This window comes from Strongylocentrotus purpuratus, unplaced genomic scaffold, assembly GCF_000002235.5.
Source record: "Strongylocentrotus purpuratus isolate Spur 01 unplaced genomic scaffold, Spur_5.0 spur5_scaffold_12, whole genome shotgun sequence".
NCBI classification, from domain to species: domain Eukaryota; kingdom Metazoa; phylum Echinodermata; class Echinoidea; order Camarodonta; family Strongylocentrotidae; genus Strongylocentrotus; species Strongylocentrotus purpuratus.
This window is the reverse complement of record NW_022145597.1, coordinates 7,633,354-7,777,532: the sequence shown is the minus strand read 5'-3', so window position 1 is coordinate 7,777,532 and position 144,179 is coordinate 7,633,354. Positions and strand designations below refer to the sequence as shown.

General features: G+C 38.4%; 6 protein-coding genes and 1 long non-coding RNA gene across 8 annotated transcripts; 3 read left to right on the top strand and 4 right to left on the bottom strand.

Annotated features, from left to right (window-relative positions):
• The first annotated feature begins 4,996 nt into the window (after nucleotides 1–4,996).
• LOC105437753 lies at nucleotides 4,997–12,067 on the top strand. Its single transcript, XM_030982565.1, has 3 exons — nucleotides 4,997–7,084; nucleotides 11,091–11,744; nucleotides 12,023–12,067. The coding sequence occupies exons 1-3, from the start codon at nucleotides 4,997–4,999 to the stop codon at nucleotides 12,065–12,067; spliced, it is 2,787 nt and encodes a 928-aa protein (XP_030838425.1).
• A 3,836-nt stretch (nucleotides 12,068–15,903) lies between these two features.
• Nucleotides 15,904–53,630, top strand: LOC115922594 (guanidinobutyrase-like). Its single transcript, XM_030981739.1, has 8 exons — nucleotides 15,904–16,113; nucleotides 23,167–23,289; nucleotides 23,704–23,826; nucleotides 38,871–39,055; nucleotides 40,101–40,307; nucleotides 41,648–41,792; nucleotides 43,156–43,250; nucleotides 53,232–53,630. The coding sequence occupies exons 1-8, from the start codon at nucleotides 16,005–16,007 to the stop codon at nucleotides 53,259–53,261; spliced, it is 1,017 nt and encodes a 338-aa protein (XP_030837599.1). The 5' UTR covers nucleotides 15,904–16,004; the 3' UTR covers nucleotides 53,262–53,630.
• Nucleotides 48,009–54,561, bottom strand: LOC115922595. 2 transcript variants are annotated; one of them, XR_004063496.1, is made up of 3 exons: nucleotides 54,495–54,561; nucleotides 50,655–50,734; nucleotides 48,009–49,626 (listed from the first exon to the last, which is right to left on the bottom strand). It is a non-coding gene; the product is annotated as an uncharacterized LOC115922595 (long non-coding RNA). The 2 variants fall into 2 exon arrangements; XR_004063495.1 differs by lacking the exon at nucleotides 54,495–54,561 and having other exon boundaries at nucleotides 50,655–50,925.
• A 1,068-nt stretch (nucleotides 54,562–55,629) lies between these two features.
• LOC115922839 (glioma pathogenesis-related protein 1-like) lies at nucleotides 55,630–65,533 on the bottom strand. The gene is made up of 3 exons (XM_030982564.1): nucleotides 65,339–65,533; nucleotides 59,815–60,039; nucleotides 55,630–55,638 (listed from the first exon to the last, which is right to left on the bottom strand). The coding sequence occupies exons 1-3, from the start codon at nucleotides 65,531–65,533 to the stop codon at nucleotides 55,630–55,632; spliced, it is 429 nt and encodes a 142-aa protein (XP_030838424.1).
• A 28,132-nt stretch (nucleotides 65,534–93,665) lies between these two features.
• On the bottom strand, nucleotides 93,666–116,084 carry LOC100891986 (atlastin-2-like). The gene is made up of 12 exons (XM_030981738.1): nucleotides 115,923–116,084; nucleotides 107,961–108,184; nucleotides 106,777–106,911; nucleotides 105,423–105,527; nucleotides 102,586–102,699; nucleotides 100,263–100,359; nucleotides 100,060–100,065; nucleotides 99,251–99,379; nucleotides 97,986–98,113; nucleotides 95,650–95,706; nucleotides 95,126–95,197; nucleotides 93,666–94,085 (listed from the first exon to the last, which is right to left on the bottom strand). Exons 2-12 carry the CDS (start codon nucleotides 108,177–108,179, stop codon nucleotides 93,744–93,746), a joined length of 1,404 nt encoding a protein of 467 aa, XP_030837598.1. The 5' UTR covers nucleotides 108,180–108,184; nucleotides 115,923–116,084; the 3' UTR covers nucleotides 93,666–93,743.
• A 6,780-nt stretch (nucleotides 116,085–122,864) lies between these two features.
• LOC590928 (guanidinobutyrase) lies at nucleotides 122,865–130,117 on the top strand. The gene is made up of 7 exons (XM_030981737.1): nucleotides 122,865–123,225; nucleotides 123,636–123,758; nucleotides 124,655–124,839; nucleotides 125,882–126,088; nucleotides 127,428–127,572; nucleotides 128,634–128,728; nucleotides 129,414–130,117. Exons 1-7 carry the CDS (start codon nucleotides 122,994–122,996, stop codon nucleotides 129,510–129,512), a joined length of 1,086 nt encoding a protein of 361 aa, XP_030837597.1. The 5' UTR covers nucleotides 122,865–122,993; the 3' UTR covers nucleotides 129,513–130,117.
• Nucleotides 130,118–131,776: 1,659 nt separating this feature from the next.
• Nucleotides 131,777–138,642, bottom strand: LOC115922593 (guanidinobutyrase-like). The gene is made up of 7 exons (XM_030981736.1): nucleotides 138,236–138,642; nucleotides 137,181–137,303; nucleotides 136,645–136,829; nucleotides 135,132–135,338; nucleotides 134,083–134,227; nucleotides 132,416–132,510; nucleotides 131,777–131,915 (listed from the first exon to the last, which is right to left on the bottom strand). Exons 1-7 carry the CDS (start codon nucleotides 138,486–138,488, stop codon nucleotides 131,799–131,801), a joined length of 1,125 nt encoding a protein of 374 aa, XP_030837596.1. The 5' UTR covers nucleotides 138,489–138,642; the 3' UTR covers nucleotides 131,777–131,798.
• Between the last annotated feature and the right edge of the window lie 5,537 nt (nucleotides 138,643–144,179).

The following is a 144,179-nucleotide window of genomic DNA, read 5'->3' as shown; positions in this document are numbered from 1 at the left end:
TATAGCGCCACCTATTGATAACCACTTGATATCAAACTCTCAGAAGGCTACAAGAACATGGTTGTGATGAGGTCCAAGAATCCCCTTTTTGCCAGAGCATCAAGGAGATTTCAGTCATAGTTTTGTCATTATGTCAGGCAAAGAGGTTAGTTTTGTTGTATATTGAATCTATTTCTATGAATTGTTGAAACATAAAGTGTAAATTAGTGTGTGTATTTTGTACTTCATACTGGGAGATGTTGATGTTAGTATGTAGTGTAAGACATGCAAGCCCATGCTGGTTTAATATGTACATTTGATTTGATATGAAGAACAATGATGATAGTGAAGATATGGTTAAATACTTTGATGATATATTATGAGAGTGCTGAAGCACTAAGTAGAGATTCAGAATTTATAATTGTTTAGATAATTGTTTAAACATGCTATAGTGAAGTCTAGTTGTGATACTTTTGGTGTGAGTTTGTATTTATGTAAAGCCATTTAATGCAGATGGACTAGAATAGAGACTGTGTTATTGCTATATTGATTATGCTATGATGTACTTGTACTTATGATTATTTATCTGTGATTTATCCAGTTTTCACGGAATTTACTGGAACGAAAATGAAACTCCAATTAAAGATACAATTCCCGTAGAAGCCTTTGTTTAGACTATTTATTTGAGATCGACCTCGCTGCAGCCACAGTGAAAACTCTTCTGTGTGATGACTTCAGATCGAGCAGAGTGGTTCATTCCAAGAAGTGAATCTTCCATCACTAGCTAGAGACCGTCATCATGTCTGAAGGAGAAGAAGCGAGCAAAAGGGATAGAAAACCCACAGAGAATGGTATCAAGCACCAAGCTGATGTCGCAGTGAAGTCATGGATAGTCGCCATTCGACTCTGGAGTAGAATAGCAAATAAGCATCGTGAGCTTATTGTAGAAGACGACATCCAAGCTGAGGTGATTAAAGAATCCCGCAACAAAGTACAGGAAGCTATGGACAAAGCCATAGCTACTCAAGAAGTGCTCGCTGACTTAGTTCCTTCAGCAAGTCTCGAAGATGATGGTGAAGACAGGCTTGATGAGATGGAAGAGGAGCATTCATCCTTGATGAGAGAGACCATGAGAATCATTATCCAGTTAAAAGGCGGAACTCACGCTTCAAAGTCTGTTTCTCGCTCACCAAAACCAAGAGTTCGAGATTGGGTCAACGAACAAGCACCCGTCTCTCCCATGGAGCCTGCAGTTCAGAAAGATGATGAAGTAAGTCAACAACCAGCAGACAAGCCCAGCAATGAAGATGTTCTTGCCAGCAGTTTGAAGGAGCTGCTCTGCTTGAATAGACTACCTCTTCCGGAGCCCGGACATTTCTCAGGCAATCCGCTTGAGTATACATCATGGAAGAGAAGCTACGACGCCTTAATCGAGCATCGAGGAATTCCCATTGAAGAAAGGTTCTACTTTCTTTTAAAGTACCTTACTGGTGAGCCGAGATCCCTGGTTCAAGGTTATTCCATGATTGGAGATGCTGCAGGATACAACGAGGCAAAGAAGGTATTGGAGCAGAGATATGGAGATCCATTTGTGGTATCCAATGCCTATCGTGATAAGCTAGACTCCTGGCCAAGAGTGGGTTCCAGAGATGCATTTGGTCTAAGGAGACTTGGAGACTTTTTGAAGCAGTGTGACACAGCTTCAAAGTATGTTCATCACTTAAGTCATCTTGATGATGAAAGAGAAAAGCGGAAGCTACTGATGAAACTCCCAGATTGGTTGGTCGTGAAATGGAGCAGGAAGGTCGTGCATTGGAGGCGAGAGTGGGGGACATTCCCACCCTTTTCTGTTTTTACCGACTTCATTGAAGAAGAAGCTATAGTAGCTTGTGACCCTGTAACATCTCTTCAATCTCTGCAGACCTCGAATGAAATCAAGAAATCAGCTACTTCCAGCTTTATGCAGACGGAAACTCATCATCAGAATCAGAGAGATTGCTCTGTTGAGAGGGAGACTTTTTCATGCATCTTCTGCAAGGGTCGACATCACCTCACTGAATGTTCTTCCTTCAACTCAGAGACGATGCAGAAGAAGAGAAAGATCGTTATGGAAAATGGACTCTGTTTCGGCTGCCTTGAGAAGGGACATATATCAAGGAGATGTAACAAGCGAAATACATGCTCTTCATGCAGAGGGAAGCATCCTACTGTTCTACATGATGATGAGTGGAAAGAAAGACGACAGGATGCTACCAACAGAGATAGAGATAACATTGAAACCTTGGAGTCAACATCCTATGCATCAAATTCTGATTCCAGTCATTCTACAAAGTCATCAATGATAGTTCCGGTGTGGCTGTCTCATGAGTCCTGCCACAAGGATAGATTAGTATATGCTCTGCTGGACACACAATCAGACACATCCTTTATTCTCACGAAAACTAAGGAGGCGGTGGGAATTAAAGGAACAGAGGTAAACCTGCTACTTTCTACCATGACCAAAGCGAATGAGAGAACTGCAAGTGAAAAGGTGACTGGTCTTCAGGTGAAAGCATTCAACGACTCCACGAAGATCATCAACCTCCCTTCTACCTTCACGAGAGACATCATGCCAGCAGATCGACATCATATCCCTACTCCTGACATGGCAAGATCCTTCCGACATCTGACCAGGATTGCTGACATGATAGCTCCTCTTCAAGATGTTGAAATAGGACTCCTGATCGGCTACGACTGTGCCAAGGCTCTTGCTCCACGTGCTGTCATCCACTCTCCTGATGATAGAGGTCCATACGCGATCCAGACGGATCTAGGATGGAGCATTGTTGGCACAGTAAAGGCAGGGCATGCCGATGATCACAACGATCCTTTGGGTGTGAGCCATCACACAACAGTACGATTTGTGCCTGATGAGGTACAGCTACATGTAAATGGACATCGATCAGAAATGAACTTCACTCATTCAGCGACCATGAAGGAAGAGAAAGCACCTCTTCATGTTGATCGACTTCTAGAGGCCGACTTCACTCCAGATGAGGGAAAGCCAGAAGCTGTAGATCTTTCTAAAGATCCTGAAGTGAAAAGTCGGACCCATGTGCAGAAAGTAGACAAGCTCGAGTTGGAACGATTTGATAATCTCTCTAGTTGGTGTCGAGCGAAGAAAGCTGTGGCAAACTGTGTACGTCTCAGATCTTACTTACCTAGACGTTGCTATGCAAGATGGGACAAGAGAGAAGAGAAAGGTGGTGTCGAGAATGTTGTGATAGAACCTCTATCTGCTGAACAACTCCTGCAGGCTGAAAGGGAGATCATAAAGTTGACTCAAAGGAAGACCTTCGATGTAATGACAGCAGTAGAGGGTGATAGACGCCACAATGAAAGAGAAAGAAGACGTCACTGTAAGACCACCAGTCACCTGCATCATCTTGACCCCTTCATAGACAATGATGACATCCTAAGAGGGAAGGACTTTCTTCAGAGAGAGGAGTGTGACTTCATTGCCTTCAAATGCAATGTACCTACTTCGAGCCACATGGGTGGAGTGAGGGAGAGACAGAGTACCTCGAGTTACTTCGATCGCCCTATTCAAGCTAGTTCTTCTTGTTTCGAACGTAGACCAGGAAGAATTCCCGGCCAAGGAGCCACAGGACTGTGAAGACCGATACTTTTATTTACGAACTATAACTTAAATTATCAAACTTCAGACAATGCCTTTAATTTGAACTTTAATTCACCGAGAATTGATTTAGTGAATGTGCAAAGTACAGACTCAAGTCAAAAATACTGATATCTAATTTATGCATTTGTTTGTTTTTTTCAGGGTCCGAGAGACTTCGGATGACTGTTTGAAGAATATGATGTACAATCTAAGATTCACCATTTAAATGCTTCTATTTGATTATGTACTTAATTCCATTTTGTTGACAGTGTATTATAACATGAGTACTTTGTTCGTACTTGTGTGATTTTGAATTTAAGCGACGCGACAGATATAATGCTATGCAAGTTTTAAGCTTTACAATGGTATTCTGATGCTTTAGATTTAGCCGAGGCTGTCGACCATTTTGTTTATTTGTAATGGCGTTCTTAGAGTAAATTAATTCTTAATTTAAAGGAGCCATGTAGTGACAGTTGCACTTAAATATGTTATCACCCAAGTCATTTGTTTTTGTATTATTGATGCATGACATGAACACACATATATTTGTAATAGCACTTCCTCAGGCAAGGTGCCTAATATAGCGCCACCTATTGATAACCACTTGATATCAAACTCTCAGAAGGCTACAAGAACATGGTTGTGATGAGGTCCAAGAATCCCCTTTTTGCCAGAGCATCAAGGAGATTTCAGTCATAGTTTTGTCATTATGTCAGGCAAAGAGGTTAGTTTTGTTGTATATTGAATCTATTTCTATGAATTGTTGAAACATAAAGTGTAAATTAGTGTGTGTATTTTGTACTTCATACTGGGAGATGTTGATGTTAGTATGTAGTGTAAGACATGCAAGCCCATGCTGGTTTAATATGTACATTTGATTTGATATGAAGAACAATGATGATAGTGAAGATATGGTTAAATACTTTGATGATATATTATGAGAGTGCTGAAGCACTAAGTAGAGATTCAGAATTTATAATTGTTTAGATAATTGTTTAAACATGCTATAGTGAAGTCTAGTTGTGATACTTTTGGTGTGAGTTTGTATTTATGTAAAGCCATTTAATGCAGATGGACTAGAATAGAGACTGTGTTATTGCTATATTGATTATGCTATGATGTACTTGTACTTATGATTATTTATCTGTGATTTATCCACAGTTTTCACGGAATTTACTGGAACGAAAATGAAACTCCAATTAAAGATACAATTCCCGTAGAAGCCTTTGTTTAGACTATTTATTTGAGATCGACCTCGCTGCAGCCACAGTGAAAACTCTTCTGTGTGATGACTTCAGATCGAGCAGAGTGGTTCATTCCAAGAAGTGAATCTTCCATCACTAGCTAGAGACCGTCATCATGTCTGAAGGAGAAGAAGCGAGCAAAAGGGATAGAAAACCCACAGAGAATGGTATCAAGCACCAAGCTGATGTCGCAGTGAAGTCATGGAAAGTCGCCATTCGACTCTGGAGTAGAATAGCAAATAAGCATCGTGAGCTTATTGTAGAAGACGACATCCAAGCTGAGGTGATTAAAGAATCCCGCAACAAAGTACAGGAAGCTATGGACAAAGCCATAGCTACTCAAGAAGTGCTCGCTGACTTAGTTCCTTCAGCAAGTCTCGAAGATGATGGTGAAGACAGGCTTGATGAGATGGAAGAGGAGCATTCATCCTTGATGAGAGAGACCATGAGAATCATTATCCAGTTAAAAGGCGGAACTCACGCTTCAAAGTCTGTTTCTCGCTCACCAAAACCAAGAGTTCGAGATTGGGTCAACGAACAAGCACCCGTCTCTCCCATGGAGCCTGCAGTTCAGAAAGATGATGAAGTAAGTCAACAACCAGCAGACAAGCCCAGCAATGAAGATGTTCTTGCCAGCAGTTTGAAGGAGCTGCTCTGCTTGAATAGACTACCTCTTCCGGAGCCCGGACATTTCTCAGGCAATCCGCTTGAGTATACATCATGGAAGAGAAGCTACGACGCCTTAATCGAGCATCGAGGAATTCCCATTGAAGAAAGGTTCTACTTTCTTTTAAAGTACCTTACTGGTGAGCCGAGATCCCTGGTTCAAGGTTATTCCATGATTGGAGATGCTGCAGGATACAACGAGGCAAAGAAGGTATTGGAGCAAAGATATGGAGATCCATTTGTGGTATCCAATGCCTATCGTGATAAGCTAGACTCCTGGCCAAGAGTGGGTTCCAGAGATGCATTTGGTCTAAGGAGACTTGGAGACTTTTTGAAGCAGTGTGACATAGCTTCAAAATATGTTCATCACTTAAGTCATCTTGATGATGAAAGAGAAAAGCGGAAGCTACTGATGAAACTCCCAGATTGGTTGGTCGTGAAATGGAGCAGGAAGGTCGTGCATTGGAGGCGAGAGTGGGGGACATTCCCACCCTTTTCTGTTTTTACCGACTTCATTGAAGAAGAAGCTATAGTAGCTTGTGACCCTGTAACATCTCTTCAATCTCTGCAGACCTCGAATGAAATCAAGAAATCAGCTACTTCCAGCTTTATGCAGACGGAAACTCATCATCAGAATCAGAGAGATTGCTCTGTTGAGAGGGAGACTTTTTCATGCATCTTCTGCAAGGGTCGACATCACCTCACTGAATGTTCTTCCTTCAACTCAGAGACGATGCAGAAGAAGAGAAAGATCGTTATGGAAAATGGACTCTGTTTCGGCTGCCTTGAGAAGGGACATATATCAAGGAGATGTAACAAGCGAAATACATGCTCTTCATGCAGAGGGAAGCATCCTACTGTTCTACATGATGATGAGTGGAAAGAAAGACGACAGGATGCTACCAACAGAGATAGAGATAACATTGAAACCTTGGAGTCAACATCCTATGCATCAAATTCTGATTCCAGTCATTCTACAAAGTCATCAATGATAGTTCCGGTGTGGCTGTCTCATGAGTCCTGCCACAAGGATAGATTAGTATATGCTCTGCTGGACACACAATCAGACACATCCTTTATTCTCACGAAAACTAAGGAGGCGATGGGAATTAAAGGAACAGAGGTAAACCTGCTACTTTCTACCATGACCAAAGCGAATGAGAGAACTGCAAGTGAAAAGGTGACTGGTCTTCAGGTGAAAGCATTCAACGACTCCACGAAGATCATCAACCTCCCTTCTACCTTCACGAGAGACATCATGCCAGCAGATCGACATCATATCCCTACTCCTGACATGGCAAGATCCTTCCGACATCTGACCAGGATTGCTGACATGATAGCTCCTCTTCAAGATGTTGAAATAGGACTCCTGATCGGCTACGACTGTGCCAAGGCTCTTGCTCCACGTGCTGTCATCCACTCTCCTGATGATAGAGGTCCATACGCGATCCAGACGGATCTAGGATGGAGCATTGTTGGCACAGTAAAGGCAGGGCATGCCGATGATCACAACGATCCTTTGGGTGTGAGCCATCACATACATACATACATATACATACATACAATTGTCTTTTATATAGCGCAACATCCAACGAATTGCTCGAAGCGCTTTACAGAAATAATGACATAGTAAACACAAGGTAATACATGTATAAAAGAGTAATTATAATAACAAACAAAAATATTAGAATTACAATTTACTTATTGAAGAGGTACGTTTTTAGTTTTTTCTTGAAAATTTCAACTGAGGGAGAGGTACGGAGGTCGAAAGGGAGGGTATTCCAAATTTTGGGGCCATAATAAAAGAAACTACACTCCCCCGATCTTGAATTGATACGTGGTAATCGGAGGAGCGTGGGGTCGTTAGAAGAGCGGAGGTTGTATTGAAGTCTAGGAGGAGTATGTAGAAGCACAGACAGATACATTGGTGCACAATTATTCAAACATTGGTAGACAATTAGGGAAACTTTGTATATGATTCTGTTATTTACGGTTAACCAGTGTAATTGCTTAAGTAGAGGAGATGCTGATTCATACCTGCTCCCTCCCAAAACAACCCGGGCAGCACGATTTTGGATTCGTTGTAATCTTTGAATGTCTGTCACATTAGCATTCAAAAAAAGAGAGTTGGCATAGTCTATTCTACTGAGGATTAATGATCTTACGACATGATGGCACGCATCAGAGGTCAACAGATTCTTGATTCTAGAAATATTGTACAAATGAAAATTAAGCGATTTACACAAAGCAGTAATTTGTTTAGACATGGACATTGAAGATTGAAAGAAAATACCTAAGTTTTTGACATTGTCAGACATTTGTACTCTACCATTTCCTATGTTTATACTTATATCACGCGGTAAGTGATGTCTAAGCTTTGGTGACATGGCCAGCAGTAGTTCCGTCTTTCCTTCGTTCAGTTTGAGTTTATTTAAGGTCATCCATATACTAATTTCAGAGATACATTGTTCCAGTTTACTTATTTCTTCTTGAAAATTTGCAAGACTTTTGGGGTTGAAACTTGTGTATATTTGTGTGTCGTCAGCATACATATGATATCTAAGACCGTAGCGACTAATAATTCTTCCCAAAGGTTTGACGTATAGCGTAAAAAGGAGCGGGCCGAGTACGGACCCTTGTGGAACTCCATAATCTAAAGTATGAACATCAGAGTAAGTGCTATCTATGCGAACCCGATAGGTCCGACAGTTAAGATACGACCGAAACCACTGCAGAGCCGTGTCACGTATTCCAAATTCTGAGGAAAGCCTATCAATCAAAAATCCGTGGTCAATGGTATCGAAGGCTGCGCTTAAATCTAATAAAACTAGTATCACACCACGCCTTTTATCAATTTCACATAGAATATCATTTCTAACACGGGTTAGTGCAGATTCAGTACTATGATGTCTCCTGTATGCCGACTGAAATTCATCTTGTAAGCTAAGCTCTTCGACATGGGCTGTCAGTTTTGAGGACACCACGAGCTCAATCACCTTGGATATGTAAGCAAGATTAGATACAGGCCTATAGTTTTTAAGTTCCGAAAAATCCAACGAAGATTTTTTCAGGTGAGGAAAAACTATTGCATATTTAAGTTTGTCAGGGAAAACTCCATTCACTAACGAGCAGTTTATGATTGACGTGATAACGGGTACCATTACCTCTGAATTAGCTTTAAGCAGCCAGGTTGGCATGACATCCAGGTCACAGGACTTGTTTGCAGACTTCTTTATGACCCTCTTCACATCTTCATCGCTGACTGGTGTTAAAGCCAGCAGTAAGTCGTCATCCGCTACTGGACCAAGAGGAGGAGGAACATTATCCGGATCTGGAACAGTCCACACTGTTTGCTGATTAGGTGGATGTGCATCAAGTAACCGTCTGATACTCCTAACCTTGCCCTCAAAGAAATTGGCAAAATCATTGCAGAGGCGAAGCGGTTCATCGGACACTGGGAGGACATGCTTTGAACGACCCAGTAATGAACTGACCGTTGAAAACATATTCCTGCAGTTAGACTCAAGAATAACATTTGTGTAATAATTACGCTTAGCTTTCTGAATGATAACATTTAGCTTATTCTTTTGATTAATGTAATTCTGTCGATCCGAAACAAGTTTGGATTTTCTCCATTTTGACTCCAGCGCTCTCTTTAGTTGTCGACTTGCCATCACACTGTCATCATACCACGGAGCACATGGTCTTTGTTTCCGTCTTCGCGTCGTTTCTGGGCAATGTTGATTCAGCACTCCCTGGACAGCACCATACAAGGAAGTCAGCATGTCGTTTACATCACTCTCCGGAAAATCCGCAAAACGTGATGAAAGATCAGCTAGAAACTTCTCACTGTCAATCTGGCGATAGTTTCTGGATTTGATAAGCACTCTGTCAGTACTCGAAGGGGGTGTCTGGATATTCAGATTGCAACGCACTACAAAGTGGTCTGACATGCCTTTGTCAATGACGTTGTAATTGCAGACTATGTCATCTCCAGTCTTCGTAATGACCAAGTCCAGCGTGTGATCACCATCATGAGTAGGTTCTTCAACGAGCTGGGAGAAGCCAGATGAAGTGACTGATTCCAGAAACTGGCGTGGGGTCGGTAGATGTGCCTTATCAACGTGTACATTGAAGTCCCCGAGAATGATGACGCGACTGCCCAACATTGAACATAAGCCTAAGAATTCATCAATCTCATCGAGAAAGGCCTTTACTGTAAAGCCATTAGTCGTAGAAGGTGGAGGCCTATATACGGCAATGATACGATACTGTTCACACCTGTCTACAACACAGGCAAATTCAAAAGTTTTAGGGGAAAATTCAATCTGCTTCAGTCTGAGATCTAGGTGAGTTCTGAACAGAAAACCCAAACCTCCATGAGCATCACCATGACGAGCAACATTGTGAAAGGAAAAATCGGGTGGCGACAATTCGGTTATGACAGTAGGATCACTTTCACGGAGCCATGTCTCTGTAATGACCATGATGTCAACATCATTTTGAAGTACATAGTCATATAGTTCAGTGGTTTTATTCCTCACAGATCTGGCATTCCATAGATGAAGTGCTACAGGTGACGGAGCATTTGATAGAGTCTCTACAAGTTTAAGATTCTCGAAGTTAACACCATTCCGCCTTTCATGCGTGTACGAATTTCGAGTGTGGGGCCGAACACGAACTGGAATCGGACAGTGAGCAACTTTCTTTCTTTCATCATTTCCATCAACAACTGATCCGAGTCGTGTTCCAGAAAGTTGACTCCTTAACCAGGCTTTCGTCTTAACACCTCCCCTGGTACCCCTTTTAGTTGGAGGTTTGCAACTAATACCTAGGGCTTTCACTTTGTCATAAACATCACTTGGAAGTCGCTGATAACCAGTGATGTTCTTTAAGCGGTGTAGTTCTGAACCAGTGAATGTTGTCCGTTGAGGGTAGTACAACTGTTTACATTTCTGTGAGGTGTCACTGTCAATTATAGTCGGTCCAGGGTTGGGGTTGATGTCCCCTGCTTTGAACAGTTCAAGTTGAAAAGTTGAATGGCTATTTGCATAATAGGCTATTCTAGTCTTTATGTAGTTCTTTCGGACAAAAGCTTGCCCAAATGAAGCTTCTTGGTTTGACTGATAGATGGTGCACAGTTGTGAATCAGTCAGGCAGACGCTAAAGCCTAGAATAATAGCCAGGAGGACATTGAAATTGATCATGGTGAAAGGATTACTCTTGTAATCCTTAAATCCTCCCTATTGTCCCATCAGAGACACAAAAGTATAACTTACTCTGGTGTATCAAAATGGTCCAGCAAAAAGTCTCCTTGTATCAGTATACATGTATATCATCAATCCCAGAAAAATGATAATCATCAAATATCCTCCTTGTAGGCAACATACATGCTTCAAAAGTTGTCTAGTCTGATCTCTGGCCTTAGATCTACAAGCTGATGTAAAAATCTCAGCTCGACTCTGCCAAAAATTCAGAGTAAATTTGATGAATATTGGAGCACGATTTGGAGAGCTGCACTGATGCGCTGACCCTAAGCAAACACAACAGTACGATTTGTGCCTGATGAGGTACAGCTACATGTAAATGGACATCGATCAGAAATGAACTTCACTCATTCAGCGACCATGAAGGAAGAGAAAGCACCTCTTCATGTTGATCGACTTCTAGAGGCCGACTTCACTCCAGATGAGGGAAAGCCAGAAGCTGTAGATCTTTCTAAAGATCCTGAAGTGAAAAGTCGGACCCATGTGCAGAAAGTAGACAAGCTCGAGTTGGAACGATTTGATAATCTCTCTAGTTGGTGTCGAGCGAAGAAAGCTGTGGCAAACTGTGTACGTCTCAGATCTTACTTACCTAGACGTTGCTATGCAAGATGGGACAAGAGAGAAGAGAAAGGTGGTGTCGAGAATGTTGTGATAGAACCTCTATCTGCTGAACAACTCCTGCAGGCTGAAAGGGAGATCATAAAGTTGACTCAAAGGAAGACCTTCGATGTAATGACAGCAGTAGAGGGTGATAGACGCCACAATGAAAGAGAAAGAAGACGTCACTGTAAGACCACCAGTCACCTGCATCATCTTGACCCCTTCATGGACAATGATGACATCCTAAGAGGGAAGGACTTTCTTCAGAGAGAGGAGTGTGACTTCATTGCCTTCAAATGCAATGTACCTACTTCGAGCCACATGGGTGGAGTGAGGGAGAGACAGAGTACCTCGAGTTACTTCGATCGCCCTATTCAAGCTAGTTCTTCTTGTTTCGAACGTAGACCAGGAAGAATTCCCGGCCAAGGAGCCACAGGACTGTGAAGACCGATACTTTTATTTACGAACTATAACTTAAATTATCAAACTTCAGACATTGCCTTTAATTTGAACTTTAATTCACCGAGAATTGATTTAGTGAATGTGCAAAGTACAGACTCAAGTCAAAAATACTGATATCTAATTTATGCATTTGTTTGTTTTTTCAGGGTCCGAGAGACTTCGGAGGACTGTTTGAAGAATATGATGTATAATCTAAGATTCACCATTTAAATGCTTCTATTTGATTATGTACTTAATTCCATTTTGTGGACAGTGTATTATAACATGAGTACTTTGTTCGTACTTGTGTGATTTTGAATTTAAGCGACGCGACAGATATAATGCTATGCAAGTTTTAAGCTTTACAATGGTATTCTGATGCTTTAGATTTAGCCGAGGCTGTCGACCATTTTGTTTATTTGTAATGGCGTTCTTAGAGTAAATTAATTCTTAATTTAAAGGAGCCATGTTGTGACAGTTGCACTTAAATATGTTATCACCCAAGTCATTTGTTTTTGTATTATTGATGCATGACATGAACACACATATATTTGTAATAGCACTTCCTCAGGCAAGGTGCCTAATATAGCGCCACCTATTGATAACCACTTGATATCAAACTCTCAGAAGGCTACAAGAACATGGTTGTGATGAGGTCCAAGAATCCCCTTTTTGCCAGAGCATCAAGGAGATTTCAGTCATAGTTTTGTCATTATGTCAGGCAAAGAGGTTAGTTTTGTTGTATATTGAATCTATTTCTATGAATTGTTGAAACATAAAGTGTAAATTAGTGTGTGTATTTTGTACTTCATACTGGGAGATGTTGATGTTAGTATGTAGTGTAAGACATGCAAGCCCATGCTGGTTTAATATGTACATTTGATTTGATATGAAGAACAATGATGATAGTGAAGATATGGTTAAATACTTTGATGATATATTATGAGAGTGCTGAAGCACTAAGTAGAGATTCAGAATTTATAATTGTTTAGATAATTGTTTAAACATGCTATAGTGAAGTCTAGTTGTGATACTTTTGGTGTGAGTTTGTATTTATGTAAAGCCATTTAATGCAGATGGACTAGAATAGAGACTGTGTTATTGCTATATTGATTATGCTATGATGTACTTGTACTTATGATTATTTATCTGTGATTTATCCACAGTTTTCACGGAATTTACTGGAACGAAAATGAAACTCCAATTAAAGATACAATTCCCGTAGAAGCCTTTGTTTAGACTATTTATTTGAGATCGACCTCGCTGCAGCCACAGACAGTTTTAGCTTTTTACTTTCAGGTAAATAGAATATTTGGTTTTTTTTCTTTTTAGCGACAAGTTGTTTGATTGTCGTTGATTTTATACCACAGCCCTACAGGAAGTGTGTCCTGTTATTTTCAAGTTGATGTTTTAGTACACAGATTTTGTGTCTATTGATTAAATATCAGTTATAAATTTCAGTGAAACTTTACATTTTTGTATTCTTTTGTAGTTTAATGAAAGACTATCTTGTATGGTTGAATTTGACTTAATTAGTATAACTTGAGATTGAGAGGTGATAAATGCAGCTTTCTAAATTCTAGTGAATGTTCAAAGATTGATTAGAGTGAGAAATTGGTGTATGTTTACCGATATATTAATAATCATTACCCTGAAATTAGATAGATCCCCTCAACGCTCGTTTTACTAAAAAGGCAATGTCAATCCCATTTTGGCGGGCAGGCAACCCCCTACATTTCTCTTTTTAATGATATTGTAGCAGGTTAGTGGTGGGCACATAATTCCACGAGCAAGCGAGCGTAGCGAGCGAAAAAAAAAAATCACTTCTCTTTTATAGGGAAAATATGGTACATAAAACTTGGGTTCATTGTTCCATGTCAGGGACGTGATTATTAAAAGCGGTGTTATTTCTATTTTGGCGAGCGAGCGTAGCGAGGGAGCAAAAAAAATCACTTCTCTTTTATAGGGGAAATATGGTATATATAAACTTGGGTTCATTGTTCCATGTCAGGGACGTGATCATTAAAAGCGGTGTTATTTCTATTTTGGCGAGCGAGCGTAGCGAGCGAGCAAAATTTTTGTAATGATAATTGGTTCATAAATTTCAGATTTTTTTGTTGCAGGGCAGGGCTTACACAATCATGTCTAAGGTGATGTTAATTCCGTTTTGGCGAGCACGAGCACACCAAAACTTCTTTGAATAACGTTTGGTACATAATTATTAACTGGTTGTTGCAGGTTGGGGCGGGAACGTTAGCGGTGTCAGTTCCATTTTGGCGAGCGAGCATAGCGAGCAAGCAAAAAAAATAAATTCTCTTTTAATAAAAATTAATAAATAAACTTGTTTTTATTGGTGCAGGTCAGGATGGACGCAATCGCGTTTAACGCGATTCAATTCCTTTTTGGCGAGAGGGCGAAAAAACTCTCCTACTTTTAATGATATTGTTGCAGGTCAAGGGTGGGCACAATTGTTTCCAAAGCAATGTCTATTCATTTTATTCGCGAGGGAGTGTAGCGAGCGAGAAAAATGAATTAGTCTCTTTTAGTAACATTTGGTACATATATTGTGTGTTATTGTTGCCATGGTTGCAGGTTGGGGCCCGTCGGGGCAGGCACAATTTTATTCTAGGCAATACTAATCCTTTTCTTTTTTCAGGGGGACGAGCAAGTGAAAACATTTAATACAAAATAGGCTAGCAAGCAGTTCACGCCAGCGAAGAGTTTCGAATTTGTTATATCACTTATATTTTCCTATTTTCATATGTTTTAATTTTTCAGGGCCGTATGCGGAATATTTTTCAGGTGGGGGAGGGGGAAAGATGCGTTAAAAGTTTTTGAAGAATCTCAAAAGCAAAAGGAGTGAAGGGAGTTCGAGCGACCGAACTGGTCATGAGGGTACTTTTGCATTTTCAAAAGTAGAATTGAAGGATTTGGTAATTAAAGGCGTACACTACATTTTCAGGAAAAAAATTGTACGTTTTCAAAATATCTGGGGTCAACTGCCCCCCCCCCCCCCCTTGGCGCGTACGGCCATGGTCTTTTTTTTTTATAAATTTCCCCATTTTTATTCTTTTCCTTTTCTTTTCCCTTTTTCTTCCTTTTCTCTTCTTCTTCCTTTTTTCTTTCCTTTTTTTCCTTTTTTCTCTTTCTTTCCTTTTTTCTTCCCTTTTCCTTTTTTTTTTCTTTCCTTTCCTTTCTTTTCTTTTCTTTCCCCTTTTTCTTTTTTCCCCCTGGAGCCCGTCAGGGGGGGGGCACTCTGCCCCCCCCCATAGGTACGCCAGTGGTCAGTGACCTCGCTGTGTGGTCTAATCCCTCCTAGCCACACTAGTGTTGACAAGCTTTAAATGCAGTGGCTGACTATACCATATACATTCAAACGATTGTACGAAATCATTCATGTTTCCTCGTAGATACTCAATTCAAATCATTAAGTTCAGTTCGATTACAATGCAATTTAATTTACTTTTTAAATCAGTTATTCAATTCAAATCACTTTATATCAGTCCAATACATGTCATGCAATTAGGTTTAAAACATTTGAACCTTTTGGACTGTTCACATCAATTCAATATTTTAAAAAATTTGTAATCACATTCAGAAAGATATCAAAAGTCTCAAGACAAATATTCTTACACTTGTAATAAAGTCCCCCCCCCCGGGGGGGGGGGGTACTCAGATTTAGTTTGGACGGGGGTGTGCCGCTCACTCGAAACCCCTAACTTTATTAATAGTCATTTGGGGGATTTTTCTCGAAGAATAAAGCCCATGTTTTACAATTTGTTGGTGTTTGCATGGAAATTTTGAAAAAACGGACCCATGTTTAGGGATATTTTTGTTTAAATGGGATCCATGTTTAGGGATTTTTGGTGGAAAAGTGACCCATTAGAGCGGCACACCCCGTATGTCTTAATATGTGAGTACCCCTCCCCCCCCCCCCCACATACGTTTTTTTTTTAAAAAAATTAATACGGTATTTGTTTTAATTATATAATATCATTTGGTTTTTGCCATCCGCCCTTGAAGAAAGGCTATTTGTAAACTTTGAGCGAAGGGCGTGCGAAGGGCGTGCATTAAGCTCTTTTCAGGTATCTTCTTAGATTGATATTTCTCTCTTACAGGCGTGAGACACGCACTCAGATGAAATAAACCATGCTGTCGAGGCATGTCAGAAAAATAGGAGCTCAATTGAGCTCATTTGCCCTCAATAGTGGCGTACTTCAGCAGCAGTCTGCCTGCAGGTGCCTATCCACACAACAGCCCCTGTACTAGACCGAAAGCTTCAGTCTCTATAATCGTCGGTTGTTCCACTGAGACTACGTCTGGCTCCACTAGACCTCCGGTTATAGAGACTGAACGACTGCCTATGCCAGCCTGTGTTGAACTTATTCCGCTAGATTTTAGCCGCTAGGCCCCTCCCACAAACTTGCCACGGCCGTATTGTTATGCCCCCAAAATCCCCCAAAATGTCATTTTACCTCGTTCATTTCCAATTTTAAATTAGGCCTAGGCTATAATACATCGGTTCCACTTACTAACTTGATTGATATAATCCGTTTAATGGTCCCTTTTAAGGAAATTATCGGTCAAAATCGACATCCATGTTGAAAATCTTGCAAGCCGTGTTAAACTCTCGCTGCCGTCTTCTTCTTCTTCTTGATTTGTTTTTGTTTGGCAATCAGTCACAGTTGACTATTTTTGCCACACACTATTTTATGAATTATTTATATATATACATATATGTACAATTTCATGTCATAAATGACTATTTTTAGGATTCTTTCTCCTTCCATCCTCTTTTCTTCCTCTTTTTTTCTTTTTAGACTCTATAACTTTTTTTAGAGAGAAAATTCAATAAATTAATAATTTTGGAAAGAGACGACGGCCTAGCAAGTTGTGAATAAAAAACGCCTATAAACTAAAACTAAACGTACGTACTTGTGTTTACGCGCACGTGCGCGTTCAAATATCACCTCACGTATGCACATGTGTACTTCGCACTTACCCCCACCCTTTTCAAAATGCCATCTTACCAGTCTTTGAGGTATATTTCGCAGACTTTCGGTTTTAACCTAGGTCACTCCGGCATAGGTGAGGGGGTGCCAGCTAGCATGTGATGTTGGAGGTGATCACCGAATTGTTAGAAAAGTAAATGGTCAAATTAGTTACAAGTATTGTGGGCTTTATTGGTGCAAGAAAAAGGAAATAAGAGAAGATAAGAAGAAAAAAAAAAAAAAAAAAAAAAAAAACTCAACAACAATTTAATTGTTTGGATACAGCCGCTTTGTTCTTAAAACGAAGCGAACTATTGCTTTTTGTTTAACTATTTCTGAAAGTTTAAGTAGTGTCATGATTTCCTGTGGATGTGATAAATCAGTTTCTACGAGTAACATAGCTCTTTCTATTATGTACTTTGGGCATTCAGTGAGAAAGTGGTTTACAGTTTCAGTACGTCCTATGCAGTTATTGCAATGGCCTGTCGAGTGTATATTCAATCTGAAGAGATCTAAGTTCAAACCTATCACTCCTATTCTTAATCTATGGAGAATACTTTCTTCAAATCTGTTCAACTTACATTCATATGGTTGATTTACTGTAGGCAGTATATGTCTAAGAGATCTATCAGAATTATTCCATCTGTCTTGCCAGAGTTTTATATACTTGCTGGTAATAATACTCTTTATTTCAGAAAAGGATAATTTATTACAAATTTCAATGTTATTTTGTAAAGCAGATTTTGCATAAAAATCTGCCATTTCATTTCCGTGTACACCACAATGGCTAGGAATCCATTCTAAGTGTATGTGTTTTCCTTGATACGATAATTTTGTACTTAATGTAATAATTTCAGTTACAAATGTAATATCTTTTTCATCCTTTATGGCGAGCAGGGCGCTTACGGAATCACAAAAAATAACAATGCCAACATACACATTAATGTTCTCTAGCCAATTAAGCGCAAGGACAATTGCAGCCAATTCGGCTCTGAAAGATGAGGTGTGATCCGCCAATCGTTTGGCTTGTTGAAAGGAGAATGCTGGTACATAAAAAGAAGCAGAACTTATTCCAAAACTTGGAACCTTTGACCCATCTGTATAGATGTGTAGTTGTATTGGCCATTTGGTACTGATCAATTCTAAACTGCGTTGACGTAAATAAGATGGGTTTTCATGTTTGTTCACTATTTCGCTTAATTCTATCGACACTTTTGGAGCATTAATTTTCCAAGGGGGGAAACTAGGTATAGTGTAAGGTTCGATAGTACAATGTTTCATTAGTTCTGTTCTGCATCCAAATGGCTTGTTATTCTTTTGGAGCTTCAAAAGTTCCATTTGCCAGCTGGGCTTAACGTTTAATATGACAGGGTGATCTCGATGCATTTCAGTCTTTTGTCTGAATCTGTCCGCCAGCATCTGTCTTCTTAAGTCTAAGGGCATTTCACCTAGTTCAACTTGTAGTGAATCTAATGATGTAAGAGGAAGAGCTCCCGCACAAATTCTCAAGGCTTGATATTGAATGGAGTCAAGTGATTTCTTTATACTTTGAGCCGCACTGTCATAGGCTTCACAACCAAAATCTAATAACGATCTTATCAATGCTCTATATACCATTAGTAGGGATTTCGAGGAGCTTCCCCATGTAGTCCCAGTAAGGCACCTAAGAATGTTCAGTTTCTTTTTACATCTAAGGACTACGGCATCTATGTGCGTCTTCCATGAAAGTCTTTTATCAAATATAAGTCCTAGGAAATGCTTCTTTGATTGGAATAAAAGTGCGTCGTTGTTTAATTTCAGTTCTGGGTATTTTGCTTTATTGTTTTTAGTAAATAACACTGGAAAGGATTTACTCTGTGAAAGGCGAAAGCCCCATTTAGTAAACCATTCACTCAATGTGTTCAGATAGCACTGTATTCTGTTTGAAATAATTTCTATGTTATTACCTGACATCCAGATGACACAGTCATCAGCATAAATAGATGTGGTGATTAATTCATCTGTTGGAATATCACTCATCATGATATTATACAATATAGGACTTAAGACACTCCCCTGGGGGAGGCTGTTGTACATTTCATATAATTTTGATTCTTCTTTACCAATCTTTACTTGGAAAGTCCGCTCTTTCAGATAGTTATAGAGAAACTCGAGCATATTACCTGTAATACCATGTACTGATAGTTTGTAAATAAGGCCTTTGATACAAAGTCTGTCATATGCCTTTTCAATATCGAGAAAGATTGCTAAAGTATATTCACCAACATTAATGCTTCTTTGGATAGCATTCTCTAAAAGTACAATGTTATCCGTGACCCCACGTTTACTACGAAAGCCAGTCATGAGGGGAGGAAGTATATTGTTCTTTTCTACATACCATTGGAGTCTATTCTTCACAATCCGTTCTAGTATCTTGGCAAAACATGAGGAAAGTGCTATGGGTCGGTACGACGATACCTTTCGGGGGTCTTTATTCTGTTTTAACACAGGTATTAGGATAGAGTGTTTCAGACTGGGAGGTATGCTACCCGTATCCCATATCAAGTTCATGACCTTTAGCATATATTGTTTTGCTTTCTGAGGAAGTTTTTGGTAAACCTGATAAGGGATCTTGTCTTTTCCAGGAGCTGATTGTTTACATGTGTTTAGAGTTTTTTGCAATTCAAAAAGAGTGAATGGTTCATTCAAGATATGCTCCATTCCCCGCTTCAGTGATTTCGTGACTTGTTGCTCAACATTTTTGTTTTCTTTTATTTCTGGACATTCTTTAACATTACTAATTGATTGGAAGAACTTAGAGAAAGCCTCAGTCTTTTCACTGTTACATGTGATTTCTTTTTCATTTTCTATCAGGACTGACATGTTTTTTGTTTTTTTGACAGATACCCCCTTTAACCGTTTAATGGTAGACCATACCGCTGATTCTGGTACAAAGCGGTTGAGTCTTGAGCAAAATTCTTGCCAGTAATTTCGTTCTGCTTGGCGTAGAGTTTTTTGTACCTCTGATTTTTTCTTCAAATATGTATTTAGATTTTCTATTGAAATGTGTCTTTTTAATCTATTATTAGCCCTGTTTCTTTCTTTGATACTTTGTGTACAGTCTTTTGTCCACCAAGGTACAGGGTCATGTTTTTTCTTTCCCCTCTGGGGCATTATTTCTTTAATAGTCTCTGACAAACTTTTCATAAAACATTTATACATTTTCGTAGGGTCGGAATAGTTGCCACTATGTTCAATTTTATGTTCACATTTTTCGGCAAAAGTGTTCCAATCAAAATTTTTAAAAGACCAAGTTGTTTCCTCATTTATCTTCTCGCTGTTGCTGTTTACTTTCCCTGCTCGGTCCAATAATATCTGGGTGGAGATGGGAAAATGGTCACTACCAAGGGTGTGCTGCAAAACTTCCCACGAGCATAGGCAAGATAGTTTGGGGGAGGTGATGCTAAGATCCAAACATGACATTTTCCCAGTGCGTGGATCTATTCTGGTTCCTCTTCCGTCGTTTAAAATTATAAAGTTATTGTCATGTGTGAAATTTTCAATTGTGTGCCCATTTTGGTCTATCTTTGCACTACCCCACACAGGATTATGTGAGTTGAAATCCCCAACTATAAGGAATAGATTGTATTCTAGTTTGTTAATCATCCTGTTCAAAACAATCTCGTTTAATTTTTTGCAAGGGTTATAGAAATTGATTATGGAGATTTTTGATCCAGCAACATGAACTTTAATATGTTGTATTTCGAATTCTTCGTCATTGACAGGATATTCATAGTTGATGGAATCATGTACATAAATGGCACACCCTCCTTTAGATTGATTTTCCCTGTTTCTAATAAAACATGTATATTCAGGGATTTGCAATATTCTATCATCATTGAACCATGTTTCCTGAACACAAATTAAATGGTACTTTACATCTTTATATGAATCTAAGTATTTTATAAGTTCAGGACCGTGATTAAGAAGTCCCTGCGCGTTCCATTGTAATATGGTTAGCGCTGTCATCATCATTACTATGCTATACCAGTACATCTTTAGCGTCATGTTTTACTCTTTGTTTGAGCAGTCTCTCAGCTGCCACTTTCACTAAGGATGAAATCTCCTTCTCGGATTTTCCATCCGTAAAAATGAGAACAAGTTGCGTAATGAAAGAGATTATTTGCTCATCACTCATTAATGTTACTAGGTTACCTCGAGGGAGGGCTTCTAGTTTTACTTCAGTTTTTCCATCCTTATCTATTAATTTGCTGCTCTGTGCGTTTTTTTGCAGCGGGGTGTTCCAGGGCTGGGGATCAAGTTGCGGGGTGGCGTTTTCAGGGCGGATTGCTGTGGATGACCTCACTGGTCGGGGAGGAAGAGGGAGGTTATCTGAGTTGACATCGAGGGAGGGATGTGATTCAGGGAGGTTGGCTTGTGGTTTCTGCTGTGCTTTTTCTTGCTCCGACTGTATTTTTGCAGCTTGTGCGTATGAAAGATTGTTTTTGACTTTTACTATTTGTATCTTTTTGGCTTTCTTAGCTTCAAGACAGCCGTCAAAGGCTGCTGAATGGTTCCCACCACAATTTATACATATCGGTCTTTCTTTTCGGTTACATTCCTCAAATTTGTGGTCTTCCCCGCATCTGACGCATCTCATCTTTGCTTTGCATTGAGCTATGCCGTGGCCGTAGCGTTGGCATTGAAAGCACCTCAAAACGGGGGGAATGTATAGTTTAACCTCAAAATGTTGATAGCACATTGTTATGTTGCTGGGGAGGTTTGTACGGTTGAATGCTATAATAACACTCCTCATTGGGATAAAATTGGGTCTGCTTTCTTCAATTTCAATTGATTTTACATTTGATTTGGACCTTTTCATGATTCTTTTTACATCAATTACTCCTTGGTGTTTCAATTCATTGAGAATTTCGTCATCAGTCATTTCTGTAGGTACTCCATATATGACCCCTCTCACAACTTGCTGCTTTTCTGCAACTTTTACTGGGGTGGTTCCTATGTTACTAATTTGAGATAGTGCTTTTACTTGTTTCTGGTTTTTGCATTTGATAAGGAGACCTTGGGCTGTGGGTTTGATAAATTCCACAGGGTTTGGACAAGCTTCACGGATATTTCTAGCTATAGTAATGGGATTCACATTCTTTAGCGATTTTGATTTATCTATGGGGGTAATTAAGACTTTGAGTTCCGATTGGCGGTTCTGGGTTGTATTTTGGTCTTCTGAGGAAGAGGATTCTGTTCTCATTGAAAGATTTTCAATTGCAATGCTTCCTTCGCGCCTGCGTTTATTTCTCGGTTTTTGCTCCCTACGAGAGTAATTTACAGTTCGAAATTCATCTTCTTCATTGGGTTGTAAAAGAGGTGGCTCTTCGCCCTGGCCGGTGTTTGTCACTCCGGCCATGACCTGGTTGGTTGCCTGAAAAGGGCGGGAAATTCAATTGTGTGCAGTCTACCGTGTAATTAAGGGTGCGGTATGTGTTAGTAGCCCACAAGACTTGCTTACCTTTTGACTCTGATCCTAAGTATAGGCTTGTATGAATCCACTATAGTTTCAATCCAAAGTTCAACAGTATAAAGAAGCAAAACAGTCCCAACTATATCCGGTATTGAGGCAATTTTTAACAATATTGGCAAAATTCTACAAGAAATCTACAAGAAATCTACAAGCTCCTAGAGAGCTTCTGAAAAGCACGTCCGCTCGTCCGCTCGTCCGCTCTAGTCCAATGGCTTCTATTGGTAAATCAATAATGATCAATCAGAATCGATTTTAGCAACTGTCCACCAAAAAAAAGTATATTCTAATCTCATTCCCTTCTAGTCTACGCCGAAGGCAAAATGATTATGAAGGAAAAACTGTGATAACGCCATTACGAACGTGTAGATGGCGCACAGTTTTTCCTTCATAATCATTTTGCCTTCGGTGTAGACTAGAAGGGATGAGATTGACGGCAGCGAGAGTTTAACACGGCTTGCAAGATTTTCAACATGGATGTCGATTTTGACCGATAATTTCCTTAAAAGGGACCATTAAACGGATTATATCAATCAAGTTAGTAAGTGGAACCGATGTATTATAGCCTAGGCCTAATTTAAAATTGGAAATGAACGAGGTAAAATGACATTTTGGGGGATTTTGGGGGCATAACAATACGGCCGTGGCAAGTTTGTGGGAGGGGCCTAGCGGCTAAAATCTAGCGGAATAAGTTCAACACAGGCTGGCATAGGCAGTCGTTCTGTCTCTATAACCGGAGGTCTAGTGGAGCCAGACGTAGTCTCAGTGGAACAACCGACGATTATAGAGACTGAAGCTTTCGGTCTACCCCTGTACCTGCGCCGATCTACTGGCCTGGGAAAGTTCAACGAACCGCTGTCTGGTATGGAAATGCCGCGGGCTGGGGGCATTGCGACGATGATGCGACTACCATATCAAACGACCGCTGAAGGTAACCGATGCTTTCTGTTATTGTACCAAATTTCCTTAATTTGCATTGCTAGTCTTATTGATTGTTATTATTCAAACGGTTGGTATTATTATTCTTATTTTTTATTTTACAAATACCAACACAAAACTTGCTGAAGCAGATAGTGTGAGTGGCATGAATCATGATGTGGGCGTGTCTCTCAGACTACAGACAGTGATTACCATGGTGATGGGTAAAAGTAGTGTACGTCGCCTTCAAACTGGCGTAGCCCCCATGCATGGGTCCTTCAAATTACATTGATTTTCAAGATGAACATGGCTAACATTAGGGCCTTCATCTTTTAAAAAAGCATTTACATGTTATGATGTATCTCTATCTCTATCAAATTATTTTTTAAAGCCAATTAATGGGAAAATTTTGACTTTGTATTTTCAGGACTGGATGCTTGTTTCGTTGGTATTCCTCTGGATATTGGAACTTCAAATAAATCAGGAACCAGGTTTGGACCGAGACAAATCCGCACAGAGTCGGTTCTCTTGAGAAATAACAACTCTATTGGTAAGAAATCATCAGAAGTAGGTTAATTATTTAAAGAAAAACAAGCAAACAAATCATCAAATAACATGTTAAACAATTTAAAATGAGATTTGATTAAGTAGCCAAATAAAAACAACTGAAAGGGATTAAATTGCATAATTTCAGTTTCCATGCAGTCTCTAGCATAGTAATCACTCAATACACGAGTGTGGCTAATTATTGTAAAAAGCGAGGAGGATAAATCATGAGAAAACAGAGACCACTTCTAGATGACCCCCTAATTTGCCCTCTATTTTAGCTATGACACATTCAATTTTCTGTTTATCTGGAGATATAGATCAGAAGTTATTTTTTGAATGTTATGCTTCTTCATGCTGACATTTCATCCTTTTATTTTGAATCTTAAATTTAGATTTTTGCAATATAATAACAGCACTACCCCCCCCCCCAAAAAAAAAAAAAATAAAATAAAATAAAATAAGGCCAGATTACATTTGAAACTAACTGTAATTTTTATTCCAGTAGATTGTATCTCAACCTAATCTCAATATAATTCTACACGTAGAACTAGTAAAGTAGTAAAAGTATGAATTGGATTTTTAAAAATACATAATTACTCATTACAATAAAGTTTTCTTATAAATGCTGGGACTGGAGGTGAGAATATTGCATTGAACAGACAAAGTTATAAAAAAATACAAAATATGCAGGAACATCTCTTTCTGTGGGACAGTTTATTTTATTCTAAATGTGGAAGAGCCCCTTACAAAGAAATACAGATTACAACTAGACTTTAATTCGTCACTTAGACGAATTAGGTGATACGTATGATATTGGTTTACATAACAAAGAATGCATTACACGATATCATATTATTTTATAAAATGCTCTTCCCATAATGATCTATCCATATGTCAAGTTTAAATTGTGTCGATCCCTTGATCATTATGGATATAGGGAAGATAGATTGAGACAATATATGACCATTGACTCTGTGCAGTAACCAGTTACACCTTTGACTCTAATTTACATCATGAAGAACGCATTTTGACGATTTTTATCTTATTCAAAGAAATGAAAATATAATTGATAAATAAGAGCTTATGCCTGAATAATTAAAAATGTATAGTGTATGACGTCACGATGTCCCGGCGTAAATGAAAAGTGTGAGAATACATTAGCGATCATTTTGAGTTGTCGACGTGAGATTCACTAGTTGCTTGAAAATAAAATCTTTAAATATCGGATGGATATATACTGTCACTGTATAAAGAATGTGGATTAGAGGGATATTGATCCGTCAGTCTTTCTTGAAGGCTTGTCAATTAAAGGAATACAAAGATTTGAATGTATTTCGCTCAAGAAATTACATACAGCATTGCCAGTAAATTTCACGGGATCAATGTTAAAATCTCCCATTATATAAACCTGTTTATGTTCAGTATGTGTTTTTTGTAAAACATTTTCAACGACAGGGAAATTGCTTTCAATAAACAGTGATTCATAGTTGTATGATGGGTATAATATACATATATCATTGCGTATTTCATATTCAAAATTGTCAGCGACCAATAGACCAACACCTCCACTCTTTTGTACTTGGCGATTAAATTGTATAAATGAATGACCGGATACATTGAATAATAGTGGCGTACTATCATTAACCCAAGTTTCTATACATAAGTACAGATGAAATTGGATAAAGCATTACAATGTATGTTTAAACTACGCGAATTAAAATGTAAAATACTAAAAAATGATAGTTAATGTTACTGAATTCAGTCGTAAAATCCTCATCAATATAATATTTACAGTTCAGAAACCTACTGAAATGAAACTCATATTCTTTTTCGGATAAATAGTTTAAATCATTGATATCAGTATAAGTATCTGTAGTATTACTACCAAATATTGAATGAAGTTCGTCATTATTCAAGTCTTGAATAGGAAATGAACAATGAGAACAGAGTGGGTTATTAATGTAGCCGAATGCTCATGTTCTCTATAACGCTCATTTTATGTATTTTATTACCAGAGAAAAAAAGATGTCAGTCAGTCACTCAATAGTGTCTGAGAGTACAGTCTAGAAAGTAAAAGGGTTTCCTTACATAATTTCAATACGAGGACACTGCTAACGTTTAAGTTTCACAAATAGGACATACGTGACATATTCATCATTTCAACATTCAACTGAAAATTGTGATATGATCTCATCATCTGATCAAAAAACTAAAAGCACCGTTTTTATAGCCCATGGTCTCAGCTATAACATACCCCAATTTGGGAGAAAACAGAGCACACATAAGATAGATAGTGCTCATAGATGAATGCCATGCAGATTCATGATGTGAACGAAATTCACCTTCCATAGACATAACACGCAAATGACGAAAATTCTGACATGTGGCCTTTAATTGAATTTTGTACTATGATGACCTCATTAAAATGAAACTTAGTGAAAAGTGATCTTGTAGAGAATTGCCTTATCTACAACATATCGACATTTCAAAGAGAATCGATGAATATTGAGAGAAATACACTACATTTTCCATAAATACAATGACGTCATAATATGCAATTTTGTATTTTTGACTTCCAAGGCCATTATGATGCCGTCAAGATGTACTTAATGGCCAAATGAGATATGAAATCATACCTCCGACTCATACTCTATCTAAATATGAAAAAAAAATTGGCAATCCCTATTCATCCCAATGGACTTTTCATAGGCATGTTTTTGCCCATATATGCAATGTATTACAAAAATCGCGCGTACGGACGGTTATCTTGAACGGACGCTCATTCCGTTTTTAATAGTGATAAAGAGCTAAACATGGTATCAAATTTTCCGGAAAAATATGAGGAATATTCGGTCAAGAGCTTTTGCGGAGAAATTATTTTTCGTTCGGCCGTGACGAACGAAAACGTGCAAAAATGCGTGTTTTGCGTGATTTTTTATGAAATGCTTAAAATGGCCTGAAACGTATGCAAAAAAAATTTAAGACGATTTTGAGCAATTTAAAATTTTACGCGCGCATTGACGCGCGCGCCTACGCGTACGCGCATTTTTGCGCGCATTTATTGACCTCATATTGATCCGACGGATATTGATCTTAATCTTGATAAATATGAATGTAAAATTACTTTCCGTTATGAAGATATGATCATAAGTTGATTTTTACAAAATGGCGCCTGGATGACGTCACGATGACTTTGAGTCTTTGAAAAGTCACGCAGTTCTAAGTTAGACTAAGATCTATCATCAGTGAAAGATTCATAACAATGGCTTTATTGAGTCTTGAGATATCCTGCGAACAAATTCGAGGAAGAATAATAAATAAAAAAAAAAATAAATAAAAATCTTGACGAAATCAAAAGGTGATACGTTGACTTCGTTACGTATCACCTAAAAATCTTGACGAAATCAATAGGTGATACGTAGACTTCGTTACGTATCACCTAATGATTCCGTCAAAATTTGCAATTTCAACTTTCGATTGAAAATTCCGACATGATCCCAACATCCGATGAAAAAACAAAGTACACCGTTTTTATAGCCCATGGTCTCAGCTATAACATACCCCAATTTGGGAGAAAACAGAGCACACATAAGATAGATAGTGCTCATAGATGAATGCCATGCAGATTCATGATGTGAACGAAATTCACCTTCCATAGACATAACACGCAAATGACGAAAATTCTGACATGTGGCCTTTAATTGAATTTTGTACTATGATGACCTCATTAAAATGAAACTTAGTGAAAAGTGATCTTGTAGAGAATTGCCTTATCTACAACATATCGACATTTCAAAGAGAATCGATGAATATTGAGAGAAATACACTACATTTTCCATAAATACAATGACGTCATAATATGCAATTTTGTATTTTTGACTTCCAAGGCCATTATGATGCCGTCAAGATGTACTTAATGGCCAAATGAGATATGAAATCATACCTCCGACTCATACTCTATCTAAATATGAAAAAAAAATTGGCAATCCCTATTCATCCCAATGGACTTTTCATAGGCATGTTTTTGCCCATATATGCAATGTATTACAAAAATCGCGCGTACGGACGGTTATCTTGAACGGACGCTCATTCCGTTTTTAATAGTGATAAAGAGCTAAACATGGTATCAAATTTTCCGGAAAAATATGAGGAATATTCGGTCAAGAGCTTTTGCGGAGAAATTATTTTTCGTTCGGCCGTGACGAACGAAAACGTGCAAAAATGCGTGTTTTGCGTGATTTTTTATGAAATGCTTAAAATGGCCTGAAACGTATGCAAAAAAAATTTAAGACGATTTTGAGCAATTTAAAATTTTACGCGCGCATTGACGCGCGCGCCTACGCGTACGCGCATTTTTGCGCGCATTTATTGACCTCATATTGATCCGACGGATATTGATCTTAATCTTGATAAATATGAATGTAAAATTACTTTCCGTTATGAAGATATGATCATAAGTTGATTTTTACAAAATGGCGCCTGGATGACGTCACGATGACTTTGAGTCTTTGAAAAGTCACGCAGTTCTAAGTTAGACTAAGATCTATCATCAGTGAAAGATTCATAACAATGGCTTTATTGAGTCTTGAGATATCCTGCGAACAAATTCGAGGAAGAATAATAAATAAAAAAAAAAATAAATAAAAATCTTGACGAAATCAAAAGGTGATACGTTGACTTCGTTACGTATCACCTAAAAATCTTGACGAAATCAATAGGTGATACGTAGACTTCGTTACGTATCACCTAATGATTCCGTCAAAATTTGCAATTTCAACTTTCGATTGAAAATTCCGACATGATCCCAACATCCGATGAAAAAACAAAGTACACCGTTTTTATAGCCCATGGTCTCAGCTATAACATACCCCAATTTGGGAGAAAACAGAGCACACATAAGATAGATAGTGCTCATAGATGAATGCCATGCAGATTCATGATGTGAACGAAATTCACCTTCCATAGACATAACACGCAAATGACGAAAATTCTGACATGTGGCCTTTAATTGAATTTTGTACTATGATGACCTCATTAAAATGAAACTTAGTGAAAAGTGATCTTGTAGAGAATTGCCTTATCTACAACATATCGACATTTCAAAGAGAATCGATGAATATTGAGAGAAATACACTACATTTTCCATAAATACAATGACGTCATAATATGCAATTTTGTATTTTTGACTTCCAAGGCCATTATGATGCCGTCAAGATGTACTTAATGGCCAAATGAGATATGAAATCATACCTCCGACTCATACTCTATCTAAATATGAAAAAAAAATTGGCAATCCCTATTCATCCCAATGGACTTTTCATAGGCATGTTTTTGCCCATATATGCAATGTATTACAAAAATCGCGCGTACGGACGGTTATCTTGAACGGACGCTCATTCCGTTTTTAATAGTGATAAAGAGCTAAACATGGTATCAAATTTTCCGGAAAAATATGAGGAATATTCGGTCAAGAGCTTTTGCGGAGAAATTATTTTTCGTTCGGCCGTGACGAACGAAAACGTGCAAAAATGCGTGTTTTGCGTGATTTTTTATGAAATGCTTAAAATGGCCTGAAACGTATGCAAAAAAAATTTAAGACGATTTTGAGCAATTTAAAATTTTACGCGCGCATTGACGCGCGCGCCTACGCGTACGCGCATTTTTGCGCGCATTTATTGACCTCATATTGATCCGACGGATATTGATCTTAATCTTGATAAATATGAATGTAAAATTACTTTCCGTTATGAAGATATGATCATAAGTTGATTTTTACAAAATGGCGCCTGGATGACGTCACGATGACTTTGAGTCTTTGAAAAGTCACGCAGTTCTAAGTTAGACTAAGATCTATCATCAGTGAAAGATTCATAACAATGGCTTTATTGAGTCTTGAGATATCCTGCGAACAAATTCGAGGAAGAATAATAAATAAAAAAAAAAATAAATAAAAATCTTGACGAAATCAAAAGGTGATACGTTGACTTCGTTACGTATCACCTAAAAATCTTGACGAAATCAATAGGTGATACGTAGACTTCGTTACGTATCACCTAATGATTCCGTCAAAATTTGCAATTTCAACTTTCGATTGAAAATTCCGACATGATCCCAACATCCGATGAAAAAACAAAGTACACCGTTTTTATAGCCCATGGTCTCAGCTATAACATACCCCAATTTGGGAGAAAACAGAGCACACATAAGATAGATAGTGCTCATAGATGAATGCCATGTAGATTCATGATGTGAACGAAATTCACCTTCCATAGACATAACACGCAAATGACGAAAATTCTGACATGTGGCCTTTAATTGCATTTTGTACTATGATGACCTCATTAAAATGAAACTTAGTGAAAGGTGATCTTGTAGAGAATTGCCTTATCTACAACATATCGACATTTCAAAGAGAATCGATGAATATTGAGAGAAATACACTCCATTTTTCATAAATACAATGACGTCATAATATGCAATTTTGTATTTTTGACTTCCAAGGCCATTATGATGACGTTAAGATGTACTTAATGGCCAAATGAGATATGAAATCATACCTCCGACTCATACTCTATCTAAATATGAAAAAAAATTTGGCAATCCCTATTCATCCCAATGGACTTTTCATAGGCATGTTTTTGCCCATATATGCAATGTATTACAAAAATCGCGCGTACGGACGGTTATCTTGAACGGACGCTCATTCCGTTTTTAATAGTGATAAAGAGCTAAACATGGTATCAAATTTTCCGGAAAAATATGAGGAATATTCGGTCAAGAGCTTTTGCGGAGAAATTATTTTTCGTTCGGCCGTGACGAACGAAAACGTGCAAAAATGCGTGTTTTGCGTGATTTTTTATGAAATGCTTAAAATGGCCTGAAACGTATGCAAAAAAAATTTAAGACGATTTTGAGCAATTTAAAATTTTACGCGCGCATTGACGCGCGCGCCTACGCGTACGCGCATTTTTGCGCGCATTTATTGACCTCATATTGATCCGACGGATATTGATCTTAATCTTGATAAATATGAATGTAAAATTACTTTCCGTTATGAAGATATGATCATAAGTTGATTTTTACAAAATGGCGCCTGGATGACGTCACGATGACTTTGAGTCTTTGAAAAGTCACGCAGTTCTAAGTTAGACTAAGATCTATCATCAGTGAAAGATTCATAACAATGGCTTTATTGAGTCTTGAGATATCCTGCGAACAAATTCGAGGAAGAATAATAAATAAAAAAAAAAATAAATAAAAATCTTGACGAAATCAAAAGGTGATACGTTGACTTCGTTACGTATCACCTAAAAATCTTGACGAAATCAATAGGTGATACGTAGACTTCGTTACGTATCACCTAATGATTCCGTCAAAATTTGCAATTTCAACTTTCGATTGAAAATTCCGACATGATCCCAACATCCGATGAAAAAACAAAGTACACCGTTTTTATAGCCCATGGTCTCAGCTATAACATACCCCAATTTGGGAGAAAACAGAGCACACATAAGATAGATAGTGCTCATAGATGAATGCCATGTAGATTCATGATGTGAACGAAATTCACCTTCCATAGACATAACACGCAAATGACGAAAATTCTGACATGTGGCCTTTAATTGCATTTTGTACTATGATGACCTCATTAAAATGAAACTTAGTGAAAGGTGATCTTGTAGAGAATTGCCTTATCTACAACATATCGACATTTCAAAGAGAATCGATGAATATTGAGAGAAATACACTCCATTTTTCATAAATACAATGACGTCATAATATGCAATTTTGTATTTTTGACTTCCAAGGCCATTATGATGACGTTAAGATGTACTTAATGGCCAAATGAGATATGAAATCATACCTCCGACTCATACTCTATCTAAATATGAAAAAAAATTTGGCAATCCCTATTCATCCCAATGGACTTTTCATAGGCATGTTTTTGCCCATATATGCAATGTATTACAAAAATCGCGCGTACGGACGGTTATCTTGAACGGACGCTCATTCCGTTTTTAATAGTGATAAAGAGCTAAACATGGTATCACATTTTCCGGAAAAATATGAGGAATATTCGGTCAAAAGCTTTTGCGGAGAAATTATTTTTCGTTCGGCCGTGACGAACGAAAACGTGCAAAAATGCGTGTTTTGCGTGATTTTTTATGAAATGCTTATAATGGCCTGAAACGTATGCAAAAAAAATTTAAGACGATTTTGAGCAATTTAAAATTTTACGCGCGCATTAACGCGCGCGCCTACGCGTACGCGCATTTTTGCGCGCATTTATTGAACTCAAATTAACCCGACGGATATTGATCTTAATCTTGATAAATATGAATGTAAAATTACTTTCCGTTATGAAGATATGATCATAAGTTGATTTTCACAAAATGGCGCCTGGATGACGTCACGATGACTTTGAGTCTTTGAAAAGTCACGCAGTTCTAAGTTAGACTAAGATCTATCATCATTGAAAGATTCATGACAATGGCTTTATTCAGTCTTGAGATATCCTGCGAACAAAATCGAGGAAGAATAATAGGAAGAAGAAGAATAATAAAGAAAAATCTTGACGAAATCAATAGGTGATACGTAGACTTCGTTACGTATCACCTAATGATTCCGTCAAAATTTGCAATTTCAACTTTCGATTGAAAATTCCGACATGATCCCAACATCCGATGAAAAAACAAAGTACACCGTTTTTATAGCCCATGGTCTCAGCTATAACATACCCCAATTTGGGAGAAAACAGAGCACACATAAGATAGATAGTGCTCATAGATGAATGCCATGTAGATTCATGATGTGAACGAAATTCACCTTCCATAGACATAACACGCAAATGACGAAAATTCTGACATGTGGCCTTTAATTGCATTTTGTACTATGATGACCTCATTAAAATGAAACTTAGTGAAAAGTGATCTTGTAGAGAATTGCCTTATCTACAACATATCGACATTTCAAAGAGAATCGATGAATATTGAGAGAAATACACTACATTTTCCATAAATACAATGACGTCATAATATGCAATTTTGTATTTTTGACTTCCAAGGCCATTATGATGCCGTCAAGATGTACTTAATGGCCAAATGAGATATGAAATCATACCTCCGACTCATACTCTATCTAAATATGAAAAAAAAATTGGCAATCCCTATTCATCCCAATGGACTTTTCATAGGCATGTTTTTGCCCATATATGCAATGTATTACAAAAATCGCGCGTACGGACGGTTATCTTGAACGGACGCTCATTCCGTTTTTAATAGTGATAAAGAGCTAAACATGGTATCAAATTTTCCGGAAAAATATGAGGAATATTCGGTCAAGAGCTTTTGCGGAGAAATTATTTTTCGTTCGGCCGTGACGAACGAAAACGTGCAAAAATGCGTGTTTTGCGTGATTTTTTATGAAATGCTTAAAATGGCCTGAAACGTATGCAAAAAAAATTTAAGACGATTTTGAGCAATTTAAAATTTTACGCGCGCATTGACGCGCGCGCCTACGCGTACGCGCATTTTTGCGCGCATTTATTGACCTCATATTGATCCGACGGATATTGATCTTAATCTTGATAAATATGAATGTAAAATTACTTTCCGTTATGAAGATATGATCATAAGTTGATTTTTACAAAATGGCGCCTGGATGACGTCACGATGACTTTGAGTCTTTGAAAAGTCACGCAGTTCTAAGTTAGACTAAGATCTATCATCAGTGAAAGATTCATAACAATGGCTTTATTGAGTCTTGAGATATCCTGCGAACAAATTCGAGGAAGAATAATAAATAAAAAAAAAAATAAATAAAAATCTTGACGAAATCAAAAGGTGATACGTTGACTTCGTTACGTATCACCTAAAAATCTTGACGAAATCAATAGGTGATACGTAGACTTCGTTACGTATCACCTAATGATTCCGTCAAAATTTGCAATTTCAACTTTCGATTGAAAATTCCGACATGATCCCAACATCCGATGAAAAAACAAAGTACACCGTTTTTATAGCCCATGGTCTCAGCTATAACATACCCCAATTTGGGAGAAAACAGAGCACACATAAGATAGATAGTGCTCATAGATGAATGCCATGTAGATTCATGATGTGAACGAAATTCACCTTCCATAGACATAACACGCAAATGACGAAAATTCTGACATGTGGCCTTTAATTGCATTTTGTACTATGATGACCTCATTAAAATGAAACTTAGTGAAAGGTGATCTTGTAGAGAATTGCCTTATCTACAACATATCGACATTTCAAAGAGAATCGATGAATATTGAGAGAAATACACTCCATTTTTCATAAATACAATGACGTCATAATATGCAATTTTGTATTTTTGACTTCCAAGGCCATTATGATGACGTTAAGATGTACTTAATGGCCAAATGAGATATGAAATCATACCTCCGACTCATACTCTATCTAAATATGAAAAAAAATTTGGCAATCCCTATTCATCCCAATGGACTTTTCATAGGCATGTTTTTGCCCATATATGCAATGTATTACAAAAATCGCGCGTACGGACGGTTATCTTGAACGGACGCTCATTCCGTTTTTAATAGTGATAAAGAGCTAAACATGGTATCACATTTTCCGGAAAAATATGAGGAATATTCGGTCAAAAGCTTTTGCGGAGAAATTATTTTTCGTTCGGCCGTGACGAACGAAAACGTGCAAAAATGCGTGTTTTGCGTGATTTTTTATGAAATGCTTATAATGGCCTGAAACGTATGCAAAAAAAATTTAAGACGATTTTGAGCAATTTAAAATTTTACGCGCGCATTAACGCGCGCGCCTACGCGTACGCGCATTTTTGCGCGCATTTATTGAACTCAAATTAACCCGACGGATATTGATCTTAATCTTGATAAATATGAATGTAAAATTACTTTCCGTTATGAAGATATGATCATAAGTTGATTTTCACAAAATGGCGCCTGGATGACGTCACGATGACTTTGAGTCTTTGAAAAGTCACGCAGTTCTAAGTTAGACTAAGATCTATCATCATTGAAAGATTCATGACAATGGCTTTATTCAGTCTTGAGATATCCTGCGAACAAAATCGAGGAAGAATAATAGGAAGAAGAAGAATAATAAAGAAAAATCTTGACGAAATCAATAGGTGATACGTAGACTTCGTTACGTATCACCTAATGATTCCGTCAAAATTTGCAATTTCAACTTTCGATTGAAAATTCCGACATGATCCCAACATCCGATGAAAAAACAAAGTACACCGTTTTTATAGCCCATGGTCTCAGCTATAACATACCCCAATTTGGGAGAAAACAGAGCACACATAAGATAGATAGTGCTCATAGATGAATGCCATGTAGATTCATGATGTGAACGAAATTCACCTTCCATAGACATAACACGCAAATGACGAAAATTCTGACATGTGGCCTTTAATTGCATTTTGTACTATGATGACCTCATTAAAATGAAACTTAGTGAAAAGTGATCTTGTAGAGAATTGCCTTATCTACAACATATCGACATTTCAAAGAGAATCGATGAATATTGAGAGAAATACACTACATTTTCCATAAATACAATGACGTCATAATATGCAATTTTGTATTTTTGACTTCCAAGGCCATTATGATGCCGTCAAGATGTACTTAATGGCCAAATGAGATATGAAATCATACCTCCGACTCATACTCTATCTAAATATGAAAAAAAAATTGGCAATCCCTATTCATCCCAATGGACTTTTCATAGGCATGTTTTTGCCCATATATGCAATGTATTACAAAAATCGCGCGTACGGACGGTTATCTTGAACGGACGCTCATTCCGTTTTTAATAGTGATAAAGAGCTAAACATGGTATCAAATTTTCCGGAAAAATATGAGGAATATTCGGTCAAGAGCTTTTGCGGAGAAATTATTTTTCGTTCGGCCGTGACGAACGAAAACGTGCAAAAATGCGTGTTTTGCGTGATTTTTTATGAAATGCTTAAAATGGCCTGAAACGTATGCAAAAAAAATTTAAGACGATTTTGAGCAATTTAAAATTTTACGCGCGCATTGACGCGCGCGCCTACGCGTACGCGCATTTTTGCGCGCATTTATTGACCTCATATTGATCCGACGGATATTGATCTTAATCTTGATAAATATGAATGTAAAATTACTTTCCGTTATGAAGATATGATCATAAGTTGATTTTTACAAAATGGCGCCTGGATGACGTCACGATGACTTTGAGTCTTTGAAAAGTCACGCAGTTCTAAGTTAGACTAAGATCTATCATCAGTGAAAGATTCATAACAATGGCTTTATTGAGTCTTGAGATATCCTGCGAACAAATTCGAGGAAGAATAATAAATAAAAAAAAAAATAAATAAAAATCTTGACGAAATCAAAAGGTGATACGTTGACTTCGTTACGTATCACCTAAAAATCTTGACGAAATCAATAGGTGATACGTAGACTTCGTTACGTATCACCTAATGATTCCGTCAAAATTTGCAATTTCAACTTTCGATTGAAAATTCCGACATGATCCCAACATCCGATGAAAAAACAAAGTACACCGTTTTTATAGCCCATGGTCTCAGCTATAACATACCCCAATTTGGGAGAAAACAGAGCACACATAAGATAGATAGTGCTCATAGATGAATGCCATGTAGATTCATGATGTGAACGAAATTCACCTTCCATAGACATAACACGCAAATGACGAAAATTCTGACATGTGGCCTTTAATTGCATTTTGTACTATGATGACCTCATTAAAATGAAACTTAGTGAAAGGTGATCTTGTAGAGAATTGCCTTATCTACAACATATCGACATTTCAAAGAGAATCGATGAATATTGAGAGAAATACACTCCATTTTTCATAAATACAATGACGTCATAATATGCAATTTTGTATTTTTGACTTCCAAGGCCATTATGATGACGTTAAGATGTACTTAATGGCCAAATGAGATATGAAATCATACCTCCGACTCATACTCTATCTAAATATGAAAAAAAATTTGGCAATCCCTATTCATCCCAATGGACTTTTCATAGGCATGTTTTTGCCCATATATGCAATGTATTACAAAAATCGCGCGTACGGACGGTTATCTTGAACGGACGCTCATTCCGTTTTTAATAGTGATAAAGAGCTAAACATGGTATCACATTTTCCGGAAAAATATGAGGAATATTCGGTCAAAAGCTTTTGCGGAGAAATTATTTTTCGTTCGGCCGTGACGAACGAAAACGTGCAAAAATGCGTGTTTTGCGTGATTTTTTATGAAATGCTTATAATGGCCTGAAACGTATGCAAAAAAAATTTAAGACGATTTTGAGCAATTTAAAATTTTACGCGCGCATTAACGCGCGCGCCTACGCGTACGCGCATTTTTGCGCGCATTTATTGAACTCAAATTAACCCGACGGATATTGATCTTAATCTTGATAAATATGAATGTAAAATTACTTTCCGTTATGAAGATATGATCATAAGTTGATTTTCACAAAATGGCGCCTGGATGACGTCACGATGACTTTGAGTCTTTGAAAAGTCACGCAGTTCTAAGTTAGACTAAGATCTATCATCATTGAAAGATTCATGACAATGGCTTTATTCAGTCTTGAGATATCCTGCGAACAAAATCGAGGAAGAATAATAGGAAGAAGAAGAATAATAAAGAAAAATCTTGACGAAATCAATAGGTGATACGTAGACTTCGTTACGTATCACCTAATGATTCCGTCAAAATTTGCAATTTCAACTTTCGATTGAAAATTCCGACATGATCCCAACATCCGATGAAAAAACAAAGTACACCGTTTTTATAGCCCATGGTCTCAGCTATAACATACCCCAATTTGGGAGAAAACAGAGCACACATAAGATAGATAGTGCTCATAGATGAATGCCATGTAGATTCATGATGTGAACGAAATTCACCTTCCATAGACATAACACGCAAATGACGAAAATTCTGACATGTGGCCTTTAATTGCATTTTGTACTATGATGACCTCATTAAAATGAAACTTAGTGAAAAGTGATCTTGTAGAGAATTGCCTTATCTACAACATATCGACATTTCAAAGAGAATCGATGAATATTGAGAGAAATACACTACATTTTCCATAAATACAATGACGTCATAATATGCAATTTTGTATTTTTGACTTCCAAGGCCATTATGATGCCGTCAAGATGTACTTAATGGCCAAATGAGATATGAAATCATACCTCCGACTCATACTCTATCTAAATATGAAAAAAAAATTGGCAATCCCTATTCATCCCAATGGACTTTTCATAGGCATGTTTTTGCCCATATATGCAATGTATTACAAAAATCGCGCGTACGGACGGTTATCTTGAACGGACGCTCATTCCGTTTTTAATAGTGATAAAGAGCTAAACATGGTATCAAATTTTCCGGAAAAATATGAGGAATATTCGGTCAAGAGCTTTTGCGGAGAAATTATTTTTCGTTCGGCCGTGACGAACGAAAACGTGCAAAAATGCGTGTTTTGCGTGATTTTTTATGAAATGCTTAAAATGGCCTGAAACGTATGCAAAAAAAATTTAAGACGATTTTGAGCAATTTAAAATTTTACGCGCGCATTGACGCGCGCGCCTACGCGTACGCGCATTTTTGCGCGCATTTATTGACCTCATATTGATCCGACGGATATTGATCTTAATCTTGATAAATATGAATGTAAAATTACTTTCCGTTATGAAGATATGATCATAAGTTGATTTTTACAAAATGGCGCCTGGATGACGTCACGATGACTTTGAGTCTTTGAAAAGTCACGCAGTTCTAAGTTAGACTAAGATCTATCATCAGTGAAAGATTCATAACAATGGCTTTATTGAGTCTTGAGATATCCTGCGAACAAATTCGAGGAAGAATAATAAATAAAAAAAAAAATAAATAAAAATCTTGACGAAATCAAAAGGTGATACGTTGACTTCGTTACGTATCACCTAATTAAAGCAAATGTCAATTCTGAAATTGTATACTTCTGTCAAATAGGCGCAGCACCATTTGAGTCGCTTCAGGTTGCTGACATCGGGGACGTGACCCTTAACCTCTACGACCTGAAGAAATCTTGCGAGATGATTCGAGAGCAATATGCCACCATTGTTGCAAATGGATGCAAGCCCCTGACTCTAGGAGGGGACCACACTCTTACATACCCCATCCTTCAAGCAATTAAGGTATTACCTCTCCTTCAACTATACCCCCTCCCATTAAAGTTACTCAAGCTTGGGTATATAGAGGGCCGCATTCTGAGCCAACGGGTATTGCGCTCCTGTGCGTACTAGTGTCCCTAATATGCGTACGTCCGTACAGGAGCGTAAAACCTGTTGGCTCAGTGTTCACCTAGTTGCCTACTTGATTCAAAAATGCCTTGGAGGAACTGTATGTCCTTTGGCAAGGTATTAATCTACATTTTCCACATTCCACCCAGGTGAGTTGAAGTACGCATTACACACCTCAAGGGATGCAGAGACCGTGCCTTCTCATCCATCATGCTCTTCTTGTTTTTTGATCGCTCCCTTCCTCTCTTCATAAAATATTGACAGCCTGCATGGAGCACTTCTAAATATGCCTCAAATTACATGGCAAAAAAAGGAATAAAAGGGACAAGAATAGGGGGTTATATGACTCTTGTGCACCCTCCCCCATTAAATTGGCAGGTCACCAAGTACCGGTGACTTGTTTTTATATGTCTTTTACTTTTTCCTCCCATTTTCATTCTGTCAGTCTGTCTCTCTTCTCTTGCATACTCAATCTGTCTGTGTTCTCTCACATTTATCTTTTTTAAATATTTATTTACGCGCACCTTGTTCCTTTAGCTTTAGTTTAAATTGTCTGATTTCGACTATCGGTTCATTTTTGCGATGTTCTCTGACGAGTGCAAGACGAAAAGCTTCAGTATGTCTCTTTGATTTCCTTATCTTCTCTATCTAACTTTGTGAGAATACTTCTTTGTTTTTAAAGACTATAAATCTTACTACCTTTTAGGCCTATAATTCACAAGCATAGGTTTCACCATAGGCCCCTCAATATTTCAATGTTCTCCTAGTTCAGTCTTTTCAATTAATACTCACTGGAAACAAATTGATATGGGAAAGTCACCTTCTGTTCCTAAATTTGACAATAGAATTCATGTTTGTACCGTGTAGATTGTAAAATGAGAAAATATGAAACCATAAACCAAAACTAAACCGTTTTTAAATGTCTCTACCTTCACATCAGGATAAGTACGGCCCTGTAGGTCTGGTTCATGTGGATGCCCATGCAGACGTCAGCGACACAATGCTTGGTGAAAAGATAGCCCACGGTACTCCGTTCCGACGCGCCGTTGAGGATGGGTGCTTGGACTGCAAGAGGGTGGTCCAGATTGGTCTTAGAGGCACCCAGTATAGTCCCATCCCAGGAGTCAAAGGCTTTAATGAAGAAATGGTAATGTTCTTCTTTTTTTTTTTGCTTTGTTTTTTTGTTCCTTGCACCAATTCAAAGACAAAATGATATAAAAGCCTTTGCATTTAAAATCCTCCAGTCCTTATAACTACCTTTCAAAGCAGAGGAAATAGTAACCTGAATTTCCCTCTTCGTCCGTACACTTTCCATTTTATCCCATTTACCCGTCTTATGCAAAAAAATTCTTTCTAAAGACAGAGACAAACAAACAGCAACAAAGGGTCAGATTATTTAGTGACTGATCGATATAATTTTTAAAGGGATAGTTGAGTTTTATTGCAGAGGGCGTTACACAAAATATTTTTTTTGTGAGATAATGAAAGACCGAGTGTCAAATTTGAAAGAATATAAAATGTAATTGACAAAATCATCTTTGTTTGATCAAAATTGGTTCAGAGACAGCTGAAATATCCATAAATATAACCATTTTGGGGCCCCACAAATATTTGGTAATTTTGAACCAGCCGTTGAAAAATGAGACGTTATATTCCAGCCAATGCCAATGCTGGTTTTTTGTTTGCTTCTCCGTGTTGGTTATAATAGAAGACAACCAGCCGGCCTGTGTATTGTAAATATTAACGTCACCGTATTTTTTTAAAGCGGAGCTGAATTGGTATGACTGATTTAATATATATTTCACACATTTTGGGTGTCTAAATATGTATTTGTATTTGTTTACTCTTCCATCTCGCCCTATGTTAAAGGCGTCGTTTAACAATGTTAAATCTGAGATGCCTGGCCCTACGTGTTATTAGTGTCTGTGATATGGTGTAATATTGAAGCCCTTCAAAAAATTGCGGTTCAAAATGATCAAGAAGTGCCTCAAAAAAGGAAAAATCTTTGAGTGACTGGTTTTATCATACTTGTTTTCCCCAAAAGGCTGTAGTGCTATGAAAACCGTTAGGAAAACGCAAAAATTGATTTTGATTTCCAATCATAAATATCTTGAAACCAGACGGCCGATCGGCTTGTAAAGTCATGGGGTTCCTGACTGACCTAAGGCCAAATAAAAAAAAACATGTTTAGCGTCCTGCTTTTTTGAAAAAATAAGAAGGAGGAGGCCCTTTTTTTCTTCTTTCAAAATAGATCCATTTTAGCAGTGTTTTTCATGTTTTTTTCTTTAAAAAAAAAAATAGAGGAGGCGGCCCCCAAAAAGGAAGCGGGCAGGGACGCTAAACATGTACATTTTTTTTAATGGCCTAAAGGTTTATAATTATCATTGCAGCATAGAGCATGAGCTTAATCCAGGATTTTGTTTTAGAATCCGAGACAAAGTTACCCAATCCTTTTAATTACTATTTCTTCAAAATTTATTTTTTCAGGGCTTCAGAATTGTTCCTGCTGAAGAATGTTGGCACAAGTCGATGAACCCACTGATGGAGGAAGTCAGGGCCATGATGGGAGATGGACCCGTCTATCTGTCCTTCGATATTGATGGTATAGACCCAGGACTATGCCCTGGAACAGGTATGACATCTTGTTTATTTATTTATTATTTATTTATTATTTATTCGGCAATTCACAAGAAATATGACAATGTAAATATAGGTAAACAAACATTAAGAGAATGTCAATTATAAAAGCACAATCCTCCTGGAGGTCCTCTGAGTGCATCAGATGGCTGCCAGGGAAGAGGAAAGCAAACTAAATCACTGTAACCGTATTGGTCCCTCTTCCCGACCAACTGGTGCACCCAGAAGACCTGCAAAATATAGCATGAAGGTAATTAGAATGTATAACATTTCATAAACAAACCAGCTAACAAAAACAAAGCATTAAAGCCTGTATGTACTAGTTTGGCCAGGGGGGATTAGACCTCCCTGTAAGGTCACTGACAGGTGGTTATCTCATCAAATCAGCTCTTGATTAACATAAGAAAAAGGGGATCATGGGGGACCAACAGCCACCTATTAGGCATTGTTTGCTTTATAGAGGGCGCATGCAAGTAGCTATAGGTCGTGCAATGGGGCTTTAAACGCATTGACTACTGAGTTCTCCACTTCCCATAGGCTTAATACGGTGACCATCCGGTACCAGTACGCAATGGTTTAATGGTGTAAAGACATGAAGTAATTAAATTCAAGCCAAATGATCATGGCCCTTAATCTCAAAGGCCACTTAGCTTTAGGCTAGCTACAATCCTGTCTTAAGCCTCGTTCAAATATAAGGTTAACAGATTATTTGAAAGCAGCTACATTGGCCCGAATTCACAAAAGAGGATTAACTTGAGCATGCCTTGCGCGTGTCTGATATTGGCAACGCATTAATCTACATTCATCACTCCATACCCAGGAGATATATGGGGACCTGGTAGGATGTCAAAAGCCTTCGAGTGTTATTCTCGAAAGCGGAATAACTTTAGTCCATGGTTTATCCCACCGACTAAGTCTGGAATGCCAAGTGTCCATATACTGTATGTCCATAATTTAATCTGTGACTTAAGTAAAATAAAATGTAATAACTTAATTGATAAACAATAATATATCTATGATATAATTATGTTATCATGGTAGTTCAGGGACATATCAAATTATTCAAAAATATATTCATATGGACATTTGGCATTCCATACTTAGTAGGTGGATTAAACCATGGACTAAATTTAGTCCGCTTTTGAGAATACCACCCCTTGTGTTTAATAGCAATTGCAATACGCCCTCACGGTGACCATATGGTAGGACTACTCCCCAGGGAGTGGAGATGGTGCACATGGCGGGCGAATGAAACCAATGACGGGTAATAGCATCTGTAAAGCGCTTAGAGACGGTATTTCGTATTAATCGCTTAATAAATCCAGATTATTATTATGAACATCGTTATCTGGTTTTAGGTACTCCTGAGATTGGTGGTCTGACATCCATCCAAGCTATGGAGATAATCAGAGGATGTCAAGGTCTTAACCTTGTAGGTGGTGACCTTGTTGAGGTGGGTTCATAGATCTTAAAGGCATCGATCGTTTAACAATGTTAAATCTGAGATGCATGGTATCAGTGTTTGTGATATGGTATAATATTGAAGCCCTAAAAAAATTGCGCTTCAAAATTACCATGAAGTGCCTCAAAAGAGTAAAAATCTTTGAGTGACCAGTTATACCATACTCATTTTTTTCCAATAGACTGTATTGTTATAAAAACCGGAAGGAAAATGGTTTTTGAAATTTCAATTTCCAATCATAAATATCTTGATAATCAGACAGATCGACTTGAAAAAGTCATGGGGTTCCTGACTGACCCTAAAGGTTTATAATTATCATTGCAGCATGAGCTAAATCCAGGATTTTATTTCAGAATCTGAGACAAAGTTACCCAATCCCTTTATAGGTTTTATTCTTTAGAACATCAACGTAAACATAATACAAAATATGTGTTACATTTGTTATACAAAATAAACAATAATGCTGTTGAACACATGTATTACTTCAACTTTAGATAGATGGTGTAATTCATTATAACATGATATGTCATTAAAACATTTTTTGACAGAATGAAATACATCACAAGACACAACATGAAATTAAAAACCCATATTTCTTTGAAATCTTTGCACCATTAGTAATTTCACACATTACGAAACGCAGAAAAAAACCTATCAATATTTTGCCACTTTGTCATTTGCTTCTTGATTTTTTGTTTTTCCTCTTTGCAATGAAATCCTCAGTCGACTTGTATGACACAATATAATTTATCAAATTAAATTTACTTTTGCTCTAGGTTTCAACAGTGAACTAAAGCCCCAAGTTGACTGTATTACACTATGCCTTTACAGTTATGAGAGTTATTTGGTGTTGGAAGTACTGTAACAAATCAGGGTTTTAGTATTGGACGAAGGTTAAGCATTTTCTGTTGTACGAGCATGCGCTATAGCAATATGGTGCATCGTTGATTTAGCAATTACCAAACTGAAGGAAAATGAGCATAAATTACATATTTTGATCATGTTGGTGCAATTATCATGTTTCTTTTGGGGATATTACTTGTATAGTAGTGATCTAATCAGGAATAAGGGGTTATACTGAAGATTATATGTGAAGATTTTATGGGATTAGCAGAAATATTGTGTAATTGAAGTGTTTACTAACGAGGACATAATTGTTCTTTTACACGTTTATGTATAGGGAAATTGTTACGATGGTCAGGGTTGTGCATCTAGGGCTTTCCACTGCACTGTATCCGATACAGGCCAGCCTCACCGAGGCTGGCCTGATAGTTGGCCTGATAGTTGGCCTGATAGTTGGCCTGATAGTTGGCCTGGCCTAAGCCTCTAAGCTAAGTCTCGCATCGTTTGCACTGTACTTGTACTGAGTTTACCCGATTGTTGAATGGATCGCAATAAAGACTTTCAACCTACACATCATGATTGGTTTGATTTCTTGGAGCAGTGAAACCAAGGGACGAGAACCTGTGACAAGTGTTGACAAGGGAAATTGATTGCTCGAAGGATGCTCAATTGATTGATGCTGTGAACGAGACGTTTAGGTGACCGATTGTAGTCGATGGACGAATGATTGTTGAGATACGTGTGAGCAGTTAATAACTCCAGCCATTAAGCTACGGGCATATATTTTGTCCAAACGGACGGAGAGCGCCTGGCCGACACGGGGCATCCTGACAAATATTCCGTGTCAAGCCAAGGGGGCGAATCGTGTCCGTCACACATGGTGTCAGAAGTGGGATAGCTGATGGTGTGGAGTGGTCGAGTTGACGGAGCTGGAGGACGACGGCAGTAGCACTGACGGAGATGGGGGACCACGGGCGGTAAGTCTGATGGCGTCACAAGCTGGTAGAGCTGACGGAGCTGGGGGACGACAGGCAGTAAGACTGACGGCGTCACAGCTGGTTGAGCTGGGGGACGACGGGCTGTAGGTCTGACGATGTCACAAGCTGGTAGAGCTGACGGAGCTGGGGGACGACGGGCAGGAGGCCTGACGACGTCACAAGCTGGTAGAGCTGACGGAGCTGGGGGACGACGAAGGGCAGTAGGTCGGACGGCGTCACAGCTGGTCGAGCTGATGAAGCTTGGGGGCGACGTGCAGTGAGACTGCCGCGTCACAGCTGGTCGAGCTGAAGGAGCTTAATTGGGGGCAACGGGCAGTAAGACTGACTGCGTCACAGCTGGTCGAGCTGACGGAGCTTGGGGACGACGGGAGGTAGCATTGACGGTGTTGCGGCTGGTCGAGCTGACGGAAGTGTAGAACGACAATGGAGAGAAAGAACAATGAGCCCAGGGGTGCCTAGAAGGACAGGAAACGAACTAACTTTTGAACAGTTGAACACTTTTGGAAAGAGCCATTTTGAACTGTCAGAAAAGACTTGGATTTTAGTTTTGATTTGTTTTGTTGTTGTTGCATAAGTTATAGATAAGTTAGCTTGGGGACCAAGCTTGGGAGGGAAGGGAATCGTGTAACAAATCAGGGTTTTAGTATTGGACGAAGGTTAAGCATTTTCTGTTGTACGAGCATGCGCTATAGCAATATGGTGCATCGTTGATTTAGCAATTACCAAACTGAAGGAAAATGAGCATAAATTACATATTTTGATCATGTTGGTGCAATTATCATGTTTCTTTTGGGGATATTACTTGTATAGTAGTGATCTAATCAGGAATAAGGGGTTATACTGAAGATTATATGTGAAGATTTTATGGGATTAGCAGAAATATTGTGTAATTGAAGTGTTTACTAACGAGGACATAATTGTTCTTTTACACGTTTATGTATAGGGAAATTGTTACGATGGTCAGGGTTGTGCATCTAGGGCTTTCCACTGCACTGTATCCGATACAGGCCAGCCTCACCGAGGCTGGCCTGATAGTTGGCCTGATAGTTGGCCTGATAGTTGGCCTGATAGTTGGCCTGGCCTAAGCCTCTAAGCTAAGTCTCGCATCGTTTGCACTGTACTTGTACTGAGTTTACCCGATTGTTGAATGGATCGCAATAAAGACTTTCAACCTACACATCATGATTGGTTTGATTTCTTGGAGCAGTGAAACCAAGGGACGAGAACCTGTGACAAGTGTTGACAAGGGAAATTGATTGCTCGAAGGATGCTCAATTGATTGATGCTGTGAACGAGACGTTTAGGTGACCGATTGTAGTCGATGGACGAATGATTGTTGAGATACGTGTGAGCAGTTAATAACTCCAGCCATTAAGCTACGGGCATATATTTTGTCCAAACGGACGGAGAGCGCCTGGCCGACACGGGGCATCCTGACAAATATTCCGTGTCAAGCCAAGGGGGCGAATCGTGTCCGTCACAGTACATACATGTGTATAATTTACTTTGAAAGTTAAACTTTTAATCTCAGTACAGAATATTAACCACCACAATGTTATGTTCAGCTACAGCCTTCGTCAGTGATGTGGCCCGGAGGGGGAGGGGGAGGGGGAGGGGGGGGGGGGGTATTCAGATTTGGTCTGGACGGGGGTGTGCCACTCACGCCTCTAAACCCAATCCATTATTAGGTGGCATTTTTCTAGAAAACAGACCCATTTTTCACAATTTTCGGTTGTAGGAAAGTTTGGAAATTTTGTAATAGTATTCTTGTTAAAAGTTGGACCCATGTTTAGGGATTTTTTTGTGCAAAAGAGACTCATTTACATGAACCGTCGAATCCGTCCACTGAATTCTAAATCTTACTTTCGAGATAAACGCGTTTGAAAGTTTGACATTTTCCAACAGCGCTATAGCGCAATGTACGATAATTGCTATTGATAATTTTTAGATAGTGTGAATGCCTGAAACCAGCTTATAATCACCATATAAAAAACTATTCATAATTTTGAACGATCGTCGAGTAATGATAAAATAAGAATAATGATGTAATTCCGCACTACGCCTTTTCCACCGAAAGTGGCAAACGGAGCGCATTCGACGGTTCATAAAAACAGAAAGTGAATACGCGCAGCACAAAAGCGCTGAATGCGCATGGATTCGTCGGTTCATGCAACCGTTCTTGCTCGTTTAGTACACGCGCCCAATGCGGGTCATCGAACTTTTAATGTTGAACTGTTCGAGCTTACCTATCGAGTAATTTGGTTTTGGCCTACTACTTTCATTTTTCTTAATGAGACTTTAATTGATAAATGAATAATTCAGGAAATATCAGGACTTCATAAACATTTCCTTAATAGTGATCTCCCTTCAAATTTTGTTCCTTATAATATTGTTTCTGTTTCAATTTGTCTAATTAGCCGCCCTACCTCCCCCCCCCCCCCCCATCACATCTTGTTTCCCCAATCGTTTTCTATATAATTCATCTTTATATGGAGTTGAATTCAACCACTCATTGAATCATTGCATACTGCTTGGCCTCTCGATCATACCACTTCATTACATTCTTTATCCTCTTTGTGATTTCTCTTTCACTTTTCTGAATCAATTTTCGCTCACACACCCTCGTAATTTGGGTATTTTCATGATATAATTCCATTTCCAACACTCCTACCTGATTGTATACCATCTCTCTTCAAAGACCTTGATTTATATGAACTAAATTTAACCATAAACTAAACACATTATTGATATCGGGCTTGACATGTAGCATCTAGCTACTTCTAGTATAGGAAATAATCCTGAACTGAAGTTTGTAACCCCTTTTCCTGAAGTATGACAGGTAGATTACTACAATTATGTTGAAACATTGTATATATATGTTATCAAATAATAACTAAACACAACTAAATTATATTTTCACATCTAAACTTTATTTGACATCAATATTAAACACACTAGATAAAGCTTATTTAATAATCAATTATCACAAATTACAACTCTTTGAGTTATAACAACTGTGGCATTGATACCACTGACGATTGTAGTGCGAGATAATCTAAAACACATCATAATCCTATATATTTAGGTAAAGTAACAGGACAATTTTTGAGTGTTACACATATTTGATGAATAAAATAAATTCAATTCAAATCATGCGCCATTCAGTGTACTTATTTTCTTGGGCTACATCATGAATTCAGCACAAGTTACATAATATTATCATGAGATTCAAAACGATTTGAGTAAAGGTCAAATAAAGCTCTGCATTAAAGTGAACTGGTAACAATGTTCATGATTTCACAAGCAGTGAGCTGAAATAACAAGCCAGAAAGTTTAACTTTTCCAGTTCAAATCAGCTGCTGACCTGGTATACTATACCTCATATTGTCCAATAGGTAATGCACAAGAACAATGGTTTTCATGAAACCATTTAACACTATTCACACATATATTTTAAGTGAAGATATGTTTTTTGAAATTATTTGTATTTACAGTGCGTTATTCCTTCATCAAAAGTTTTAGAAACAGTATCACGATTTCAAAAAACTCTCTAATACAATGCCGCCAGTTCACTAATTGTTATTAAATGCCCCTTGTCAATGCCCCTTTTGGTAACTTTGCCTTGAACTTGTACTGATCTTCAATACCTAATATAAATAACCACTTAAAGAGGTAATGTTCAACACAGTAAGGGCTCAACACGATGTATGATCATGAACCCAACACTATACATAAGCCCATTAAGCCGGCACCCATTGGCACCAAAACAAATTGAACATCCTTGCCCAACTGTCAGCTATTGTAGCTTTAACCAGATGTGACAGCTTGAAATATTCTATTTTACAATAGTGGGCAAATAGCAAAAGATAATCAAAATAACTTGGATATGAATCATAATTACAACATGCAAGCATGCTCCATGGTTGTAACCATAGAATCATGAAAGGTTTTACATTCATTTGCATCAATTTATTGACAATTAAATTAGGCTGAATCTTTTATATTTTTCATTCATCACTTTGCTATTTATAATTATGAAATTCTTAACCTTGAAATCTTGATGTTCTTACAGGTGTAATAATAATAATATTCTGCTTTTATATAGCGCATGATACATCAATAAAACGATGTGTCTAAGCGCTTTACAGATATATATATCATTACCTAGTCATCGGATTTAGGCTTGCCCGCACACAATGTATGCACGTTCTCCACTCCCTGGTGAGCATTCCGCCCAGTCCCCATTTTACAAACGCACACTTGCTCATCCAACTACATTAACTTTTGCATCCTACCGGGTACCCATTTAACACCTGGGTGGAGAGTGACAAATGTAGATTAACATCTCGCCAAAGGACATTAGTGCTGCAGCAGAACTTGAACCCTGTACCTTGTGATGTGCAGTCGGATGACTTATCCACCAGACCACAACACCTCTATAAGTAAAGTTGAGTTATCACATTCCTGGAATCTGGTGGTACATGTACAAGAGATTGCAGCACAAAGCAAGTTCAGGACATCTCCACCTGAAAATAAAATAAAAAGATATAGATATAGGCATAAATAAAATAGACAAAAAATCAAACTGCATGTGATGTCTTGCCTGCACCTCGCAATTTGCCTATTAAGTATGAACACTTCCAATTGATATCTATAAGAAATTTGGTAGCATTCGGCCAAGTTGACTTAAAACAGGTGAAATGACCAACCACTGGATGGCAACACTATTCATTCACTAAAACATAATTGATTTTTGATCTTGGTGATGAAAGTCTTCCTCATAATTTTTGGGTGCAGGTTTAATGAAATTTGGACATATACTTTTGAAATGAGAATTTAACAAAGGTTATTGTTTTAAGCAAAATATAACACAAGTGACCATAATTTACCTTTGACCACGACCTTGGATATGAAAATTCTTCCACATAATCTACATGTATGATCCTTAATTATGACAAGTTTCATCAAATTTCTTCCACATAATAAAGTGATGCTTGATAATAGGCCATTTTTGTAATGTAACCAAATTTAATGCATAAGTCTTTGTGAAGTGCCTCAATACATGTTATTTCATTCACCTGAAAAGAATAATAGTATTTCAATAGACAGAATCCGAACTGAACACATTAGTTGTTGCCAGGTTGGACAAACATTATGGCTTGACCTACCTAGCAACACTAAATATATGCAGTTTGTCTCCTGACTATTGAAATACTATCATTCTTATAAGGTGAATGAAATAACTTGTACTGAGGCACTTCACAAAGACTTATGCATTAAATTTGGTTACATTACGAAAATGGCCTATTGCTATGTGCAATTTTCATCAAATTTGGACATAACCTTTTGAAATGAGAGTGATTTTTAATTTTTGATGCCGCGGTACCTATGTCTCACTCTAGCTATGCAGACAAGACAAAAAAATCTTCAGAGAATCGTGACAATTAAATAATGACTCTGTAAATCACTCTGCTATCACAATTATTCTTTTGTTGAACAAACAAGACATAAAGAAGACATAAAGAAGAAAAAAAGGTCAAACTGAATTACTTACCAGATCACACAGCACTCTTCACCAGAATGCAGCTAAAGGTCATGCCAGGATTTCTGTGAGAAACTTCCAACTATCTATTGCTGGAAAACAAATGAAAATTTTCAAAAAAAATTAATTATTTGCCAAGTTGACCCGGCCGGGTCTTGTCATAGATTACAGTTGAATTCATAAACATACCGTTTCACTGGTTCTGAGATAAAAATTGGATAACTCGTATAAAGTAATTCCATAAATTTCGCCTTTGGAATTACGTAATTTAAATTTTAAAAACTTTACATAGAAAAGAAATATGTATTTTTTTATCAAAGCTTTGATAATTTTCCTTCTGTCTGATTTTTTATTTCAATTAGATCTAAATCAAGAAAAATGGGGGAGAAATTTTTTGTACCAGAACTTCCAGAAGTAGTACAAAATTGGTAGCAATCGATCAATCTACCCCCATTGTGCGAGCTGTAAAAAGTACTGTCTACATGGGAAATGTTGGCAAAAGTCTGTTTTATTAAAGAATGACCCATACCAGACGGTTATTTCTGTCTAACCCAAACCATGCTAACCCAATCCTGACCTAAACTGAAGTAGTCTTACATTCTTAATAATCACCAACCTAGACCGAAAAATCAGGTCAACGTCGCTATTGATAAGGACCGCTATTCATAAGGGCCGCTATTCATAAGGCTGCTTTTCATAATTTGAGAAAAGGGTTTCTATTCATAATACTAGAAAAGGGTCGCTATTCATAAACGACAAGAGGGTCGCTATTCATAACACAAAATGAGGGTCGCTATTCATAATACGGAATGAGGGCCGATCGCTATTCATCAGGATCATTATTCATAATCGAAGAAGAGGGTCACTATTTATAACACGAGAAGAGGGTCGCTATTCATAATACAAGAAGAGAGTCGCTATTCAGAAAACGAGGAGAGGATCGCTATTCAGAAATTTTAATGAGGGTCGCTATTCATAATAGGAGAAGAGGGTCCCTATTCATACAAAAATGAAAGTCAGATAAGCAATAAACAAAATGATAATAAAAAAGCAAAATGGTTAGGGGACACCCCACGACTGTGGCATGGGTGCAGGGGCGGGGGGGGGGGGGGGGGGGGGGGGGGGGGGGGACGTCACATGGCCCCGAATATTTGTAGAAAATATTCATTGAAAACATACATTTTTTTTAAAAGAAAAAAAAGGCATGCCCCAATAAGATATGTGACCCATCATCCCGGGCCCTAGCCCCCTCCCCCCCCCCCCCCCAATCAGTCTGACCAAGCTGCACGATTCGGCCCACCCACCCTGAAGTATTTCCTTGGTACAAGTGCATATTGTCGACAATTCTCGTCCAAGTACATGTAGTTCATAGATGGCGTAGCCTGTGTGTGTTTCATTGGGGGAGGGGGTGGTGGGGGTGTAGCACCGTTGGCATCAAGGGGCTGATCTAACATATCCCTAATCCTCAGCAAAGGAAGGAAGCGACAGAGAGGGGGTTATAGGGACTTAAGTTGTATACTATATTCAAGCTTTTCGTAAATAAACAATATTACAAGTAAGGAGGATTTTCAAGATTTTAAGCCATATAAGATACGATTTTGTGACCTTAAGGCATTATGGGAACGATGGCCTCCCCTGTATCATGTCTTTTTAAAAGCATATTTTTCTTTTCAGCTTTGATAATTATATAGACATCCCCATAATCTAGCTAATATATTTGCCCAGCTCCAGTGGGGACAAGAGAAAGGAAAACAAAACACACCCATAATCCTATTGTAATTTGTCCCCTTTGTGGGAAATCTTGCTCCCCCTACCCCCCCCCCCCCCCTCAAATGAGAGTCAAACTTATGAACATTTATTTTGGTGACAATTAAGACGATACATTTTACAATGAAACCACCTCATCCCCCCCCCCCCCCCCCAAAAAAAAAAAAATTAAAAAAAAATAAAAAATAAATAAATAAATAAATAAAAAAAATAAAAAATAAATAAATAAATAAATAAAAAAAAAAATAAAAAATAAATAACTATAAATGTCCAATATCTGACTGTCCGAGTTGTCATCATATAGGCGTAGGTGGCATGGGGGTGGAGGGTGGGGCTGGATATTTCATAATTAAAATTAAAATGTTATTGATTTAAAAAGAATTTGTGAATGTATGGAGAGAAAAGGTGAGTAGATCTACACAAATCACAGACCAATTAAGACTGTTGCAGTTTGTCTCAGTATCATCAGGACAGAGCCATTACCAATACCAGCCAGGCCCCTATTTCTATTAGTTATTAGCGTTCCCGCACAGAAATTGTACCCATGACATTGTGCACATAATTTTTGGAATAGAATACTCATCTTTCTATTACAATAATATCAAAACAAAACAAAAGGCAAGGGATTCAAAAAATGAATGGTGCCACAATTATTTGCATACTAAGTTAACTAGCACTAACAGTAGTTAGATCTAAATCTAGACAAAATCTAGTCACTAATTTCAAAGTTAAACTCATAGTCTTAAAGCACCCTGACACTTCCACGATACTGGTTTGCGCATGGTTTGCCCATTGTTTCATGTCACGTTTTTGCCATAACAGGAAGCGTTTGCGGAACATGCTGGAGGATGATCGAGGCTGATGCGGGACAAAGCTTGAAATTTGTGGCAGAATTTTCAAAATGTTTAAAATTTTGGCACAACAAATTTGGTGGACGTCTTTCGTGAACACTTCAGGAATTATGAGTATCCTATACGTATTCTACCTGTGTCCATACTGACTGGTGCGTGCCAATGCCCCGAGTGACACGCATGTTTACGACTAGTTCACGATGGATTTACGAATAAATTGCTCATAATTTGTGCATCGGCTGCGGATACTTCCCGCAGTTTTCACATTACTTGCGCACTGTCTACGCACAGAAAACTAAGGAAAACAGGAAAAGAAAAAGTGACCGCTGAAAGCATCTTCTCCTTCTTCTTCAAGATAATCTGCCTCCTTCAATACTGAAGATTCTTGCAGATGCCGTATACTCGGCCTGATTGGGGTGTGCAGGTGGACCATTACACCGGTGTTTCCCCCTACTCTTATACGAAAAGTGCAATGGGTTCTTAACGTGCAAGGGTGGTGACTCTTTTGTACACGGGACCTCCATTTAACGTCCTATCCGAGGGACGGAGTGTTTTCCACTTGACATAACCTGCGTCTATGAACAAGGGAAGGGGCACATTAACACACAATGCAGACATCAGTCATCCGCCTCGGTGGGAGTCGAACCCGGGATCTTTGGTTCGACAGGCAGACGCTTTACCGACTGAGCCAACTCGCCTCCTCACTGCTTGAATAATAATGGCGTGAACAATATTTAAGTATGGCGTATATGCAGGAATAAAAATTTGTGGAAGTTTCAGGGTGGCTAAACTCTTATTTGACTTAGTCTAAACTCTAGTTTAAAATAAAATGAATAGTAGATTCTAGTGAGTGACAACCATGACCAACACCATGCATGCATAGATCTAGTACAATTAATTTCAACAGTTAATAGTCTACCCATATTTTTAAAAAAATAGGGAAATGATAACACATTAGACTTAGATTTAAGATTCATAGTAGAGTCTACGAACAATCGTCCGTCTCGACTTGGACCTATATTGTCCATTGTCCATTGAAATTGATTTTATCTAAATCTCTAGATTTACTAACATCTAAATCAACAGGTGGGACAATCAGAGTTTTGAGTTCGAAATATCTGCTTAAATGTGTTATAAATTGATATAATTTAAGCAGCGACTTCAGATTTTCATTAAATTCATGCATCTAATCTCATAAAAGTCCAACTAGGTACACGAAACACAGTTTACTTACCAATTTTTACATCCCGTTCAGACGATGCTACAGATTCGACGGTTCATCGTCGCTCCTTGAATCTGGCGACCTGGGGCTCGTTCCTAGAAACCAACGACAAGACAGTCATAACTTTATCCGCCAACTACGGAGTGTCTCTGATCTTCCTAAACCGTTTCACGAAGAGCTTACTAGCTAGTATCTCGTGAGATCGATATTATCGGCGAGAAGAGGAGCCGAGAATTAGTCTTAGTCGCAATACCACCAGATTATTACAAAATTAATATTAGGGAAAATGCAATTATTTAAATGAATTAGTAATAAAAAAGATTGAAAATGATACCAAGAAATAAGAGATCCAATATACTTCCAAATTTGTGTAGATTAAACAATTGAAGTACTTGTAAAATATAATTGTGAGTTTTTCATTACATGACCAGTGAATCAGTTTTGTTGTTGAGATGGGCACCCCCCGAATATTTTCATTTGATAGTTTATAAAAATACACCCTTATATTATTCTTTGAAAAAATACGATGTAATGAAATTTGTGTTCAATGTTTTTGACGTCAGCACAATATAAAAATTACAAAACTTCAATATTTCAAACGTTAAAACATATGTTTAAACCATTCACTTTACATAATTGAAAATAGAATTCATCTCGAAATTAATATGGGTCTGAAAACTAAAGAATACACTTCAAACTATGGCTTGCCTGCCGTGGCAAAATACATATCCCTTCGACGAGTTTACAATGTGGAAATAAAGGCGTATAATCAGTTTATTTAAGTGGAAAAATCCTTAAATACAAACATGGCATATTTTCAAGAGATTATCAAATACAAAAAACGATAATTCACTGTTTAAGTGAATGTGTAGAAAAATCATAGTTGGAGGATTTATTGTCCTTTTTGCCAGCCATAGTCTACCCAATAAATGACATGTGATGGCGCTGCCCATCGACTAAATAGTTATGACAGAGATACGACGGTGTCAGAGGTGTCATAACTCCTTAGTCAGGATGTTGTCGTTGATCTTGGCAAAGAGGGCTTGGTGAAACACGTAGCGGACAAGTTGTTCACTAACGCTGATTTAGTCAAGAAGTTAGACTTATGACGGTTTGTAGGAACGGGCCCCACAAGTTCAGCGACCAATTACGGTGTCTTCAAAAGGGTAAAACAGAAAAGGAAAAAAAGAAAACAAATATCGCTCATTCTCTTTAGATGCTTCTCGCCAGAAATTATTATATTTGTCTTCTAGTTCAAAATAATATTACCAATGTAATGATTAATGTCAATTGCCGGAGCAAGATGTCTGGACCTTACTGTTTAACTCTATATCGGCTCTGTATTCCGAAAAAAGTCGAACCGTCCGCACAATAGATTCATATCCATTTCAAGCAATTCAAAATGAAGTGCCCAACTGTCAGGGCACTTTAATCTTTGGCCGATATTTTGTATTATTATGTGATTAAATATTCTAAAATATGTGATTTCAAACTTTCTGGTGGTATAGGTCAATTACCGGAGCCAGATGTATGGACATTACTGTTTAACTCTATATCGGCTCTGTATTCCGAACATTCCGCACTATAGCTTCATATCCCTTTCAAGAAATTCAAAATGAGTTGCCTCGCTGTCAAGGCGCCTAAATCTTTGGCCGACATTTTTTATTCTTAGCCGATTAAATATTCATAAAGAAGGGATTTTCACCTTTCTGGTGGTATAGGTCACTTGCCGGGGCAAGATGTCTGGACCTTACTGTTTAACTTTAATATCTGCTCTTAATTTGAAAATGTTCGGTTTTTCCGAACAATAGCGTCATATCCTGTTAAAATAGCATTCCAAAATAAGATGCCCAGATGTCACGACGCCTAAATCTTTGGCCGACATTTTTTATTCTTAGCTGATTACATATTCTTAAAGAGGGGATTTTCAGCTTTTTGGTGGTATAGGTCACTTGCCGGAGCAAGATGTCTGGACCTTACTGTTTAACTTTAATATCGGCTCTGTATTTTGAAAATGTTCGGTTTTTCCGAACAATAGCGTCATAATCCACGTTAAAATAGCATTCCAAAATAAGATGCCAAAATGTCAGGACGCCTAAATCTTTGGCCGACATTTTTTATTCTTAGCTGATGACATATTCTTAAAGAGGGGATGTTCAGCTTTCTGGTGGTATAGGTCACTTGCCGGAGCAAGATGTCTGGACCTTACTGTTTAACTTTAATATCGGCTCTGTATTTTGAAAATGTTCGGTTTTTCCGAACAATAGCGTCATATCCCGTTAATAGCATTCCAAAATAAGATGCCCAAATGTCACGACGCCTAAATCTTTGGCCGACATTTTTTATTCTTAGCTGATGACATATTCTTAAAGAGGGGATGTTCAGCTTTCTGGTGGTATAGGTCACTTGCCGGAGCAAGATGTCTGGACCTTACTGTTTAACTTTAATATCGGCTCTGTATTTTGAAAATGTTCGGTTTTTTCGAACAATAGCGTCATATCCCGTTAAAATAGCATTCCAAAATAAAATGCCCAAATGTCAGGACGCCTAATTCTTTGGCCGACATTTTTTATTCTTAGCTGATTACGTATTCTTAAAGAGGGGATTTTCAGCTTTTTGATGGTATAGGTCACTTGCCGGAGCAAGATGTCTGGACCTTACTGTTTAACTTTAATATCGGCTCTGTATTTTGAAAATGTTCGGTTTTTTCGAACAATAGCGTCATATCCCGTTAAAATAGCATTCCAAAATAAAATGCCAAAATGTCAGGACGCCTAATTCTTTGGCCGACATTTTTTATTCTTAGCTGATTACATATTCTTAAAGAGGGGATTTTCACCTTTCTGGTGGTATAGGTCACTTGCCGGAGCAAGATGTCTGGACCTTACTGTTTAACTTTAATATCGGCTCTGTATTTTGAAAATGTTCGGTTTTTCCGAACAATAGCGTCATATCCCGTTAATAGCATTCCAAAATAAGATGCCCAAATGTCAGGACGCCTAAATCTTCGGCCGACATTTTTTATTCTTGGCTGATTACATATTCTTAAAGAGGGGATTTTCAGCTTTTTGATGGTATAGGTCACTTGCCGGAGCAAGATGTCTGGACCTTACTGTTTAACTTTAATATCGGCTCTGTATTTTGAAAATGTTCGGTTTTTCCGAACAATAGCGTCATAATCCACGTTAAAATAGCATTCCAAAATTAAGATGCCAAAATGTCAGGACGCCTAAATCTTTGGCCGACATTTTTTATTCTTAGCTGATTACATATTCTTAAAGAGGGGATGTTCAGCTTTCTGGTGGTATAGGTCACTTTCCGGAGCAAGATGTCTGAACCTTACTGTTTAACTTTAATATCGGCTCTGTATTTTGAAAATGTTCGGTTTTTTCGAACAATAGCGTCATATCCCGTTAAAATAGCATTCCAAAATAAAATGCCCAAATGTCAGGACGCCTAATTCTTTGGCCGACATTTTTTATTCTTAGCTGATTACGTATTCTTAAAGAGGGGATTTTCAGCTTTTTGATGGTATAGGTCACTTGCCGGAGCAAGATGTCTGGACCTTACTGTTTAACTTTAATATCGGCTCTGTATTTTGAAAATGTTCGGTTTTTTCGAACAATAGCGTCATATCCCGTTAAAATAGCATTCCAAAATAAAATGCCAAAATGTCAGGACGCCTAATTCTTTGGCCGACATTTTTTATTCTTAGCTGATTACATATTCTTAAAGAGGGGATTTTCACCTTTCTGGTGGTATAGGTCACTTGCCGGAGCAAGATGTCTGGACCTTACTGTTTAACTTTAATATCGGCTCTGTATTTTGAAAATGTTCGGTTTTTCCGAACAATAGCGTCATATCCCGTTAATAGCATTCCAAAATAAGATGCCCAAATGTCACGACGCCTAAATCTTTGGCCGACATTTTTTATTCTTAGCTGATGACATATTCTTAAAGAGGGGATTTTCACCTTTCTGGTGGTATAGGTCAGTTGCCGGAGCAAGATGTCTGAACCTTACTGTTTAACTTTAATATCGGCTCTGTATTTTGAAAATGTTCGGTTTTTTCGAACAATAGCGTCATATCCCGTTAAAATAGCATTCCAAAATAAAATGCCCAAATGTCAGGACGCCTAATTCTTTGGCCGACATTTTTTATTCTTAGCTGATTACATATTCTTAAAGAGGGGATTTTCAGCTTTTTGGTGGTATAGGTCACTTGCCGGAGCAAGATGTCTGGACCTTACTGTTTAACTTTAATATCGGCTCTGTATTTTGAAAATGTTCGGTTTTTTCGAACAATAGCGTCATATCCCGTTAAAATAGCATTCCAAAATAAAATGCCAAAATGTCAGGACGCCTAATTCTTTGGCCGACATTTTTTATTCTTAGCTGATTACATATTCTTAAAGAGGGGATTTTCACCTTTCTGGTGGTATAGGTCACTTGCCGGAGCAAGATGTCTGGACCTTACTGTTTAACTTTAATATCGGCTCTGTATTTTGAAAATGTTCGGTTTTTCCGAACAATAGCGTCATATCCCGTTAATAGCATTCCAAAATAAGATGCCCAAATGTCACGACGCCTAAATCTTCGGCCGACATTTTTTATTCTTGGCTGATGACATATTCTTAAAAAAGGGATTATCATCTTTCTGGTGACATAGGTCACTTGCCGGAGCAAAATGTCTGGACCTTACTGTTTAACTTTAATATCGGCTCTGTATTTTGAAAATGTTGGGTTTTTCCGAACAATAGCGTCATATCCCGTTAATAGCATTCCAAAATAAGATGCCCAAATGTCACGACGCCTAAATCTTCGGCCGACATTTTTTATTCTTGGCTGATGACATATTCTTAAAAAAGGGATTATCATCTTTCTGGTGACATAGGTCACTTGCCGGAGCAAAATGTCTGGACCTTACTGTTTAACTTTAATATCGGCTCTGTATTTTGAAAATGTTCGGTTTTTCCGAACAATAGCGTCATATTCCTTCAAAATAGCATTCCAAAATAAAATGCCCAAATGTCAGGACGCCTAAATCTTTGGCCGACATTTTTTATTGTTAGCTGATTACATATTCTTAAAGAGGGGATTTTCAGCTTTCTGGTGGTATAGGTCACTTGCCGGAGCAAGATGTCTGGACCTTACTGTTTAACTTTTAGCTGTAATTAATGTGTCACATTTTAAAGAAACATAAATCAGGAGAAAAAAAATCACATTCTTAAAAACGACCTAACTTTAATGGTAAGGGTATGATTATATATAAATTAGTTGTTAATTGTATGTATTTTCAACGGCTAAAAAAGGCTTTGAGCTTTGAAACTTACCTCAGTGTAGTGGGCACAGAGTGCGGAACAGGTGTTGGTTTCGAAGTCATAATCAGCCTTCTCGTTATTCCACGAATCCATTATAGAATCAAGAGTGCCGGCATACACCTGGGCGATGTTCTGGCCTACACTACTAAATTCTGTTACCAGACTTCGGAAGTTAAAGCCGAAGTCGCATCGGTTAGAACACCTCTGCGCAAGACCTGCAAGGTCATGGCTCCATTGCTGTAACCAGAGAACGAGGCAATATTAGGATACTTTATTTTTCATTTATGCCGCGTCATTGAAAGTAAATGAGGTTTTAAAAAAAGTATAAAGATTGATACAAACAAAGATCGTTGGCGTACGCAGGATTTTTTCAAGGGGGGAGGGGGGGGGTTAAAATTTTGAAATCGGGCTGAAAATTTCGCAACGACTCAGCCAGCCGCTGCATAAGCGGGGGGGGGGGTAAGGTCACCTTTTTTAGGTCAGCCATTGGCATAATTTTTAAATATTTTTTTAAATAATTAAAAAAAAACCCAACCAAAGGGGGGGGGGGTTCTTCCAAAATACACACATAAAAAATACCAAGGGGGGGGGGGTTCAACCCCCCCCCCCCCTGCGTACGCGCCTGACAAAGATTACATATCGAAAATAATATCGCTAGTGATATTTGTTTGTCTCGCAATGTATGGTCAACAAGGGATCTAAAATAAGCGAGCGTGTTTTATATTCTACGGGCGGACCGTCGGTCAAATAATTCGAATAATAACGTCGTGATCTTTTAGATCCCCTGTTGACCATAACATTGCGACAAACGAATATAACTAGCGATATTATTTTCGATACTACATCCGCAATGAATAATATATATATATTTTTTTAATTACATAATTGCATTGTTCAAAGTTATATGAAAGAATACATTCACCAAAAATGACAAATTAAGGAACAGAAATGGGATAAGAAATGAAAAAGATTAATTCAACATATTGCACAAAATGATAATAAACTCTAGACATCGAAACTCTTACATGTACATTTTTTCACACTTCACTTTTAAAGGGCCCTAAGGCGGCCCCTGGATGCTCATCTGATCGTAATTTAATGCCTAAAACCCCTGAGCTTCTGGGAGCTCCACCCCCTGGACCCCACTCCAATTAGTGACCTGCGTTTCAGTGCATGTCACAAATAAGGTACCAAAATATGCTCATCTAATCGTAATTAAATGCCTAAAACCCCTGAACTTCCAGGGGCTCTGTTTAATGAATATTTTTGTAATATTGGTCCGAATCTGAAAAAAAATATTCCAAACAGTCAAACTGATTTTCATGAATACTTAGGAGAACCTAACATGCAAAATTTATTTCTGGTGCCCACAAATGACGAAGAATTGCTTGGTATTGTTAGAGCCCTCAAGAACAAGAAAAGTCCTGGGTATGATCATATTGGGAACGAACTTATTAAGCAAGTTATTGTCGGTATCCTTTAACCACTAGTTCATGTTTTTAATTTGTCTATGTCAAGCGGAGTTGTACCGATAAACATGAAGATCGCAAAAGTTGTACCAAGTTTTAAAAAAGGTGACTCTCAATTACTGACAAATTATCGTCCGATTTCTTTGTTAACCTGTTTTTCAAAAATTCTGAACAAAATTATTTTAAACAAAACATGTGTCTTCAGTAATTATCAGTTTCGTTTTCGGGAGAAGCATACAACAACGCATGCAATTGTACACCTTATAGATAAACTTGCTTCTGCCTTAGTCGCTTACACACCATCGGTACATTTTTAGACTTTTCCAAGGCCTTTGATACTGTAGACCATGAAATTCTCTTAAGTAAATTATGTCATTATGGTGTCAGGGGAGTCGCCTTGGATTGGCTTAGAAGTTATATTACTGATAGAAAGCAATATGTGTCCCTAACATGGAATTGACTCTAGCCCCCCCCCCCCAAAAAAAGTAACATGTGGTGTTCCCCAAGGATCCATTTTGGGACCACTTTTATTCATCTTGTATATTAATGATTTTCAACGCTCATCAAGTGTATTATCATTCATATTTTTTGCTGATGACTCAAGTGTATTTTTTTCTCATAAATGTCCACAAACATTGTTGAAAACTGATAATGAAGAGTTTCGAAAAGTAATGAAGTGGATTAATGCTAATAAGTTATCCTTGAATCTTCAGAAAACTAATTATATACTGTTCAGTAATTCAGTTAAGTGGCATTTAATAATAACCCAATTGAGAGAGTTACTTCAACAAAATTTCTTGGGATATCCATAGATGAAAAACTGAATTGGAAAAATCATGTAGACAAATTAAGTAAAGTGGTGTAAAAAAATACTGGTGTTATTTATAAGTTGAGATCATGTATACCTCAAGAGGTATTGTTCATTTTGTACTCTACTCTTATTTTATCATGTATTAATTATGGTATGTTAGCATGGGGCAAATCATCCAAAACTCAAATCCACAGGCTTTTCGTTGTGCAGAAGCGGGTTATCAGAATAATTTGTAAAGCGAATTATCGTGCACATACATATCTACTTTATTATGAAAACGGTATTCTAAAACTAAAAGATCTCTATTCAATGCAACTTGGAATGCTCATGTTTAGCATTCACTCTGGGGACCTCCCTCCTGCCCTTGCTCAAATCTTGAGAAGAAATAACCAAATTCACACCTATAATACTAGACAGGCTTCTGCTCTCCATTTACCATATGTAAGGACAACCTTCACTCTGAATACACTAATGTCCACTGGCCCCAGGTTCTGGAATTCACTTGATACTACTATAACAAATACTTCAAGTATCTCAGTTTTTAAACGTAGACTTAAGTCATATTTTCTTCACAAGTATGTCGATGACACATGAATGTGTTATAAAGCTTCATTTTTTGTGTACTGTAGCATATTTAACTCTACTCATGATCTTTTTTTCGTTAATTCTTGACTTTGACATAATCCCCTTGATCCCTTTTCTTTTTTCTTCTTCTTTCCCATCTTTACATATACCATATAACTCATTGATGTCCATATTAGATCGCCTTCCAATGGGTGGGTTGATTTTTGCACATAATTATGATACATATTTTCACACACACGTTGAGTTTGTGAGCTCACCCGGTGTGATGGGGATGTGCGTTGTGGTCGATGCATCGTTGGGTAGTTGTTCTTTGAGAGTATTTTGTAAATAATTTTATAGTTTTGGCGTTTCGTTATTATTAGAGAAAGTAGACGATTCGTTGAACCTTGCTCGACTCTAAATCCTTGTCTGAATCAAGCCTCCCCTTCCGCGTATAGCGCGGAAATTTTGACGTTTCATTAAATTATTAGAGAAAGAAGACGATTCGTTGTACTGTTCTCGACTCGTCTACATGAAGTTTTCTCTCTTCGCGCGAAGCGCGGAATTTTAGGCGTTTCATCACAATATAGAGAAAGGAAGACGATTCGTCGTACCGTTTTCGATTCTTATTACTCCCTATTCAATTAAATTCAGTTTCCCCCTCTCGCGTGAAGCGCGGAAGCTTTGGCGTTTCATTAAATTATTAGGGAAAGAAGACGATTCGTTTGTACCGTTTTCTAATCTTAATAAGCCCTATTTGATGCACTGTTTTCGACCCTTAATTCTTATCTGAATAAAGCTTCCACCTCCCGCGCGAAGCGCGGAAGTTTTGACGTTTCATTAAATTATTAGAGAAAGAAGACGATTCGTTGTACCGTTCTCGACTCGTCTAAATGACGTTTTCCCCTTCCGCGCGGGGGGGGGGGGGCGTTTCATCACAATATAGAGACAGGAAGACGATTCGTCGTACCGTTGTTGACTCTTAAACCTTGTTAGAATTTAGTTTCCCCGAAAATTTTAAACCTCTGATTTCTTTAGCTGATATTATAGGAAAGTGAAACTTCGAGAAAATACAAGTATTGTAGTTGTAGTCACTCTCGAAGTCGTCACAGCGGATAAAATGTCACAGTTCGTAGGGAGAAAACTTGTCGGCCGACCAACAATATACATCTCACCAACTTCAAAATTCTGCATTGATATAGTACACGAGGATCGAGCAAGAATACCGACACAGCTGACCCGACATAGCAACATATTTACCCGTGTCTTTCTTGCTCCCTCGACGAGACGACTCCACCCAACAACCCCTGCTCTCTTTTACTCCCACTCCTCCTCTCTCAGGCTCTTACCTCTCCTCTCTCTCCTCTCTTTCACCCCCGTTTCTTTTGTTTCCCTTTTTACTCTCTTTTCTTTCTTTTCCTTTCTTGCCTCTCCTCGCTCTTTTTCTTTTTTCTCTTTCTTTCTTCTCTTTTCTTTCCTTTCTTTTTTCCTTTCTTTCCTTTCTTTCCTTTCTTTTCCTTTCTTTCTTCTCTTTTCCTTTTCTTTTTTCTTTTCTTTCCGTTTCCCTTTCTTTTTCCCTCCCCCTTTTCTCTTTTTTTTCCGACGGCAGCGCAATTTTACCGACAATATCCTGACAGGTGGGAGGGGGGGGTGTCGCATCCCCCACACCCCGCCCTTTTGCGACGCCCCTGCTGGTAGGCCTACACTGCAGGCAAAAGTCAGGACTAACATTTAGCATGTTATTAATTTTATTACCACCCTTATATTCTCTGAAATGTTATCTTTATTGAGGGTGACTTGAAAAGGTTAATAATTTGGAAGGAAGGGGGTGCAACCTGGCACACGCTTCTACCTCTTGGTTGCTTTGATCCATTGCCGAAAATATTTTGGCACCTATCATCCCCCCCTACCACGGATACAAATCGACACCCCTGGTCACTGCCATTTGAGTGTGCCCGGCCCCCTCTTCAATAACGACTCCCAAGCCTTCGAGAATGACCCCAAAATTTCTAGATTACCATTCTGCCGCTCTTTGAGGGGCCGGGCGCGACCTTTTCAGAAGAGTGTTTCTACACTAATCTTTTCATGCACTACGGCTTTACATAAACAAACATGCTAAGAATTCTTTTAAATAAGCATAATTCCTACTCAGTTTTGCATAACCTAAATATTAAAATACGGTCAGTCACCCCTCTCCCCCTCAATGCACCCGCATTTCACACACGCACCCTCCTCCCTAGTCTTTCCCTTATTCGTCGTTACTGTCACTTAGTGCCATTTCGCTGTATTTCTCTCCCGGCTTCTGTCTTCTTTTTCTTTCTCTTTCTCTTTGTTGAACTCTCTCTTACTTTTCCTTTCTTTTCTCTTCTCCTTTTTTTTTCTTCTTCTTTTCATTTCTCCTTTTCTCTTCTTTTCTTCCTCTTTTTTTACTTCTCAATTTATTTGCGCCGCCAATAGGGGAGGGGGGCCGCGGCCGTTTCGGCCCACCCCTGGATCCGCCACTGATTATAATCAATTATTGTGTTTGTGCCTCTCTCCGCAAATCTTGCAAGTGGTTGGTTAAGGGTTAGAGATAATTGGTCCAGTGTTGAAGTTAAGAATTCGGATAGTATAGGAAATTGGCTAGGAGCAAGTTTCGATAGAGCAAGTAGTGTCGCAAGATCAGCAAGTATCGTATATAAACAAAACTTACCAGAGCTACCATGTTTGCAGCAGATGGCTTTACTTCACTACGGAACTGGTTATGTCGAGCCAGGATTTTGTCTCTATCCCATTGATTATATATTCCATTAACAACTGGGAGCCATTCCTCGGTCAGGTCGGTGACTTCGGCCATCTCTCCAAAGGAGACTGCCAAAACAAGCACGAGACTCAATGCACAGATCATGATGATGTGGTGTGTTTGTACAGGTAGGCACTGCTCAGATATGCAGGCGCGGAGCTAGGATCTTATTTTAGGGAAGGCGGCAGTGAGCAAGCGAATCACTCAAAGAGCGCTCATTAGGGGATGTGGGTGATAGGCCTCTAAATTATTAGGAAAAGAAGACGATTTATTGTACCTTTCTCGACTGTTAATCCTTGTCTAAATGAAGTCCCCCCCCCCCCCTCCCGCGCGAAGCTCGAAAGCTTTGACGTTTCATTAAATTATTTTGAAAAGAAGACAATTTGCTGTACCGTTCTCTACTGTTAATCCTTGTCTGAATTCAGTTTCTCCCCACACGCGCGAAGCGCGGAAGTTTTGGCGTTTCGTTATTATTAGAGAAAGTAGACGATTCGTTGAACCTTGCTCGACTCTAAATCCTTGTCTGAATCAAGCCTCCCCTTCCGCGTATAGCGCGGAAATTTTGACGTTTCATTAAATTATTAGAGAAAGAAGACGATTTGTTGTACTGTTCTCGACTCGTCTACATGAAGTTTTCTCTCTTCGCGCGAAGCGCGGAATTTTAGGCGTTTCATCACAATATAGAGAAAGGAAGACGATTCGTCGTACCGTTTTCGATTCTTATTACTCCCTATTCAATTAAATTCAGTTTCCCCCTCTCGCGTGAAGCGCGGAAGCTTTGGCGTTTCATTAAATTATTAGGGAAAGAAGACGATTCGTTTGTACCGTTTTCTAATCTTAATAAGCCCTATTTGATGCACTGTTTTCGACCCTTAATTCTTATCTGAATAAAGCTTCCACCTCCCGCGCGAAGCGCGGAAGTTTTGACGTTTCATTAAATTATTAGAGAAAGAAGACGATTCGTTGTACCGTTCTCGACTCGTCTAAATGACGTTTTCCCCTTCCGCGCGGGGGGGGGGGGGCGTTTCATCACAATATAGAGACAGGAAGACGATTCGTCGTACCGTTGTTGACTCTTAAACCTTGTTAGAATTTAGTTTCCCCGAAAATTTTAAACCTCTGATTTCTTTAGCTGATATTATAGGAAAGTGAAACTTCGAGAAAATACAAGTATTGTAGTTGTAGTCACTCTCGAAGTCGTCACAGCGGATAAAATGTCACAGTTCGTAGGGAGAAAACTTGTCGGCCGACCAACAATATACATCTCACCAACTTCAAAATTCTGCATTGATATAGTACACGAGGATCGAGCAAGAATACCGACACAGCTGACCCGACATAGCAACATATTTACCCGTGTCTTTCTTGCTCCCTCGACGAGACGACTCCACCCAACAACCCCTGCTCTCTTTTACTCCCACTCCTCCTCTCTCAGGCTCTTACCTCTCCTCTCTCTCCTCTCTTTCACCCCCGTTTCTTTTGTTTCCCTTTTTACTCTCTTTTCTTTCTTTTCCTTTCTTGCCTCTCCTCGCTCTTTTTCTTTTTTCTCTTTCTTTCTTCTCTTTTCTTTCCTTTCTTTTTCCTTTCTTTCCTTTCTTTCCTTTCTTTTCCTTTCTTTCTTCTCTTTTCCTTTTCTTTTTTCTTTTCTTTCCGTTTCCCTTTCTTTTTCCCTCCCCCTTTTCTCTTTTTTTCCCGACGGCAGCGCAATTTTACCGACAATATCCTGACAGGTGGGAGGGGGGTGTCGCATCCCCCACACCCCGCCCTTTTGCGACGCCCCTGCTGGTAGGCCTACACTGCAGGCAAAAGTCAGGACTAACATTTAGCATGTTATTAATTTTATTACCACCCTTATATTCTCTGAAATGTTATCTTTATTGAGGGTGACTTGAAAAGGTTAATAATTTGGAAGGAAGGGGGTGCAACCTGGCACACGCTTCTACCTCTTGGTTGCTTTGATCCATTGCCGAAAATATTTTGGCACCTATCATCCCCCCTACCACGGATACAAATCGACACCCCTGGTCACTGCCATTTGAGTGTGCCCGGCCCCCTCTTCAATAACGACTCCCAAGCCTTCGAGAATGACCCCAAAATTTCTAGATTACCATTCTGCCGCTCTTTGAGGGGCCGGGCGCGACCTTTTCAGAAGAGTGTTTCTACACTAATCTTTTCATGCACTACGGCTTTACATAAACAAACATGCTAAGAATTCTTTTAAATAAGCATAATTCCGACTCAGTTTTGCATAACCTAAATATTAAAATACGGTCAGTCACCCCTCTCCCCCTCAATGCACCCGCATTTCACACACGCACCCTCCTCCCTAGTCTTTCCCTTATTCGTCGTTACTGTCACTTAGTGCCATTTCGCTGTATTTCTCTCCCGGCTTCTGTCTTCTTTTTCTTTCTCTTTCTCTTTGTTGAACTCTCTCTTACTTTTCCTTTCTTTTCTCTTCTCCTTTTTTTTTCTTCTTCTTTTCATTTCTCCTTTTCTCTTCTTTTCTTCCTCTTTTTTTACTTCTCAATTTATTTGCGCCGCCAATAGGGGAGGGGGGCCGCGGCCGTTTCGGCCCACCCCTGGATCCGCCACTGATTATAATCAATTATTGTGTTTGTGCCTCTCTCCGCAAATCTTGCAAGTGGTTGGTTAAGGGTTAGAGATAATTGGTCCAGTGTTGAAGTTAAGAATTCGGATAGTATAGGAAATTGGCTAGGAGCAAGTTTCGATAGAGCAAGTAGTGTCGCAAGATCAGCAAGTATCGTATATAAACAAAACTTACCAGAGCTACCATGTTTGCAGCAGATGGCTTTACTTCACTACGGAACTGGTTATGTCGAGCCAGGATTTTGTCTCTATCCCATTGATTATATATTCCATTAACAACTGGGAGCCATTCCTCGGTCAGGTCGGTGACTTCGGCCATCTCTCCAAAGGAGACTGCCAAAACAAGCACGAGACTCAATGCACAGATCATGATGATGTGGTGTGTTTGTACAGGTAGGCACTGCTCAGATATGAAACAGCTCTTGGGATGCTAACGTATATATTAGGGCTGGTTACCTACTGACCGACCGACGTAGGTAATTTCACCTTCGAAAGATTTATTAGACTTTTATATGTTCTTCGGAATCCAATCAGAATATTAATTTTGTGACATTGAATACCATATGCTCATAGCATGCCCATGAGGCTGCATGCACGCTATCGTTATAGCAGGGCTGTCAACAGGCGCGGATCCAGGATTTCTAAGGGGGGGGGGGGCAAATTTGAAATTATGCGAGCCAAATATTGGTACGTAATGGTGACACCGGCAGTGGCAAAAACGTTTGGGGGGTGGGGGTAGACAAAAAAAAATCCCCATCACCCCACTCACTTAATTACTGTCAGATGAGCATATTTTGATACCTTACTTGTGACACTGGTAGGACACAAATTGGTGTTGGGTCCAGGGGGCAGAGCCCTCTGAAGTTCAGAGGTTTTATACATCAAATTATCGTCAGATGATAATAATTTTATACCTTATTTGTGACACTGGAAGGTCAAAAATTGGCGTGGGGTCCAGGGGGTGGATCCCCCGGAATTTCAGGGTTTAATTGGGGCAATAAATTATATGTTCAGATGAGCTTATTTGTAAATTTTATTTGTGACACTGGCAGGTCACTAATTGGCGTGGGGTCCAGGGGGCGGAGCCCCCAGAAGCTCAGGGAATTTTGGCACTTTATAACGGTCAGACAAGCATGCAGGGGCCCGCCTTAGGGCCCCTGGTGGGGTCAAGGGGTGGAGCCCCGGAAACTTAGAGGTTTTACGGTCAGATAAACATATTTTGATACCTTATCTGTGACACTCAGGCTGGCAGGACACTAATTGGTGTGAGGTCTAGGGGCCGAGACCCCAGAAGCTCAGGGGTTTTAAGCATTAAATTACCGTCAGATTAGCATCCAGCCGTCCGCCTTAGGGCCCTAGGTGGGGTCCAGGGGGCAGAGCCACCGGAAGTCAAGGGGTTTTAGGCATTTAATTCCGGTCAGATGAGCATATTTTGATACCTTATTTGTAGCACTGGTAGGTCATTAATAGAGGATTATGTTATAGTTTGATCTTAATTAAGGGTATATTCTTTTATCTAATTTGTTTACAGACCGTGATCATTGTTGAAGTCTACTGATCGACTGACACAAATAGCCAAATCTTACTTATGATCACGGTTTGACTCAATCAGGGGCGTACGCAGGGGGGGGGGGGTTGGGGGTTCAACCCCACCCCCCCCCCCCCCTTTGGTATTTTTATGTGTGTAAACCCCCCTAAAAAAAACCAAACCCCCCCCCCCCCCCCCCCCACGAGACTCAATGCAAAGATCATGATGATGTGGTGTGTTTGTACAGGTAGGCACTGCTCAGATATGAAACAGCTCTTGGGATGCTAACGTATATATTAGGCTGGTTACCTACTGACCGACCGACGTAGGTAATTTCACCTTCGAAAGATTTATTAGACTTTTATATGTCCTTCGGAATCCAATCAGAATATTAATTTTGTGACATTGAATACCATATGCTCATAGCATGCCCATGAGGCTGCATGCACGCTATCGTTATAGCAGGGCTGTCAACAGGCGCGGATCCAGGATTTCTAAGGGGGGGGGCAAATTTGAAATTATGCGAGCCAAATATTGGTACGTAATGGTGACACCGGCAGTGGCAAAAACGTTTGGGGGGTGGGGGTAGACAAAAAAAAAATCCCCATCACCCCACTCACTTAATTACTGTCAGATGAGCATATTTTGATACCTTACTTGTGACACTGGTAGGACACAAATTGGTGTTGGGTCCAGTGGGCAGAGCCCTCTGAAGTTCAGAGGTTTTATACATCAAATTATCGTCAGATGATAATAATTTTATACCTTATTTGTGACACTGGAAGGTCAAAAATTGGCGTGGGGTCCAGGAAGTGGATCCCCCGGAATTTCAGGGGTTTAATTGGGGCAATAAATTATATGTTCAGATGAGCTTATTTGTATATTTTATTTGTGACACTGGCAGGTCACTAATTGGCGTGGGGTCCAGGGGGCGGAGCCCCCAGAAGCTCAGGGAATTTTGGCACTTTATAACGGTCAGACAAGCGTGCATGGGCCCGCCTTAGGGCCCCTGGTGGGGTCAAGGGGTGGAGCCCCGGAAACTTAGAGGTTTTACGGTCAGATAAACATATTTTGATACCTTATCTGTGACACTCAGGCTGGCAGGACACTAATTGGTGTGAGGTCTAGGGGGCCGAGACCCCAGAAGCTCAGGGGTTTTAAGCATTAAATTACCGTCAGATTAGCATCCAGCCGTCCGCCTTAGGGCCCTAGGTGGGGTCCAGGGGGCAGAGCCACCGGAAGTCAAGGGGTTTTAGGCATTTAATTCCGGTCAGATGAGCATATTTTGATACCTTATTTGTAGCACCGGTAGGTCATTAATAGAGGATTATGTTATAGTTTGATCTTAATTAAGGGTATCTTCTTTTATCTAATTTGTTTACAGACCGTGATCATTGTTGAAGTCTACTGATCGACTGACAAAAATAGCCAAATCTTACTTATGATCACGGTTTGACTCAATCAGGGGCGTACGCAGGGGGGGGGGGGGGGGTTTGGGGTTCAACCCCCCCCCCCCCCCCCCCCTTTGGTATTTTTATGTGTGTAAACCCCCCTAAAACCCCCCCCCCCCCCACGAGACTCAATGCACAGATCATGATGATGTGGTGTGTTTGTACAGGTAGGCACTGCTCAGATATGAAACAGCTCTCGGGATGCTAACGTATATATTAGGGCTGGTTACCTACTGACCGACCGACGTAGGTAATTTCACCTTCGAAAGATTTATTAGACTTTTATATGTCCTTCGGAATCCAATCAGAATATTAATTTTGTGACATTGAATACCATATGCTCATAGCATGCCCATGAGGCTGCATGCACGCTATCGTTATAGCAGGGCTGTCAGCAGGCGCGGATCCAGGATTTCTAAGGGGGGGGGGGCAAATTTGAAATTATGCGAGCCAAATATTGGTACGTAATGGTGACACCGGCAGTGGCAAAAACGTTTGGGGGGTGGGGGTAGACAAAAAAAAAATCCCCATCACCCCACTCACTTAATTACTGTCAGATGAGCATATTTTGATACCTTACTTGTGACACTGGTAGGACACAAATTGGTGTTGGGTCCAGTGGGCAGAGCCCTCTGAAGTTCAGAGGTTTTATACATCAAATTATCGTCAGATGATAATAATTTTATACCTTATTTGTGACACTGGAAGGTCAAAAATTGGCGTGGGGTCCAGGGGGTGGATCCCCCGGAATTTCAGGGTTTAATTGGGGCAATAAATTATATGTTCAGATGAGCTTATTTGTATATTTTATTTGTGACACTGACATGACTTGTCACTAATTGGCGTGGGGTCCAGGGGGCGGAGCCCCCAGAAGCTCAGGGAATTTTGGCACTTTATAACGGTCAGACAAGCATGCAGGGGCCCGCCTTAGGGCGCCTGGTGGGGTCAAGGGGTGGAGCCCCGGAAACTTAGAGGTTTTACGGTCAGATAAACATATTTTGATACCTTATCTGTGACACTCAGGCTGGCAGGACACTAATTGGTGTGAGGTCTAGGGGGCCGAGACCCCAGAAGCTCAGGGGTTTTAAGCATTAAATTACCGTCAGATTAGCATCCAGCCGTCCGCCTTAGGGCCCTAGGTGGGGTCCAGGGGGCAGAGCCACCGGAAGTCAAGGGGTTTTAGGCATTTAATTCCGGTCAGATGAGCATATTTTGATACCTTATTTGTAGCACTGGTAGGTCATTAATAGAGGATTATGTTATAGTTTGATCTTAATTAAGGGTATCTTCTTTTATCTAATTTGTTTACAGACCGTGATCATTGTTGAAGTCTACTGATCGACTGACAAAATAGCCAAATCTTACTTATGATCACGGTTTGACTCAATCAGGGGCGTACGCAGGGGGGGGGGGGGTTTGGGGGTTCAAACCCCCCCCCCCCTTTGGTATTTTTATGTGTGTAAACCCCCCTAAAACCCCCCCCCCCCCCCCCCCCACGAGACTCAATGCACAGATCATGATGATGTGGTGTGTTTGTACAGGTAGGCACTGCTCAGATATGAAACAGCTCTCGGGATGCTAACGTATATATTAGGGCTGGTTACCTACTGACCGACCGACGTAGGTAATTTCACCTTCGAAAGATTTATTAGACTTTTATATGTCCTTCGGAATCCAATCAGAATATTAATTTTGTGACATTGAATACCATATGCTCATAGCATGCCCATGAGGCTGCATGCACGCTATCGTTATAGCAGGGCTGTCAGCAGGCGCGGATCCAGGATTTCTAAGGGGGGGGGGCAAATTTGAAATTATGCGAGCCAAATATTGGTACGTAATGGTGACACCGGCAGTGGCAAAAACGTTTGGGGGTGGGGGTAGACAAAAAAAAATCCCCATCACCCCACTCACTTAATTACTGTCAGATGAGCATATTTTGATACCTTACTTGTGACACTGGTAGGACACAAATTGGTGTTGGGTCCAGTGGGCAGAGCCCTCTGAAGTTCAGAGGTTTTATACATCAAATTATCGTCAGATGATAATAATTTTATACCTTATTTGTGACACTGGAAGGTCAAAAATTGGCGTGGGGTCCAGGAAGTGGATCCCCCGGAATTTCAGGGGTTTAATTGGGGCAATAAATTATATGTTCAGATGAGCTTATTTGTATATTTTATTTGTGACACTGGCAGGTCACTAATTGGCGTGGGGTCCAGGGGGCGGAGCCCCCAGAAGCTCAGGGAATTTTGGCACTTTATAACGGTCAGACAAGCGTGCATGGGCCCGCCTTAGGGCCCCTGGTGGGGTCAAGGGGTGGAGCCCCGGAAACTTAGAGGTTTTACGGTCAGATAAACATATTTTGATACCTTATCTGTGACACTCAGGCTGGCAGGACACTAATTGGTGTGAGGTCTAGGGGGCCGAGACCCCAGAAGCTCAGGGGTTTTAAGCATTAAATTACCGTCAGATTAGCATCCAGCCGTCCGCCTTAGGGCCCTAGGTGGGGTCCAGGGGGCAGAGCCACCGGAAGTCAAGGGGTTTTAGGCATTTAATTCCGGTCAGATGAGCATATTTTGATACCTTATTTGTAGCACTGGTAGGTCATTAATAGAGGATTATGTTATAGTTTGATCTTAATTAAGGGTATCTTCTTTTATCTAATTTGTTTACAGACCGTGATCATTGTTGAAGTCTACTGATCGACTGACACAAATAGCCAAATCTTACTTATGATCACGGTTTGACTCAATCAGGGGCGTACGCAGGGGGGGGGGGGGGGGGGGGGGGGGGGGGTTGGGGTTCAAACCCCCCCTTTGGTATTTTTATGTGTGTAAACCCCCCTAAAAAAAACCACCCCCCCCCCCCCCCCCACGAGACTCAATGCACAGATCATGATGATGTGGTGTGTTTGTACAGGTAGGCACTGCTCAGATATGAAACAGCTCTTGGGATGCTAACGTATATATTAGGGCTGGTTACCTACTGACCGACCGACGTAGGTAATTTCACCTTCGAAAGATTTATTAGACTTTTATATGTCCTTCGGAATCCAATCAGAATATTAATTTTGTGACATTGAATACCATATGCTCATAGCATGCCCATGAGGCTGCATGCACGCTATCGTTATAGCAGGGCTGTCAACAGGCGCGGATCCAGGATTTCTAAGGGGGGGGGGCAAATTTGAAATTATGCGAGCCAAATATTGGTACGTAATGGTGACACCGGCAGTGGCAAAAACGTTTGGGGGTGTGGGGTAGACAAAAAAAAATCCCCATCACCCCATTCACTTAATTACTGTCAGATGAGCATATTTTGATACCTTACTTGTGACACTGGTAGGACACAAATTGGTGTTGGGTCCAGGGGGCAGAGCCCTCTGAAGTTCAGAGGTTTTATACATCAAATTATCGTCAGATGATAATAATTTTATACATTATTTGTGACACTGGAAGGTCAACAATTGGCGTGGGGTCCAGGGGGTGGATCCCCCGGAATTTCAGGGGTTTAATTGGGGCAATAAATATATGTTCAGATGAGCTTATTTGTATATTTTATTTGTGACACTGACATGACTTGTCACTAATTGGCGTGGGGTCCAGGGGGCGGAGCCCCCAGAAGCTCAGGGAATTTTGGCACTTTATAACGGTCAGACAAGCATGCAGGGGCCCGCCTTAGGGCCCCTGATGGGGTCAAGGGTGGAGCCCCGGAAACTTAGAGGTTTTACGGTCAGATAAACATATTTTGATACCTTATCTGTGACACTCAGGCTGGCAGGACACTAATTGGTGTGAGGTCTAGGGGGCCGAGACCCCAGAAGCTCAGGGGTTTTAAGCATTAAATTACCGTCAGATTAGCATCCAGCCGTCCGCCTTAGGGCCCTAGGTGGGGTCCAGGGGGCAGAGCCACCGGAAGTCAAGGGGTTTTAGGCATTTAATTCCGGTCAGATGAGCATATTTTGATACCTTATTTGTAGCACTGGTAGGTCATTAATAGAGGATTATGTTATAGTTTGATCTTAATTAAGGGTATCTTCTTTTATCTAATTTGTTTACAGACCGTGATCATTGTTGAAGTCTACTGATTGACTGACACAAATAGCCAAATCTTACTTATGATCACGGTTTGACTCAATCAGGGGCGTACGCAGGGGGGGGGGGGGTTTGGGGGGTTCAAACCCCCCCCCCCCCCCCCTGGTATTTTTATGTGTGTAAACCCCCCTAAAAAAAACCAACCCCCCCCCCCCCCCACGAGACTCAATGCACAGATCATGATGATGTGGTGTGTTTGTACAGGTAGGCACTGCGCAGATATGAAACAGCCCCCCCCCCCCCCCCCCCCCCCCATTTGGGTTTTTTTTTTTTTTTTTTTTTTTAATTATTAAAAAAAAAAAAAAAAAAAAATTATACCCACGGTTAACCTAAAATAGGTGACCTTACCCCCCCCCCCCCCCCCCCCCCAACGAAGAAAAATGTCAAATTTTGAAATTTCGAGACCAAAAAAAAAAAAAGTGTCCGCTTGCCCCCTTCGTACTTGGATGTGAGGATCTCATCCTTGCTGTCGACCACAAGCCCCTTATGAAAACAAAAATGTGCTCATAACCCCCCCCCCCCCCCCCCCCACTGAGCGACTTTTCGGCCGGCGCGATTTTCAAATTTTCGGCAGCAAAAAAAAAAAAATTGGGCCCCCTTCCCTAGGAAATCCTGGATCCGCGCCTGACTACAGGTCTTCCAGGCGTGGATCCGGGGGGGGGGGCGAGAGGGCCTTGACCCCAACCGCCAACACAAACTTAAGAGAGAGAGAGAGAGAAGGTAAAGCGGAGAGTAAGGGAAAGTAAGAAGAGGAAGAAGAAAAGAAAAGGGGGAAAAGAAGGAGATCGGGGCGAAACGCCTTCGCCATCCCCCCTTTCAGCAAAAGAGAGAGAGAGAGAGAGAAAGAAGGAAATTAAAAAAAGGAAAGGTTAAGAAGAGACAAAGGGAAAGGAAGAAGAAAAAGAAAAGGAGAAAGAAGGAGATCGGGGGGCTGAAAGGGCTTTGCCTCCCAGGCTGTTGCCCCCCCCCCCCCCACCCAGCAAAAAGAATAAGAGAAGGAAGAGAAGGGAAAGAAAAAAGAGGGGATATCAGTTGCAGTTTTCCCGCCAACAAGTTGAGGATCGGGGGCGGCAAATGCCCCCCCCCCCCCACTTTTTTGGTTGGGGGGCAACTCCCCCCACTTCCGGCGCCTATGGTTAACATCGTCCGATTCTAATGATTTTAGTGTCTATTAATATGTTTTCTGACTTAACAAATTCAACTAAGCAACTTTTAAACTCAAAAGTGGTTGCCATAACCTTGAAATTTTCCCCAAACCCATGGATAAGAAGTTGTTAAATGTTTGTCACCGAAACGGCAGCCATTTTGAATGTACATGGTCAAGGTAAGCACTTTTACTTTTGATAGTTGTATAGTTCACACACGAGCTCGATTCACTGTAGCTCGTCTGAACGTTCATCAACGAGTTCGACTCACTGCAACTCTGATGATTTCACCTCAAAGTCCGGCTCATCGATTCATCAAGCGACCCACTTCGTCACCACCGGCTTTGATGTCTACATTTCTACCATGGCTTCCGACATCAAACGACTCACAGTTTCGTCGTCGAGCGCCCGCCGTTTCTTCTCTTCTCGCCTGAGAGTTTCATCATCATCATCATCATCACGAGCGTTAGCGTTGAGATTCTTCACGGCTCTTCAGCCACGACAACGAGCTACATCTCTGCCATCAAGCCTCCGCACCATCATCGCGTGAGCCCCTTCCTTCGTTCTTCTCATCTCGTCATATTCATTGGACTTTCAGCGTCGTTTCCATTCAGTCGTAAGCTTTTATTCATGTCATTCCATTTATTTATGTTCGTTCTCATTCATGACTATTTAATGTAACTACGTGCAATATTCACATTTACCATTCATGCGATTCTGATCGAATCATTTATTTGCTTGATTGCATGACTACACTGTGCAAGTGTTTTGTCTGCAAAATCAGTACCTCAATAAAATAACGAAAAGGGAATACTTACTTTCTTTCATGTATTGTATTGCCAGTGCAACCTAATTGTTTCCTCGTAGCTAAAATAAAAAGAGAGTTATGTTGTGGGACCAGTGAACACGCCTTTACAATATTCTTTCACAATACCTCACAAACACATTTCTCTACAATATGATCATTGATCAGACCTCACTGACTGAAGAGGATAACATAGAAGTCCTTGCTGTCAACATGGGGAAACTAACAGTCACTTCTGTTAATAAACCACCGGGATCTACATTTGCCTTTACTGAACCTCAATCTTTCAAATAACAGCCATAGCACCTCGTGGGAATACGAAGAAATGAATGAGAATGGTGACCTTGCTGAGGCCTGGGCAAAGGCACATCACCTAGTCCATGATGCTAAGCTCCCATATTACTTCAATAGCTGTCGATGGAAGAAAGGTTATAATCCACACCTATCCTTAACAAGTGAACAAATATCATGCCAATCCAAGAAACGAGTCCTAGAGCCAATACCACATTCACAACACAGACCAATAACCGTGGACATTACTACTTCTGTGGTACCTCAAAGAGTTCACGTACGACGCCGTTTCAACTTTCATAAAGCTGACTGGGAGAAGTTCGCCATTGATCTAGATGAAGCTCTATCTGATCTTGACCCAGTCCCGACAAACTACGACCAATTCGTCCGGACTGTACAGGAGATATCCAGGAAGCACATTCCACGTGGATGTAGGGAATACTACATACCTGGAATATCAGCTGAAAGTGCCTTGATGTACAAGAAGTACACACAACTGTACGAGGAAGACCCATTTTCAGAGGAAACCCTGAGTGCAGGCGAACTCCTCATGGCAGCAATATCAGAGGAACGGAGGAAGTCTGATATGACGCACAACGAAAATCAGCAACGATCCCAAGAAGACTACACCTCATTCTAATATTACTGCAGATCAGGTTGCCCACCAACTTCTCCTGAATGGCAAATCGGCACACAAGAAACGCCACAAAAGGAATCCCTGGAAACAGGTTGACACAGAATCTACCTGAAACTTTAACAACTTGGAACTCCAGACGGCTATCGACTCCCTTAAGAATGGCAAGGCAACTGGTCTTGATGACATACGTACAGAACAGATCAAACATTTTGGGCACAATACACAGGAGTGGCTATATACTCCCTCTCTGTTCGACAACTGCGTAACCTCTACCAGCTTCCTAAAATCTGGCGGAAAGCCATTGCGATTGCTATCCTCAAGCCACGGAAAAATAACGAGGCAAAGAGCTACAGACCAATTTCCCTGTTGTGCCACCTCTTCAAGTTCTTTGAGCGCCTCATGCTATACAGACAACCAGGTTTCTGGCCTGGAAGATCGTGCACTGGCCAAGTGCTAAATCTAACCCAGCACATCGAGGATGGTTTCGAGAAGAATGAACCGACTGGAGTTGTGTTCGTCGACCTGAAAGCTGCATACGACACTGTGAACCACCGTATACTTCTCGACAAGCTCTATACCATGACAAAGGACTCCCATCTGACTAAAATTATCCAAATGCTCCTGGAAATTAGACGCTTTTATGTTGAGTTCAATGGGAAGCGCAGCAGATGGAGGAAACAAAAGAATGATCTACCTCAGGGCAGTGTTCTTGCTCCTGTGCTATTTAATGTATACACCAACGACCAGCCAGTGTACCCATGCAGTGACAAGAAGCTTCATATATGCTGATGAACTTGGCATAGCGGCCCAGAGTTCCCACATAGACAAGATAGAAGCCACTCTTTCATCAACCCTAGACAACCTGACAGACTACTAAAACAATAACTATTATGAAGGCTAACCCTGCCAAGACCCAGGTTAGCTTGTTCCATCTCCGCAACCACAATGCTGGGAGGAAGCTGTCCCTGAAATGGAACGATGTCTCTTTGAAGCACTGCGATCATCCTTTCTACCTTGGAATCACTCTTGACCGAACCCTTTGATGCAAACAGCATGTTCAAAAGGTGAAGGGTAAAATTGGGACAATTAAGGAACAACCTCCTTCGCAAACTGGCAAACTCGTCTTGGGGTGCCAATTCCTCCACGCTGAGGTCAACTGCTCTTGCGTTGTGCTACTCTGCAGCAGAATATGCCTGCCCTGTATGAGAAAGCTCATCCCATACAAAGAAAGTTGATGCAGCACTCAATGACAGCTGCAGATGCATCATTGGCTGCCTCAAGCCCACGAATGTAGCCAGCTTGCACACCCTGGCCGGCATTGCTCCATCCGATGTCCGCAGAACAGTTGCAATTAGACTGAACGCAGCAGACAAGTTGAGGACACCCGCCATCCCCTTTACTCCCATCAACCGGCCCCTACCAGCCTTCATATACAGTCCAGTCACTATCACAATCTCCTCATTCAACCAGAGTGATCTTGTGGGAAGAGAAACGTTGTGAAAACCACCACCATGAAAAGCTACCAATCCCGACAAGGAACAACTTCCACCTGGCCATATAGTGACTGGAAGACAGAGGTGGGGCAATGCAAATACAACATGCATAAATGGGGATACACTGATAACACAGACATCGACTGCGAGTGTAAAACATCCATGCAATCTATGTCGCACTTATTAAGATGCCCACTCCTAGTTGACCAATGCTGCCTGGAATACCTAGTGGCAGCAAATGAGAAGGCTCTTCAGTGTGCAAAAGCCTGGCAGAGCATTTGAGGTCAGATGATGGAGACGAAAGAAGAATACAAAGTGCATAAATCCTTTTCTTGAACATGATATTATTTATTTTTGTTGCTTGATAAATCTTTATAGATATTTATCACAATTAGTAAATTTTAGATGCTTACCATTTCGCTATTTTAAATTCAGTTCTGAGTTTTGAGTTTTGATCGATCGGGTGGGTGGTACATGCACAACATTACTATTATAGGCTCTGTATAAGCTTGGCTTGTTAGAACTCTTGTGAGTAATGTGCCCAGGGGCGTCGCTAGACCTTTTTCAGTTGGGGGGGGGGTGTAGAGGCCAACGATTACCGACAAAACTAGCCACCAATTACCGACAAAATTAAATGTCCCAATATCTACAAATTTAACCCTATAAATCCGGGGCCGAAGGCTAAATTGTTTTTCCTATGGACTATCTATATAGTACTTGCGTATGCGCAAATGGTCACTTTCCTCGATGACATAAATATATAAATTATTTCGTCAACTTAGTCAGCATCATAGCTACATATTTCAATGCAGGCGCGGAGCTAATATAAGATCTTAAGCATGAGCAGATAAAGGTCATTACAGACCAAAATGTGAAATACACGGAGACAAAATAGTGGATGCGTGCTAATGAAAGTTATGTTATCATTATTGATTTATGCACAAGCAGTGCACTCCATGATACACAGGTAGAAGTATTCTTTAAAAAGGGGAGAAAAAGGCCAGTTTAATATGTAGCACATACATTGCTGTAGGAGTGATAATTTCAAAATGTACAAAGTGGGACGGACCTCTTCATGTTTTGAAGATCTGAGGATACTCGAGGTCATTTGGGACATGTTCTAACAGTGAACTGGTCTATTTAGAGAGGCTTAAAGCTTGGCTGTAGCAAAACAGCAGTCTTTTTTACACAGAAGGAGAGAAGAGGGAGAAAGAAAGAGAGAGAAAGAAATAAATTGAGAGAAAGAGAGAGAGAGAGAGAGAGAGAGAGGGGGGGAGAGAGAGAGAGGGGGGGGGGGAGAGAGATAGAAAGAGAAAGACGGAAACGCAGAAAGGGAGAGAAAGATACATAAAGAGAGAGAATAATAACGAGAGAAAGAGAGAAGGAGATTTTTTTTGTTTTGTAGCATTCTTTATTGCATTCATTCAGTACAACAACAAAAATCATACATCTTCATTGAGCTACATAACATATCAAAATGTAAAGAAAATTGTACATCCCTCAGAAATACACAATATAGTTTAATAAATAGTACATAATGTCTTAAAATTAATTACACTGAATGAATATTATAGATCAGAAGCCTTACGCACAGTCAGACAGACACACCACACACGCGCACATACATACAATCTTACCTATCCCCCTCCCCCTTCATTCCCAAAGCTTCCCAAGCTCTACAACCCCCCCCCCCCCCCTTCCCGAGCACAGTCACATCTACACAGTTGTTGGAAATCCAGTCTCTTCCTTTTCCTTATGACCAAATTATATAAAAATGTTTGAGTCTGAGAAAGAAATGTTTGCTTTGCCGTCCTTAGATGAGATAGATAGAGAGAGATAGAGAAAGAGAGAGAGAGAGAGAGGGGGGGAGGTACAGATAGAGAGGGAGAAGGAGAGAGGTTATGGAAGTGAGAGTAATTAAGACAGGAGGGAGAGAGAGAACGAAAGCAGAGATATGGAGAAAGAAGATAACTAAAATCAATCAAAAAATTCGATACAAAATATGCGACAAGGTGCATATTCTGTAGCGTATATTCACGACGAAATTCGCGACAAAATTTAATATGCGATTTGTCGCATATTTCATCACGAATTTTCACAACAAAGTTTGTGACTCGAGGTATGGTTTTGCGTGTGAAAACGGATACAGGGGGCCGAGCGGGCCTTGGCTCCCCCTGCCCTCCCCCCCCCCCAAAAAAAAGAGGGGCAGCAATTAAAAGTTATACAAAAAAAGTCCCCCGCCCCCATTTTCATATGTTCGGGGGCAAAAACATAATTAATGCCCACTACCCCCCCCCCCCCCCCCCCCTCACTGAGCGAAATATCGGCCGCCACGATTTTTAATTTTCGGGGGGGGGGCAAACAAAAAAATTAGTGCTGCCCCCCCCCCCCCCGCTTTTTCAGAGGCTGGCTCAACATTTTCTCACGAATCGGACCCCTTATTTGCCCCCACCCCTCCCTTGCAGCAGGCTGGATCCGCCCCTGTCTCATATATCTCCTTCCCAGCTCAACCATAATTCAGCATAATGCTAGATTGACCATATATCAACTGTTGGTGACCGTGCCTTTTCATCGATTGCCCCCGCCCTTTGGAACAAACTTCCACCCCTTATTCAAAATGCCCCATCCATTGAATCATTCATAACCCTTCTCACCCCCCTCCTTTTTTCCCCATCAGTTATAGTATGCTGGAGGCGCACACATGTAGTTAATTCCATCCAACTGAATTGTATTGTATTAATAATAATAATAATAATACTCAGTTTTATATAGCGCTTATTGTAATCACTAAGCGCTTCCAAACTTGGAGATTATTAGCTGTGCTGCCATTGCGGCGCTCTAGCATTTCAAAGAATTAATTCCTGCCAGGTACCCATTTACATCACCTGGATCGAGTGTGGCAAATATTAGTAATATTCTATTTTATCTTGTTGCTTTAAACTATTGAACATGTTGAATAATTATACTGAGTTAGAAAGGTACCACCTGTGCGCTTAGAAACGCCTGTATAAAGCGCCCAATAAAATTATTATTATTATTATTATTTTCATCATTTAATCGACCCCTTTATTTGTCGGTTCATCGTTGAATTCAGTTGAAGAGATGCACTATGTTTTGTATAGTGATGTTCTTCCCGATCGTTTTTCGACAAAAACAATTCTGAAAGGTTTAACTAACTTTCTTACTCCTTGCACTAAATTTGTAACTAGCTTATTTCAGAAGTGTTGATATGAAAACGGAAGTTACGATGTTATGTATAAGATGGGAATATTACATGAAAGTACCCATGGTAGATATTTTCATATTCATGGCAGTTATTGTTTATCATATTCCACGTTATTGATAAATGATTATTTGCTTGAAAGAAGATGTTTACTACTTCATTGAATGGAAATTGGTGCATTAGACCGTTCATTTACAGTTGGTTCGCTTGTAATAGGTAATTTTTCTATTTCATTTTATTTCTACCGTAATTTATTACTATATCATTGTCTCCATTATAATGATGAATTTCTTTAAAATTTGAATAGTGATTAATTAATATCTTGCAGTGTATTAATTCATATTTTGGTGTACTTATGGTTTTAATAAAAAGATGCCCTTGTGTTTTATGTCATTGCTCTATGAAAACCCGGGGTGAAAACAGATCAAAGAGATATGTTGGGCACTTGTTGTAATATAAAGTGGATTCACACATCATGTGCTAGAATTGCTGTTAATACATTATGATGACCCGTCTGAGCATTTTATAGGATGGGAATACCCGAATGCATTTTCAAACATATGCCCTTTTTTAAAGAAAATGTTGATGTAAAGGAAGACCAGGAAAACGAAATACACGATTTAATGAAATGCGATGATTTGAATTTTAAGTACAAACAATTTTTGATAAAGCTCTGAAGTTTGCTCATCTCAATTTTGTAAGCTTGTTGAAATATTCAATTCAATTCAATAATGGTTTTATTAAAAAACAATGCCTTGCAGCCAAAATGCTGAATTGTGCATGTTTACATATACATGAGCTCCATTACATAACATTATATTTCATTTGTTACAATCATTCATTCAACCAGTATTGGTAACATTTAACAGTATTCATGTGTAGCATTTAAAACCAATTACTATATATTATTTACATTTTTAAAATCTATTAAACTTCAAAAAAACTTTTAAAATATGTTAAAGATGACAATAGTAATAATAATAATTGATCAAAACAATACAATACATAACATACAAATAAGTAAAAAAGCTAATACTGAAATGATTGCACCTGTGTCCTTCAACAATTCATATTCATTAAAAATTAAAAGTCAGCAAAATGTTGCTCTATGTTGCCAGTTCATCAAAGGTAAGTAAATAATTATAGATTGATGTCTTTATACAAAGATTAACATATTCCAGAATGGGTTGTAAAATATATAGTTCCTTACATTAACACTTAATCAAAGTTGAGTACGTATTAAAACATTAAATAATGGTAAAAATATTTATCAAATATTGTTACTATATACATTATGTAAAAATTCATTTCAATTATTCATTTTGTAAAAGGTATGGTATTTGACTCTTTCTAAATCTGTTAGTTTTGAACTTGTACTGGGTGTACTTTGTAGCTGTCCTCAGGCAGTAGCGACTTTCCTATTTTTTAACTAGCCAATTCGATGAAAAAGGACTTTCTTCCAGATTATGAGCAAATGTAAGACATAATTGTTTTCTTCTTTCCTCAAGAGTCATTAAGTTACATGTTTCTAATGCCACATTGTATAAAGTATAACTACTACCCAGAACTATTCTACATGCTCTCTTTTTAATTGATTCAAGTACATCGATGTGCTGTTTTGTAAGAGCTTCGTTGAAAACAGGGGGCACAGTACTCTACAATCGGTCTTATGTATCCTCTAAATTCAGTCTCCTGAGTATGTATAACCTCTTGTTATTTTTCTTCAAGAGATCAGTTACGTGTTTATTCCACTTTAGGTCACTCTGAACGATTAAACCCAATATTTTGGGAGATTCTACGTTACGTAGTTGGGTATCATCAATAACCAAGGTCATCTGTTGTACAGGTTGCTTACAAAAGGAGATCTGCATAACTGGACATTTAGAGGCATTTAGTTTCATATCATTACTATTAGACTATTCCTGTAGTTTGCGAACTTCATCTTGTAATTTTGAGGCTTTATATATACTCCTGCTTTTTACCATTGCCAGATCGTCTACGTATTTAAAATACGGAGTAATGGAATCTTGGCATGCACCATTCATTAGTATAAAAACAATAAAGGTCCAAGTTTTGTTCCTTGTGGAACTCCTGTATTTGCAATCGATTATCCAAAAAGATCGTTATCCAGTTAATAAGGCATGGTCTAACATCAAGATTGAGGAGGGTTTTTTTTTAAACTAAAACAGTGTGATTTATTCTATCAAAGGCTTTCGAATAATCTGTAGTCGATATCGTTGATATAAATTTCAACAATATGGTCGAATTGACGATGCAGTCAATAGATGGGAGGAACTGTTGTTCAGGGTGATGGATAAACATATGCCTCTAAAGCCACGCAGGGTACAAAAAAAGCATTCATCGTGGCTGAATAATGTTTGTTTTTTGGTATTTATTTATTCTATTTACGTATTTATTTATTTATTCTCTACTCATGGGATGGATTGCCCTTGTCAGCAAATGGGTCCAACCCAAGATAAAAACATACAATCAGATTATTTACTCATAAGAATAGACAAATGAACACACACAAAATATAATTTACATATTGTATTTTTATTTGTATATATTTTTTTAAATATTATTAATATAAAAATAAAAATATACTAAAAGTATACTATCTACAACAACAACAATAACATGCACTATGGGATGAGGCATCTACAAAAGGAGGAACGTGCCCTTACATGGTAAAAACGGATAAGGGAGTAACGAAAAAAAGATACGAATAAGAAGAACAGAACGAAAACCGTGGTTCTTGTATTTTTAGCTTAAAGGTAATACAAAGTTTTGGGAAATTTTGAAAATTAGGTAGATAGTGATTCTTTACAATTTTGGTATATTTGGGTGCCCCTGTAGATGTATTATAACCACTAGAAAATTAGCCCTCATAACACTGCTGCTTTCGCGAAAAATTGAATATAAAAATTTACCGGTGCTCCCGGTAAGTTTTTGATAAATTTCAAATAGCGCCTACGGCCGTACAATGGTAGCTGCGACCATGAAAATCTCAGAATATGTAGTTGTGATATATAATTTCCAAATGGGAATAGCTAATCGGCCAATTTTAGTCAACAAACATTGTTTTATAGCTTAATTACTATCTTGACCTTGAGAGGGAGCTATACAACATAAAGAGTTAATTATTTACAATTTCATAACTTTAGGCTCGATTTCAACCGCGACAACGATCGCTGAATTTTGTACACTCTAAAAACTGAAATGTTAAATGTCAATTTAAGAAGGCCGAGGAGGGACCACTCTTTCAAAATGTCAGATTGTTTCTTGTAACCTGCTAGATTCAACCTTAATAGTGTTGGATCCAGCATGTTCAAAGTGTTAATCTACCATTTTGAAAGAGTGGTCACTCCTCGGCCCTTTTAAATGGTGATTTAACATTTCAGTTTTTAGAGTGTAGGATCGCATAGGCCTATGCTTCCAATATCATTTGAACCAAATTCATGACCCCATACCAAAACTTTGTATTACCTTTAATTCCGTCTGCTAAGAATGGTCATGATGATGGGGTTACTATTTATGTGACGCTTAAAGGCTTCAATTGATACAGTGGTGGAATAAGGGTAATTCGGCTCATTCCAAATATTGGCCCCTCGATAAGAGAGTGATCTTTTCCCGTAATTGATCTTCGTTTGAGTGAGTCTTAATTTATGCCGATCGGACCTTGTACAATATACTGATTCACGAATTACAAAGATACTGCTAATAAGATAAGGTGGAAAAATGTTATGAACAGAGCGATACATAGTACATGCTAATTGTTTGGACCACCGTATATATAAGCGATCCAATTTCAAGGTATCATATAACTTATTTGAAGGATACATTATAATCAACATTCATAACAATACGAAGTGATCTATTTTGTAATACTTGCAATTGACTTAATAGATGAGTCTTTAAAGCATTTGCCCAGACTGCGCTACAATAATAAAAATGGCATTGAATAATTGATTTTTAAAAAGTCAAAGCAGTGATCTGATTAATGTATAGACGCAATCTTTTTAAGAGATATATACATTTAATTACTTTTTTCTTTACATGATCAACTTGATTTTTCGATAACATATTTTGATCAATGACAACACCTAGATATTTACATGGCTGGACCCTTTTAATTTCGTCATTATCTACATACATATAACAATCACCAATAATATCGTGTAATCTCTTCAAACGCTGCTGAGTGCCTAAAAACATTACTTCACATTTGTTTGGGTTAACCATTAATTTATTATCTTTTAATCAGCATGATAAACTTGAAAGATCTTCATTTAGTTTGCTACAAACTTCGACTGGGTTTTTTGATGACGTAAAAATACAAATGCGTCGTCGGCATATAATGCTATATCACATGAGTGCACATTATGGGGCATATCATTAACAAATATTGAGAATAATAGAGGGCCCGATGAAGAGCATTGGGGTACCTTTCGTATAATTTCCCTTTCATCGGAAGTATAGCCGTTTACAGATGTAACTTGTTTTCTCCAAAATAGTTTGTGAACCACTTTAAAGTGCATTGACCAAAGTTATACATTTTCAATTTTTCTAATAAAATACTACGATCGACCGTATCAAACGCCTTTTTGAGATCGATCATAACTAAACCAACAATACTGCCTTTATCTAGAGCATTTAGCCATTTATCTGTTACGTTCAAAAGGGTCGTTTGTGTAGAATGCATGGGTCTAAAACCCGATTGACTATCAGATAATATATTATTTTCCATTAAATATTCAATTAATTGATTATAAACTACCCTTTCCATTATTTTGGCTAGGATAGGTATGACAGAAATCGGTCGTTAGTATTTGACATTTTCAGCTCGGTTACACATTTGGAAAATAGGTCTATTATTGACTGTGAAGTACCTAGTAAATGGAAGAAAGCTAAATTGTTCCTTTACATAAAAAGGGAGACGAATCTGATCCAAATAATGACAGACCAATTTCTCTCCTTACTTCCGTTTCCAAGTTACTAGAAAGAGTTATTCAGCAACAATTGTTAGAGTATTTGAATGATAATGAAATACCAATCCCACATAATCGGGATTTAGGTCGCCACACTCTACCGTCACTGCTTTAACTAAAGTTACAGATGACTGGTTAAGAGCAACAGATAAAGAATTATATACAGGAGCATTTTTTTGTGGATCTACAGAAGGCATTTCACTCTATTCTAAAGTTGATATATCAAGCTACCATTCTCCCACATCTTGATTACGCAGATGTTATATTGCAATCCTTCAATAAAACACAGCTCGAAATGTTACAAACAATTAAAAATAGAGCTGGAAGAATTATTTTAAGAATAAATCCGTGCCTGCACACATCTTTGCATCAAATTCATGCTTTTTTGGATTGGGAACCATTAGACCGGTGACAAAGTAAGGACATATTGGTATTGATACATAATATTTAATTTATGAATGATATTCTACACGGCCGCAGTTGTGAGTCGGTCAAAGGAGGTGCACACCATATTATTCCTCGTTTGTTTGATCTTATGTTTGATCTCATTTTTATTTTTATTATTATATATATATGCATGATTTATTGAATAAAGAACAGATTTACAGTTTGTGTGCTTATTAAAAGTTTTGGTTGGTAATTTGTAGAAAGACAATAGTGCGCTTAGAATCAAAAGTGTTTAGCGCCTAATAAATGTTGTGTATTATTATTATTATTATGATATGACTCTAAATTATTTGAAAAAAAAATTCGAAGAAAAAATACGAGATACTTACTCCGTTCAAAAGATGATTTGCTTTTACCTAAACCACGAGCAAATTTATGTAAGCGTATATACTATAGGGCCATTGAATTAAACAATAAGTTACCCGTATATATACGTTGTTCTTCGTCATTATGTACACAAATTGCCAAGATGCTTATCAATCTGTGACGTCATGTCCTCACTATCCACTAATTATTTTCTTTATATTGAGGATATAAATTTCCTATTTTCTCCTTAAGAATCTTATTTCTTCACACCAGCATCCAAGTTAGATAAATAGTAATATGTTTTTGTGTGGATGCACTAATATAGGGAATTTTTTTCCAGATAATCATAAAAAATGTGAATTTTGATAAACTATTTATATAAAAATCAATAATTATGAATATAAAATATTCAGAAATTAACATAAATTCTTCAAAGTTAACAAAAGTTATTGGAAATGTCATGCACGCAATATGATAAAATCATATAACCTGGGAAATTAATGGGATTAAACCATATAGAGCAATTGATGAAAAGTGACAACATGACGTCACAAACTGATAAGCATCTTGGCAATTTGTGTTGTGATTCTTATTGTTCCATAGTTTTACATACTTTTTCAAAAATTCATAACTTTTGTATTAGTTATCCGATTTTGCTCAAACTTTTTTCGATTGGTTTGTCTGATTTTTCTGCTTTTATTGAAAATAAATAATTTTTCGAGTGGACTTGTCCTTTAAGCACAATTTATGTACAATTGATATGTTTGAAACAATGAGTACGAATTAGATAAAACTTTTTTTTGTGAAATAAAAAATGTTCCACTTATTCTATTACTTGCGTGGATAACATTATTCATTAAGTTTGCATTAAGATACTGTTATTCTAATTTTTATCTTTATTTTCATTGATGATGAAAGATGAAAGAGTGTTTAGATGAGCTCCTGCTATTTATAACTCAACTTATAAATCTATCCTTGCCGTGCGGAATAGTACCTGCAGCATACACGAAATCTCATGTGATTCCACTTCTGAAGAAGAAGCAATTGGATCCAGACGAATTCAGGCATTACAGGCCAATCTCCAACTTGATGTTCATTTCAAAGGACCTTGAGAGGATTGTAACAGCTCGACTTCGTGCATACCTACAGACGAATGACCTGTTCCCGTGTATGCAGTATGCGTACAGATAGTTCCATTCAATAGAGACTTCCCTCATCAAATTCTACAATGATCTGCTACTGGCTGTCGATAGAGGACTAGTATAGAGGCTGTTTTGGTTTTGCTTGATTTCTCGGCTGCTTTTGAAACGATCAACCAAACCAAATTAGAAAAAGAAGACGATTCGTTGTATCGTGTCCTTGTCTGAATTCAGTCTCCCCTTTCCCGCGCGGAAGCTTTGAAGTTTCATTTAATTATTACTCTTAATCCTTGTCTGTATTCATTTTCGCCCATCCCGCGCGAAGCGCGGAAGCTTTCACGTTTCATTAAATTATTAGAGAAAGGAGACGATTCGTTGTGCTGTTTTCGACTCTTAATCCTTGTTTGAATTCAGTTTCATCCCTCCCGCGCAAAGCGCGGAAACTTTGACAATTCATTAAATTATTAGAGAAAGAAGACGTTTCGTTGTACCGTTCCCGACTCTTAATTCTTTTTTGCCCCTCCCGCGCGAAGCGCAGAAGCTATGACGTTACATTTAATTTTTAGAGAAAGAAGGCGATTTATTTATTTTATTTATTTATTTCACTTCTTTATTCAGGGTAGTCTGTTCAGTATACAAAAAATAAAAACCTGGTCTTCAACAGAGCCCTGATTATAAAAACAGCACATTAAAAATTACATAAATTACAATTAGAACTGTACAATATCGGATTATTAAACATTTAACACAATGTATGCATGGTTTAGATAATAATAAAAATCAACTACAAAATAAGTTAAACAAAAACATGGGAATACATTAACTGAGTATAAGATTACACAAAAGAAGAACAGTTCATTAATGATAATTGTAGGCATTGTATGGTAATGGAGTCAAGTAACATAACAAAACTGAATCATAATAGATAATGATAAAATTAACTATGAAAATAAGTTAAACAAAAACATGGGAATACATTAACTGAATATAATATTACACAAAAGAACAACAGTTCATTAATGATAATTGTAAGCATTGTATGGTAATGGAGTCAAGTAACATGACAAAACTGAATAGATAATGATAAAATCAACTATGAAAATAAATTAAACATTGTATGGTAATGGAGTAAAGTAACATTTCAAAAACTGAATAGATAATGATAAAATCAACTATGAAAATAAAATAAACCAAAACATAGGAATACATTAACTGAATATAATATTGCACAAAAGAACAACAGTTGGAGTCAAGTAACATGATACAAATCAACTATGCAGAAGAACACCTTATCATGTGATATTTTCTTTTAGAGCTCTCTTAAAGACTGCTAGGCTCTGTGCTTCTTTAAGTTCAAGTGGAAGATCATTCCAAATTTCACTCCCTGAATAAATGAATGACTTCCTGTAAAATTCTGTTTTACATTTTGGCAATCGCAAAATTTTCTTATCTGTGTTGCGAGTTATTCGTTTTGAAACATCGTCGACGAGTATAAATCTGTCATGAGCGATTCCGGGTGTTATTCTATTTACACATTTATACATTAAACAGCACATTGTTTTCCAGAACAATTTATCAAGAGTTGGCCAGCATAGTGACTGTAATACATCCAGGGACGGTATATCCCATGACTTATTTGATACTATGTAGGCAGCTCTTTTGTGTAATTTGTTTAAGGTATTGAAATTCCCGACACTTCTGCGCGACCATACATTACAACAGTGAAGAACATGGGGTATAATGTACCCCCAATATATATCAGATAATTGTTTAGTAGGAAAATATGTTTTTAATCTTCTTATTACACTTCGCTTTTGTTACACCTTTAAAGACACCTTTTCAGTATGTATCTTAAAGTCAAGGATAGAGTCTATGGTTACACCTAAACACCTAGATTCATCAACACATTCAACAGATTTACCTTTTAATGTAACATGCAACTTTAGATTTGAAAATCGATGTAATTTTTGTCTTGAGCCTATTAGCATGACTTTGGTCTTCTCTGGATTGGGGATCAACTTGTTTCTGTCAACCCATTCATTTACTTCTTGCATTACATTGTTAAGCTGGATTTCTATATCTGTTGGACTGTTTCCATAAACGGATATTGTCGTGTCATCCGCGTACATATAAACATTCCCTTTACTTATATTTGTTGTACCGTTCTCGATTCTTCAGTCTCAATTCAGTCCCCCCCCCTCCCTCCCACGCGAAGAGCAGAAGCTTTAACGTTTCATTAAGTTATTACTCTTAATTCTTGTCTGAATTCATTTTCGCCCATTCCGCGCAAAGCGCGGACGCTTTTACGCTTCATTTAATTAGTAGAGAAAAAAGACGATTCGTTGTACCGACTCTTAAACATTGTCTGAATTTTCAAAAATATTTCTTTGTCAGATCAAAAGTCACAGTTCGTAGGGGAAAAGAATTTGCCGGCCGATACAGCTCACCGACTTCGAACTTCTTCATTGATTTAGCACACGAGTATTTAGGACCCAGCGGACCCGACACAGCAACATAATTATATATGCGTATCTTTCTTGCCCCCTCGACGTGGTGACTCCACCCAACACCCCCCTCTCTCTCGCTCTTACTCCCACCCCTCTTCTCTCAGGCTCTTACCCCCTCTCTCTCCTCTCTTTCACCCCCGTTTCTTTCCTATCCTTTTTAACTTCTTTTTTTTCCTTTTCTCCTTTTCTTTCTTTTCCTTTCTTGCCTCTCCTTACTCTTTTTCTATTTCTTTCTTCTGTTCTCTTTTCCGACAATATCCTGACAGGTGGGGGAGCTCCTTTTCCGCCTTTTCTCCCCTCTCTCTTCTCCTTTCCCCTTATTTTATCTCCTCTCCCCTTTTCTTCTTCTTTATCTCTTCCCTTTTCTTTCTTTTCCCCCTCCTTTTCCCCTTCCCCCCTTTTTTTTACCGGGGGGGGGGGGGCACAGGGGGGCTGAATGCGCCACTGGTACATAATAGTGCTCAAGCAAAATGATGCTTCCAGTGGCATTTCCGAGCTCAACATGTGCGTCAGTGACGTGAAAAGTTGGTCCTGCGGCAATAATCTTGTGTTCAACGGGAAGTTATCCATTTAACTTTCATGTTTCGAAATTCCAGTGTGCTACCTGATCTTGACATGGATGGCACAACAATCACTCTTTCCCAATCCGTCAAGGATCTGGGAGTCACAGTGGACAACGTGTTGAATGTGAACCAGCGTATCCGCAACGTATGTCGTATCGCAGCTTTCGGGATCCACAAAGTTGGAAAACTGCGAACATTTCTGGATCAAAGTTCCTCTCATCGTCTAATTAATGCCTTTGTAAATTCCCACCTTGATTACTGCAATATATATATATAATATATAATATCAACATATTCAGAACACAGCAGCACGCCTCATCATACGTACAAGAAAACATGAACACATCACGTTGATCATTCTTTCTCTACACTGACTCCCCCTCCAACAGCGTGTCAAATTTAATATTCTCATGCTGACATACAAGGCCTTTCACAAACTTGCTCCCTCATATCTCTCGGAACTCATCACTCCTAAAACTCATACATCATTATATGCGTCTCCGAGCATTGTCCACATACAGCACATCTTCATCTAGCCCCAGGCCCTCTCACCCACACCCGATATGGCGATCGTGCCTTTTCTGTTTGTGCTCCCCAACTTTGGAACAAACTTCCCCCTTGAAATACGCGAGTACCCAACGTTAGAAATCGTCATGAGTAAACTAAGACTTCTCTGTTTAATGTAATCCTATCTTGTTTGTTAAATTATAAAGCGTTATGTAAATATTAAGTATTATTATTATATGATTGTTATTAGGAATTTGTTATTAGAATTATGTATCATGTATTATTATATTGTTGTAATTTGTAGGTTAACATTACTTTTTATTTTTGTTAAGCGATTAGAAACATTGTATTAAGCGCTTTATAAATGTAATATATTAATATTATTGTTTATTTCTACCCTTTAGGGGAAGTTAGCTCATTATTGTTGTGTGTTCATTACTTTTGTCGAATTGTAAAGAACATCAGCTATCTTCTTTACCTTCTTGACTGGCCTTATTACTGTTCCTTGTTTAATTGTTATGATTTGTATGTCTCTTTTCTGTTGTATAGCGCTCTGATCAGTTTGTCTGTAGTAGCGCTCAATAAGAATCAATTATTATTATTATTATTATAACGGACATCGGTGTAATCCCCCCAACAGCATACAAAAACAAGCCTCCTGCTATTCCAATCACCAATGGCGTGATGTACGTTGGGAGTATGGTTTGCATGTTGAACGGCTTCTTGTTATCATTGTGTTTGATATACTGCTGCTCGTAAGTCTTCATCTGAGCTAAAAGTTTCTCCTCATATTGCTGGCTGTACTGCCTTCCTCCCATCTTGCGTACTTTTCTGAATTGATTAATGGCTGCTTCCTCAACTTGATTGTGTTTCTTCTTTAGCTCATCTAGACTCAGGTATGGCTTGTCACCTCCACATACCTGTATCACATACAAGAAGGATATAGCCCTGCATAAGACTGAGAATGGATGGCAAAACTGTTATGCCTTCAAAAGAGGTTCCGACCATCTGCTAGCTCATATATCCTATTATAATCTTTGTCTAAATTTTGATTCAGCAGATAGGAATTCAGCTTTCCATTTTATATACACCAAGTTATAAAACTATTCATACAGTCCAAGATCTAGTACACTCAGTGAAAAATACATCCAGCTAACATATGTGACTACTACCGTATGCGACCGTGTATAGTGGCCCTATAAGGTCGTTTAACAATGTTGTATTTCCCTTTGCGACCGATCCCAAAATCATGAAATCTACGGTCGGCTTTTTAATTAATTTTTTTTTATTTACCGTTTTTTTTGCGGAAAAGTCAGCCCAAAGAGGGAGAAAAAAAAAGATTTCCGACCGACCGACCGACCCATGTTTTGGCACCTAAAGAGCAATACAACATTTTTTTTTTTTTTTTTTTTTTTTTTTGGGGGGGGGGGGGGGGGCCTAATTGCTATTGGCCGTAGATATTTTAGACCCCATGGCCGCCGCGGCAAATGTGACCTAGGCATAAAGGCTCGTTTAGATATGGCGGGGTAAAGCGCCACAAAAAGCTGCAACTTTGTATTTAAACGCAGAATGGCAACTACGCGCAGCAAAGGACTTGCACTTATTCACTGAGCTCTGTATTATAAGACAAAGAAATGTTACGCCTATATATAGCTATTACACTTTACGTCCAAATTTTAAAAAAAAACTGCTGCAGTTTTTGCCGCGTCATATATGAACGAGCAATATATCCAACTGTTTCCCATGTAATGCTAACCCACATTGTGACTCTAAACATACACGAACATGCGAGCATGCACCCAACCAAGAACTTTTGATTCTTATCAACAAATTAGAGTTGTTGTGGCATGACAATAGTAAATGCAAGGCACTAGCGTAGTACAATCACTTTAATGCATGAAATATGAACATGGCAGCATTTATACTGTTGTTGTTCTATCTACTACAAAACTTTCCTCACCTGTTCCATATCCTTAGTGTATTTGTCCAAAGCACTTGCTACTGCAGCTAAGTTATTGGCCTCTGCTGTCGCCTATACAACAAATTAAGTAAATGCATACCCGGCGGATGGTTAAACACATCAATTCTATGATGGATAAAATACAAATTGGAATCATATCAACAGCATTAAAACAATGTAATTCTTTCAATGCCTTAAAGCATCACAGAAACGTGTTTTTTTTATGTAATAAGGCTATTACTATTAATGTACTAAAAATTATTGGCCCATTTCAAATTCATATGTCTTAATGAAAATAACCAGCTTGAACTTAACACAGAACTCGTTATATGAAATTATATTTATAATGAAATGACTTTATTCTTTCTAGGTGAAGTGTTATGGGAAGTTGAATCAAAGTTTATATTGATAATATATAGATGATTTCCTTTACTATTCCCCTGCAATATTACAAAAGATACATGTTAGATGCAATTGGAAACTGTAACATCATTAATTTTCTGGTCATACATCTTTCTTCTTACCTGTAGTATAGTCTTAGGTTCAGGTAAAACGTCTCCCTTGTAGATAGTGATGTAAGCCTGAACCAAACAGCATGAAAAGATAGAGTATTGTACAAATACAAACTACAGTCAAACCTGTCTCTAGCGACCGCCAGAATGGGAAAAACAAAAATTGATCTTTGTAGTCAGGTTCCTTTAGTACATTTTTCAAAGAGAAACCATTTTCAAGTGGAACAAAAATGTGGTCTTTGTAGACAGGTGGTCACTAAAGCAGGTTTGACTGTACATGGAAACACATTTAAAACTCAATTACAAGAACTAGTAGAGAAAAAGGATAAAGCCAATTTTAGGAATATGAGTTTGGACAAGAAATCAAATGTATATGAATGCCTGAATGCATATTGCGTTATGGGGCTTTCAAATATACACTCCGGGGCCCGTACGGCGAGTAAAGACAGACATTTTGGGATTTTTCGGCCGGTGTCCGGCCGGTTGCCGTAAAGTTCCTACAGGGCGCCGGGACAGTTTTTAAAGCCGTACGGGCGCCGTGGTGCTGAGTTGGCTGCTCCCAATTCCCCCGGCATTTTTTCCTGCCCGTTAGGCCGTAGAAAGCCCGTAAGGGGCCCGTAGGTAGGGCCCCTCACGATTTTGTTGGGTAAATTCCTTTGAAAAATCTTTACGGGCGCCTTGCGGTGCTCGAGGGTGTCGTACGTCTACCCTACGGTTCCCTCACGGGCCACTCAACAGCCCCGGTGATATGCACAACACCGAGCGTCTGCCGTCCGGGGGCCAATTGAAATGAATATTGCCCGTGCGGCCCCCTCACGGCGGCATCTCAACATGTACAACGCAGCTTTGAATACAGGAGGTGCGGATGTCAGAGGACACATAGTTCAGTGCACCGCACGTCACCCGTCCGGGCCCCGGCAAGGCACCTTCCGGGAGCCCTGGGTGCACCTGCTCATCGGACGGAGCCCGTGAGCTCACCGGCCGGCACTTTTACGGGCGCCTTGCATTTCACTCGACCAATTTTCGCCGGGCACCTCCTGAGCACCGCAGAAAACGTGACCACACATGCCATAGAAATGACAATCGGAAGGTTCCCGCACGGTCTTTAAATCCACCGCAAGCCGCCGGGTAGGGAAAATCGTACGCGGCCCGGTTTATATGTGACCTAGGCATAACTTAGAACGTACCCATCGATGCATAAATAAATGATGATAACATAACCACATTGCATACACGTATCCAGTATTCATCTCGGTGGGTTTTACAATTTTGGTATAAATTGCCCTTATCTGCCCATGTCTGTTTATACAATACGACAAATCCTTAGCAGCGATTCAGGTCGAGTGCTGGGAGCCCCCCTCAGAGTTCCGTAGACAGGCTTCCAATACAGCAGTTAAATTGTGCATTGGAAAATATTTCAATAAAATGAAATAACTATTTGAAGATTAAATAGATGGATCCAAACTTGATGATGGTCTAACAGGTGCAGCTTTTTATATTACAAAATTTAAGATAAGTAGAGTTTATAGAACCACCCCAGTAAATATTATGATTACCAAACTGACAGCGACCATCCTAGCCCTACAATAAATAGAGGACTTTCTTTGAGTATCTGTAGTAACATCATCAGATTCGATGCCTGCCCTGCAGGCTATTAAAACATGAACAAATCTAGTATAATTATAGAAATATCGGAGAAAGTGACACAATTAGCGCTTTTGGTATAGACATAAAGTTTGAGTGGATATAATATATGCGCATTGTGAGCTACAGGGAAACTTAAGAGTCATCAGTTTAGCTATAAGCCCATTACACACAATTATACATGTTTAGCGTCCCCGCCCTCTTCCTTTTGGGGGCCGCCTCCTTTTTTTTATTTTTTATTTTTTAATAATTTTTTTAAAGAAAACAATTTCACTGCTAAAATGATCTTTTTCTGAAAAATAAAAAACAAAAATAAAAATGCCGGTGGGCATCTTGAAAAATAGGCCGACTGTCAGGGAAAATGTACCGAGCGGCCACTTTGAGCAGTATAGCACACACAACTGTAAAATACGTTTCGTCTAGTTCTGTGGTATAGCCAGATTGGAAGGCCTTAAAACCCAATAACAACAACAACAATGTGTGTATTATGTATATGAAGCGCTCAGGCCTGTCAGACTCTATAATCCCGGCGCTCCACAATTATTACCCCGGCTTTAGCTCGGCTGCATTTGGCAAATGTAGATTGCTGTATTACCAGAAGGCCATTAAAGCTGCGACATTGATTATGTAATTATTTGGTTTGAATTAGAAGTATATCTTTCTACCGAATAATAGGTTAGAGTCAGTGTAATATCAAATCTGACCTTGAAGTACTCTAGAAGTGCCTGACACGTGACCTTAGTGCCATTGATCTCCTTGACAATCAGATTTTCCTTCGAAAGAAGAAGAGGAGCTAATTCCTGCAGATAGGTCTTGAAATCTTTACTGATATCTGAAATCAAGAAGAAAACAAAATGATTTTGGATCATGAGCTGAATTCTTAAAGCTTTAAAAAGTACTATGTCCCATTTGCAGGCCAACAAAATGGAAAAAAAATGCTAATTTAAAATTTCCCTCCAAACGAAAGGGCTTGAAAAAGTCTTTCAGACCATTAGTTTTCGAATCGACTTTAGTGATTGCAATCACTAAAGTAATAGTCTGATTTTTAGACCATTGTGCCGGATCAGGCGCGGATCCAGGATTTCTTAAGGGAGGGGGCCCAACTTTTTTTTTTTGCTCCCGAAAATTTGAAAATTTGCACCCCCCCCCCCCTCTTGAGCGCCGGGGGGGGGGGGTCCAACCCCCCACAAAGGTAAAAATCACGTGTTTTTACATGATTTTGTTTCTCAAGGCCCCCCCCCCCCCCCTGGATCCGCCACAGGCCGAATGGTCGTACGTTTTATGCTGCGCCAAGATTCAATCAGTTTAATTTTGGCTATTACTAGAATTGGGTTATTGATGTAGACGAAAAATGCTCATGTACGCTTTGCAGCTCATTTTACGTATGTTATTACCAAAGAAAAAAAAAGAAGTCAGTCAGTCACTTAATAGTGTCTGACAGTGAAGTCTAGAAAGTAAACGGGTTTCCTTGCATAATTTGAATATTAGGACACTGTTAACGTTTAAATTTCATAGATAGGACATACGTGACATGTTCATAATTCCTGCAAAGTTCTAAATAATTTGATGTTGGCTGTAAATTGGTACCTTTAAAAGGGTTTAAACAAACTGACAAATTTGAATCCCTTCCCGTCTTAGTTCATTGGGTTGTTACGAATAACATTATTTTAAAATGAAAATTAACATTAATTTCTTGAAATTGATAGTAATGTTCATATATACTTTGTCAACAGAATGTAGGAATTTAGAAATTTCATTTTTCCTTTAGAAATTCGGTTCCTCTATGTGTTAATAAGACAATAATAATAGACGGATAATACAAAAAAGCGTCTTGCACTATATCAATCAATTTGATATTTATTAAAATACAGGAGTCTTTATCCTTTTCATTGGGAATTTTCCTAGTAGGTGAAACGTATTTAATGATAGCATAACTTTCAATTATTGTTTAGGAAGTTAAATCACCTACCTGCTAATCTACCATCAAAGTCTTGATCGTTAGCTACAGCTAGACCAGGATGAGGCATCAAGAAGCAGCCAAGTCTCTTGAAGCAGCTTGTGATATGACGTCTCACATCCTGTAAATCTCTATGCCTAGCTGATTCCTGTCAGTACAACATAGATGAAAACCACAAAACAAGATAATTCAATAATACCGTTGATTGGCAACCATTATATGAAAATAAACAGTAAGGAGAACTTCCAACAACAACAAGTAACAACAAGGGTGAAAAATATGTTAGTGGACACTTCCAAAATGCAAAAGTACTTCGATCGTTTCACACCATCCTTCTAGATCAAATTCCTGATTGAATCTTACATAAACATGTACAATATGGCACCGGACACCTACCCCCTGGACATCCACCCCTGGATAACAATCCCCAGTCAACTATCCCCTAGGACAACTACCCCCTAGGACAACTACCCCCGGACAACTACCCCAAGACACCTACCACTAGGATAGCTTTCCGGGGGGTGGTTGTCCTAGAGAATGGTTGTCGTAGGGGGTAGTTGTCCGGGGGTAGTTATCCGGGAGGTAGTTGTCGTAGGGGGTAGTTGTCGTAGAGGTTAGTTGTCTGGGGTAGTTGTCTGGAGGGTAGTTGTCCCAGGGGGTAGTCGTCCTAGAGGGTGGTTGCCCTAGGGGTAGTTTTCCTAGGGGGTTGTTGTCCTAGAGGGTAGTTGACTGGAAGTGGTTATCCGGGGGTGGATGTCCAGGAGTACCTGTGATCAAAGGTATTTAAAGCACAAGCCATTTTTTTAACACGAAAATAAAACTCCTTTCTGATATAATTTTATGCATTTCACGTGTAATTAAAAAAAAGAATACACATTACAAATAAAGGTGAACCCAATTTAAAACTAACAAATAAACAAAAACTGCAACTAAACATCAATGTAGCTAGGATTATTATAACTCATCTTAATAGCAGAATATTTACTTATAACATGAAACACTATATTGATTGTGTGTTTAATACTTACATTCAACCTCTTGTCAAGGAACTTGGAACCTCCACTTCCCCCATAGTCATATTCATAGTGGTAGCTCCAATCACGAACCAGGATCATCAAAGACTAACATCAAAATAGAAATAAGTAATAGCATGAACTTATTATTGTTAACAAGACAAACACAGATACTTCTCATCTTCAAGTGATTCAACAAGCGTGAAATATCAGACATATTATCAAAATATCATGCAGACGAATAACTACAATACTAAGAACTGATCGTTTTACAGTGTTTTCTTACCACCCAGCATTATTGGAATTATTTAAAATCCTGCACTCACACAGGGCATACTTGGCAACCATCATTTAAATGCTAATCCAACTGTAATGATTGATGTTTGCATTTAATTCACCTAATTATATACATTGGTGGAGAGAAATGTAGCGTCTCATACATTCGCACTACTTTTACTGTACATTCATGTTCTTAGTAATTTTCCATCACGCTACTTATTTATATTCATTTATTCGGACCACGTGTGTTCCTCCAATCGAGCACCGTGGTTTCGCCCCGCCCCCCACTCAGTGTTATTTAGGTTAAGCATAATATGCGTGTTCCCAGCACCCCCTTTTTTTCAGCATAAGTCCGGTGTGTAAAGTCAATACGGGTAGACCTTTTTCTTTTGTTATACGAGCCTTTTCAGCACCCCCCCCCCCCCCTTTACAGCATAAGTCCGGTGTGTAAAGTCAATACGGGTAGACCCTTTTCTTTTGTTACGAGCCGGAGATTTTGGAAACACGCATGCGGTCCCTCCGTTCCCGGAGGGGGAGGGGAGGGGGGGGGGGTTCGCGCATCGTTCACACCGCGTATCTCAACACGTGAGGTTTGGTTCAATCCTACTTACACCTCAGTCGAGTTGACAACACCTGCTACCATGACAGTCGAGTCAAGATTGTCTCTCTGGGCTTATTATTTTGCCGTGCATATCACCTTCTTGCAATGGCACGTTTACTCTCTCTCTCTCTGCCCTCTCCAGTGCGCTAGGAGTCTTTCAGTGGAACGTTTAATCAGGACCGACATCAGGACTGACGCTTGGTTCTCCGCTGGGAGCTACCAGTTCCTTCGCTCCGGTAGATTGTTCACCCACACAAGCTCGACTCACCGTAGCCTTGCCTGACCATTCACCACGAGCTCGATTCACCGCAGCTCTCTTAAATTGACCATACATCAAAGTTTGGCTCATCCATCGAGCGACTCACTGCTCTGATCTGCATTACCACCGGCTTTGATGTCTTCATTTCTTCCTTACCCTCCGACATCGAGCGACTCACTGCTTCGTCTTCGAGAGCCACATCTCTTTTCTTCTCTTCTCGCCTGAGAGCGTCTTCATCATCACGAGCATTCGCGTCGACATTGCGTCTTCACGGTTCTTCAGGCACGACATCGAAGACGCATTTTCGTCATCAAGCCACCGCATTATCATCGCGTGAGCCCCTTCCTTCGTTCTTCACCCGTCGTCATTATTGGACTTTCGACATCATTTCTACTATGTCGTAAACTCTATATTTATTCATTAAATTGATCATGTCCATCCATCTAATTTATTATTGGCCATTAATGTAACCTCCGTGCAATATTCTCAATTCTCATTCATGTGATTCTTATTCTGAATCATTTATTTGCTTGCATGACTACACTTTGTGTTTAGTCTACAGTTTATATTTCTCAATAAAATAACGAAGAGGGAAAACAGTTTATCACGTATTTTATTGTCAGTGCAACCTTGCTGCCTCGTAGCTAAAAATAAATATAGAGTTATGTTGTGTGATCAGTGAACAAGCTTTTACAATCTTCATTCACAATCCATACACACTTATAATTCTACAGAAGCAATATTGATGAAAAACCTTGCTAAATTCACAAAGTGGCTAGCCCCCCCCCCCCCCCCCAACTCCGGGGTCGGAATGACAGCATGCGTGTTCCCAAAATGTCCGATAAAGGGGTACTTTCCAGTTTCCACGCACCAAAGTCCGGCTCGTAGTACACAAAAATCCGGCCCGTATTGACTTTATACACCGGACTTAGAGGGGTGTTTTCAAAAGGAGGGAACACGCATATGCGTACCCTAAATAACACTGAGAGGGGGGCTAGGGCTTGAATGCATGATTATTGCAACTCATTCCAGTGCCAATCCACTCAACAAAAATATGATGAAGATATTGATGCCATTGGATTTCAGGTTAGGTATTATGATTGGGCTTATGAATAGAGCTGAGTCTAACGTTCGGAAGTTAGGAATTTGACTAGTTAAAGATTTTGCAGTTGTTGCCAATACATTAGTGACTGACCTGGAATGGTTTGGCTTCAGAACTCTCCTCCTCCATAGCCAGTCTTCCATACTCAGTAAACAATTGTAAATGCTGTAGGTCATCCTCCTGAATATTTTGACTCAAGTTCAAAACCTGTAAGGTATAAAGAACAGATGATAACAATTTTACTCTACAGTGATGTAGGGATTTAATACAAGGATATAATTATACCAGTATATAATGAATCCTGTATTTTTGAGCCATCAGCACTTATCAGTAAAATATTCCCTCAAAACCAACAGCACATCTTAAAGGGCAAGTCCACTCCAAAAATAATTTACCTTCAATAGAAGCAGAAAAATCAGACAAACCAATCAAAAAAGTTTGAGCAAAATCGGTTAACTAATAATAAGAAAGTTATGAATTTTTAATGAGATGGAAAACTTTGAAAATCACAGGACAAATTAGCAACTCACTCATGAGTCTGTGACGTCATTGGCAACTCACCCATGAGTCTGTGACGTCATTGCCTCACTATCCACTAATTGTTTATTTTATATTGATAATATAAATTTTCCATTTTCCTCCTAAGAATCTTATTTCTTCACACCAGCATCCAAATTATATTGATAGTATGATATGTTTTTGTGTGGATGCTCTAATATAGAGTAATTTTTTTTCATTTGAATCATGACAAATTTGAATTTTGGCAAAGTATTTAATATATAAAACTCAATGATTATGAATATACAATACTCAGATCAATAGTGTCAATTCTTCAAAGTTCACAAAAGATTTTGTGAAATGTCATGCACGCAGTATTATACAAATCATATAACCTGGGTATATAGACAAGGGAAAATCAAGTTTTAGGGGATAAAAATGGAAATTAATGGGATAAACATATGTAAAGCTATTGATAAATAGTGAGACAATGACGTCACAAACTGATAACTAAATTCGCAATGTGTGTAGTGATTTCTATTGTTCCAAAATTTGTCATACTTTTTCAAAAATTCATGATTTTACTCAAATTTGTTGTGCAATGTTTCTCTTGTTTTTCTGCATCTATTAAATGCAAATTATTTTTGGAGTGGACTTTAATTAGCCTGTAAGCTTTGCCTCTATATTTTTATAGAGGCTCTTTCAGATATGCCTTGGTAAACCGCAGCGTATTTTTTAAATGGATAAATAAATGGCAACTTCTCAAAACAAACAGACATGTCTCAGAAAGGTGCATGGCCAGTTGTGACCTTGGCTTAACTTATTACACATGTTGTGCAGATAGTTGAGTCAAGAAGACAATTCATCAGTAAAGGCCCTATGATTTTGAACGTAGCGAATTTAAGGGCCTATCTAACTGAGCAGCGAATGCTTGCGAACGTTGCGAATTTGGATTCGCCAACTTTTCTGACGAATGTTGGCGAAAATCAGCGACATTAAGTGACGTTTAGCGACAATTAGCAACATTTGAGCCAATGTCTCCGAAAGTGTTTGCGAAAGGCAGTTAGCGATTATTAGCGACTGTAAACAAATGGTTGCGACAACTTTTGCGAAGATTAGCAACTATTTGCCAATCCTTTGCCACTATTTGTGAACGTTTGAGACCTTTTGCTAACTACTGGTACTCAATGGGTCGATTTTATAAAGGAACCATTTGGTAACGTGGTCGCTAGCTTTGGCGAAACACAGAGAACTGACGAAAACAAAGAGCAAAACCGTTTAACAACCGTTTGCAAAGGCTTACGACTGTTTTGCAAACGCTAACGACTGTTTTGCAAACGCCTGCAACTGTTTACGGAAAAATAAATTCGCAAAGAAATTTTGAACATGTTCTTTCTTTGCGACAAGAAAAACTGTTTACAACAAAGAAAACTGTTTGCGATCTTTCTTGCAACCTTATACAACATTTTACAAACTCTGGCGAAACCCCAAATTCGCTACGTTCGCAAGCATTCGCCGCTCCGTGAGATAGGCCTTTTAGGGTTTCGCCAGGGTTCGAAAAAGTTTGCAAAAGGTTGCAAGAAAGTTCGCAAACAGTTTTCATTGTCGCAAACAGTTTTTCTTGTCGCAAAGAAATGTTGAACGTGTTCAAAATTTCTCTGCGACTTTATTGTTTCGCAAACAATTGCAGATGTTTGCAAAACAGTCGTAAGCCTTTGCAAACCAATCTTTAGCCTTTGCAAACGGTTGTAAGACGGCGTCGCTCTTTGTTATCGTCGGTTCTCTTTGTTTCGCCAATGCTAGCGACCACGTTACCATATGGTTCCTTTATAAAATCGAGTACCAGGAGTTCTCAAAAGGTCTCAAACGTTCACAAAATTTCGTTCCTGTTTTCACGAAGTGACGGTAGTGAGGAAATTCCGCACACAAATTGTATGGGATTACCATTCACTACCGTCACTTCGTGAAAATAGGGACGAAATAGTGGCAAATGATTGGCAAATACTTGCTAATCTTCGCAAAAACTGTCGCTAACATTTGCTTACATTCGCTTATAGTCGCCAACTGCCTTTCGCAAACACTTTCAGAAACATTCGCTCAAATGTTGCTTATGGTCGCTAAACGTCACTAAAAGTCGCCGATTTTCGCCAACATTCGTCAGAAAAGTTGGCGAATCCAAATTCGCTACGTTCGCAAGCATTCGCCGCTCAGTAGGATAGGGCCTTTAAAAGGCTTATCAGATATTTTTTTTAACATGTAAATGAAAGGAAACTACGTGCATTGCAGGACTTGCATATTCATTGAACACTGTGTTATAAGATACAGAAATAAGAAGCACATTGCATGACAAAAATAATTTTAAAAAACTGCCGTAGTTTTACCACGTCATATCTGAATGAGCATATAAGTTGTACAGCAACCAACCAACTCACCTGATGTGAGCTATTCATGGTACTTAGAGCAAACATCTTAGCGCATTCTTCGACAGTTGACCCTGAATCAAAGGCTCCCTGTGTGTCCATTAAGATCACTGCAACCTACAAATAATAACAAGTTTAACTTTCACTTTCAAATACTGGTTATACATACATAAAATCTTTTTTTAATTTTTTTTTAAGCAACTCAAATTTGCACATATGCATGTGTCTATTTCTAATTAATCAATTTACTAACCATTAAGTTATGAGAACCATGGCAGAAAAGTAATGTATACAATATCATGTTTTGAAATTATTTTTAACAGATACGTTTTAACTAGGTTTACATCTAAATCCTATATTAGGCAGGTTTGGGATCCATTTAACTTGTAATTCAGACACTATTCATTCCAGATTTAAGTTCTAGGTCTTCACTAGAAGCTATCCTACATGTGTAGTTACATGTAATGTAAAAACTAATCTAGTTCTTCATTAAATCAATTGTTTACACCACTGAAAAGAATCTGTACCTACTTCTATTCTGCACCTACTTCTATTCCCCATGAATTCACCGCCGCCCCCCCCCCCCAAAAAAAAAAAATGGGTTTAAAAAATCCACCCTGCATTACAAAGTTTCATTATAGGAATATATCAATAGTAATGTGTTTAGGTCAATATAAAATATGCCCATTTTTTCATGATACCATAAAGATAAATTTATTTATTGCTGCTTTTGTTTAATTATTGTGAAGCACTGTGTAAAGACTGTAATTATTTTTTGTATCCCATTATATTGTAACCTCCAGAATTTAGTATTCAGACTATAAGAACAGAATTTACTCAATTATTCTTCAATAAGATTTTATTAAATAATTATCCATCTTTGCGGTCAACATTGAACTTTAGACTACCAGGCAATGCTAATGGATGTCAACATGCCCAATTTTTGTTGCTGTTCATAATCATATGAACAAATAAAATAATTTTAGATGGTAACTAAACATGCTTCATGTTATGTGTTAATAAGTTTATAAAAATAACTCATAGCTCACCGAATCTACACATTTCCATAGACTGAATACAGGGATTTAATTTTGACAGTGCTTTAAAACCAAAGACTGAATTGTGCATTCAAAATCATTTAAGACAAATTATATTTATTTCAGGATACAATGATTGATTGAGAATATTTAAGGATCACATTATTTCTTTTCCACAATCTGTCACATGAGTGATTGGAGAAAGTAACAAAGTACATCACTATATGGTATAAAATCTGTAGCTCTAATATGGCATGCCTGCCTGTCAGGCACACATTTATGAAAAAGAGATGACATCATTCAAGTATGGTGTTTCTGAATAACCTTACCTCTTCACCATCTGGTCCAGGACATAGGAATACTTTACTCCAAGCCCAGATCCCTGTGGTTTCCCTCTCAGTACCTCCCCTCCAGGAAAATCCTGCTAACGGTTGGTCTTCTGGTCCAAGCCAATCCTTTGATCCCTGATAGATAAAACATTACATGAAGGAACATGAAAGTATGTACACCCTTTCTTTCCTTTCTTTCCTTTCTTTTCCTTTCTTTCTTTTCTTTTCCTTTTCTTTTTTCTTTCTTTCCCTTTCCCTCTCTTTTTTCCCCTCCCCCTTTTCTCTTTTTTCCCGACGGCAGCGCAATTTTATCGATAATATCCTGACAAGTGGAGGGGGGCGGGGGGGGGGGTGTCGCACCCCCACACCCATCCCCCCCCCCCCTTACGAACGTTGCGAATTTCGATTCGCCAACTTTTCTAGCGAAAATCAGCGACTTTTAGTGACGTTTAGCGACAATTAGCAACATTTCAGCGAATTTTTGCGAAAATGAAAAATGTTTGAGAACTTTCCTGCAACCTTTTGCAACCTTTTACTCACCCTGGCCAAAACCCAAATTCCCTACGTTCTCAAGCATTCGCCGCTCAGTGAGATATGTTCTAAATTTCTTGCGACAAGAAAAACTGTTTGCGACAATGAAAACTGTATGCGAACTTTCTTGTAACCTTTACGAAACGTTTGCCAACTTTTACAAACTGTGGCGAAACCTAAATTTGCCGCTTAGTGAGATACCCCCTTACGTAGATTCCACAAAGGGTTTGTACAAGGGAGTGACAAATCACAAGTTAACATGACTGTATAAAATATGAAAGTTCTGAGAATAAGATACAACAGAGGATTATCAAATTCCTGTGAATATGAACAATCAGCAAAAACCGGAAAAATACGACATAAGTCTCGACAAACATTTTGATTCGAATCAAATTTTATGTCTTATCCATCGTGAACATAAGAATTTAAAGGGTCTGCATTATACGTGGATAAAAAAAATTAAGTCTGAAATTATCATTCACAACGACCTCGATTCTGAATGCATTTGAAGCTTCTTTTATCATACTGTTTCGCAGCTGAAAGAAACATCTGACATACCTCTACTTAGGTTCTATGAAAGCCAGTAACACTATAAAACAAGAATCAGAGAAGTACTACTTTTTCATACGTACATTTATGGGCAACTGACTTACTTGCTTGTTGAGGTATCTGAGCATGAAGTCTAGGAGGAATGACTTCCCTTTCCTAAACGCTCCTGCAACTGAGACGACACACACATTCTTGTGTCTTACATCCTCATTGAGAAGCAGCTTCTTTAAGGCTTCATGGTTCAACTCAAAGGAATGATTATCAGTGGTGGTGATGATCTGGACTGGTTTGCCTATCCGGGCAGCCTCATGTATGGGAGGCATTCTGACTGCAAAGAGATACAGAGAGACAATAGTAATGGTTCAGCTCAAACCTCTAAAAACCACTATTACCTAGGCATAAACCAAGTTTCCATGATACAGTGCTCAAGCATCAAAGGTAGGCTTATTTTTTTTTCCAACCGCAGGGAATAGAACCCATTATGTGAGGTCCACATTCTTCTGGTAACTTTGTCCATTTGACTACCTACCAGGGGCTTTATCCTTTTCTTCATTAAAGGGAAGATTATCTACAATGTAGAGAGATATACGACTGTCTTCAACATAATTTAGCATCTGGCAAAATCTCACAAAATATTTCAACTAAGAAAAATATCTCTTTGAAGAAACATACTTATTTTGGCAGGGTATTTCAGCTACTCAATAGCAATTGCACAAAATACTATGGAGAGGGTTCTAGATTGAAAGCAGGAGAACTGCATACAAGTAATTTCATATCTTGAATGGCAAAGGTTGTTAAAGTGTCTTCATGTTCACGAGCACTGTATCCTATTTATAGTTCAGAATCTGGCTTCCAAACATACAATCTATAGCATGTCCTTGCTTTGCAAGAATGTCCATTTTTGGGGTTGAAATTCCATCTCTAATATTCCTGCTAATTCATTGGATAAGATATTCTGTCTACACTCAATGTGTCCTTGTATGCTATGCATGTTTTAGAACCTTTACAGTATTGTGAACACGACTAAAGCTGCCCACTGATATTGACCAACGCATCCACATTTAATCACCTTTAAGAGATGTCGCTCATCATCTGAATAGTTTAGTATCAACCTATGCTGCCCAATTTTACACAAAGCACTTATCGTTAGAAAGAATTTAAAACTTCTTGAAGAAGGCGCTGATGCCTGGAAAAAGCTATGAATGATGGGTTTAGGAATTGTGTTATAGCATAATTATGATTGCCTAATTTTTGTTGACGACTTTCCATCAATGCCTTGTGCTCGTTCTCAATCTGAATTTGTATTACATTGACGACCTTTCGTCAATGCCTAGTTTACGTTCACGTTCTAAATTCCTATTCTTCTTTGCATTGACAACTTTCGTCTATTTATTTATTTTATTTTTCCCCCATTTTCTTTTTTTCGAATTTTTTTTACCCTTGAAAATTACTTTTTCCACATTTTCTTTTTAAAAAAAAAAAAAAAAAAAAAAAAAAAAAAAAAAAAAAAAAATCATTTTTTTTTTTTTTTTCAATTTTTTTTTTCCCCAATTTTTTTTTATAATTTAAAAAAAAAAGTTTTTTTCTTTTCTTGAACTGTCTCGACAGATTATTTTCCCGTAATTTTGATTGTCCCCGAAAAAAATTAAAATTTCGGGCAAAAAAAAAATGGACCCCCCCCCCCCCCCAAATAAAAAAAACCCCAAGGCTATCTAATATAACAGTTATTGACTGGCAGGGGGTATATAACATTCTTTGGACCTGAAGAGAGTTATATTTTTCCCTCGTGACCATATTTCCCTCAGCGATGCGCGCTTCGGGAAAATATAACCACTTGGGAATGTAACTCCCTTCAGGTCCAAAGAATGTTATATTACACCCCCTGCCAGTCAATAACTGTATAATAATGAGACTAAATACAAGTACATGTAATACGGATTAAATATGAATATGAACACAGCTACTCTAAATTCATAAACAACATTGGCATAGACATCTGGCTGCTTATATTCTAATCCGAACACGGCTCACTGTAATTATAGACCAATGTGAACTAGTTTAAAGTCGTTTTGTGTCTTTTTACACATTAACCCAACTTTCTCTAATTTCCCGACCTGTCTATAGTCGCATTAACCCTAAAATCCTTTTCTGAAATAATACAAAATTACTTTCTCAATTCTAGCAAAACTCTTCTCTATATGCAGTGACAAAAGTATAATAAAAGATACAAGGAATATATTCAAACAAAATCACACTCAGTCTTCACATATGATATTAAACAGCAAAAGAGAGAAAACCAGTTATGAAAGGGAATAAAAGAGAGAGAGAGAGAGAGAGAGACGAGAGAAAGAGAAAGGGATTTAGAGTTAGAAACTACAAATACATAACAAACTCATTTATCAAGACCTGAAACTTGTACTACAAAACCAAATTCTCTCTTTTGTTGGTGGACTACCGCTGACCAAAAGCCATAAGTCATGACATGTCACCAGTTATCTCTGATAAAAACAGGAGAAACTTCTCCCAATGCACAGACTATTGAATTGGTATCAGGATTAACTCTACTACTACTCGCTCCACTAGTATAGTAGGGGTATGAACTCGTCACTATACATCTCACATTAATCATACACATATTATGAGGTGTGTTCACACTAGTTGGTTTAACCTGACTTAGTATGAATATATAACGATTTTCTACTTCTACTACATAATCGGGAGCGCCAGGAGGGTCAAATCTGACTGACATGAGCGCTATACAAGAACCCACTATTATTATAATAACACGACCATAATATAATCTAAATGCTTCGTAAACATAACTAACACCGTATACAATAGATGTCACGTAGGTAAATATATTAAGCCTGCCTCTCTATGATACGTCTGGTTTTATAAAATACCGTAATTGGTTCTAATATCACTAATGGCATTCACTTTAAAACAATCATGAGTTGCAGCACAACAATGAAATATAGGGCCCCCCAAAAAAAAAAATAGGTGTTGCATTGCCCTTTAGGTGCCAAAACATGAGTCGATCGGTTGGAAATCTTTGTTTCTCAAATCTCACGTGCTCCCCAAAATTTGCTTGATCGGATGAACTTTTTTAGACCCCTCCCCAGGACGTCGATCGAGTACATGTATGTGCCCCCCCCCCCCCAAACATCAAACTCTGGCTACGTGCCTGCAGGCAGGAACCACTAACATGACCAACGCCTTCGATTTAGTTTCATTTTTGGAAGAAGGCACAATATGGTTCACCCGTTGCGGCACAAGTTGTCGACGACGACAATAATTTGTGCCGGTCTTGCTGAGTTCAAATTTTCGCCTCCCTAGCGACAATTTGTGCCGGGAAAACAAAAGCTGGCGGCACAAATTGTCGCCAGTCACTGAATATGTAGCGGTAAAGACAAATGAGTCGTGACTGAGGGTGGTGCGGAGTGGCGGAGCGACTTCCAAAGAAGGGAGGGCACCAACAAAAAAAGGACACTTTCTGGAGAAAAAAAATTGAGATTTGTGAGGTCGCCGTGCGAAAATTACATCTTATGAAGAGGAAAAAGCCCAATCCTGATGGAGATAGAAGCACATTATCATAAGTCCTACTCACATCAGAAGCCTAAAAAGAATTTTGATAAGTAACATAAATATATCAGCTATAAATGCGAGTGAGTGAGGCGAACGAGCTTTGGGGGGGGGGGGGTAATTGCTCTTAGTCGCTTTAACATAGGGGTACGTTTACGGACACCTATTAGAAAAGGAGAGGAGCACGTGTCAAACTACAAAGGGAAGTTATCATAGGTAAAAATGGGACACTTCATATACCTGAAAAGAGGCACTCACCAGGGATTACAAAAGAGGCACTTGTGAGAATTGTAAATGGGTATTTGTCGACGGAAATGGGGTCTCATCATATTTTGATAGGGGCATTTACAAGAGGTGAAAAGCGGCATTTATGAAAAGGGGGATTGGTCCCTATAGAAAGGAAAAGGGGCATTTACAATAGGTGAAAAACGGCATTTATGAAAATGGGGATTGGTCCCTTACTAGAAGGGAAAAGGGGGCACTTATCGCACCTGAAAAGGGTCACTGACCAGATATGAAGAGGAGTACTTATGACAAGGGGACGGAGCTCTTTTTTTAATGGGGGCACTTATCATAAGGAAAAGGGGCACTTATTCGAAAAGAAAAGGGCCACATGTGAAGAAAAAAGGTGCGCTTTTCGGAGTTAAAAGGGGGAAGGAGCACTGTAAACAAAGGAAAAGGGGCGCTTGTCAAAGTAAAAGGGGCACCTCCCAAATTTGAATAGGGTAATAATCAGAGGTGAAGGGGGCACTTATCAAAAGTGAAAAGGGGCACTTACGAGAACGGACGATGGACACTTATAGCAAAGGAAAATGGGGCCTTGTCGAAGGAAAAGGGGTACGTGTCAAAACAAAAGGGGCACTTATCATAGGTGAAAAGTAATAGGGCACTTTTCAAAAATAAAAAGGGCACTTTAATATGTAAAAGGGTGCACTTTGGGGGTAATTGAAAATTAGGGAGCCCCTCCCCTCCCCCCCCCCCCCCGAGCGTCGCCTCTGAATAGGGGGGGGGGTGAAGGGAGATCTCGTATATCGCTCTCCAAGAAATTAGTTGGGGTGGTCTGACAAAATTAGTTGGGGTGGTCTGAAACATTGTCCCCCTACATTTAAAAGTTGATAACAATGATGACCACTGCTATTGTCCACACCGAACTAAGTTCTCAAGGGGATTAAAAGACAGCCATAGACGAAAGACTTCAAACTCCCCTATTTTCAGTCAAGTATTTTATTGTATTATGTAGTTTCGTAGGTTTATTTTACTAACTGCTTAATTATCAGATATCAATGTCATATTATGGTAGTTTAAAGATATGGAAAAGCTAGGCGTTGTGGCGTGCGCCTGTAATCCAGCTAACAGTGGAAGTTACAAACTGATTCAGCCGAGAACGCAGGTTCGAAACTGAGTCACGTCTTTCGGATGGTGACGTTAAAAGTCGGTCCCCAGACGTAAATAATCATATCTGATTGATACACGTCTGTAAAAACCCAATTACACACACACACTGGAAAAGGTTTTTGTATTTTATATTTAGCAAAGCAATCTCACATACAAAATCACTATCAAGTGTCGTCTGATCCGCCGATTGCCGTCTGCTATATACGTTCAAGACACATATATCTGTGGACTGTGATGTACAGTTTACTCGTCATTGTAGATTTATGATTAGCCATCTGTCATGTGATAGTCGTTAATTGTTGACACAATGAGAGTGTTCATGCGTGTGGTAATTGTATATGTCATATACAATTACCACACGCATGAACACTCTCACTTCCCCTCCTCAACACACCATTTCCGCGTTGTCCAATGAGACTATTCGGAGCCATATGCTTTCGTTTGACACGTAGAGACGCAGTCGTCAAGGCTGTGATTGCAGTTCTACTTGACAATGAAAAATGCTTAACTACTATGTTATGCACGCAAAGGAATTGGGGTATTGAAAAATAGATTTAATGAATACAAACATAATTATGTTTGCGATGTCATTAATATGTTAAAACATCGAAATCTAGATTATCAGAAATACATGTATACACACGAGGGGGAGAGAAAAACAAATAGAGATATGGTGTCGATTTGTATCCGTGGTTGGGGGGGATGATAGGTGCCAAAATATTTTCGGCAATGGATCAAAGCAACCAAGAGGTAGAAGCGTGTGGCAGGTTGCACCCCCTCCCCTCCAAGTTATTAACTTTTTTCAAGTCACCCTCAATAAAGATAACATTTCAGAGAATATAAGAGTGGTAATAAAATTAATAAAATGCTAAATGTTAGTCCTGACTTCTTGCCTGCAGTGTAGGCCTACCAGACTGATATCATCTATTTTTAAACGAAATTTAGACATTACCACACAAAAAAAATCCAAAGGTGAGGGATATCAACTTGTAAAAGTATTATGTTATCAGTGGGCAAATGCATTAATAAGCAACCAGGAAATGTTCATGTAGACAGAAAATTCTTTATTTCCTGGTGATAGAAACATATATTTTATGAATATTGATGTCTCCAAACAACATTCATCGTGAAAAAAACCCATTCCAATATTCTGTGTAAGGAGATCTCAAAAAACAAAGTTCTAATTAATAAATGAAAAACATATTGCTTTTGGTTCTTAATTTGACTCTCTTCCTTCTTTAATTAAACCAACTGAATCCTCTCTGCGGAAACTCAATTCAATGAAAAAAAATATCACTGATGCAAAATTTGGTTCTCAAATGACAGAAAATTTCCACTCCTGATCTCTTACAAACTGTCTGTTTCTTAAATACATAATATAAAACTTACGTTCCAACTACCTAACAACAAACTTCCATTATCTCCTTCTTCACCCAGATATACCAGATACGCTCTAAAATATAAGCATAATATTCCCCTAAGGCCCTGACCAGAGCACTATTTTTTTATTAAAAAACTGTAACCAGTCTTAGAAGGTGAATTATTATTGGAAGGGTGTTATGAACAAAACTTCAAACTAAATAACATTCTAATCTTAAAAAACACCTTAACTATCTTATGCCTGTTATGTTTGAATACAATACATAGACCTTCATCAGCTTTTCAACAACAACAAATAATAAGTTGTGACATAATAATCTTTCTCCAAAATATCGAACTGGAGTATTCTGTTGTATTGCTTGTTTATGTACATACAAAGAGCTTATTTTCAAGAGGCACTAGATCCATGTATGTAACTCAGGGGCGGCCGAGGGACTTTCAGAGTGGGGGGGGGGGGCACTTTCTGGGGAAAAAGGGCACCTACAAAGGAAAAGCTCAAAGCGAAAATATACAAGTTTTTGATATTGGTATATACCCCTACATCAGGGATGATTTCAATATTTGTTTCACTTTATACACCATACAAGATATTGCTTAAGCATCATGCTTTGCAGTTAGGTTTGATTGTCGACAACATTATTTGCGAATTCGAATTCGTCACAGAGTCCACATTGGCTCATCTTGGACCCCATGGAAGGACAGGCGCGTAGCCAGGGGGCGGTGGGGGCGGTCGCCCCCCCCCCCCCCAAAAAAAAAAAAACGCCAAAACACCGGCCAAAAAAAAAAGAGAGAAAAAAAGAAGAAAGGAAGAGGGTAGAAAGAAAAAGGATTAAGAGTCGAGAACGGTACAACGAATCGTCTTCTTTCTCTAATAGTTTAATAAAACGTATAAGCTTCCGCGCTTCGCGCGGGAGGGGGGGGGGGGGGGAACTGAATTCAGATAAAGATTAAGAGTCGAGAACGGTACAACAAATCGTCTTCTTTCTCTAATAATTTATGAAACGTCAAAGCTTCCGCGGGAGGGTAGGGGGGAGGACTGAATTCAGACAAGGATTAAGAGTCGATCGAGAATGGTACAACGAATCTTCTTCTTTCTTTAATAATCTAATAAAACTCAGAGCTTCCGCGCTACAGCTTCCGCGGAGGAAGGGGAACTTGATACAAAAAAGGATTAAGAGTCGAGGACGGTACAGCGAATCGTCTTCTTTCTCTAATGAAATGTCAAAAGAAACTGAATTTAGATAAGGATTAAGAGTCGAGAATGGTACAACGAATCGTCTTATTTCTTTAATAATCTAATAAAGCTTCAGAGCTTCCGCGCTACGCGCGGAGGCAGGGGAACTTGATTCAAACAAAGATTAAGAGTCGAGGACGGTACAGCGAATCGTCTTCTTTCTCTTATAATTTGATGAAACCTTAAAGCTTTCGCGCTTCGCACGGGAGGGGGGGTCTATTCAGCTTTAAAGCCTCAGTTTATATAGAAGAAAATAGAGGTAAAATACACTGCTTCATTCCGCTTCATCCACATCATATCACCTTGTTTTCTCCTCCTGTTTGCCATTACAACACTTCTTACAAACCTAGAAATACACCACAAACCACATAGTCTACGTACTACCCACACACACTCGTTTCATCTTACTTCCGTGTTTAAAATCCCACATTTTGTCATACTCCATCAAATCGACGCACAAAAAATTCAATCTCACCTAAGCTATACGCCAGCTGCTATTCTAACCGTCGTAATGTGAATTCCAAAAGAACGTTGACAACGCAGATCGAGACTCCTTTGATAATGAAACATTTTTCGGAAGAATAATAATTCATCAATATCTACTCCTAATGTGTGCTTCAGACACAATCAAGATGGCGCCTAGTTGCATACCGTCGTCCGCCCAACTTCAAATTATTGCGGATTTTGGCAGTGATATGCAAGTACATTTTTACATACAACACACTCATACTCACATACGTACATACATCACACACACACATACTCACATTATGCAGACATACGGTGGAAAAGAATGGCAATCAAGATACCAAGTGGAGTGTGTTTCATTCCTTTCATTTAAAGGTAAAGACCAGTATTGGAAACGCCCCAATTTTAAAAAATGAAATGGAAGCTCTCATTACCAATCATGTGAAAGAATATGTTTTGACTAATACATGATGATAAAAAATTTGCCGGGAAACCGCCTACTAATTAATATATTTGGTAAATTTGTTTCTCTCATGGTCTGTGAGAGATATAGGGTAGTCCCATATACATCTTTGTGTGTATAGTGCTTGTAACTTTACAAAGAATGGGCCAAATTTCTTATCATTTTGATGATTCCAGAACCTTGCAGATACTAGATGCTACATGATCAACCTTTTCTGATCGATTCCACAACGTTTCTTTCACAATGCAATCGCATGACCATAACTGGTCTTTACCTTTAATACATTTTCGGGTGTAACGGTTGACAAAAAGCTTTCTTGGAAAAATCACATCGACAATATTTTTAAAATCATTTCCCGAATTATTCGTATTATTTACAAATTAAAGACATGTCTTCCTCTTAATTCCTATATGCTTTATAGTTCTTTTTAACTCCCATACTTGAACTATGGTATCTAATTATTATTATTATTATTTTTTTTTTTTTTGTGGGGGGGGGGGGGTAACACACGTCAAACGTCATTAGATGAAGTGTTGTTATTACAAAAGAAGATCATTCGTATTATTTGTAATTCCCCCTTTCGCTCCCATACAGATTTTTTGAAAATAAGATACTAAAGGTAAAAGACTTACATTTTTTTCCAACTAGGTCAATTTATATAGGCCTAATATAAAAATAATATGATATGCCATCTTCTTTTCAAGAAATGTTTTTTTATAAATAGCTCAGTTCATAATTAAAACATGACATTCGGACGATTTTCATTTACCTCTTTTACGGACCCTCTTAGCTCAAAAAATATTTTATATGGAGGTCCAAAGTTTTGGAATTCTTTAAGTAATGAAATAAAAAAAAATGCTCCATCGATTAATACTGTTAAGGAAAAAAATATGAAATTGTTATATTACAATCATATAAACCTCATTGAAGTATATGTTGATGTTGTTGTTGTTTTTGTTGAATACAAGATTATTACAAGGAAAAAAATTATTGCTCACTACCGTTTGACCGTACCTATACCCCTTATTCGAATCCATAAGCATTAATTTGTACTTATCGCTAGACTCTCGCCTCCCGGAGGAAAAACAAATATGTTGATCGATATGAATATTTTCAACGCTCACAAACGAGCTCATAATAGGGGCTCTTTCTTTGAAAGACGCATTCTGAAAGTTCACGATTTTTTTTTGTTAATACTGACCAATATATAGCCCCATGGTGAGAAGTCATTGCATTAAAATGTACTTTCCAGATATGTTTTGGATATCTATGTTAAATAGTAATGCTAGCATCACAGAATGTATTTCTGTATCATAATTATTGTGTGGTTATTCTATCTTTAACTTAAGCACATATTTCTTGCCAATAGTTTAATTGCAATTGTCTTTCATTTTCTCTGGTTATTGAATGGCTGTCATGTTTAAAGCCACACTGCATGTCCTACTTGTAGCTACTTGCTCCCTCTATATAGAAAACTTCCCTAATCGGTGCATGTTGGTCCCCTATGATCCTCTATTTCTTATGTTATTTGAGAGCTGAGTTGATGAGATAGCCACCTGTCAGTGACAGTGGCGTACCTGGGATACTCCGTCAGGGGGGGCAAGCGACCGAAACAAACAAAAAAAGGCGATGATAATTTTCACTTCTGGCGAGCGAGCGAGCAAAACAAAATCTTTAAGTAACATTTGGTATATAAACTGGTATTGTTGCAAGTTGGGGTGGGAACATTCACTTGTTAGCGACGTTAATTTAATTTTTTTGCAAACGAGTGTAGCGAGCAAGAAAAAAATCACTTCTTTTTTAAGAATTGCCACTTAAACTTGGTTCAATTGTCCCATGCAGGGCGCGGGAACAATATTGTGTTTAGGGTGATTTTATACCCATTTTAGCTAGCGAGCGAAAATACATCTTTCTCTCAATGAATTGCTATATAAAATTTGTTTCATTGTTGCAGGTAGGGGGCGGGCACAATCGTGTAGCACTTTCGTTAACTGACGTCATTTTTAATGAATATTCATGTTTTGATTAAGAGGTGCTAATATTTGTTTAAGTATAATATTTCTGTTTACAAGTACACATTTTTGATACAGAGTATTATCACCAAAATTATACTCTGAATCATCATTTATTAGAATATACTATGTTAAGGTATTATTGAGTATTTGATTAATGTTCTTGTTTATTTTCTAATTAGTATTGATAGTGCGTATAGAATGTAAACAATAACCACGTTTTTAGATTCAATGCGTTTTTGTGCATGTTTTTGACACCGTCCATCTCTCGCCCAAAGTTGAGAGCCCTAATGTTTTGTGCTCTTGGTCATACTTGACTACTTTTGATGACTTTTTCAACTTGTCAGTGCCCAAATTTCAGTTTACTACTTCAGTGAGGTGCATAGCAACTCTTGCTTGGGCCTGATACGAGATTTATTCAGTTGGACATTTGATCTTCGTGTTTTTCAACGCAACTTTTCGTCATAACGATTTCAACCAAGATCTGACCTCGCCTTCGCATAGCCTATGGGTTATAGCATCTTGTCAGTTATGTGAGATGGTTCCCGTTCAACAGTCACTTTGTGTGTGGACTGCATTGTAGCTACATACGTGAACTTCATCCTGGGAAGTTTCCCATTCAACAATTAGTTTGTGCAGATTGCAGCTAGATCTACGTGAACTTCATGGAACCTCCACTTTCAACGACCAGAGTAAGGATCAATTAGTGTCTTTCTTCATCGGATTTTCTTCCAGTGTAGCGTTCACCCAGAGAGCTTGAATACTTCACGTTCACTAGACCTACGCTAGCACTCAGCAACTCGTGGGGTAGACCGAAAGCTTCAGTCTCTATAATCGTCGGTTGTTCCACTGAGACTACGTCTGGCTCCACTAGACCTCCGATAACCGAGGTCTAGTGGAGCCAGACGTAGTCTCAGTGGAACAACCGACGATTATAGAGACTGAAGCTTTCGGTCTACTCGTGGGGCTACTCGCGATCGACACGTCTTTACAGTATTTTACTTGGCGAGAACAATCAAGCCAGCCAGGTTTCTTCGACCACAGTTTGCTGGTTAGTATTTAAACACATAACATTGAGTGATTCACAGACTCCTACCAGATCTACAGCTACCTGTTAAGTAGTTACCATGGTTACACAGTGAAGCATTGAAGTTGACAACTGTTAATCTAACCTGAGTCTATTTTGTATAGACTACCATTGATTTTGTTCTTGTGCATGTTTTTATACCAACAATCACATTGAATTCAAGTTTAGAACATCTAGATCATTTTATGTAATAATCACCATCATTCATGTCAAGAAGAACTTATCTCGTACCTTTGTAAATGTACGTTCACTGTGTGAATCTTGGCATGACAACTAGAGGTCTTGATTCTTTCTAGATCTAGATCTAGTATAGTTCACAATTCGTTTGTGTCCATTAATTTATTTTAAGGCATTAACATTCGGCCATTATTATAGGCTGGTATCAGACTCAACCAAGGTTGATTTTGTTATTTAACGCTTCCAAGTACTAATTTTGTGTTATAGTACATTAGCATTGTCCGAGACAATATACCTTGTATGTTTGCATCTTTTCTTTTACCAACCTGATACCATTAATATTTTCTAGCATTAAGCAAGTGCAGCATCAAGGTAATAGTAGTCACTGACTATTTATAGCCACATTTTAAAGGACAGTTTTAGCTTTTTACTTTCAGGTAAATAGAATATTTGTTTTTTTTTTCTTTTTAGCGACAAGTTGTTTGATTGTCGTTGATTTTATACCACAGCCCTACAGGAAGTGTGTCCTGTTATTTTCAAGTTGATGTTTTAGTACACAGATTTTGTGTCTATTGATTAAATATCAGTTATAAATTTCAGTGAAACTTTACATTTTTGTATTCTTTTGTAGTTTAATGAAAGACTATCTTGTATGGTTGAATTTGACTTAATTAGTATAACTTGAGATTGAGAGGTGATAAATGCAGCTTTCTAAATTCTAGTGAATGTTCAAAGATTGATTAGAGTGAGAAATTGGTGTATGTTTACCGATATATTAATAATCATTACCCTGAAATTAGATAGATCCCCTCAACGCTCGTTTTACTAAAAAGGCAATGTCAATCCCATTTTGGCGGGCAGGCAACCCCCTACATTTCTCTTTTTAATGATATTGTAGCAGGTTAGTGGTGGGCACATAATTCCACGAGCTAGCGAGCGTAGCGAGCGAAAAAAAAAATCACTTCTCTTTTATAGGGAAAATATGGTACATAAAACTTGGGTTCATTGTTCCATGTCAGGGACGTGATTATTAAAAGCGGTGTTATTTCTATTTTGGCGAGCGAGCGTAGCGAGGGAGCAAAAAAAATCACTTCTCTTTTATAGGGAAAATATGGTATATATAAACTTGGGTTCATTGTTCCATGTCAGGGACGTGATCATTAAAAGCGGTGTTATTTCTATTTTGGCGAGCGAGCGTAGCGAGCGAGCAAAATTTTTGTAATGATAATTGGTTCATAAATTTCAGATTTTTTTGTTGCAGGGCAGGGCTTACACAATCATGTCTAAGGTGATGTTAATTCCGTTTTGGCGAGCACGAGCACACCAAAACTTCTTTGAATAACGTTTGGTACATAATTATTAACTGGTTGTTGCAGGTTGGGGCGGGAACGTTAGCAGTGTCAATTCCATTTTGGCGAGCGAGCATAGCGAGCAAGCAAAAAAAATAAATTCTCTTTTAATAAAAATTAATAAATAAACTTGTTTTTATTGGTGCAGGTCAGGATGGACGCAATCGCGTTTAACGCGATTCAATTCCTTTTTGGCGAGAGGGCGAAAAAACTCTCCTACTTTTAATGATATTGTTGCAGGTCAAGGGTGGGCACAATTGTTTCCAAAGCAATGTCTATTCATTTTATTCGCGAGCGAGTGTAGCGAGCGAGAAAAATGAATTAGTCTCTTTTAGTAACATTTGGTACATATATTGTGTGTTATTGTTGCCATGGTTGCAGGTTGGGGCCCGTCGGGGCAGGCACAATTTTATTCTAGGCAATACTAATCCTTTTCTTTTTTCAGGGGGACGAGCAAGTGAAAACATTTAATACAAAATAGGCTAGCAAGCAGTTCGCGCCAGCGAAGAGTTTCGAATTTGTTATATCACTTATATTTTCCTATTTTCATATGTTTTAATTTTTCAGGGCCGTATGCGGAATATTTTTCAGGTGGGGGAGGGGGAAAGATGCGTTAAAAGTTTTTGAAGAATCTCAAAAGCAAAAGGAGTGAAGGGAGTTCGAGCGACCGAACTGGTCATGAGGGTACTTTTGCATTTTCAAAAGTAGAATTGAAGGATTTGGTAATTAAAGGCGTACACTACATTTTCAGGAAAAAAATTGTACGTTTTCAAAATATCTGGGGTCAACTGCCCCCCCCCCCCCCCCCCTTGGCGCGTACGGCCATGGTCTTTTTTTTTTATAAATTTCCCCATTTTTATTCCTTTCCTTTTCTTTTCCCTTTTTCTTCCTTTCCTTTTCTTTTCCCTTTTTCTTCCTTTTCTCTTCTTCTTCCTTTTTTCTTTCCTTTTTTTCCTTTTTTCTCTTTCTTTCCTTTTTTCTTCCCTTTTCCTTTTTTTTCTTCTTTCCTTTCCTTTCTTTTCTTTTCTTTTCTTTCCCCTTTTTCTTTTTCCCCCTGGAGCCCGTCAGGGGGGGCACTCTGCCCCCCCCTGCCCCCCCCATAGGTACGCCAGTGGTCAGTGACCTCGCTGTGTGGTCTAATCCCTCCTAGCCACACTAGTGTTGACAAGCTTTAAATGCAGTGGCTGACTATACCATATACATTCAAACGATTGTACGAAATCAAATCATTCATGTTTCCTCGTAGATACTCAATTCAAATCATTCAGTTCAGTTCGATTACAATGCAATTTAATTTACTTTTTAAATCAGTTATTCAATTCAAATCACTTTATATCAGTCCAATACATGTCATGCAATTAGGTTTAATACATTTGAACCTTTTGGACTGTTCACATCAATTCAATATTTTAAAAAATTTGTAATCACATTCAGAAAGATATCAAAAGTCTCAAGACAAATATTCTTACACTTGTAATAAAGTCCCCCCCCCCCGGGGGGGGGGGGGGTACTCAGATTTAGTTTGGACGGGGGTGTGCCGCTCACTCGAAACCCCTAACTTTATTAATAGTCATTTGGGGGATTTTTCTCGAAGTAAAGCCCATGTTTTACAATTTGTTGGTGTTTGCATGGAAATTTTGAAAAAACGGACCCATGTTTAGGGATATTTTTGTTTAAATGGGATCCATGTTTATGGATTTTTGGTGGAAAAGTGACCCATTAGAGCGGCACACCCCGTATGTCTTAATATGTGAGTACCCCTCCCCACCCCCCCCCCCCCCCATACGTTTTTTTTTTTTTTTTTTAATACGGTATTTGTTTTAATTATATAATATCATTTGGTTTTTGCCATCCGCTCTTGAAGAAAGGCTATTTGTAAACTTTGAGCGAAGGGCGTGCGAAGGGCGTGCATTAAGCTCTTTTCAGATATCTTCTTAGATTGATATTTCTCTCTTACAGGCGTGAGACACGCACTCAGATGAAATAAACCATGCTGTCGAGGCATGTCAGAAAAATAGGAGCTCAATTGAGCTCATTTGCCCTCAATAATGGCGTACTTCAGCAGCAGTCTGCCTGCAGGTGCCTGTCCACACAACAGCCCTTGTACCTGCGCCGATCTACTGGCCTGGGAAAGTTCAACGAACCGCTGTCTGGTATGGAAATGCCGCGGGCTGGGGGTATTGCGACGATGATGCGACTACCATATCAAACGACCGCTGAAGGTAACCGATGCTTTCTGTTATTGTACCAAATTTCCTTAATTTGCATTGCTAGTCTTATTGATTGTTATTATTCAAACGGTTGGTATTATTATTCTTATTTTTTATTTTACACATATCACCACAAAACTTGCTGAAGGCTGAAGCAGATAGTGTGAGTGGCATGAATCATGATGTGGGCGTGTCTCTCGGACTACAGACAGTGATTACCATGGTAATGGGTAAAAGTAGTGTCGCCTTCAAACTGGCGTAGCCCCCATGCATGGGTCCTTCAAATTACATTGATTTTCAAGATGAACATGGCTAACATTAGGGCCTTCGTCTTTTAAAAAAAGCATTTACATGTATGATGTATCTCCTCAAATTATTTTTTAAAGCCAATTAACGCGAAAATTTTGACTTTGTATTTTCAGGACTGGATGCTTGTTTCGTTGGTATTCCTCTGGATATTGGAACTTCCAATAAATCAGGAACTAGGTTTGGACCGAGACAAATCCGCACAGAGTCGGTTCTCTTGAGAAATAACAACTCTATTGGTAAGAAATCATCAGAAGTAGACCTAGGTTAATTATTTAAAGAAAAACATGCAAACAAATCATCAAATAACATGTTAAACAATTTAAAATGAGATTTGATTAAGTAGCCAAATAAAAACAACTGAAAGGGGCTAAATTGCATAATTTCAGTCCCCATGCAGTCTCTAGCGTAGTAAATCACTCGATACATGAGTGTGGCTAATTATTGTAAAAAGCGAGGAGGATAAATAATGAGAAAACAGAGACCAGCTTCCAGATGACCCCCTAATTTGCCCTCTATTTTAGCTATGACAAATTCAATTTTCTGTTTACTTTGTACGAAAGCTAAAAATATTTCAATGTCCTAATTCGATCCTTGAAATCCGCATAAATCTGGAGATATAGATCAGAAGTTATTTTTTTAATGTTATGCTTCTTCATGCTGACATTTCATCCTTTTATTTTGAATCTTGAATTTAGATTTTTGCAATATAAAAGCACCAAAAGCCCCCCCCCCCCCCCCAAAAAAAAAAAATAAATAAATAAAATAAAATAAAATAAAATAAGGCCAGATTACATTTGAAACTAACTGTAATTTTTATTCCAGTAGATTGTATCTCAACCTAATCTCAATATAATTCTACACGTAGAACTAGTAAAGTAGTAAAAGTATGAATTGGATTTTTAAAAAACACATAATTACTCATTACAATAAAGTTTTCTTATAAATGCTGGGACTGGAGGTGAGAATATTGCATTGAACAGACAAAGTTATCAAAAAATACAAAATATGCAGGAACATCTCTTTCTGTGGGACAGTTTATTTTATTCTAAACATGGAAGAGCCCCTTACAAAGAAATGAAGATTACAATTAAAGCCAATGTCAATTCTGGAATTGTATACTTCTATCAAACAGGCGCAGCACCATTTGAGTCGCTTCAGGTCGCTGACATTGGGGACGTGACCCTTAACCTCTACGACCTGAAGAAATCTTGCGAGATGATTCGAGAGCAATATGCCACCATTGTTGCAAATGGATGCAAGCCCCTGACTCTAGGAGGGGACCACACTCTTACATACCCCATCCTTCAAGCAATTAAGGTATTACCTCTCCTTCAACTATACCCCCTCCCATTAAAGTTACTCAAGCTTGGGTATATAGAGGGCCGCATTCTGAGCCAACGGGTATTGCGCTCCTGTGCGTACTAGTGTCCCTAATATGCGTACGTCCGTACGGGAGCGTAAAACCTGTTGGCTCAGTGTTCACCTAGTTGCCTACTTGATTCAAAAATGCCTTGGAGGAACTGTATGTCCTTTGGCAAGGTATTAATCTACATTTTCCACATTCCACCCAGGTGAGTTGAAGTACGCATTACACACCTCAAGGGATGCAGAGACCGTGCCTTCTCATCCATCATGCTCTTCTTGTTTTTTGATCGCTCCCTTCCTCTCTTCATAAAATATTGACAGCCTGGAGCACTTCTAAATATGCCTCAAATTACATGGCAAAAAAAAGGAATAAAAGGGACAAGAATAGGGGGTTATACGACTCTTGTGCACCCTCCCCCATTAAATTGGCAGGTCACCAAGTACCGGTGACTTGTTTTTATATGTCTTTTACTTTTTCCTCCCATTTTCATTCTGTCAGTCTGTCTCTCTTCTCTTGCATACTCAATCTGTCTGTGTTCTCTCACATTTATCTTTTTTAAATATTTATTTACGCGCACCTTGTTCCTTTAGCTTTAGTTTAAATTGTCTGATTTCGACTATCGGTTCATTTTTGCGATGTTCTCTGACGAGTGCAAGACGAAAAGCTTCAGTATGTCTCTTTGATTTCCTTATCTTCTCTATCTAACTTTGTGAGAATACTTCTTTGTTTTTAAAGACTATAAATCTTACTACCTTTTAGGCCTATAATTCACAAGCATAGGTTTCACCATAGGCCCCTCAATATTTCAATGTTCTCCTAGTTCAGTCTTTTCAATTAATACTCACTGGAAACAAATTGATATGGGAAAGTCACCTTCTGTTCCTAAATTTGACAATAGAATTCATGTTTGTACCGTGTAGATTGTAAAATGAGAAAATATGAAACCATAAACCAAAACTAAACCGTTTTTAAATGTCTCTACCTTCACATCAGGATAAGTACGGCCCTGTAGGTCTGGTTCATGTGGATGCCCACGCAGACGTCAGCGACACAATGCTTGGTGAAAAGATAGCCCACGGTACTCCGTTCCGACGCGCCGTTGAGGATGGGTGCTTGGACTGCAAGAGGGTGGTCCAGATTGGTCTTAGAGGCACCCAGTATAGTCCCATCCCAGGAGTCAAAGGCTTTAATGAAGAAATGGTAATGTTCTTCTTTTTTTTTTTTGCTTTGTTTTTTTGTTCCTTGCACCAATTCAAAGACAAAATGATATAAAAGCCTTTGCATTTAAAATCCTCCAGTCCTTATAACTACCTTTCAAAGCAGAGGAAATAGTAACCTGAATTTCCCTCTTCGTCCGTACACTTTCCATTTTATCCCATTTACCCGTCTTATGCAAAAAAATTCTTTCTAAAGACAGAGACAAACAAACAGCAACAAAGGGTCAGATTATTTAGTGACTGATCGATACAATTTTTAAAGGGATAGTTGAGTTTTATTGCAGAGGGCGTTACACAAAATATTTTTTGTGAGATAATGAAAGACCGAGTGTCAAATTTGAAAGAATATAAAATGTAATTGACAAAATCATCTTTGTTTGATCAAAATTGGTTCAGAGACAGCTGAAATATCCATAAATATAACCATTTTGGGGCCCCACAAATATTTGGTAATTTTGAACCAGCTGTTGAAAAATGAGACGTTATATTCCAGCCAATGCCAATGCTGGTTTTTTGTTTGCTTCTCCGTGTTGGTTATAATAGAAGACAACCAGCCGGCCTGTGTATTGTAAATATTAACGTCACCGTATTTTTTTAAAGCGGAGCTGAATTGGTATGACTGATTTAATATATATTTCACACATTTTGGGTGTCTAAATATGTATTTGTATTTGTTTACTCTTCCATCTCGCCCTATGTTAAAGGCGTCGTTTAACAATGTTAAATCTGAGATGCCTGGCCCTACGTGTTATTAGTGTCTGTGATATGGTGTAATATTGAAGCCCTTCAAAAAATTGCGGTTCAAAATGATCAAGAAGTGCCTCAAAAAAGGAAAAATCTTTGAGTGACTGGTTTTATCATACTTGTTTTCCCCAAAGGCTGTAGTGCTATGAAAACCGTTAGGAAAACGCAAAAATTGATTTTGATTTCCAATCATAAATATCTTGAAACCAGACGGCCGATCGGCTTGTAAAGTCATGGGGTTCCTGACTGACCTAAGGCCAAATAAAAAAAAACATGTTTAGCGTCCTGCTTTTTTGAAAAAATAAGAAGGAGGAGGCCCTTTTTTTCTTCTTTCAAAATAGATCCATTTTAGCAGTGTTTTTCATGTTTTTTTCTTTAAAAAAAAAAAATAGAGGAGGCGGCCCCCAAAAAGGAAGCGGGCAGGTACGCTAAACATGTATATTTTTTTTAATGGCCTAAAGGTTTATAATTATCATTGCAGCATAGAGCATGAGCTTAATCCAGGATTTTGTTTTAGAATCCGAGACAAAGTTACCCAATCCCTTTAATTACTATTTCTTCCAAATTTATTTTTTCAGGGCTTCAGAATTGTTCCTGCGGAAGAATGTTGGCACAAGTCGATGAACCCACTGATGGAGGAAGTCAGGGCCATGATGGGAGATGGACCGGTCTATCTGTCCTTCGATATTGATGGTATAGACCCAGGACTATGCCCTGGAACAGGTATGACATCTTACCGGTAGTAATATTTAAAGCCTGTCTGTACTAGTTTGCCCAGGGGGATTAGACCTCCCTGTAAGGTCACTGACCGGTAGTTATCTCATCAAATCAGCTCTCAATTAACATAAGAAAAAGGGGATCATGGGGGACCAAGAGGCACCGATTAGGCATTGTTTGCTTTATAGAGGCCGCATGCAAGTAGCTATAGGTCGTGCGGTGGGGCTTTAAACCCATTGACTACTGAGTTCTCCACTTCCTACAGGCTTAATTCGGTGACCATCCGGTACCAGTACCCAATGGTTTAATGATGTAAAGACATGAAGTAATTCAATTCAAGCCGAATGATTATGGCCCTTAATCTCAAAGGCCACTTAGCTTTAGGCTAGCTACAATCCTGTCTTAAGCCTCGTTCAAATATAAGGTTAACAGATTATTTGAAAGCACCTACATTGGCCCGAATTCACAAAGAAGGATCAAGTTGAGCGTGCCTTGCGCGCGTCTGATATTGGCAACGCATTAATCTACATTCATCACTCCATACCCAGGAGATATATGGGGACCTGGTAGGATGTCGAAAGTCTTCGAGTGTTATTCTCGAAAGCGGACTAAATTTAGTCCATGGTTTAACCCACCGACTAAGTCTGGAATGCCAAGTATCCATATAATATGTCACTTAAGTAAGATAAAATGTAATAACTTAATTAATAAACAATAATATATCTATGATATAATTATGTTATCATGGTAGTTCAGGGACATATCAAATTATTCAAAAATATATTCATATGGACATTTGGCATTCCATACTTAGTTGGTGGATTAAACCATGGACTAAATTCAGTCCGCTTTTGAGAATACCACCCCTTGTGTTTAATAGCAATACGCCCTCACGGTGACCATATGGTAAGACTACTCCCCAGGGAGTGGAGATGGTACACTTTGCGGGCGAATGAAACCAATGACAGGGGTTATAGTATCTGTAAAGCGCTTAATAGAGATAGTATTTCGTATTAAGCGCTTTATAAATCCAGATTATTATTATGAACATCGTTATCTGGTTTTAGGTACTCCTGAGATTGGTGGTCTGACATCCATCCAAGCTATGGAGATAATCAGAGGATGTCAAGGTCTTAACCTTGTAGGTGGTGACCTTGTTGAGGTGGGTTCATATCATTTTTATTTTTATCTTAAAGGCATCGTTTAACAATGTTAAATCTGAAATGCATGTTATCAGTGTCTGTGATATGGTATAATATTGAAGCCCTAAAAAAATTGCGCTTCAAAATTACCATGAAGTGCCTCAAAAGAGTAAAAATCTTTGAGTGACCGGTTTTACCATACTCATTTTTTCCAATAGACTGTATTGTTATAAAAACCGGAAGGAAAATGGTTTTTGAAATTTCGATTTCCAATCATAAATATCTTGATAATCAGACAGATCGACTTGGGGGGGGGGGGGGGGGTATTCAGATTTGGTCTGGACGGGGTGTGCCTCTCAGGCCTCTAAACCCCTATCCATTATTAGGTGGCATTTTTCTAGAAAACAGACCCATTTTTCACAATTTTCGGTTGTAGGAAAGTTTGGAAATTTTGTAATAGTATTCTTGTTAAAAGTTGGACCCATGTTTAGGGTTTTTGTGTGCAAAAGAGACTCATTAGAGCGGCACACCCTTGTATGTTCTAATGAAGTACAGTACCCCCCCCCCCCCCCCCCCCCCCGCCGTTGATGATGTGAACCATACCGGTATCTTGAAATTTCTGAGGTTTTTGGCAATAATCGGGTTGAAGACATTGAGTAAAGAATTAAACACAGGTCGTTGTATAACTTTCTCATTCTATTGCAGGTTTCTCCTCCATATGACACCACCGGTATAACAGCATACACCGGAGCGCATCTTTTGTTTGAGATGCTTTGTGTTCTTCCTGGGGTCAAGTATTACTAGTGCCACTTGCCAAATTACCCAGGAGGTGGGTTAAAGTAAATATTCATCAAAAAATTACAACTATGACCAGTAATTTATCATGAGATACCAAGGAGCTTGCAGATGACAATAGTGTAAGTTTTAGATTAACTGTGTATCGGATAACAACTAAAAAAACCTCTCAGGATGTGGGATTTACGAGTGCTTCGCCAAATTTTTTAGCAATGTTTTAATGATGTCGCATCAGTGACCGATCATGCGTAATATTATGCTAATTCGGTCCCTTGAGTGACGTTTCAAATCTCGGAAGTGTCCAGTGAGCTCTTCAAGTGCAAAACTGTTAATAATTACTTTGTATGTTTTTAAACAGGGATTTTTTTATAATTGTTTGATCTAACCTTCCCTTATGCAATGATTCAAATTAAATCAATATTTGAAATTGATTCACCTCTACTTAAAAGGCTCTTGCACTCTCTGATCGCTACAGTCGCCTCTTAAACTTAGGAATTGATCAACATTGATAATGACAGAGAGCAATTTAAAAATGACTCGTTGTTTGATCAAGCAACAAGGATCTAGGAGTTTATCTGTATATTACCAATGACGCAGGTTTTCGATCCTTTGTTAAACAATCTATCCGCTCTTGTTGAGGCTGCTTATGCGTCTGTAGTACTCACACTCAGCCTGACGGGTTCATATGATAGATGCACTCATCCTTAACGTGAGTATCGATAGATAATATTTTTACTGGTAAATGGACTCATGCATTGTATGTAAATTGTATATCCAGGTGAGACACCCACTAGAGTTTGTCTACTGATTATGGAGTCCAAAGACAAGTGTCATCCATTTTATCCTTGGAACAAATATTCAGAATAAATCACAAGAAATAATTCTATAACTGGATAAATAAGAATCAAGATGTCATGAAATCAATTTCTCATCACAATTTAATAACTTAAAAATATGTGGCATACATGTAGAAGCACAATTATATATCATGTACAAAAAGAATTGCAATTTCACTACCATAATGTTTTCATGCATATGTTTTACGTTTAATTTTACTTTGTCACTGATGTATACAAAAAACGCAATTCAGCTCTGAGGCCGCAAATATATTTATTCAATGAATTAAACTATTTAAAATAAATAAATATATGTTTCTTCAATTTCACATATAACTATGAGAGCAGTGTGTTTGTAATTAGACACTCGGCATACCATATAAAACAATGACTTTTAAAAAAAGTTTGATCAGGAAAAACTTCATCTGCAGTTATGAATATGAATATGAAATATTTTTTTATCTTAGAAACGAATGATTACAGTTCATGTATAGTTAACAACTAAATTATTCATACCCTTACCAAGTTTAAGTATGTGAAAAATTAATTTGTCCTGTTTTATGTTTCTTGAGAATGTGACATATTAAAGCTTATATCAAAAAGTATTCGACAAAGGCCCTAATTCAAAGGTCCACCTTCCATTCTTAAGTTACCAAAAACACAAAGAACATCAAATTTACAAGGAGTATGAATAACTTATTTGTTAACTGTATGTTGCACATTCAAGGTTATGAATATTCGTACATATGTGTGATTGTTTGTGAATATCTTCATTACCTCAATAATTGGACTATTTAATTATTTCATTCTCATAGATTGTATTGTAGGAACCACCCAATTTAGGCAATGGAGGTTAGTACATTTATACTGTGTGTGAGCCTTAAAATTTCATTGTTAATTACTTGTGTACATTTTTATATTTTTTTAACAAATAGTACTATAGTATAGGAGAAATTATATTGAATTATTATGAATTGTGTGAACAAAATAATGAAAGTACATATAAAGTACATATAAAGTACAAATTATATCACAAAACAATTTTCTTCTTGTACGAATGATCATTATTTCTTGTGTTTTTGTGTAAATATTTTCTCGAACTCCGAGCAGAAGTTGATACTTTCTTCTAAAGAACAAAATACATGTGTACATTTTGAACTCTTTCTTATTCTTGGAAGTTATGTACTCGACTATACAACACTGATGCTAATTCATCGTATCCGGACACCTACCCCCTGGACATCCACCCCCAGTCAACTACCTCTAGGACAACTACCCCCTAGGAAAACTACCCCCGGGCAACTACCCCCTAGGATAGTTGTTTGGGGGTAGTTGTTCTAGAGCATAGTTTTTGTAGGGGGTAGTTGTCCCGGGGGGTAGTCGTCCTAGAGGGTGGTTGTCCTAGGGGGTAGTTGACTGGGGGTGGTTATCCAGGGGGTAGGTGTCCCAGAACCCTAATTCATATGAAATCCTCCATTTCATAGTATTTCACACCGGGGAGTACACACAGCATTTCAAAGAGAAGATTAGCTCCGATGAGGGCAGTCGTTCCCATTGGATCGTAGGGTGGTGACACCTGTCAAAATGTTAAAAATATACCCGTATATATTTTCATTGAAAAGTCACGTTGCATTCTACAAGGATCCAAGATTGACTTTCAATTGAATACTTCAAGGGACTTGGTAACATTGTTCAGATGAGAGAAAATGGTTGGGAAGATTAAAAAATGGTTGGTTGGTGTCGCACAGTGACGCCTTCAAAGAAAACCATAAATATCTTTGTGGTTTGAGAATTTGTTTCAAGATTGTTTGCATGTTGGAGGGTTAGTACAGTTGAAGAAATATAATAAGTAACATTTCATACAAAAATTACGCATTTTTTTCATCAACCTTCAACAAGTTTACTGAGTCACTTTCAGGAATTATGCCGATTCCCTCCCTCCCCCCCCCCCCTTCATGAAGATGGTGTGAAATACAATTGGAAAACTAATCATACCACCTTTCCCCCTCCCCTCTCCTCCCCTCCCTCTAACTGAATGACTGCACAAAATAAGGAGAAAGGGAAAAATATATTTACCTCTACCAGATCAGCTCCGACTAAATTCAGGCCTTTGCATCCTCTCACTATCTCCAATGCCTGAACCGTTGTCAGACCAGCTATTTCTGGAGTACCTGTTATAGAGTAAGCATAAAAATCACAGAATAGCCCATTCAATAACGTGTGGAAAATAACTCGGGCTGGTGTCTAAGCAAAATACATTTCAATTCAGTTCAATACATGAAAATAATTTCGATCGTATAGGATTTCATTGAAATAAAATCCAAACACAAATGGATTTTCATGGAACAAAAGAAGAAGGAAAGCATGTTAAAAATTGTAAGATCAGCATAGCGTATCATTTTTGTTAAAGGAGAATTTAATTAATATTAGTTTCGAAGAAGAGTTCTCACTGTTTCAATATCGTTAATAAATTCATCTCATTATTTGTTCTCATACATGAGTATCATACCACAGAATGATATTTACAAAGATATATACATGTATAACAGGGTAATTAGTAGGTATTTTGTATGTTTCTGAATCAATTTTGCCCACTAACGTTTCTTTAAATGTTTATAGAGTGTATTTTCACCATTTTTGTCTCGCCTGCGTAGCAAAAAGCAAGACATAGGCGCCACTTTTCCGGTGACGGCGGCGGCGTCAACATCAAAAACTTAACCTAAGGTTAAGTTTTTGAATTTTTGATATAATTTTTAAAGTATAAGTTTTTAGTCGATGAAACTTTGACTATAGGGTAATCAAGTATCCCCAATCATGTGAGTAGAATTTCAGATCACAAAGTCAAGGTCAAAGGTCATTTCAGGTCAACAGACTTGGACTATGTTATAGCATCATCATCGAAAACTTAACCTAAGGTTAAGTTTTTGAATTTTTGATATAATTTTGAAAGTATAAGTTCTTAGTCAATGAAACTTGGACTATAGGGTTATCAAGTCTCTCCAATCACGGGAGTAGAATTTCAGGTCACTAAGTTAAGGTAAAAGGTCATTTAAGGTCAACAAACTTAGACTTTGTTGTGGCATCAACATCAAGATTTTCAAAATGCTCCTTCTTCGTTATTTTTCAACCGATTTTGATTCTGATTGTTTCATATGATAGGGCTAGGAGGGGGATTTAAAATCTCTACACAGAATCGTGAAATTCATTATCTATGCTAATTTATGCAAATTTATTCGAAATCACAAAAAAGGCTTCTTCTCCTTCATTTCTCGATCGATTTTGATTTGGTTTGCTTTATATCGTAGAGCTTACTTTGGTACACTAAACTTCTACACAGAATTTTGAAATTGTTCTCCATTTATTAATTATGGTAATTTATGCAAATTTATTCCCAAAATAACAAAAATTGCTTCTTTTCCCTCATTTCCTGACCGATTTTGATTTGGTTTGCCTTAGCGGGTAGAGCTAAATTGGGATCACTAAACTTCTACACAGAATTGTGAGATTTTGCTCCATTGATTATTTATGGTACTTTATGCAAATGAAATGAAATTATGTCCCTTCCAGGGCATCAAATTTTTATTTTTTGACCAGTTCAAAAGTGTACCACATAAAATTTACGATATTTGTTGTTGAGAGATGCAGATGAGCGCTACGTCATTGAGGTTCTGGTTTATCATATTGGATTGCGTTATGCAGGCGAGACCGCCGAGAGCATTTCCCTTGTTGAAATTGGTACTTGCCTGTTCCTGGTGCTAGTCCAGGGTCTATGGAATCAATGTCGAAGGACAGATAGACCGGACCATCTCCCATCATGTTTCTGACTTTCTCCATCAATGGTTCCATAGATTTATGCCAACACCGATGGGCGGGTACAACCTGGAAACCCTATAGACATTCGAACCAGAGAAAAGTAACACTCAGTTCCTATAGGAAATCTGTTAATTAAGATGGTCATAACTCAACCATTACTTTACATATTCAAATGGTTTTCTACATTTGGACATTATTTTTGATGCTCTTTTGGAAAATGAAGAAAAAAATTGAGAAATTCCTAAAATAGATTTTTATGTCACAGCTTTGATACAAAACAAAACACTGTGACGACTGTAGTTTGGATACTGATGAGCATAAGGCATACAATCTTTAAAAATTAAATATTATTATTATTATTATGATTAACTACTCTCTAAAGTTATATGCTATATTTTGAAACTTAAAGGAAATGTGTTTTAATCTAATTTTTCTAAAACGATTGCAAGCAATGATAATGCAAGACTTCTATTCTCAAAATTATCTATTTAAAACATTTTCACATAAACTGCCATTTGAAATGTTTCTTAATTTTGTATCTGTTATAAGACTCAAAGGAATAACATATATTACTCCCCCCCCCCCCCCCTTCATCAATCATGGCTGTCATGCACAGGTCAGTAAACTGCTACGATTCACTTAAAGAAAAGTGAAATGGATTTTGAATCTGAAATTGTACTGTGTACAAACAATTCAACGGTACAGAAGTTATGACGCTGGATGATTACTTGTCTACGTTATAATAGATAATAAATAATAAATAATAAATATTAAATATTAAATAATAAATAATAAACAATACATAATAAATAATAAATAATAAATAAATAATAAATGATTAATAATTAATAAAACTAATACTACTAATAATGACAATAATAATAAAACAATAACAACAACAACAAAAATAAAATTTTAACAATTTTTTTATTATTTTTTTAAAGATATTGAAAAAAAATGTTGCTTATAAAGCGCTTACCATCTCTTTTTGGTATTCGTAGAGGTCGTTTGGGGGGCTGTAATTTGACCCCCTCAATCCAATCTGAATGACCCTCTTCGGATCCAGACACCCCTCTTCCGCTGCCCGACGGAAAGGGGTACCGTGAGTGACCTTCTCCCCTAACATAGTGTCGGCGACATCATCATGGGCATCGATGTGAACGAGACCGACCGGACCATACTTCTCCTATGAAATGGGAATTCATTAGAGATCAAAATCAAATGTTGAATCTTTATAATATTGTATAATAAAGAAAAAAAATAAAGATGATAATAAAAGCAACAAAAACAACAATAATAATAATACCAATGATGATGATGATGATGATAATAATGATAGCAATACTAAGAATGATAATATTAATAATAATAATGATAAACTAATAATAATAATACTAACTAAAATATGATTCATAATGGTCAATTACGCTGTAACTGGTAAAGCGCTTTATAAGAAATCGTTATTATAATCATTATAGAATACTAAAGTAAAATACAGAGTACCAGTACAAAAATGAAATATAGAGACTAATAAAACTAGAACGTAAATGCGTACCGCTAAAGGTAGAAATTTTTTGTTGCTACGTACTGAAGCAGTTAGGATTTGAGGTGGAGAAAAACAAACTTTTATGACCGAATGTGAGTAGTTAAAAGAGAAAAGAGGAGAATGAGAGGAGGAGAGGGAATAGGGAGAGAAGCAAAAAGAAGGTGAGCGAAGATATTTCAAGCACGTACTACTGTGACGTATGACAACTATACAACCATACATCCATCGTATGAATGTATGGTGTTAACCAATCAGAACGCAGGAAACCATATACAACCATGTATCCATACATCTACGTAATCATACAACTATAGAGCGCGTGTAAAGTTGTTACGTTTGATTTGTTAAAACGGTACATCCATTTGAAGGTATTAGTGAACCCCACGTATAGTTGCTTTAGGTACTCATCGGGCCTCTGGAAATTTTGGCTTAATAGCCTGCTGACACATGGGAATTGATCATATTTTGCATGATGTTACCAAGGACTATCCAGCCTCTCATGGTTGCAGTATAGTCCTTAGTCCTTGTTGCTTGTTATAATATCTAGTTAACTATTATTAGTATATTGTTCTAGTTAGTTGAGCAGAGATTGTTACAATTAAGTTACAACTTCATTTTGTTATACATATATTTATTTTAATCTTGCAGTTACAGGTACAGCTAACTACTGTTATCAATCTTACAGATACAGGTTACATGTTACAGTTACATTGTATATACGTAGTATAGTTTAGTTTGTTATACTCTATATTATTTGTACGATTTGTTGTTATTATACTCATCATGTTCATACTCAGCTCTTTTCCCTATCTATATGTAACATATGTTTTATGGACCACTGCCTTGAATTGAATATATGGTTGTAATTAAGTTGTCATGTTTATGGCACGTCCCGCCTGTCATAGACGTACACAAAACAAAACCATAAACAGAACAGTATCAGTACCTTAATTGCTTGAAGGATGGGGTATGTAAGAGTGTGGTCCCCTCCTAGAGTCAGGGGCTTGCATCCATTAGCAACGATGGTGGCATACTGCTCTCGAATCATCTCGACAGATTTCTTCAGGTCGTAGAGGTTAAGGGTCACATCCCCGATGTCAGCAACCTGAAGTGACTCAAATGGGGCAGCACCTGGAGACAAGTATCATTGAAAACTCATCATGCAAAGCTTAATTTGATTTCCCCATTCCTGCTTTCACCTGGAAAGTTTTTGAAAGTCAGTCAAAAAGAGTAGGCCCTAAATGATTTGATTATTTTAAAGGCCATCTGTACTAGTTTATAGGAGGGATTAGACCACCCTGCAAGGTCACTGGACAGGTGGTTATCTCATCAACTCAGCTCTCAATTAACGAAAAAGAGGATCATGGGGGACCAATATGGTCACCGATTGGGCATTGTTTTCTATATAGAGGGAGCAAGTAGCTACAAGTAGTACAGTGGGGCTTTAAATTAATTTTCATGGAGCATATAAAAACATTTCACCTGTATAATTGCATGGTCCAAGAACAAATGACTCGTAGCGGATCTGGCGAGGGCCAAGTCTGGTTCCAGATCGGTAGGACGTCCCAATATCCAAAGGCACTCCAACATAACAGGCATCTAAACCTGTATGTATAACACACAGAAAAAGTATAGTACAGTCAAACCTTATTAGTGACCACCTGTCTACAACAAGCACATTTTTTGTCTCCCTTAAATTTGACATTGAAACATGTACTAAAGGAACCTGTCTACAAAGACCACTTTTTGTGTTTCCCTTGCCCTTGGGCAGTCACAGGTTTGACTGTACATAGTGCACAAAAGGTCCAAGGGGAGCAATTCATATCAATTAAGTCACTTATTTTCCCAATCCAATATTAAAGTCAGGAAGAAAAGAAAATAAATGTACAAAGAAATTGTGGTAACTATTCAAAATCTGGCAAGTAAATACAATATATCATTAAAATTATGCAGAAAATGATATACATGCAGTCTTACATATTAACAAAATGAGAATGATATAATTCATATTATAACTAAAAGATGATATGTTACAGTGCCAGTATTATAGGTTAAATGAAGAAACTGAAATCATAGAGGCATATAACAAAATTTCCATTGATTAATTGATAAGGTTGTTGCCATTTCTTTCAGATAAAAAGAAATAACATATACAGTCTACTAATACTGGGATAGACAAAAATATGATAGATCTGAATGCAAATAAGATACAAAGGTTAGATATTGACATACAAATCTAAATTAAATATAAGGTGGTACTAGTACATGTTTTAAGGTCAGACTGAGATATCATGTCTAGTGGACTTTGCACTTTGAAACTTCTTTGTTAGCTTTCACTAGAGCCAGGCTTTATAGACATGGTCTACATACGGACTATAAGTTCAACGTACACTGCAAATCACTTGAGCTTCAGTTTGAGTCTATCCTAAGTAGACCCTATGTAGTCATATACATGCACACCATATTATACAAATATTCAATGGATGAAAATGATTGCTTTGTTATCTTAGCTTGCCACTGATAATAATAATATTCACCTATAGTATCTGTTTGATGAGGTAGTCTCATCATTGTGCTAATTCCTCCAACGCGCGGGAACTTTGCTCCACTGAGGGGCTCATTCAGCTGTCGTCTGCTACTGCTACTGCAAGCGAAACTTCTCCGAGTTGTCCCCCGAACTGCCGGGTGAGCTTGGCGGACAAACGATGACCTCTTCAACGATTCCCTCAAGATGAAAACTCCGAACATTTCAACTTTCACACTGGCGCTTCTAAAGCATATCGATGACATAATTGGCGTATCTTTTCGGTGAAACAAGGAATCAGGATGAGGTCATTCAGGCATGCAATTTAGTGATATTAAAGGCAAAATTAGTCTACGTCTACTATAGATATCTTCCTCAGTGTACAACATGAAGTGGCGCTGGTGTGACTGTGAGCGACATAGCCAGCCATATCCATATATGCACACGTACGCGAGCACGTGTAGCTATAGTGTGCATGCATGTGACTCGATCGCATAAGGGACATGGTCAGGTGCTGTACTTGGTCACGTGAACAATTATGACAATGCCAATGAATATTGATATCTTTTCTTGGACGGCCCCTCATGGGGGGGGGGGGGGGTGGAAAAAATACAAATATAGGATATAATAAAAAGATGAATGGTAATATATTTATATTTACAGAAAAAAAAAGAGAGAGACAATGTTTGTATATCTAGCTCAAGCTATTGTATTGCTATGATTGCAGTTTTCATTAAAATAGACCATTTTCGTAATGTAACCAAATTGAATGCACAAGTCTTTGTGAAGTGCCTCAATACAAATTATTTCATTCACCTGACAAGAATAATAGTAATTCAATAGTCAGAATGCAAACTGCATATATCAAGTTGTATCTTCTTTTTTTTCTTTTTCACAAAACAAATGAATTTCAAAATATATCATATGATTCAAATGTACAGGGTATTAAGCATATAACATATGAGCTGAAATATCTGTCAATACACATGATTTCATATAACTGAATTCTCTTCACCTTTTATCCGTTTTCACTTTTATCTCGGGGAAACATATTTTCCAGATTTCAAACATGGTAAAATCAAACAAGATGTATTTGCCTTTTTCCTAAAATAAGGCTAGCATAATTACCGATTACACCAAGTTGTAGCAATCCTAACAAAATACATTATTATTTTTAACACCGTTTCCTTTGCCTAATCAAATAAAGCTTCAAATTTGTTATACTCTCATTATTTTGAGCAAGTGATAAGGAAACAAATAATATTCAAGGAGTCGCATGCATGTTAACTGAATGCAGTGGCGGATCCAGGGGGGGGGGGCCGGGGGCCCGGGTCCCCCCCCCCCCCCTTGAGAAAAAATCATGTAAAATCACGTGATTTTTACCTTTTTTGGGGGTTGGGCCCCCCCCCCCCCCTGGCGCTCAAGGGGGGGGGGGGGGGGGTGCAAATTGAATTTTTTTGAGGATCAAAAAAAAAAATGTGCTCACTACCCCCCCCCCCCCCCCCCCCCCCCGACATGATCGCGCTACAATGCACCACAATTATAAAAAGAAAAAAAGAAAATTTGGACTTTTGCCAACATTGAATATGTGTAAATCATGAAACATGTGCGTAGGGTACGGAAACTAAGTAGGCCAGTATCAATTACGACATGGACAGGCGCGTACGCAGGGTGTGGGGGGGGGGGGGGGGTTAACCCCCCTCTCATTTTTTGTAATGTGTGTATTTTGGATCAACCCCCCCCCCCCCCCCCCCCCCCTTATTCAGCGGCTGGCTGAGTCGTTGCGAAATTTTGGGCCCGATTTAATGTTAACCCCTTCCCCCTTGAAAAAAATCCTGCGTACGCTACTGGACATGGATATGAACTTTGTACCTCTGGCTCCAATAAAAACATATGTGCACAAAGACACATGTGCGGGTTTTTTTTTAAGGATGTGATGTCTCTCTCACTGATAATGCTAATTGGTCTGTACTCGTGTTAGCCTCTTGTCGATTCCCTCGCGCTGTTGGTGTCTCAAATGAGACTCCAACAGCACGAGGGCAGAGGCTACACTCGTGTTAGCTTTGAAATTTTACAATAAAATCACAGAATACTCCAGTGACTGGTATTTGGTAAGCTAATTTTTGTTCCTAATCTTAAATTTGACATAAAACTGATTGACTGAGCTGAGAAACTGTTCTTTACAAACAATTCACAGTATAATATTTTGATTGTTATGAAAGGAAATTCACAACTACTACTTGACTGATGTACGTAGATTTCCCTTTACTAGTTTATTTTGTACTGATGGAGAAACGTGTCAAGCTCGGCCTGAATCGGTTCTGTTTTCTTTAACTTACACATAATATGTGCTGAAAACGTTTGGAATATATTTAAGAACCAAGATTAACATGTTTTCAAGTTGCTTAAGTTCTTTAAAAGTCGAGCAACATTGCTAAACCATAATGCACACAAATAAGTGATGCTATCTAAAGCGTATAAGAAAGAAAACATCTAGAGAGGGACATAAACACAGAATGGGGGGTTGTAACCTCTTGAAATTATCTAAACAGTGTCAAGACTAACTATTATTTTGCTTTTTTTGTGTGTGTATTATGACTTTTTGTGTCGAATAAAATTTGTACAGGTCTAACGATGACAAAAGTAACTCATATCAACTTGAATTTTGCACACTGTAAAGGGGTAGGGGATATTATGTTTGCATGTAAAAAGTGTAAGTGGCTTTAAAAAAAAGATATTTCTTGAAATCATCTCTTCACTCAGGTATACTTCTGGTTTAAAACTACTCCTCGAAATTCATGAAAATTGGCTATTCGTTGAAAGGTGACAAATCATTTATAGTAAGTAAACATTCTATAAATTGTAAAATGAAGTAGTGATTATCAATTTTCAAAATTCATTTTATCCACTTCTTGGCAAGTCAAAGGTATTTTGATAGCCAAACTTTATTTTGTAGACACATGTATAATTATGAATAAGACGCTCTTGAAATTTTTCAAGATTTATCTAATAAGCAGTTCTGTGGACAAATCTGAATAATCAAATTTAGTAAGAGTAAAGTCAAATCACTTTCGGAAAGATAAGAAAAATAATGTTTATATGGTAACGCTTAGATCCTCTTCTTTTATTTGGTGCAACTTATATATTGCATATTTCACGCATGAGTGATTAACAACAATTTGAAGAGAGGGTACCAAAAAGTCATTTGGCGGTATCTAAATTTCAAAGAGAAACTCACATTAATTTCTAGAAAGTTCATTTTCTGCCCTTTCATATGACACCTCAATCCCAGGAATAACAAAGTTCTGTTTGTTTAAAGTAATGCTTGAATTTCCATAATTTGATTAAACGAATTCGTTTTCACTGGCTGCCTGCCGTTGCAACAAACAGAGTTGACAAAAGACTTAACTCTGTTTCGTTGACGATCAGCCATGCATCAAGTCTTTCGTCTTCTGTGTGATACATTTGTGATACATAGATGACCCTTGGCCTTGCATCATAAACTAGAGAGGAAATGTATCAATTTTTCTCTCTCCATTTTCTCCTAGCCCACTTCTTGCAACTGACGACTGTGAGAAGAACCGATGGAAAAGATTTGGGTCAACATTGAAAATATTTATGGCAGCTCTACTATTGGATTAACAACTTAATCTTTAAATTTCCTTGTCAGTAATGAAACTGTTTTCTTTGGTATGCACATAAAATAATCATCTCCTGTCTTTCATGATTCAGGCACCATTCTAATCATATATATATATATATATATATATATATATAAGAATGTATTTAGGAACTGATTTTGATCTTGCATGTAATGCAATAATATTCAAAGAGTCGTATGAATTCATGCAAAACAAAAGTAAAAGCAAGTAGGAGAAAGGGAATTTTGGACTGAAAATTCAAAATTGATATTTTCAATCACAAAAACTCTTTTCGATCTTCCCCCGAACACGCCTGTATTTGAACACCTAAACAATCATGTGTCATAACTATCTCTGCTTCTTGTCTAATGACCTAAATAACCATAGGATGAACAATTGTATCATTTTTGTAATACTAGTAACGCTGGCCTCTTGTGAGGCTAGAATAATGTGTGCACGAGAAGGAGAAGTAGCAAAACTTGACTTTTCATACTTTTGTAACAGTTCCAGAATAACATTACGATATGGAAATCGAGCCCCATGCTACAGCTCTGCAAATCCAGCAGCCTTGTCAATGCCTGTGAATCAGAAACTAAAATTTGAGAATGGAAGCGATGGCTGTTCCATTCACTTGACAATCGACCCTGTTTCAAGAGATGATGAAGGTACCTACATTCTCACTGCTTACAAGAATGGTGTCATGCTACCAGACTATCCGAGAATCGGGTTACGTGTTGATTATCCTCCTGGTAAAGCATTGTGTGAAACAAGCAATGATTATAATGATGAGGACTGGATCTCTCTGCGATGTACAGCTCCGCTAGGGACTCTCCCAGGCCAGATTGTATGCTATCAAAATGGCCTCCGATTACCTCCATTTACTAATCCCGAACAAACAGATCGAATCATTGCTCAGACTTTACTTGCTAGATTTGTAGATACATCTGTATTTTGTTGTTCTGCTTTGCTTGAGGAAAGAAAAAATGAGTGTGAATGCAATGATTTTGGTTGGAATCCAAGTCAAGAGACTGCATTAACTGAAATAATTGACCCTTGCCCTACTCAACTCTCATTTTCTACCCTCGATCCAACATTATCCACTTCCCTTACTGGGGATGTTCAAATGGATTCTTCTAATTCCACCCTTCCAACTAGAATACCTGAACAAAAAACATATTATTGTGATAACCGAAGTTTGTGTATTTCAATGCACAGCTTAATTGGTGTGATCGTTGCCCTTATTATGATCAATATTACCTTAAGTGCAGGGCACATACTTAAGACTTGGAAAATTGAGAAAAGTCTTAGAAACCTTTGTAACTTGGTTACATCCGATATGTTACAGAACCGGAGATCACTGATTACAGAAAGTGAAAATATGGGGTAAAAGAAAATACTGACATCAACTTATTATGGTCAGTGCTCTTTTAAGCACTTCAAAGTTACGTAAAAAGTTGGAAATTGAGAAGAGTCAACCAAGGTAACTTGGATACATCCAATGTGTGAAATAACTTGAAAGCATTGGTTACGGAAAGGGATGATGAAATAAAAAAAGTCTGAAGCTAAGCAAGATGCAACATTCATCATTGTTTTGAGATTTTAATGTATCATGTACGACATGTAGACCATAATAATGAGAGACTATGTTTGAGATAATCAGTTAAAAGGAGAGAAAAGAAAGAAAGTCACGTAGACATATAATGTACAGTGCAAGAACAACGCTGGATTGCCTATGAACTTATATCGCCGATTCATTATTTTGAGCTTATCGTTATATTTTACCCCATGGGAGACCAGGGATGTAACCAAGATAGAGTGGAATCCAGCTGCTCTCATTTGACCCCATGCTCCAAGCCGCCGAAAAGTTATGCGCTAATTTGCAACTGTTGAACAGGCAGTGAGATAAAAGAGCGCATGAAATATCAGGATTTAGAATTCCTACATCAGAAAATGGTAACCCAGCAAATGTTCGCTGTCCGTTTCAATGATTTCTCATCACCACAAACTTGTGTAATTTCATCCCTTTTTCCAACTGCAAAAAAAAACAAAAAACACGCGAAAACACGCGTTAGCAAACTTATTGTTATTGAAGATTGTAAATCATGGATTACATGAACAGACATTAAAACATGCGAAAATGTTGAGTTTTTGTCAGGATCTAATTTTTCTTTTTCTAACTCTGGCACACAAATTATAGGAAGGGCGGAGCATTAAATTTGAAAAGTTGTTTGATGCACTATTCCCAATACAATCCCCATATAAAGTTTATAATTTACACTGAAATTTTGCCGGTAATTGAATATTTTGCATTAAATG

Excerpts from the sequence above, each read along its gene's own strand:
- LOC105437753 (XM_030982565.1), top strand. The coding sequence starts at position 4,997 with ATGTCTGAAGGAGAAGAAGCGAGCAAAAGGGATAGAAAACCCACAGAG. Across the intron at positions 7,085-11,090 it reads CTTTGGGTGTGAGCCATCAC|ACAACAGTACGATTTGTGCC; the intron begins ATACATACATAC and ends CCCTAAGCAAAC. Across the intron at positions 11,745-12,022 it reads CTTCGAGCCACATGGGTGGA|GGTCCGAGAGACTTCGGAGG; the intron begins GTGAGGGAGAGA and ends TTGTTTTTTCAG.
- LOC115922594 (XM_030981739.1), top strand. The coding sequence starts at position 16,005 with ATGCTGTCGAGGCATGTCAGAAAAATAGGAGCTCAATTGAGCTCATTT. Across the intron at positions 23,827-38,870 it reads GAGAAATAACAACTCTATTG|GCGCAGCACCATTTGAGTCG; the intron begins GTAAGAAATCAT and ends TCTGTCAAATAG. Across the intron at positions 43,251-53,231 it reads TAGGTGGTGACCTTGTTGAG|GAAGCGTTTGCGGAACATGC; the intron begins GTGGGTTCATAG and ends TTGCCATAACAG.
- LOC115922839 (XM_030982564.1), bottom strand. The coding sequence starts at position 65,533 with ATGATCTGTGCATTGAGTCTCGTGCTTGTTTTGGCAGTCTCCTTTGGA. Across the intron at positions 60,040-65,338 it reads CTGCAAACATGGTAGCTCTG|CAATGGAGCCATGACCTTGC; the intron begins GTAAGTTTTGTT and ends CTCTGGTTACAG.
- LOC100891986 (XM_030981738.1), bottom strand. The coding sequence starts at position 108,179 with ATGCCTCCCATACATGAGGCTGCCCGGATAGGCAAACCAGTCCAGATC. Across the intron at positions 102,700-105,422 it reads CCATGAATAGCTCACATCAG|GTTTTGAACTTGAGTCAAAA; the intron begins GTGAGTTGGTTG and ends TATACCTTACAG. Across the intron at positions 100,360-102,585 it reads CTGAAGCCAAACCATTCCAG|TCTTTGATGATCCTGGTTCG; the intron begins GTCAGTCACTAA and ends TTTTGATGTTAG.
- LOC590928 (XM_030981737.1), top strand. The coding sequence starts at position 122,994 with ATGCTGTCGAGGCATGTCAGAAAAATAGGAGCTCAATTGAGCTCATTT. Across the intron at positions 123,226-123,635 it reads ATATCAAACGACCGCTGAAG|GACTGGATGCTTGTTTCGTT; the intron begins GTAACCGATGCT and ends TTGTATTTTCAG. Across the intron at positions 127,573-128,633 it reads AGGACTATGCCCTGGAACAG|GTACTCCTGAGATTGGTGGT; the intron begins GTATGACATCTT and ends ATCTGGTTTTAG.
- LOC115922593 (XM_030981736.1), bottom strand. The coding sequence starts at position 138,488 with ATGTCATCGATATGCTTTAGAAGCGCCAGTGTGAAAGTTGAAATGTTC. Across the intron at positions 137,304-138,235 it reads TCATCAAACAGATACTATAG|GTTTAGATGCCTGTTATGTT; the intron begins GTGAATATTATT and ends TTATACATACAG. Across the intron at positions 132,511-134,082 it reads TGGACTAGCACCAGGAACAG|GTACTCCAGAAATAGCTGGT; the intron begins GCAAGTACCAAT and ends ACTCTATAACAG.